At 38.8% G+C, this 102,877-nt stretch overlaps 1 protein-coding gene across 2 annotated transcripts; it reads right to left on the reverse strand.

Moving 5' to 3' along the window:
* Window positions 1-29,248: 29,248 nt before the first annotated feature.
* On the reverse strand, window positions 29,249-65,548 carry LOC140530240 (cytochrome P450 2J2-like). Of its 2 annotated transcripts, none has more exons than XM_072649673.1 (9): window positions 65,244-65,548; window positions 62,209-62,371; window positions 58,250-58,399; window positions 56,106-56,266; window positions 44,555-44,731; window positions 40,858-40,993; window positions 35,842-36,029; window positions 32,912-33,050; window positions 29,249-30,180 (listed from the first exon to the last, which is right to left on the reverse strand). In XM_072649673.1, exons 1-9 carry the CDS (start codon window positions 65,454-65,456, stop codon window positions 29,999-30,001), a joined length of 1,509 nt encoding a protein of 502 aa, XP_072505774.1. In that variant the 5' UTR covers window positions 65,457-65,548; the 3' UTR covers window positions 29,249-29,998. The 2 variants fall into 2 exon arrangements, with proteins under 2 accessions (XP_072505774.1, XP_072505773.1); XM_072649672.1 differs by having other exon boundaries at window positions 56,106-56,293.
* Between the last annotated feature and the right edge of the window lie 37,329 nt (window positions 65,549-102,877).

A 102,877-nucleotide genomic window follows, 5' to 3' on the forward strand; every position in this document is an offset into this window, starting at 1 on the left:
ACCTTCAAAAAAGTAAACAGGGAAAAAACTTGTTATTCAATATGGGCAAACTGTTTACATCCGTATAAGGGCAGATGATACTTGTTAATCTCAAGAATTGTATATTTATTATGATATATAAAAGGAATATACATAGATAGAGGGAGTGGGTATAAATTAAATGATGTGATGAAAAAAATGTGATCTAAGGGTCAGAAGGGATTTAAATGGGAGATGCAAAAAGGAGGAGGCAGTAAAAGGTACATTAGAAGACACATTAGAACATATTACAGCAGAGGGAAAGATGGGAGGGAGATGAGCATTGTTTGAGATTTACTCTCATCTGATTTGGGTCAAAGAGGGAACAAAAAACTCAGTTAATTGAAACATCAAATCCAAAGGAGTCCACTGAATTCAGTCTGATCCAACTCCACTCAATTCAGTTCTGTTCACCCCAATAAAAATTGAATTATGCAACTATATCCTAATCTCTGCCCTGGGAAATGAGCAGAGAGTAATAAACACCAAACAGATCCTTCTCTTGAGGAGTTGACATTGGAAGAAAATGACCTTTGCATATATATATATGTATGTATGTATGTATGTATGTATGTATGTATATGTATGTATATACAGAATGCATACAAAGGAAATTTGAAGTGATTTGAGGGGAGACCACCCCCTGGGAGGAATCTGGAAGGCTTCCTACAAGAGATGGCCCCCTGAAGCTAAGCTTGGATGGAAACTGGGAATTCCAGAAACTTTAGAGGAAGAAACAGTATATTTCAGGCTCTGAAGTGGCTATTTCAAAATATTACACCCATTCCTATTGGAAACACTGGAGAGCACAGGAATAAATTGAACTTTCCATAAAATAATCAGCAGTATCTACCTAAAACCGTCAGCAAGCATAATATGCAGTGGGGATAAGCTAGATGCATTTCCAATAAGATTAGGAGTGAAACAAGGATGTCCATTATCACCACTGTTATTCAATATGGTGCTAGAAATGTTACCTTTAGAAGTGAAAATAAAAAAAAAAATTGGAGGACTTAGTATAGCAAAGAAGAAACTAAATTATCACTCTTTGCAGATGATATGATGATACAGTTAGAGAATACCAGAGAATCGAGTGAAAAAATAATTGAAATAATAAACAATTTTGTCAAAGTTCCAAGTTACAAAATAAATCCAGGTAAATAATTTGTATGTCTATATATTACTAACAAAGCCCAACAGCAAGAGATAGAAAGACAAGTCCCACTTAAAACCACAGTAGACACTATAAAATATCTGGGAGTCTACCTGATGAAACAAACACAGGGCTATATGAACACAATTGCAAAATACTTTTTGCACAAATAAAAACACATTTAAGTAAGTGGAAAAACATCACTTGTTTGGGGGTAGTTCAAGCTAATATAATAAAAATGCCAATTCTACCTAAATTAATTTACTTGTTCAATGCCATACTAATCAAACTATCAGATAATTATTATCTAGAGATAGAAAAAATAATATCAAAATTCATCTGGGGAAACAAAAGGTCCAGAATATCAAAGGAACTAATGAAAAGAAATGCTAAGAAAGGTGGCCTAGCCCTACCAGTTCTTAAATAAAGCAGCAGTCATCAAAATCACTTGGTACTGGCTAAGAAACACAGGGGTAGACCAATGAAATAGGTTAGGTACTTAACACACAGTAGCCAATGAATATAGAAATCTACTGTTTGCTAGATCCAAGGACCCCAGGTTCTGGGATAAGACTCACTGTTTGAGAAAAATTGCTGGGCAAACTGGGTAAGTGTGGTAGAAAGTGGACCTGGACCAATGCCTGACACCGTACAACAAGAACAAAATCCAAATGCATACATGATCTAGGTATAAAGACTGATACCATAAACAAATTATGGAAGCAAGGAATAGTATATTTTTCAAATTAATGAAGAATGGAGAAGTTTTTGACGAAATAAGAGATAGAGAACATTGTGAAGTGTAAAGTGGATAAGTTTGGTTACACCATATTGAAAAAATTATTTTTTTTACAAATAAACTCAATGCAACCAAGACTAGGAGGGAAGCAAAAAGCTAGGAAAGAATTTTTGTAACTAGTGTCTGTGATTAAGGCCTCATTTCTAAAATACATAGAGAACTGAGCCACATGTCCAAGAATACAAGTCATTCACCCTTTGACAAATGGTCAAAGGAAATGAACAGGCAGTTTTCAGAGGAAGTAATTAAAACTATCTATAGTCATATGAAAATATGCTCCAAATCACTATTGATTTGAGAGATGCAAATCAAAACAACTCTGAGATACCACATTATACTTGTCAGATTGGGTAACATGACCAAACAGGAAGATATTAAATGTTGAACAAGATGTGGGAGAGTTGAAACACTAATTCATTGTTGGTAGAGCTGTGAGGTGATCCAACCATTCTGAAGAGCAATTTGGAACTATGCCTAAACTACAGAAAATGTGCATACACTTTGAGCCAGCAATGTTGCTTCTAGGACTGTATCCCAAAGGATAATAGAAATGGGAAAGGGTCGCACATATAAAAAAAATATTTGTAGCAGCACTCTTTGTGATGGCCCCAAACTGGAAATCAAGGGGATGCCCATCAATTGGAGAATGACTGGACAAGCTGTGATATATGAATGTAATGAAATACTCTTGTACTATAAGAAACAATGAACAGGAAGACTTCAGAGAGGCCTGGAAGGACTTATATGAAGTGATGCTAAGTAATAGGAGCAGAACCAGAATAATTTTGTACACAGCAACAACCACGGAGGTGAGGAATTTTTGTGATAGACTTAGTGCTTCACAGTAATGCAAGGACCTAAAAAATTCCCAATGGACTTGTGAGGCAAAACGCCACCCACATCCAGAGAAAGAACTATGGAATTGGTTCCAGAATGAAGCAGAGCATTTTCTCTTGTATTATGTTTTGTTTTCTTTTGTTTTGTTTTATGGTTTCTCCCATCCATTTTAATTCTTCTTTGCAACATGACTAAGGTGAAAATGTCTTTAATAAGAACGTATGTGTTGAACCTATATAAGACTGCATGCTATCTTGGGGAGGGAGTGGGGAGGGAGGTGAGGGTAAGGGGGAAGAAGGAAGAAGGAAGGGAAAAATCTAAGGTATATGGAAGTGATTGTAGAAAACTGAAAACAAATGAAAGAATTTTTTTTAAAAAAGTGCTTTCTAATGGTCTTGGTAGCTAATACAGAAAGGTGCTAAACCTAAGGATCCAGGGATCCCTGAGTGGTATGTGGATAGATTTCAGTGGGTCTGTGAACTTAAATGGAGAAAATAATTTCAATTGTATTCAAATAATTAGAATAAAATTTCCAACAGAATCAAAATAAAATTTCCATATAATTGAAATAAATTGAATAAAATGTCATTGCAATTGGAATAAATTGGAAAAAATTCTAATATTATTGGTATAAATTGAAACAATTTACATAAAATTCCAATATAACTGGAATAAGTGAAATGAAATTTCAATAAATATTTGGAATAAATTGAAATGTAATTCATGTGTATTTGGAAAAATTGGGATAACTGGAATAATATTCCAATTACTCTGATATGATTCGAATGAATGACAATTATTGGAGTAAACTGGAATAAAATTCAATATAATTGCATTTCCTTCATAATTCTATGTGTTATTTTTTTGCATTTAAAATGTCATTCTGAAAAAGGATCCACAGGTTTCAAAATGACCAAAGGTTCCAAGACACACCTTCTCTGGTAGGTACTTCTAAATCCTTGGAATCTTTTTTTCAAACTTTCCTCAGTCTCTGAGATTGGACCAGGAATCTTGGGTGAATGGATATTGTTGTGTTTTCCCTTTCAATGGCCTTCATGGAGCCGTGAAAATAAGCCTGAATCTGAATAATAGGGCCTAGGCCTGAATCTTAGCTCTTCCAGTTTTGTTTCCCTGGGCTTCTATTTACTTATCTGTAAAAAGGAGGTTGGACCATCACATCAAACACAAGACCCCAGCCTTAAGCATCATAGCTCATCACTCCTGAGTATGAACAGGGCCAGATTAAAATATTATTTAGAAATGTTGAGCAAACTGAAGATACCATCCAACACAGATAATTCCAGTATGTGACTTTCTAAGCCTGTAGGTTGACATGACTGCACTAGATCACCTCTGAGTGCCCCTTCCACTCAAATGCTAAGCTCTCTCATATCTAATGAAAGGTTGTGTCACCTGTACTCAGGATTCACGTAAACAAATGGTGAAGAGTATGGAGATAGTCTTTTGGACAAGAGGCCAATCAACGATTCACAGTTGATTTATGGAATCATAGAATGTTTTAATTGGAAGAAATCTTAGAGATGATAGGGTCACAGTTCTGGAGCTGGGGGGATCTCAAAGGCTATCTAGGATAATGCTCTCATTTTAGAGATGAGCAAACTGGTGGAGACCATCATCAGTCACCACTATCCTAATATTCTACGAGGATTTATGTTTTAGAAATAACTTTGTGTGTGTTTTCTCATGTACTCTTTACAGCAACCATGCAAAATAAAGCTAATTAATATTCCCCCTTTGCAGGTGGAGAAACTGAGGCTGGGAAAGGTACAAAGATTTGTTGATGGTCATATAGATAATAACATCTGAGGCAAAGATCGAATTTGTGTTTTCAGAGAGAAACGATTATTAGTAATCAATGATTTGGGGAGATCCAGGGTTGCCTCTTTCCCATAAAGTCCAGATTTTTAAAACTGCAGTCTCTTGCTGATAGTGAGGTTGGACTAACTTTCTTGTTCTGACCCCACCCAAGGAAGGTAGTCACTATGTCCTGGTCAGGCTTAGGAGCATAAATTCTTTGAATAGTTGACCCAAGACTGGGTATGGTCAAGGTATTGGGATAGTCCCTTTGTCCAGTAGTGACAGGAGGTCACTCTCAGCCCCTCATTGAATACCTGCCTTGCCTTTGGTCTAAGACAGATGGTCAAATGATCATCCTTTTATTTAAGAATTGTGCTGGCCATATTAATAAAATAACAAAACGACCCAGAAACTATGTTTCTCAAACTTTTTAATCACCCCGGACCCTCAAGCCCTGGCTCAAAACCACCAATGTTGCATAGATAGTTATTTCCATGACTGGGATTCAAGGCTACCTTCTCTGACTGAACATTTTATCAGTACATCACACTGCCTCACTGTAAGTGAAAAATATATTAGAAATATTGAATAGGATCATAAAGTCTCTAAATAGTTCTCAGCCCAGCTCCATTTCTGCCAATTCCATCATACAACTCAAAAGGCTCTATCTGCAGATAAACACACAAACGCACACACATATACACATATATGTTATATATATATGTACTCATATACATGTATGTGTGTGATGGTCAAATATACTTGATGAATTTAATTTAAAATTAAATGTAGTTCAAGCAAATGTAAAATTTTCATTTGGGTCCAAAAACTCAATTTCACAAACACAATGTAGATAAGGTATGATTAGAGAGATTATTTTTAGAAAAAAGAACTGGAGGTGGAGCCAAGATGGTGGAGTAGGAAGACACACATCGTCTAGCTCTCCCTTACAGTTCATAAAATACCTGTAAAGAAAGACTCTCAACAAATTCTAGAGCAGCAGAAGCCACAGAGCGATGGAGTGGAGGAAATTTCCAGCCCAGGGTGACCACAGCAGCACCAGGAGGAGCAGGGCCAGAGTAGGCCTTGGGGGAAGAATCCACGGAAGTGGGGAGGTTCCCAGACTCCTCAACCCTCAAGCACCAAATAAAGATTCAAAGGTCAGTGAGAGAGTTTTTCACCTCAGTGACAAGGGAGAAGGGTCCTTCCCTAGGTCAGGTCACAGGTTGTGGCAGCAGCAGCTGCAGCAGGCAGCAGCTCTGCATGTCAGTGGCTGCCCAGCTTCTATTGTTGGAGCAGTGAAAAGAAAAAACATTGTGGGGGTATGGTGCTTTAGCATCCTCCGTTGCTGAAGAAGACCATGCTATCAGAGAAATAATGACATGACTTGCATTTAACTTTGTTTTTTGAGTGAGACAGGTCTATGCAAGTCACCAGCCTCACTTCTCCTCTAGAGCTTTTTGAATACAGTGACCAGATATTCATCAGGATGACTGGAGATGACCCAGGATGAGGCAATTGGGGTTGTTATTTGCCCAAGGTCACACAGCTAGCGAGTGTTGAGTGTCTGAGATTTGAACTCAGGTCCTCCTGACTCTTGCACTGGTGTTCTATCCACTGCACCACCTAGCTGCTCCTAGGTGCCCTAGCTGCTGGGGCAACAAGGTGGTGTAGTGGATAGAGCACTAGTGAAGGAGTGTTGGAGCACACCTCTCAGCTTAAAGCCTCTGGGGGAAGTGAGCAGCTGATCTGATTCTCAGCCCTGAGCACAGTCCTGGGGTGAGGCAGAGCTGGAAGCTCCTGAGGACTAAACACCTCTCCCTTGATTATGCCACTTTAGAGGAACTGAGAATTTACAGGTCCCCAGAGAATACCCTAGTCTTGACAAAGGACCCAAAATTCAAGTAACTGGCTGGAAAAATGCCCAAAAATAGGGGAAAAATAAGACTATAGAAGGTTACTTTCTTGGTGAATAGGTATTTTCTCCCATCATTTCGGATGAGAAAGAACAATGCTTACCATCAGGGGAAGACATAAAAGTCAAGGCTTCTGCTTCCCAAACATCCAAAATAAATACGCAGTGGGCTCAGGTCATGGAAGAGCTCAAAAAGGATTTGGAAAATGAAGTAAGACAGATGGAGGAAAAATTAGAGAGAGAAATGAGAGCAATGCAAGAAAATCATGAAAAGTGAGTCAACAGCTTGCTAAAGGAGACCCCCCCCCAAAAAATGCCAAAGAAAATAACACTTTTAAAAATAGGCTAACAACTGGAAAAAGAGGTCCAAAAAGTCAATGAGGAGAAGAATGCTTTAAAAAGCAGAATCAGCCAAATGGAAAAGGAGATTCAAAAACTCACTGAAAAAATAGTTTGTTTTTTTTTTTAATTAGAATGGAACAGTTTGAAGCTAATGACTTAAGGAGAAACTAAGAAATTGCAAAACAAAACCAAAAGAATGGAAAAATAGAAGGTAATGTGTAATATGTCATTGGAAAAACAACTGACCTGCAAAATAGATTCAGGAGAGACAATTTAAAAATTATTGGATGATCTGAAAGTTATTACCAGAAAAAAGAGCCAAGACATCATCTTTCATGAAATTATCAAGAAAAACTGCCCTGATATTCTAGAACCAGAGAGCAAAATAAAAATTGAAAGAGTCCACTGATCACCTCCTGAAAGAGATTTGAAAAGAGAAACTCCTAGGAATATTGTAGTCAAATTCCAGAGTTCCTAGGTCAAGGAGAAAATATTGCAAGCCACCAGTGTGAGTATTGTGGAAATACAATCAGGATAACACAGGATCTGGCAGCTTCTACATTAAGGGATTGAAGGACTTGGAATATGATATTCCAGAAGTCAAAGAAACTGGGATTAAAGCCAAAAATCACCTACCCAAAAAAGGTGAATATAATACTTCAGAGGGAAATGGTCATTCAGTGAAACAGAGGACTTTCAAGCATTCTTGATGGAAAGATCAGACCTGAAAAGAAAATTTGACTTTCAAACACGAGAAGCATGAAAAAATAAACAGGAAAGAGAAATCATAAAGGACTTTCTAAAGTTGAACTATTTACGTTCTTACATGGAAAAATAATATTTGTAACTCTTGCAAATTTTCTTAGTATCTGGGTAGTTGGAGGGATTATACACACACACACCCACACACACAAAGGGAGAGAGAGAGACAGACAGAGAGACAGAGAGCACAAGGTGAGTTGAATAGGAAGGGATCATATCTAAAAAATAAAATTAAGGGGTGAGAGAAGAATATATTGGGACAAGAAAGGGAGAAATGGAATGGGACAAATTATCTCTCATAAAAGAGGCATGAGAAAGCTTTTTCAATGAAGAGGAAAAGGAGGGAAGTAAGAGAGGGAAAAGTGAAGCTTACTTTCATCGCCTTTGGCTCAAGGAAGGAATAACATGCACACTCAATTTGGTATGAAAACCTATCATACACTACAGGAAAGTAGGGGAGAAGGGGATAAGCAGGGTGAGGGGATGATGGAAGGGAGGCCAAAGGAGAGAAGGCAGCAATTAGAAGTATACAACTGGGAACTAAGATATACAGGTAATGGGGTATAGATATCTATCTTACTCTACAAGAAAAAAGAGAAGATGGGGATAATGGAAGGGAGTGATAGAAGGGAGGGCATATGGAGGGAAAGAGGTAATCATAATGCAAGATGTTATGAGGTGGGGAAGGGGAGGGATGGGGAGAAAATTTGTAACTCAAAATTTTGTGGAAGTGAATGTTGAAAATTAAAAATTAATAAATAAACATTTAAATTTTTTTTAAAAAAAGACCTGAGGAGTAAGTCGACAACAAGGTCAATATTAGCCTTTTTCTAAAGCAATCAAGAAGGCTGTGGCACCCTTAGGATTTTTAATAAAGTCCAGGACCATCCTGCTCTGACCTCCTCTGGTACATTGTCTTCAGTTCTAGGCACAGCAGTTTTAGAAAAGACACTGGTTAATCTACAGAGGAGTTAAGGAAAATTCATACATAAATAGTTTTAGAACTAGAAGGAATGTTAGTGATTATCCAACCCAAATTCCTTATTTTACAGAAGAAGAACTGAGGTCCAGAGAGGGGAATTACTGGCTCAGGTTCACATAGGTAGTGTCAGAGCAGAAATTTTAATCCAGAGACTCTTATTCCAAACCCAATGATCTTTTCTACACTATCTCACCTCCAGAAAAAAATAACTCTTGAATTCATGACATAGGAGAAACAGTTGCAGAACTTGGGAATGCTTACCCTATAGGAGAGTGTGGATAATGTGTCCTTTTCTGCCTCCTCTTTTCCTCTTCTCCTATTACAATCCATTGACACTTCTTAATCAGTTTTTTATCATTATATTAGTTAATTTATACCTACACCCTCTATGCATATCCCTTTCAAAAGTCATAATAGATGTATAGTTCTCAAGAGTAACAAGTATTTTCCTCTCATATAGGGATATAAATAGTTTGCCCTTATTAAATAACAGTTTTTGTTCTTTTATTTCTGTTTACTTTTCTATGCCTTTCTTCAGTCTAGTATTTGAAGATAACATTTTTCATTGATTTCTGGCTTTTTCATTAGGAAGTTTTAGAACCCCCGTATTTCATTGAATGCTCATCTCTTTGCCTGAAAAATTATGATCAGTTTTTCTGGATAGTTAATCCTTAGTTGTAGTACAAACTCTCTTACCTTATGGAGTGTCATATTCCAATCCCTCCAATCATTTGATGGAAAAGCTACAAGGTCCTATGTGATCCTGACTGTAGTTCCTCAATATTTGAATTTTTCTTTGTGGCTGTTTGCAATATTTTCTCCTTGACCTGATAATTCTCAAATTTGGCTACAGTCTTCCTTGGTGTTTGCAACTTGAGATCTCTTTCAGGAAGTGATTGATGGATTCTTTCAATGACTATTTGTTCTTTGATTTAAGGACCTCAGGGATTTTCCTTGAGAATTTCTTGAAAGATAACCTCCAAGTTCTTTTTTTCATCATGTATTTTTAGTTAGAACAATAATTCTTAGATTTTCTCTCTTGGATATATTTTCCAGGTCAGTTGTTTTCCCAATGAGATATTCTACATTTTCTTCTGTGTTTTCATTATATAAATTTTGTGTGACTTACTCTTGGTGCCTCATCCATTGGCTTCTACTTGCCCAATTCTAATTTTTAACAAGTGTTTTCTTCATTTAGCTTTTATACCTCCTTTTTTCTATTTATCCAATTTTTATTTTTAAGGAGTTCTTTTCTCCAGTTAGGTTTTGTACCTCCTTATCAATTTGGCCAATTTTACTTTTTATGGAGCTGCTCTCTTCAGTGTTTTTTTTTTTCATTATGTCAATTGTATTTTTAAAATCATTAGTTAATTTTTCTTCTACCACTCTAATTTCACTTTTAATTTCCTTCTTGTACTCTTCCAAGAATGAACTTTGGGCTTGAGACCAGTCCATATTCCCTTTAGAAGTTTTAGATGTGGGCATAGTGTCAATGCAGGCCTGTTCTGAATTTGTATTTTGATCTTCCCTGCCCTATAATAAGATTCTATGGTCTTTGTTTTTCTAATTTTCTTCGTGCTCATGGTGATTGCGTTTTTCTTGTTTTTAAAGTGTATTTCTGCTTCTGGGTCATAGGGAGCTCTGCCCCATTTTTCTTGTGCTGGGATCTAGGGGTCTGGTTATTGGCTTTGGGTGCTGTGGCCTCTGGCTCATTCAGCTATAAGTTATATAATGCAGCTTGTCTGGTGTTGAGCTGGCTGGTGTGTGCCAAGGTCGAGGTCAGGTGAAGTCTTTCTGAGTTTCTCTGGGGTAACATTGAGATGTTCTGCATGAGATGTGGGGGAGGGGTGGTCTGGCCACTGGAGGTCTTCTTCTCCCCTAGGACTGCACTAGAGAATGGGCAGGCTTAGTGACTGGCAGATCCCCATCTGTGTTGGAGTCTGCCCAATTCTCCTGGCTATGCTAAGGCCCTCCTGGGGTCCTAATGTTGGTGCTTACCAGCTCCACACCACTGGGGCTTAGGATCTCCTGCTGGTCTGTTGAGGTGGAACTTGCTGGGATGCCTCCTGTCCTGCACTGGTCCCCTTCAGCCATAGCAACAGGGACCCTTCCCAATGATCTTCTTCACCTCCCAAGCTAAGAGTCTGTTGTACTCCTTCTGCTGGTTCCACTAGTCTGGAATTTTTACTAGGGCAATAGTCTCTGGTTTTATCATAGTCAGGGTATTTGTGTGAGAGAGCACTTACACTTTACTCCACCCTCTTGGCTCCCAGAAGTTTAAGTAGGTGACTTTCAAACATTTAGTCTTTAGGTTGATAGCCCCAGGAGTAGCTGCTGGTGCTGTTGCAGGCCCTGTACGTCTCTCTCACCCTGCTCCACTAGACTCCTATCATGTGCTGAGAAATTTGGGAATGAGAACTACTGCTGGTGATTCAATGTGCCTGGACCACTCCTGCTCCACTGTGGCCAAGTCTGTGACTGGTGTAGGTCATGTACTTTGCATTCCCCCAGACCAGTGTAACAGTTCCTTCCTGTCCACCTTCCAGGATGTCCTGGGATAGAAATATGCCACACTGCCTCCTAGTGCACTCTGCCACTCTAAAATTTGTTCAGATTCACTTTTTAGAGATATGTAAAGGAATTGAAGAGCTCAGATGAGTTCCTGCTTTCACTCTGCCATCTTGGCTCCACCCCCTAATGGACTTTTCTTAATCCTCATTCTCATTGACCTCTCTGATCACTCTCTCGTCTTTGATACTTTCTCTTCTCCAGGTTTTCAGAACATTGCCCTCTCCTGTATTTCCTCCAACATCTTTGACCACTCTTCTATCACTTTTCTTGTATTTTCCTCCATCTAACCATTTGTGTCCCTCAGGGTTCTGTCCTGAGCCTTCTTCTCTTTTCCCTCTATACTACTTCACTTGATCTCATCTGATACCATAGATTTAATGACCATCCCTCAGGTGACAATTCTCAAATCTGCCTACCCTGCCATAATCTTTCTGCTCACCTCCCACAGTGTGTGAGGATTTTTTCCATTAGACTTGGACCTTCATTGAAATGCAAGGACTTAAAAAATTCCCAGTGGTGTCTTAAGGTGAAATGCCTTCCACATCCAGAGAAAGAACTATGGAATTTGATCATAGGATGCAACAGAGCATTTTCTTTTGTATTACATGTTGGTTTCTTCTATGATTTTTCCCATTCATTTTAATTCTTCTATGAAACATGACTAAGGTGAAAATGTATTTAATAGGAACATATACGTAGAACATATATAAAATTGTAAGCTGTCTCAGGGAGGGATGGAGAAGAGAAAAATAAAAGTTATATGGAAGTGATTGTAGAACATTGAAAACAAATCAAAGATTTTAGCAAAAGGAATACAGCAACTTATTGTAAGAATAATACATTATGATAAGGTAGGATTTATACTAAGAATTCGGGGCTGGTTCAATATTAGGAAAACTATTAGCATTATTGATCATATCAACAACAAAACTAACAGAAACCAAATGATTATGTCAACAGATGCAGAAAGAAAAATCTTTTTACAAAGTACAATATGCGTTCCTATTGAAAACACTGGAGAGAATAGAAAAAAACGGAACTTTCCATAAAATAATAAGCAGTATCTACCTACAACCTTCCGGAAACATTATATGCAATGGAGATAAGCTAGATGCATTTCCAATAAGATCAGGGATGAAACAAGGTTGTCTATTATCACCACTATTATTCAATATGGTACTAGAAATGTTAGCTGAAGTAATAAGAGAAGAAAAAGAAATTGAAGCAATTAGAATACTCAAAGAAGAAACTAAATTATCACTCTTTGCAGATGATATGATGATATAGTTAGAGAATACCAGAGAATCAAGTAGAAAGCTATTTGAAATAATAAACAACTTTGGCAAAGTTGCAGGTTACAAAATAAACCCACACAAATCTTCTCCATTTCTACATATTACTAACAAAGCCCAACAGCAAGAGATAAAAGGAGAAATCCCATTTAAAGCTAGGGTAAACACTATAATATATTTGGGAGCCTACCTGCCAAAACAAACCCAGGGACTATATGAACACAATTACAAAACACAATTACAAAAGCTTTTCCCACAAATAAAGTCAGATCTAAGTAAATGGAAAAACATCAGTTGCTCGTGGGTTGGCCAAAGCAATATAGAAAAATGACAATTCTACCTAAATTAATTTACTTATTCAGTGCCATACCAATAAAACTATCAGATAATTATTTTCTAGAGCTGAAAGAAAAAAAAGTAGAAAAGGTCCACAATTTAAAAGGGAACTAATGAAAAGAAATGCTAGGGAAGGTGATCTAGCTCTACCGGATTTCAAATTGTATTACAAAGCAGTAATTATCAAAACCACCTGATACTGGGCAAGAAACAAAAGGGTAGACCAATGGAATAGGGTAAGTACTCAAGACATGATAGTCAATGAATATAACATTCTCCTTCTGATAAACCCAAGGACCCCAGCTTCTGGGACGAAAACTCACTGTTTGACTAAAATTGCTGGAAAAACTGGATAACAGTGTGGCAGAAACTAGGCATAGACCAATGCCTGCCACTGTACACAAGAATAAAGTCTCAGTCAACTCCTGAACAATTGATATTTCTTCCATTGTTTAGACCTGATATTATTTGTGTAAAAATGTTTTGTATTTATGCTCATATAAGTCCTGGATTTTTCTTGGGAGGTAGACTCCCAAATATTTTGTAATGTGTGCAATTATTTTAGAAAGAATTTCTCTTTCTGTGTCTTCCTGCTGAGCTTTGTTGCTAATATGTAAAAATGCTGATGATTTATGTGGGTTCATTTTATATCCTGTAACTTTGCTAAAGTTGTTAATTACTTGAAGTTTTTTCTTTTTTTAATTGATTCTCTAGAACACTCTAAGTATATCATCATATCATTTCCAAAGAGAGATAGTTTTGTTTCCTTGTTGTGCTAGGGTTGGAAGCTCAATTCCATGTGGACAGTCTTGGGCGGGTAAAGGTGGGAACTTCTAAATCTTAGAGTTCTCACGAGGCCCCCCAGGAAACGACTGGGAATCGAGGTGAACCGAGCTATCTCATGTACTTCCTCCTCTTCCCGTGAGAAACGTGATGGGAGAGACCTCTCCCCGCCCTCGAGATTGTCCCGGATTGGAGCACACCTAGTTACCTAACAGGCACGGTATTCAGATGCAAACTATGCTGCTGGAGAGTCTAAGTAGGATCAGGAAAGCCTGAAAGCTCTCTTGGGCGGAGGGGCGCGGAGTGGACAGGACAACAAGGCTCTGCTTTTCCTCTCTCCTCTCTCACCTCCCCCTCTCTCCCCGCTTATACTTCTACTTCCAATCTCTTATTGTAAGATCTTTGCCTCCTTGGGAGATCTTTCTCTTTCCCTCCTAAGGAAGAATTCCCCTGCACTTGTAACTAGACCCTGAAATAAAGCTCAACCCTTGTTCGACTCTGGAACGTCCTTTCTCTCATACGAGCATCCGGTTTGGCCAACCGAAGACCTCGGGAGGTGAGGTAAGAAGACTCGGGTAGCCCACAGGCCTCTAGGCCTGGCACTTGTTGTCTATTCTAACTTTTTTTCCCCTCAATGTTAAAACTAACTTTTCTAGTGCAATATCGAATAATAATGGTGATAATGGGCATCCTTCTTTCACCTCTGATCTTGTTAGGGAAACTTCCAGCTTATCCAATTTACATATATTGTTTGGTGATGGTTTTAGATAGATAATACCATTTTAGGGAAATATCCATTTATTCTTACACTCTCTAGAGGTTTTACTAAGCATGGGTGCTGTACATTTTCAAGTTTGTTTTTTTTTTTTTTTTGCATCTATGGATATCATCATACGATTTCTGTTAATTTTGTTATTGATGTGGTCAATTATGCTGAAGGTTTTCATGATATTAAACCAGCCATGCATTACTCGTATAAATCCCTCCCAGTCATAATGCATTATCCTGGTGATAAATGGCTATAATCTTTTCTCTAATGTTTTCCTTAATTTTTGCTTTAATATTCATTAAGGAAATTGATCTATAATCATCTTTCTCTGTTTTGACTTCTCCTGGCTTAGGTATCTGCACCATATTTGTGTCATAAAAAGCATTTGGTAGGACTCTTTCTTTGCCAGTTTTCCTAAATAGTATATATAGTTTCGAATTAATTATTCTTTAAATTTTTGCTGAATTGATTTGTAAATCCATATGGCCCTGGAGAACTTTTCTTAGGGAGTTCATTGATCAATTCTTTGCTTTTTTTTTCTAAAATGGGTTTTTCCCTTCTTCTGTTAATCTGGAATAATTTTTTAAAGAAAAGATCCATTCATTTAAATTAGATTGTCAGATGTGGTGGCATAGAGTTGAATAAAATATCTCCAAATTAAATTTCCTCTTCACTGGTGGTGACTTCACCCTTCTCGTTCTTTATACTGGTAATTTGATTTTCTTCTTTCTTTAAATCAAATTAACCAAGGGTTTATGTACATTACTGTTTTTTTAAACCACCTCTTATTTATAAGTTCAATAATTTTCCTACTTCAATTTTATTAATATATGCTTCAATTTTCAGAATTTCTAATTTGGTATTTGAATGGGGATTGTAATTTGTTCTTTTTCTAGCTTTTTTAGTTGCATGTCCAATTCATGGATCTTCTCTTTCTCTATTTCATGAATGTAAGCATTTAGAGATGTAACATTTTCCTGAAGAACTGTTTTGGCTTCATCCCAAAAGTTTTGGTATATCATCTCATTATTATCATTCTCTTTGATGAAATTAATGTTTCTATGATTGGTTGGTTGGTTGACATACTCATTCTTTAGGATTAGATTATTTAGTTTCCAATTATATTTAGTCTATCTTTGGGCCTGTATTTTATCTAGTTTTTATTGCATCAAAATCTGAAAAAGGATGCATTCAAGCTTTCTGCCTTTCAACACTGGATTGTGAGGTTATTTTTTATGTCTTAATACATGGACAATTTTAGTGAAGATGAGAAAAATTTGGGTTTTTTCCCTTTCTATTCCCATTCGGTTTTCCCCAGAGGTCTGTCATATCTAACCTTTCTAAAATTCCGTTCACCTCCTGAACTTTTTTCTTTATTTTGTGGTTAGATATATCTACTTCTGAAAGGAGGAACTTGAGGTCCCTCACTAGAATAGTTTTGTGATTTATTTCTTCCTGTAACTCACTTAACTTCACCTCTAAGAATCTGGATGCTCTACTAGTTGGTGCATTTATGTTTAGTGTTGACATTACTTCTTTGTCTATGGTACCTTTTAGCGAGATGTATTTTCCTTCTTTATCTCTTTTAATTAGATCTATTTTTGCTTTTGCTTTGTCTGAGATCAAGGTTGTTACCCTTGCTTTTTCACTTGGACTGAAGTCTAATATATTCTTATCTAGACTTTTACCGTTACTCTGTGTGTCTCTCTGCTTCAAATATGCTTCTTTTAAGTAATATATGATTCTGGTTTTTTAATCCACCATGCTATCTGCTTCCATTTTATTGTAGAGTTCATCCCATTCACATTGACAGTTATGATTGCTAACTGTGTATTTCCCTCTATTCTATTTCTCTCCCCCCCACACACACACATTTATACTTTTCTCTCTCCTTTCACCCTGTCCCTTCTCACTAGGGTTTTTCTTATGATCACCACCTCCTTCAATCTGCCCTCCCTTCTATCAGTCCCTCTTTCTTTTCTTTCCCCTCTCCCTTCCTAGTTCCCTATATGGTAAGAAAACTTTAAAAATGAACTTAGTGTGCATGTTATTCCTCCTTTGAGCTGAATCTTATGTGAACAAGGTTCAAACAATGTTCACCCTGTCCCTTATTTCCCTGTACTTTAATATCTTTTCTGCTTTTTCGTGAGATATAATTTACCCTATTCTGCCTCTCTCTTTCATTTTTTTCCAGTACTTTCATTTTTTATCTCTTCATTTTTTGTCATCACATCAAAGTCAACTTATACTCACATCATCTATGTGTGCCCCTTCTAATTGCCCATCTTTCCATGTAGAAATGTAAACAGTTTAAACTTATTAAATCATACATTTTTCTTTTCTTTCCTGTTTCCCTTTTTGTGTTTCTCTTGAGTGTTATATTTGAATATGGGATTTTCTTTTCATCTCTGGTCTTTTCATCAGGAAAGTTTGAAAGTATCCTACTTCATTAAATTTCCATCATTTCCCCTGAAAGATTATTCTCAATTTTGCTGGGTGTTTTATTCTTTTTTACAATACAAGCTTCTTTGTCTTCCAGAATATCTTTTTCCAAGCCCTCTTATGCTTTAATGTAGAAGCTGCTAATCAGGATTGGGGAACCTGCAGCCTTGAGTCCACATGTGGCCCACTAGATCCTCAAGTGTCACCCTTTAACTGAATCCAAACTTTATAGAAGTAATCCCCTTATTCAAAGTCCAACAATTCTTAAATTCTCCTGGACCTATTTTCCAGGTCAGTTGTTTTTCCAATGAGGTATTTTACATTTTCTTCCATTTTTTTCTTTCTTTTTATTTTGTTGGACTGATTCTTGATGTTTCATCAAGTCATTAGCTTCCACTTGCCCAGTTGCAGTTTTTAAGGAATTGTTTTCTTCAATGACCTTCTGTCATGATTTTCTTTTCCTTTTCCTTTTGAAAAATTCTATTTTTAGAGAGCTGTTTTCTTCAGTGGATTTTTTTCTATATTTGGCCAATTTCATTTTTTAAGAAATTGTTTATTCAGTCAATTTTTGTCCTTCATTTTCCCAGCTTTTGACTCTCCTTGCACACCTCTTATTTCTTTTCCTATTTTTTTCTACCTCTGTTATTTGATGTGAAAATTATTTTTGAGCTCTTCCAAGAAGGGTTTTTGGGCTTGAGAACAATTCATATTCCCCATTCACATTTTTCGTGCTGGTATTTTGACATTGTTGTCCTCTTCTGAGTTTATGTTTTGATCTTCCCTGTTGTCATAGCTACCATCAAGACTGTTTTCTGTTTCTTGTTCACTTTTTAGACTATTTCATGGCTTTTAAAGTTAAGTTCTGCTCCTGGGACAAAGGGGGCACTGTCTTGAACTTCTTGTGCTGTGGGTCAGGATCACTGACTTTCTGTTCCAGGGCCTCAGTGCACTAGCCTGATTGTGCCTGTTGTGTCCTGAATTCTTGGGGGGCTTGCAGTTTGTCTTCTGCATTAATCCTGGGGACCTCACACCTGGCCTGCTGTGCCATTGGCCTGCTGAGTTAAAAATGGGGGTTCTCAATTGCTGATTTGTTCTGTGGTTAAGAGCCTCTGCTTGACTTGCCTGGACACCCACTGCACTGGACAGTACTCCCCTTCTACCCAAGTGAGATAGACCTTCCATGAAATCCCTCCAAGTTATCTTAAGCTGGAAAATTGTTTCACTCTATCTTTTTGTAGATTCTGTTGCTCAAGAATCTGTTTAGTGACTTAATTTACGATTGTTTCTGAGAGGAACAAGGGACAGCTCGGGCAACTTTCTGGCTTTTCTCTACTATCTTTGCTTCTCCTCCTCCACATTTTGGATTTTCTGGGCAGAGTTACTGAATTGGTTTGCCATTTAATCCTCCAGCTCATTTTGCAGATGAAAAAACTCAGGCAAACGTGTTGAAATGACTTATCTGCTGTTAAACATCTAGTAATTATCTGAGGCCTGAATCAATCAGGTTCAGCACTCTCCCCTATGCCACCTAGTTACCCAAAATGTAGGTCAATGTTTCTTAATAGAAATAGTGGATGATGATCTTTATTTCTAATAATCTTAATAATTTTGAACAATTTGATGTCTCATTGGATTAGATAGGCTGATGAAAAGTTTCTACAAGAATAATAAATTTGACTGTTTTCAGGTGGTTAACTGGTGAATCAGCATAAGTATGATATTAAATCTGTGGCTCCTTGGCAGAAAAGTTTTTGAGTGAGGATCAATAAAGTGAAGAGGAGATAAGGTTATCCATAAATTCACTTAACCAAGTACATCACACACAAGCTCCCAGTTCCTCATCTTTGTCTTTTCTGATTCTCCCTTCAGAAATGCATTATCTTTACATTTCAGTTTCTTTGGCTTCTTTCAGAACTCAGTTCCAAACATACCTTTTGTACAGGGACCCTTCCTTGCTTCTGTAGCCCATAACTTCAGTTGTCAGTGCTTTTTCTCTGTGATTATCACTCATTTACCTTGCACATATCTTGTGAATGATAACTTTGGATTTGACTATGCAATATGAGAGACACTGGCACAGGACCACTCAGCATGGTATGCCCACATAAGAAAAAGTGCTGTGGGGGGAGCAGAGCAAAGATGGTAGAGTAAGAGCAGCTACTCAATCAAGCTCTTAGACATACTCCTTCAGATACCCCTAAAAAGAGAACCTGACAAAAATTTGGAGGTATAGAATCTAATAGGAGACAAACTGTAGCAGATTCATAGACCAGGACAGACTGAAGGTTACTGGAAAGAATCAGTTCCAGGAGGGTGGAGGAGGATACATCATACCGCACAGGGCATCCTGCTGCAACACAGCCCACCAGGAAATGGAGTGGCCTGAAGCAATTTTATTTTAAAAAAGGAAGAAAGAAACCAAATTGCCAATATCAAAAAAGAAAGGGGTGAACTCACCTCCAATGAGAAAGAAATTAAAACAATAATTAGAAATTACTTTGCCCACCATTATGCTCATAAATTCTACAATCTAAATGAGGTGGATGAGTGTTTTAAAAAATATAAATTGCCCAGATTAACAGAAGAAGAAGTGGAAGAGTTAAACAACCTCATCTCAGAAAAAGAAATTGAACAAGGCATCAATGAACTTCCTAGGAAAAAATCTCTAGGGCTGGATGAATTTACAAGTTAATTCTATCAAACATTTATAGAACAGTTAATTCCAATACTATATAGACTATTTGGGAAAATTGGAGAAGAAGGAGTCCTCCCACATTTGTTTTATGATGCAAATATGTTTTAGATACCTAAATCAGGGAGAGACAAAACAGAGAAAGAAAATTGTAGACCAATATGTCTAATGAATATACATGCAAATTTTTTTCATTTTGTATATTTTTAATGCTCTATAATCACTACCATAAAACTTAGATTTTCTTTCCCTCCTAACCCCTACCACACCCTTCCCTCCCCAAGACGGCATACAATTCTATATAAGATATATATATACATTCCTATTGAATACATTTTCATTATAGTCATGCTGTGTAGAAGAACTAAAATAAATGGGAGAAATCATATAACAAACCAAAACATAATACACATACACACACACACACACACACACACACACACACACACACACACACACACAATGATCTGCTACATTCTGCGATTGAATTCCATAGTTCTTTCTCTGAATGTGGAAGGCATTTTGCCTTAGAAGAACATTGGGAAATTTTTTTAATGTCCTTGCATTGCTATGAAGATCCAAGTCTACCAGAAAAAACTCTTGTACACTGTAGTCACTGCGGTTCACAAAGTTCTCCTGGTTATGCTCCTTTTGCTCAGCATCACATTATATAAATTTTTCCAGGTCTCTCAAAGGTCTTCTTGATCATCATTTCTTATGGTGGCAATAGTATTCCATTGCATTCATATACCATAATTTATTCAGCCATTCCTCAATTGAGGAGGATTCCCTTCATTTCCAGTTTTTGGCCACTACAAAGAGTGCTGCTATAAATATTTTTGTACATATGGGACCCTTTCCCATTTTTATGATCTCTTGGGTATACAGTCGTAGAAGAAATATTGCTGGGTCGAAGGGTATGCACATTTTTGTAGCCCTTTGGGCTTAGTTCCAAACTGCTCCCTAGAATGGCTGGATGAGCTCACAGCTCCACCAACAATGAATTAGTGTTCCAACTCTCCCACATCCTCTCCAACATTTGTCATTTTCTTATTCTGTCATGTTTGCCAATCTGATAGGTGTGATGTGGTAACTCAGAGTTGTTTTAATTTGTATCTCTCTAATCAAAAGTGATTTAGAGCATTTTTTCATATGATTATGGATATCTTTAATTTCTTCCTTTGAAAACTGCCTGTTCATATCCTTTGACCATTTATCAATTGGGGAATGACTTGTATTGTTGTACATTTGACTTAGGTCTCTATATATTCTAGAAATGAGGCCTTTATCCCTGAAATTAGCTACAAATGTTTTTCCCAATATACTACATCCCTCTGAGTTTTGGTTGCATTTGGTTTGGTTGTGTAAAAACTTTTCAGTTTAATGTAATCAAAATTATTCATCTTCTACTTCATAATGCTTTCTATCTCTTTAGTCAAAATTCTTCCCTTCTCCATAAATCTGATAAATTCACTCTCCCTTGCTCCTCCAGTTTGTCCATGACATCAATCTTTATACATAGATAGTGTACCCATTTGGACTTTATTCTTGTGTAGGGTGTCAGGCATGGGTCTATGCCTAGTTTTCACCACACTGTTATCCAATTTTCTCTGCAATTTTTGTCAGACAATAAGTTCTTATCCCAGAAGCTTTTTGGTTTATCTTTCCATAGCCTTTTATTACATATAATTTTTATTGCATTGTGATCTGAGAAGGATACATTGATTATCTCTGCTTTTCTGCATTGGATTGTGAGGTCTTTATGTCCTAGTACATGGTCAATTTTTGTATATGTGTCATATACTGCTGAGAAAAAGGTATGTTCCTTTCTATTCTCATTCAATTTTCTCCAGAGATCTGTCATATCTACCTTATCCAGAGTTTTATTTATCTCCTTAACCTCTTTATTGTTTATTTTGAGGTTAGATTTATCAAGTTCAGGGACGGGGAGTTTGAGGTACTCCACTAGTATAGTTTTGCTGTTAATTTCTTCCTTCAACTCCCTCAATCTCTCCTCTAAGAATCTGGATGCTATACCACTTAGAGCATACATGTTTAGTAGTGATATTGCTTCATTGTCTGTGGTACCTTTTAGCAGGATATAGTTTCCTTCCATATCTCTTTTGATTAGATCTATTTCTGCTTTTGCTTTGTCTAAGATTGGGATTGCTACTCCTGAAGCATAATATATCACCTGAAGCACAATATATTCTACTCCAACCTTTGACCTTCACCCTGTATGCATCCCCCCATTTCAAATGTGTTTCTTCTAAACAACATATTGTTGGATTATTGCTTTTAATCCATTTCGCTATCCGTCTCCGTTTTATGGGAGAGTTCATTCAATTCACATTCACAGCTATGATTACAATCTGTGTATTTCTCTCCATCCTCTTTCCCACCATTTGTGCATATAGCTCTCCAGTCTCCCTTCCCCTCCTCAATAGTTTTCACTTTTCACCACCACCTCCTGCAGCCTTCCCTTCCTTCTTTCATCCCCTCTCCATTTTACTCCACTTTACCCTTACTACTTCTTCCCTCTCTTTTAGCTTCTCCTCCTCTTTCTCCCCCTTCCCTTTCTACTGCCTATAGAGCTAGTTAGAATTATATACTTAAGTTTATTGTTCCCTTCTTGAACCAAATCAGATGAGAGTATCTCTCAAATAATGCTCGTCTCCCTCCCCTCTTTCTCTCTACTATAATTTTGTACTCTTCCTTTGATGCAATTTACCATCTTCTGCTTCCTCCTTTTCACACCTCCTGTGACAATCCCTTCATATGTTTAAATCGTATTTTTAACATGACACCATTTACTTTATACCCATTCCCTCTATGTATATCCCTTTTATATTTCATAATAGATGTACAATTCTCAAGATTAACAGGTATCATTTTACCTTATAGGGAGATAAATAGTTTGCCCAAATTGAGTAACAAGTTTTGTTTCTCCCCCTCTCTCCCATTTACCATTTTATGCCTCTCTTGAGACCTGCATTAGAAGATGGAATTTTCTATCAAGTTCTGGCATTTTTGTCAGGAAGGTATGGAAATCCCTTACTTTGTTGAATGACCCTCTCCTTGCCTGAAATGTTATGCTGAACTTTGCTGGTTAGTTGATCCTTGGTTGTAGGCCCATCTCCTTTGCCGTACAGAATATTGGATTCCAATTCCTTCGATCTTTTAATGTAGAAGCTGCAAGGTCCTGTGTGATCCTGACTGGAGCTCCTTGATATTTGAATGGTTTCTTTCTGGCTGCTTATAGTATTTTCTCCTTCACTTGATAGTTCTGGAATTTGTCAACAATATTTTTGGGGGTTTTGTGTTTGGGATCCCTTTCAGGAGGTGAATGGTGAATTCTTTTGATGACTATTTTGCCTTCTGGATGTAGCACTTCCAGGCAGTTTTCCTTGATGATTTCCTGGAAGATATTATCCAGACTCTTTTTTCATCATGGCTTTCTGGCAGGCCAATGATTCTTAAATTTTCTCTCCTGGATCTATTTTCCAGGTCAGTTGTTTTTCCAATTAGATATTTTGCATTTTCTTCTATCTTTTCATTCTTTAGATTTTGTTTGACTGATTCTTGCTGTCTCACAGAGTCATTAGTTTCTACTTGCCCAATTCTAATTTTTATTAAATTGTTTTCTTCAGTTAACTTTTGTATCTCCTTTTCCATATGTCCAATTTTTCCTTTCAAGGAGTTATTTTCTGCAGTTAATTTTTGTACTTCCTTTTCTATTTTTTCAATTTTTCTTTTTAAAGAGATATTCTCATCAGTGAATTCTTTTTTTATACTTTTAAAATCATTGGCCAGTTTTTCTTCTATTTCCTTTTTCAGCTGTTCCAGGAGAGCTGTTTGTGCATGCGACCAGGTCATAGTCCCTTCTAAAGTTTCAGATGGAAGTACAGTCTCACTACTGACCTCTTTGGTATTTGTGTTTTGGTCACTGTCCCCATACAAATATTCTATGGTTTTGTTGCTCTTGTTTTGCTTTTTCTTGTTCATGATGGTAATTGTTTGTTGTGGCTTCTGGTTCTTTCAGTCAGAAGCTGTAGAACTTGGTGTTGATCTGACTTGCATGACAAAAGCTAAGAGCAAGTTTTTTTTTCATCTTTTTGCTTTGTGTTTCCCTGATGTGCCCCAGGGTTAGCTTGTTAAGTGTTGGGAAGGGGTGGTCTGGTCATGGAAGATCTCCTCAGCTGAACTGAGGCAAAGGCAAGCTCAGGGGATGGTGATTCCAGCTGCCCTATTGTCTTCCCATTTCTTTTGGAGTGCTGAGGCTTGCCTGGGTACTAGTGCTAGTTTCCACCACCCTGGGGCCCCTCTCCTTCCAGTTCTCCTCTGCCACAGTGGGAGGAATCCCCCTTAGCTATTTTCCTAGCCTCAGGTATTACGAGACTATTTGCTCCCTCTACTGTTCCTGCTGATCCAGGAGTTTTCTGAGGAAATATTTTATGGTTCTTTCAATGTCATCAAGGGGGGAAGAGAGAGCATTTACTGATCACTCTGCCATCCTGGCCCCCGGAAGTTCAAGTAGGTGACTTACAGACATTTAATTTGGGGGTTGAAAGTCTCAGGGGCTGCTGTGGCTGATATCTGGTGCTCAGTGGCTGTCACTCGCTCAGCTCTGCTGGTCTCTCACCCTTAGCTGCCACTCTACCAGTGCCACCTGCTGCTGTCTCAGGTTTCCCCAGGGCACTCCCACTCCTCTGCACCGGATGCTCTGTGCTATGTGGTGTGGGCTCACCCCCACGAAACAGATACTTCCCGTGGACCTTCCAGTCTGTCCTGGGCTTTGAATCTGCCACAGTCTGTCTCCTATTGGATTCTGCACCTCCAAAATTTGGTCAGATTCTCTTTTTAGAGGTATCTGAAGGAGTTCATCCAAAAGCTTAGGTGAGTCATTGCTGTCTCTCTGCCATCTTGGGTCCAAAAATTTTAAATAAGATTTTAGCGAAAAGAATACAGCAGCTTATCGTGAGAATAATACATTATGATCAGGTAGGATTCATATTAGGAATGCAGCACTAGTTCAATATTAGGAAAACTACTAGCATTATTGATCATATCAGCATCAAAACTAACAGAAATCACATGATTATCTCAATAGATGCAGAAAAAGCTTTTGACAAAATACAACATCCATTCCTATTACAAACACTGGAAAGCACAGGAATAAAGGGAACTTTTCATAATAGAATAAGCAGTGTCTATCTAAATGCTTCAGCAAGCATTTTATGCAATGGAGATAAGCTAGATGCATTTCCAATAAGATCAGGGGTGAAACAGTGATGTCCATTATCACTACTTTTATTCAATATGGTACAAGAAATGTTAGATGTAGCAATTAGAGAAGAAAAAGAAACTGAAAGCATTAGAATAGGCAAAGAAGAAACTAAGTTATCATTCTTTGCAGATGATATGATGATGTACTTAGAGAATCCCAGAGATTCAAGTAAAAACTAGTTGAAATAATACACAACTTTGGCAAAGTTGCACTTTACAAAATAAACCCACATAAATCTTCTGTATTTTCATATATTACTAACAAAGCCCAACTGCAAGAGACAGAAAGACAAATCTCATTTAAAGCTACAGTAGACATTATAAAATATTTGGGAGTTTAGCTGCCAAAACAAACTCAAGATCTATATGAACACAACTACAAGACACTTTTCACACAAATAAAGTCAAATCTAAGTGATTGGAAAAACATCAGCTACTCATTGGGTAGGCTGAGTCAATATAATAAAAATGGCAATTCTACCTAAATTAATTTACTTATTTAGTGCCATACCAATCAAACTATAAGATAATTATTTTCTAGAGCTGGAAAAAATTATATCAAAATGCACCTGAAAGAAAAAAAGGTCCAGAATATCAAGGGGACTAATGAAAAGAAATGCTAGGGGAGGTGGCCTAGCTCTACCAGATCTCAAATTGTATTATAAAGCAGCAATTATCAAAACCACTTGGTACTGGCTAAGAAACATAAGGGTAGATAAATGGAATATCCTAGATACTCAAGACACAATAGGCAATGCATGCAGCAATCCACTGTTTGACAAACCCAAAGACCCCAGCTTCTGGGATAAGAACTCACTGTTTGACAACAATTCCTGGGAAAACTGGATAACAGTGTGGTAGAAACTAGGCACAAACCAATGCCAGATTCCATATAGAAGAGTAAAGTCCAAATAGGTACACAATCTAGGTACAAAGATTGATACTATGGACAAATTAGTGGAGTAAGGAATAGTGTATTTTTCAGATTTATGGAGAAGGGAAGAATTTTTGACTAAAGAAGAGATAGAAGGCATTATGAAGGGCAAGATGGATAATTTTGATTACATTGAACTGAAAAGTTTTTGCACAACCAAACCCAATTCAAGCAAGATTCAGAGGGATGCAGAAAACTGGGGAAAAATTTTTTTTCAGCTACTGTCTGTGATAAGGCCTCATTTCTAAAATATATAGAGAACTGAGTCAAATGTACAAAAATACAAACCATTCCCCAATTGATAAATGGTCAAAGGATATGAATAGGCTGTTTTCAGAAGAAGAAATTAAAGATATCTATAGTTATATGAAAAAAATTCTCTAAATCACTATTCATTAGAGAGATGCAAATCAAAACAGCTCTGAGGTATCACATTGCACCTATCAGATTGGCAAACATGACAGAACAAGAAAATGACAAATGTTGGAGAGGATGTGGGAGAGTTGGAACACTAATTCATTGTTGGTGGAGCTGTGAGCTCATCCAGCCATTCTAGGGAGCAGTTTGGAACTAAGCCCAAAGGGCTACAAAAATGTACATAACCTTTGACCCAGCAATATCACTTCTAGGTCTCAATAATGATCATTCCGCAGGTTCATCTACAGAAACCTTATTACGACTTTTACTTCCTCTAGATAGTCAAGTTCTACAGTCTTCTCAACCTTCCGCAGGGCTACGGGCTGACCCTGGTGGGTGGATCTGAGGACCTCACTAAACCATCCAATTGGTAGTAGTGATGGAAGGTGTGTGCAAAGGGCAGCAGTGGATAGAGCACCAGTGCAGGAATCGGGAGGACCTGAGTTCAAATGTCACCTCAGACACTTGACACTAACTGTACAACCTTAGACAAGTCACTTAACCCCAATTGCCTCATCCTTGGTCATCTCCAGTCATTCTGAAGAATATCTGGTCACTGGATTCAGATGGCTCTGAAGGAGAAGTGAGGTTGGTGACCTGCACAGCCCTTCGTCACTCAAAACAAAGTCAAGTGCAAGTCACGTCATTATATCTCTGATGGCATGGTCTTCTTTGGCAACGAAGGACAAACACACTACTTCCAGGACTGTATCCCCAAGAGAACATAAAAATGGGAAAAGGCCCCACATGTAGAAATATATTTATAGCAGTACTCTTTGTGGTGGCCAAAAACTGGAAATCAAGGGGATGCCCATCAATTGGAGGATGGCTGAATAAATTCTGGTATATGAATGTAATGGAATACTATTGTGCTATAAGAAATGATGAACAGAAAGACTTCAGAGAGGCCTGGAAAGACTTATATGATCCCATGCTTAGTGAAATGAACAGAACCAGAACTTTGTGCACAGCAACGACCACAGTGTGTGAGAGTTTTTTCTCGTAGACTTAGAACTTCATTGCAATGCAAGGACTTAAGAAAATTCCCAATGGTTTTTTAAGGCAAAATGCCTTCCACATCCAGAGAAAGAACTATGGAATGCAATCACAGAATGTAGCAGATCATTTCCTTTTGTATTAATTTTTGATTTGTTATATGATTTCTCCCATTCATTTTAATTCTTCTACATAGCATGACTATAGTGAAAATGTGTTTGGTAGGAATGTATGTGTAGAACCTATATGGAATTTTATGCCATTTCAGGGAGGGAGGGGGGAAGAAATTTAAATTATATGGTAGTGATTGTAAAACACTGAAAATAAATAAAATTTTTAAAAAAATAACAAAAAAGAAATATACCAGGCTAATCTCCAGTAGTAAAAATCAAAACAAAATAAAACAAAAACAGGAAAGGTACTGTGCTCTTTGAGCAAAGCAGAATTGAGACAGCGCAATGTAAACACAGGATATGTAAATTTGAGATATCTACCCCAAATATTCATATGGACTATCTGTGCCCAATCTGTGGTAGAGCATTCTGAGCTCATACTGGTCTGATTAGCCACAATTGGATACACTGAAATTTCACTTTACAATGGTGATGTCATTTTGGTGCTCCTTGAAGATGAAGGACAAGTACCAACCAACCAACCAACCATATACACACACACATATAGAGATAGATAGATAGATAGATAGATAGATAGATAGATAGATAGATAGATAGATAGATAGGTAGATAGACAGATAGATAGATAGTTGCTAACATATTGCTTCTGCTTTTAGAATATAAGCTCCTTTTGAAAGGAACCATATTTTCAAGTGCATAACATAGTACCTGGCACATAGTACGTGTTCAATAAATGCTTGCTGATTCGACTTTTATACCCAGGGCTTAGCACATTACTAGGTGATGGTACACATAGTAGGTGTTTAACAAATACTTGACTTGTTGAGGAAATGAATACTGAATGTAAATGAACCTATGATAGCTTGACCATCAACTACTAAATCTTCCTTAGGTATAGCTTGTGTACCAAGGGAGAAGGTTACCACTCAGTATAAACTCATATATTAAATAATAGTAAAACTTAATTTCTTTTTTAAATTTAAGTAAAAGTAGAGATAAATGGAAGTTCCAATATCTTCTTTTCATGTCCCAAAAGATCATCTAGGGAAGCCTTTGGGAGACATGGACTTCACTTTTAGACTATTGTCTAGGGATTGATACAGACAATCAATATCATGGACTATTATCCGTTCTGATTTTGAAGATCTATCACCAGCAGCTTTCACAATGGTTGGCATATAGTAGGTGCTTAATCAATGCTTACAGAATTGAACTCATTTCACTGAACTGAATTGAAAAGGTATTCAGAGAAATGTGAAGTCACTTTGGACTTGGATTGTTGGTTCTGCTTCAAAAGAATGACAGATTGTTATCACCATCAGATTTCCCAGGAAATGTTATGTTGTTTTATTTTAATTTCAGCCTTTGATTTAGTAAACTCCTTTTCATTTCCCCATCTGTAAACTAGGCCTATCCCTACTCATTTTAGAGGGTTTCTACAGTCATGATTAAAATATGCACATAAGAGAAATTGAAGCAAAAGTGTCCCAAGCATGATTGGTTTATTAGCAATGGCTAGCAGTTTCCAAATAAAATGGATCAACTGTGACCTCCTTTGGTATAAGGACCCTACTGTTAACTCATAGAATATTCTTATAAGAATAATGGATGAATATTAGGAAGAAGAACATAAACAATAAATAAGGTACATTAATCACATTGATTCACACGGGCATTTACAGTTTTCTGATTGGCTGGGGTATTCCAAGGATTTCCATTATCAGAATGGAAATCTACCTCATGTAAATATCTCTGAAAGAACAGGGAAACTTTAGAAGAATAGAGACCATTAACAGATTAGCGTGGCTCAAGCTGTGGACATTCCTACCCCCACAAAACTATACTTCATAGTAGAATGATTATGATTTATCATCTGTAGCATGGTTTTAAATATGAATGAAGAACACAGCTCATCAACTAATGGATTAATATCTCACACTGTGAAAGTCAAGGAAAATAACGAAAGTGACTTAGAGATGAAACAAACAGAAATATTTATTGTGCTACTTCTCCATGTTCGGCACTTTGCTGGATGTTGTATGTCCAAAGACATAAAGAAAAAGTCCCTACCCACAAGGAGTTTAAAATCTATAAGGATCATCCTCATAAAGTTGTGGAAATTTTCCATAACTCATTTAAACTCTCTGAAACCTCCCCAACTGCTTGAGGTAGAGAAGGAAAAACATTGTCTCTCTGTTTAGAACATCACAACATTTTAGACTTAGAGCTGGCAAGGACCTTAGAGATCTTCCTCCTCTCATTTGAGATTGAAAACTGAGGCTGAGGTGACTTACGCAAGGTCACTCAGCTAGTAGGTGGTAGGGCTGGAATTTGAACCCAGATCCTAATACTACAAATCCAGCAATAATATTTTGTGCTTTCCTTTGGATGACATTAATGCCTCTTCTTTTATTCTGAGCAGGAAGATTCAGATTGGACTACGAGTTATCCCCCATGCTTTTGTCTTTCTATCCTCTTCTCCCTTCCTTGACTCCTCCCTTTCCTCATCCAAGCTTCAAAGTGCAAGGTGGGGAAATCTTGGAAGATGACTATAATTCTAAGTCCTTCCTTGTGTATACTAATACTACTGCTAATTTTACTACTATTACTACTAGTACTTCTACTACTACTACTACTACTACTACTACTACTACTATTACTACTACTACTACTACTACTATTACTACTACTGGAAGACCACCCTACAGGCCTAGCTTGGCCTACATCACTCGAGGAAGGGCACAGATTTTGTAGGAGACAGGAGAGACAGTTAAGCCAACTCGGAAGTCTGGGCTCAGTTGTGTGTTTGGGGGAGCCTGGAACGTGAATGTCTGGAGCAGACTGGTGAAGAAAAGGAAGAGCTCAGTCCGAGCCAGCTGTTCTCCCAGGCAGACCCTCTTTCCTGAAAGGCAAGGAGATGAGAAAGGAGTAAATCCATTAATTCTCAGCACAGGCAGTAAGTCAGGATCCAGCACTGGAATGGACCCTAAGGCCATTCAGTGACTTGTCCACTGCCACCATGATAAGAAAGTCAGCAATGGACTTTGAATCCAAGATTTCCTAGCTCCATGTCAGGCACTATTTCTACCACGCCATCCTGCTGCCAACCTCAAAAACTTTGTACAGTTGAAATACTGCATCTGTGAACAGAGGAACTGGGTTCAGATCCTACCTTGGATGCTTTTCACCCAGATGGCATTGGAAAAGTCTCTTAACCTGAGTGGGCTCAAGTTTCCTCATCTATGAAAGGATGGAGTTGGATGACGGAGCCTCCAAGGACCCTCCTAGGTCTGCATCTAAGAGCCTGCTTGTATTGTAGACTTAGCAAAATCAGGTTCCTTCTCTGAATTTAAGCCAGGTGAGTTCAGTGGAGAAAGTGGACTTGGAGTCAGGAAGCTCTGAGTTCAAGTCCTGCCCCTGATACTTAGAAACTGAGTGACCCTGGGCAAGTCACCTAACTGCTCTCAGCCTCAGTTTCCTCAAGTGTAAAATGGGGATGATGATAGCACCTCACAGGCTAAAGATGTAAAGGTATTTGCCAAACTTAAAGAATTATATAAATTCTAGGTATTATTATTACTACCACTCCTACCACTACTCTAATTAATATTCTTATCTGTCAAATGCAGACAAATTTGGTATGTACCTCACTGGAGCATTGTGAAGGCTGAATGGAATAATGCATGTTAAGCCTTTGTTAGCTTTATAGTATTGATCTGCTCTCATTAGCATCATGGAAGAAACCTCTGACCTGGATTCAAAAACCCAGCATGGGTCCTTCCTCTGGCACTTACCAGCTGTGTGATATTGGGTAAGCCATAGGCTCTCAGGGCTCAAGCAGCTCGGTAAGAGTTGAGCAAATAGAGAAAGTGCTCACCTGACTCTGGGAGATCCTACCAAGGAGGACAGACTATGATGAGCAGTGGGTCTGTTATCTCAGAACCAACTTGACTTGAAGCTATAGACTCTCCTGAAGGAGGAGGCTTAGGAAGGAGACAGAATTGAACAGATCCCACTGGCTATGTAACCAGCCTTGAGCACCTGGTCACCTTTTCCAAAGGCATGAACTTGCTTTTCTCACTCTTTTATCCACAGATCTGGTCTCAGGAAGCTCATATAATTTCTGATGGGAGAAGGGGTCAGTCCAAGTGTCATGAGAATGGGGCTATGGGCCAACTCCCTCAGTTCCATGCCAAGAGCTGGCCAAATCAGTTGTTTGGTATCACAGATAAAAGTGATGAGTTAATTGAACGATTATATTTGATCCTAGAGGCAATAGGGAGCCCCTGGAGCTCACTGAACAGGAGTGAGGGCAGGGTCAAACATACACTATTTAGAAAAATCATTGTAGCAGTTGGGTGCAGGATGGAATGGTTTGGGAAGTGACTTGAAGCAAAGATAGGAGCCTATTGCAATGGTCCATGTGAGGGATGATAACAAGGAGGCCCCACAGAGATGATAACACTTTGGAAACTGTACAGCACCACATATATATGTGTCTGTGGCTGTGTGTGTGTATAGATAGATATAGATAGATATATATACACACACACATACATATATATAATTTTAAATAAAATTGAGACATTTTAGTAATTTTAGAGAATTTAAATCTAGTAAGCTTTAAAATATTATTTATTAATAAGTTAAATTTATGATATTCATTAATTTTAAAATAATGTTAATATTTTAAAGGAATTTTAATATATATTTTTATAAATATAAGTTCATAAGTGAAGGGAATAGACAGGATTTGATACCTCAGGAGTCATCTACAACCCCTGAAGGAAGGACTCCTCCAAAAGATGTTTCACAAGTGCTCATGTTACCTCCAAGAAGGATGAATAAACTCTCCCACCTTGTTAGGACAGTATTGCTCCCATCTGCATCCCTTTCCAAAGGTGTTTCCCCAGACCAGTCTGCACCTTCTGCTCCCTCATGCCCATCTGAACTCCCATTTTCCTTCTAGGTTCAGTTCAGAGCCTGTCTCAGTTGCATGGGCTTTCTCCCTACTGAAATCCCTTTGTATTTACTTAGGATCAGAACATTGAGAACTGGAGGGTGTAGTGGACCTTACAGGACACCTACTCCAATCCTCTCACTTATTAGAGATGAAAAAAACAGGCCCAGAGAGGGTCTGAGTCCCTGCAAGTCACACAACTAAGAAGATGCACAATTAAATGGTTGCCCGTGCTCTTGTGGTGAATAAAATACAAATCCATTTTAGAGATTCTCTGAGTCTGTTGCACCATTGCATCCAGGAGTCATAGTGGATGGAGTGTAGGGACCTGGGGATGAGTTCATCTCAGATATTTCAAACTGTGACTGTGGGCAGATCACTTAACCCACCTGAGGTTTAGTTTCCTCATCTGTGAAATGGGCACCTGTAATACCTACTTCATGGGATGACTGTGAAACTCCAAAGGGAATTTATCTATCTTGTAGGCTTTAAAAAGCTATCTAGAAGTTATTTTAACTTTGTTGTGATGTATTTTCCCAATCAATGAGTGTTGCTATTATATGTGCCATCACAGGATTGTGGGCTTCAGGAAGCAGAACCTTCAAAGCTTCTTAATGTTAAATAAGTTGGTGCCTCATGGCCCAGAGCCCTCTTTCTATTGAGTGTGGCTTACCTATTGAGAAAGGCAGAAAGGCCTCCCTCTTCTTAAATTGTCCATTCTCCAGAAAATGTTCTGGGTTGAAGGTTTCTGGGGTGGCCCACTCCTTGGGGTCCCTGTGCAAGGCAGTCAAGTTGGTCATCAGTATGGTCCCCTGAAAATGAGGAAAGAACTAAGCTCAGGTACCTGTGAGGTGGAAGGGATCTGGCAGAATCTCTCATTGGGCAGAAGTGGGAATTGAAGGCAGAGGGCAAAGAACAAGCCAAGGACACACAGACATCAGTAGCCAAGCCTGTTGTAGAACTCAAGACATCTCAGCTCAAGGGCTCCCAACATGTCTGGGGTCACAGACTCCTTTGGAGGGTTGGCAGAGTCTTTGGACTCAGTCATCTTTTAAAATGATTTTAAGAAAAAACTAGGATTAAAAAGGAAAGTGATTATATGGAAATAAAACCATCATTATCTAATCACAACAAAATAAAAAATTAAGTTCATGGACCTCACATTAAGAAACTTGGTCTTATAGAGTCAGAACTGAAAGGCATTGTAGAGGTCATCTGGTCCATCCTTCTCATTTTATAGGTCTAAAATGAGACCTGGAGAGGTAGATTCACTCAAGTTAACCCATGTAGTATCAGAAGAGTCAGATGAACCCAAACTGCCTCATCCCAAACTGCCACTTTGGGGCAAAGTTGATACCCAACAGAACTGGGTGATTTTTCTTTCAGTTGGTGTCTGCCCTATCTGAGATCACATCCTATCTAATACTTACTTACGAGTTAAGTTGTAAATGAATGAGATTCCCAGAGTGCAATGTACCTAAAATTAGTAAATTCCTTCAGAAATCCTGTAAATAATGATGGTTAGAAATGCCAGATACTGTGAAAAACCAATGGGACTGGAGATAAGGGAGCCCATTCAAAATCTTTGATGAAGTTTGGTTAAAATATAGGAGTATACATTTAAGGCTAGAAGCCTTCTCATTTCTACAGATGAGGAAACTGAGGCTGACAAGTGAAGTGACTTGTCCGGTTACATAGCAAGCATCTGAGGGTGGATTTGTCTCCAGCTCCAGGTCAGCATCTACTGGGCTTTGTTGGGTGGGAACCTCCAGTTTCTCTGTGTCTCTCTATACAGACACACCTAGGTACCTTAAGACAATCTGATTTAGAAGGAGTTGTTCTCATGGGAGGAGCTCAGAGGGTAGGCAAAATTGGAGCAGAGCAGAGGTCAGTAAAGTAGGTGTGCCCAGACCTTCTTGTATCCTGCTTGTATGAGTGAGCAGGTGTGGCCTGGTCTCTATGCCTGGAGATCCTAGAACAAACATGCCCTTTAAACTACTTCTTGGGAGTAATCTCTTCTTCCCAGGATGTATGAAATCATGGTATACCTGGGAGGGACCTAGAGACCACCCCCATCATTTTACACCACAAAAGGGTTAAGTGACTTGCCCAGGGTCACACAGCTCAGCATTTGAAACTTGGTCTTCCAGACTCCAAGTTCAACACACTCCCCACTATTCCAATTTATCCCTCTGCCTCCATACTTAAACAAAGTTTTCTATAACCCTTAAGCCCAACTCACTCCACTTCCCTAAAATGTTCCTTTCCTTTGTATCTCTTAGGACTCTCTAAATCCCATCCATCCTTCACAACTCATCTTGCTCACCTCCTCTTGGGTGATCATGTCATCCTATCGTGAGCTTTCCCTCTTCCTGACTCATCCATCACCTATACTTGACAATCACTAACTAGCTGTGTGACCCTGGGCAAGTCACTTTCCCTCTGTCTGCCTAGGTTTTCTTCTATGTAAAATCAGAGTGATAACAGCCCCTCCTTCCCAGGGTTGTTGTGAGTTGCCTAAAGTGTTTTACAAATCTTAAAAGGCAACATAAATGGCAGCTATTTCTTGGCTCATTATTATGCTCAATATTCCTCACAGGGTCTTACAGATAGTAATAGATTCAATAGATGAAAAAGAAATGAAATTAAGTCCAGAATTCTAAGTCTAAAGCTCAACAGCACCTAACACAGTGCCTGGTACATAGTATATGCTTAAGAAATGTTTATTGATATGAGGTAATGGAGCTTTATGAAACTGAGAGTTGTTAAAAATGATTTGTTGATCGTGATTTCCAGTTAGTCTTCAGGCCCAAAGTGACTTCTTTGAAAGGTGCACACTGGATTAGAGTCTGGGCCCCAGGAAAATGTGTTGGTTGAGCTGGACTGCCTGGGTCCCAGGAGTGCAATCCAGGAGATGGCAGATGGAAATAACTCCAGAGTATTGTGCTCAGCTTCTGCTTGACTTCATTTACTCACTGTGATTGGGAAGTCATTGCTGTGTGGATAAATATGATTTGCTTTGGCCACAAGAGGTTGGGAGAGGTCCATACTAGAGTCATTATGTTCATATGACTACTAAATGATCATCTAGTAAAATCCTTTCTTTTTCAGATAAGGATACTGAGTTCCAGGGAGGTGTTATTCATATGAATGTTACACATATGGACCCTAAGTGGGCATAAGCAATTTAAACAAAGGATTAAAACTAGGCTTTAAACCCAGTCCCTCTGCCTCCAAGTCTGGTATGTTTTTTTTTCCTCATTCAATTGTGAGAATCAATGATTTTAAGATTCCAGTACAAAGTTTCTTCGTCTTTATTTATCATGGTGCCTTTTGGCACTCAGTATTGGTGAAGCTGATGCTTCCCTTCTCAGAATATTGCTTTTTAAAGTATGAAATAACATACATAGGCTTACAAAAATTCCAATTATGTGAAAATAAATCATCAAAATATATTTTAAAAACCAAATTCATGAATATTAGACCAAAAACTTCTGATCTACAATATATGTCTTTGCTTCACCTTCTTCTACCCCTCCCTACAGAATTAAGCTGGGTAAGCTATGGAGGGCCCTTGGGTTCATGGGAGAGAAAGCAGTTTACCTTTGGTATGTGGTATCCAGCCACTGTAGCATCAACTGTGGCCACTCTGGGCACGTTGAAAGGAAGAATATCACCCATTCTGTGAATTTCATGAATGGCTGCATTAGTATAGGGCATATTCTCCTTATCAGCCATGGTGGGCTGTCTTGATTGGCCAATCACCCTGTCAATCTCAGCTTGTATTTTTCCTGGAAAGAAGAAGGTTTTAGGGGAACACAAATAGTAGCTCACATATAAAGAGTTTTTCAAAGTTTGCACAACATTTTACAAGCCCTATCTCATTTGATCCTCATGAAAATGTCAGGTGGTCAGTATTATCATTATCCACATTTTATAGATAAAACTGAGGCAGACAGAAGTTATGTGACTTGCACAGAGTCACCATCTAGAGAGGTTTGAACTCCAGGCATTCTTTCCCTTCCAATCAAATTTTCTCCAGTCATGTGGGAGAACAACAGTCACACCTCCAGTTAAAGTTTGACATGGCACTTTACTAAAGGTTCCAATTCCTATAACCTAGAATAATGAAAACTTGACTGACTAATGTCAAATAAAGATGTTTGTGTTGTTGGGAAGACATCTGGGAATGTGGTGCCATGGAAAGCATGTTGGAGTTAGAGACAGAAGGCCTGGATTCAAATTTCAGCTTTACCGCTCACTATTTGAGTGTCCTTGGGCAAGTCATTGAACCCCTTAGGTCTCATTTCCCTATCTCTAAAATGATTAGGTAAGGCTAAATCAGGGGTGGAGAATCTGCAACCTTGAGGCCACATGTGGCCCTCTTGATCCTCAAGTGAGGCCCTTTGACTGAACCCAAACTTCACAGAACAAATACCCATAACAAAAGAGTTGTTCAGTAAAATTTGGACTCAATCAAAAGACTGCATTCAAGGAGCTAGAACGTAGATGAGGGCTCAAGGCCACAGGTACCCCACCCCTAGACTAGACTGCCTCTAATATTCTTAAATTTATTTATTCACTATATTTCTTTACATAGATTTGTATTTAGTGTCCAATGATTCTTGACTTCAATTAAACTAGATATAGAAAGCAGTTGGGAAAAAAAAAAGGGCTGGTAATGTTAGAAGAATAAGAATTTGGCTCCATATGTCAGCTTATTCCTGACGAAGCATTTGAGATGAATCATGTTGACAGAAACAAAGTATTTCAAGTCAAGTCAACAAGTATTTATGAAGCACCTACTGTGTGTCAGGAACTATACTAAAGACTGGGAAGAAGGAGAAAAAGAAAAGACAGTCCCTGCCTTCAAGGTGGTTACAGTGGTACAGATGCGGACAACATGCATAGGATAAATTGGGAATGATCACAGAGGGAAGGCACTAAGATTAACGGGGATTGGGAAAGTCTTTTCACAGAAGGTGGACTGTCATCTAGGAATCGAAGGATTCCAGAGAATCCAGGAGGCAAAGATAAGGAGGGAAAGCATTCTAGGAGTAATGGGACAGCCAGAGAAAATGTCCAAAGCATGGAGGGTCATGGGAAAGCCAAGAGCCCAGTGATACTGAATTAAAGAATAGGTTTCAGGGAGTAAGGTATAATGAGACTGGAAATATAGGAGGGGGCAGCTTATAAAGTTCTTTGAATGCCAAAATGGAGCATTTTGTATTTGATAGTGGAGGTAAAAGTATGACATTAGCGTTCATTGAGTGGGGAAATAACTAAATGCTGATTGAATGAGGATGGATTGGAATAAGAAGAGAATTGAGACAGAGAGATCCACCACAGGCTATTGCAATAATCCAGGTGTGAGGCAATGGAGGACTGGACAAAGGTGGGAATAGTGTCAGAGGAGAGGAAAGATTCAAAAGATGTTTCAAAGGGGAAAGAAGCAGGCCTTGACAACAGATTAAATGAGGGTGGGAGTGAGATAATGGGGAGTTGAGGAGTGCTCCTAGGTTTTCAAACTGAGGGACCAGGAAGATGGTGCTGCCCTCTATAGTCATAGTAAAGGTAGGAGAGGAGCAGGGTTTAGGGGAAAGGGAATGAGTTCTGCTTTGTACATATCATATTTAATATATATCTAGGACATACATTTTGAGATGTCCAAACGGTAGTTGGAGATGAGAGACTGGAGGTCAGGGGAGCTTATGGATGGATAATTATATAAGAATTATTAGCATAGAGGTGACAATGAATCCATAGGAATAGATTAAAACACCAAGTGAAATAGTATAGAACAAGGATGGGGAAACTGTGGACTTCTAGGTCCCTGGGTGCAGTTTTTTGACTGAGTTCATGTTTTGCAGACTCCCTTTTAATAAAGGGATTTATTCTGTGAAGTTTGCATTCAGTCACAGTGCCATGCATTAAGAACTGTTGGACCATATGAGGTGCAGATTCCTCAGGTTTCCTCTGGTATAAAGGGAGGAGACAAGAAGGCCCAGGGCAGAGTCCTTTGGAATAACTACATGTGACCTGGATGCAGGTGTGACCTGGACTCAGATCTAGCAAAGGAGCTTGAGGGATGGTCAGATAGATAGGAGGAAGACTCAGAAAGAGTGCCATGAAAATCTAGAGAGAAGAGTATCAAAGAGAAAAGGGTGATTGACGATGTTAAAGAGAGGTCAAAGGGGATGAAAACAGAGAAAATACCATTCTCTCTGGCAATGATAAGAGATCATTAGTTATTTTGAAAAGAGTGGTTTTGTTTGAATAATAAAACTTTAAGTCAGACTTGAGAATTAAGAAGAGTAAGATGAAAAGAAGTCAACACTCCTTTGTAGAAGGCCTTCTCAAGTCTAACCACAAAAGAGAGAACCAATGTGGGACAATAGTTAGTGGGGATGGATGAAAGTATTCTTTTCAAGATAGGGGAGACATGGGTACACTTGTAGTCAGTAAGGAAGCTACCAGTTGACAGGGGTTGATTGGACATAAAGGAGAGAGTGGGGAAGATAGAGATAACCTGCTAAAGAAAATGGGATGGAATGGGATCATTCGTACATCTGGCAGGCCTGGCCTTGGCAAGGGTATGAGTCATCTCTTCATGCGAGATAGGGGTGAAGGAGAGAATAGTGGCAGAAGACATCTGGGTGATGTGTGATGAGAAGGAGGGGATAACAGGAAGGTCAAGATGCTAGCTCTCAAAATAATGCAATATGAAGTGAACAGGACCAGGAGAATGTTGTAGACAGTAACAACAATATTGTGTGATGAAGAATTGTGAATGACTTAGCTCTTCTCAGCGATACAATAATCCAAGACAATCCCACAGGACTCTTGATGAAGCATAGTATCTACCTCCAGAGAAATAACTGATATTGGCTGAATACAGAATGAAGCATGATGTTTTTTTTTTTTACTTTATTTCTTTCATTTTATTCAAGTCTTCCTGTATAAAATGACTAATATGGAAATGTTTTACATGATTCCACATGTATAACCTATATCTAATTGTTAGGCATTTCAGGAAGGAAAAGAGGAGGGAGGGAGGAATAAAACTTTAAACTCAAACTTTTAAAAATGTTAAAAATACTTTCAACATGTACTTGGGAAAAAAGATGAAATAAAATATCATGCATATGTATATAATGATTTGCAGTAAAATATGAGGTCAGTTTCTCAGCTGAAAGGGTTGGGGGAGAGGAAGTCATGTTCCTATGGGAAGAGATGAGAAGATATGGAACATCTACTACAGTGAATAGGAAAACTAATTAATTAGGGAAACGCCTTGCAGAAATAATAATGAGATCTTGTAAGATAAATTTGTAGTGGATACACTCAGTATGGTTTTGTGATTTTCCTTACTTTTGTTAACAGCACATGAGTGAGAGTGACGGCCAGTGATGGTGAAAGCAACCCAAACCTAAAGCTTGACAGGGTAAGACAGATGATACGTTAATGGGATATGGATAGATTGAACTCATTCACCAAGGGGTCAAGATGGAAAAAAGGAGGACAATATGACTAGTGCAAGGGTGATGGCCTGGGAGGGAACTGAGGAGTCTTGAGATTGGCAGTCAAGGAAGGCATACGGAAAGGTGGAATGTAAATAGATTGAGATCAGATAAGACAATTTTGAAATTTGTGAATTCATGGAAAAGTATATTTGTGGACAAAGGCTAGACCACTCATTTAGAGTAGCTTATAACTATAAAATATGTTAATGTAATACATAAATATAATACATAATACATAGTAATAATGTGTAAGATAAATATATATTAGCGTAGCCTATTCCTAAGCTAATATTTATTGGCAACATCATTCTTATTCCATTTCCCATCATTCTGCCAGGATCATTGTAAAAGCAGGAACTGATTGTAGAGGGCTGAAGGTCATTTTGAATCATTCTTTTTGTCAAGGGATGGGTTGGACTTTATGACCTCTAAGACACCTTCCACCTCTAATCCCAAAACGTTATGACCTTCTATAGATTGAATTTTTAATATAATCCCTCATTTAAGCGTTTCTATTTTGAAATCTATAGAGACTTATCAAATTTAAGAAAATACACATACATTTTAAAATGTTACTTGTTATTACATAATTTTAATCAAAAATAGTTATAGTTAACTGAAATAATAATTAATAATACTAAAATAATATCTGGCAATTATGTAACACTTTAAGGCTTACAAAACACTTTATGTCTGTCAATTTTTTTGATTCTCAGAACATCCTATGAGGCAAGGGTTATTATTATGCCCATTTTACCAAAAAGGACACAGAGGATGAGAGAAGTTTTGTGATATACTCAGGGTCACCTGTTTACTGAATACCTGGGGCAGGATTTGAACTCATATCTTACTGTCTCCAAATTCTGTACTCCATCTACTGCCCTAGCCACTAAATATCATCATATGGGAAAGTGAAAGAAATTTTGATGTTAAAAATGAGTCTGCATGATTGTGAAAAATTGTAATCATTATTCTTTTCCAATGAGAACTGAAAGATCATGTATGTAAAGTTCTTGGCAAACATTCAAGTTTTCTAAATAGGACCTTATCTGAGCAGAATTCTACAGGAGTGTATCACCTGGGGTCATTACTGTACCTTGGATCTCTGGATGAAGGGCCATATACAGCAGTGCCCACCTCAGAGTGGTTGAAGTTGTCTCTGTTCCAGCAAAGAAGAGGTCCAGGGTGCAGAAGACTAAATTTTTTTCATTAAAACTAGAATGGATATTATCCTTAAATGAAAAAGGCAAGGATCAGTTGGTTAATCCAGAATAATATTTATGATTTTCTGCAAACATGAGGAGCGACACCCTCAACAGGACCTTGGAAAGGTCAAGGTGTCAGATCCTGGGACCCCTTTAATTCCCAAGAATGCAGTAGCTGTTCATAAGAGTGGAAGCTCCTATTTTATTTTCTTTGAAATGCTATTTTTCCAATTACATGTAAAGACATTTTTAATACTCTTTTTTTTTTACATAAGATTTTGAATTCCAAATTTTTCTCTCCCTCCTACTCTTCCACCCTCACTAAAATGGTAAGCAATTTGATATAGGTTGCATATGTGCATCCATGTAAAAATATTTTCATAGTAGTCATATTGTGAAGGAAGCAGAACAAAAAGTAGAAAACCATGAAGTAAAAAAATAAAGAAATTGAAAACAGTATGCTTCAATCTGCGTTTTGATTTCATAAGTTCTTTCTCTGAATGTGAATAGTATTTTCCATCATGAGTCTTTTGGGCTTACATTACTGAGAAGAGTGAAGTCAATCATAGTTGATCATCTTACAGCATTGCTGATACTGTGTACAACATCATGATTCTGCTCATTTCACTTTGCATCAGTTCATGTAAGTCTTTCCAGGTCTTTCTGGGATTCACCTGTTCATTATTTCTTATAGTGTAATAGTATTCTATTACATTCGTATAACACAACTTATTTAGCCATTTTCCAACTGATGGGCATCCTTTCAATTTCCAGTGTTTGATACCACAAAAAAAGCTATCTATCTCTCGTTGGGTCATAAATTTTTCCCTCCTCTATAAATCTTATAGATAAATTATTATTTTTTCTCTTAATTTGCTTATAATGCCACTCTTTTATGAAAACCATGCAATCTTTTTGATCATTTCTTTGTATACAGTGTAAGATGTTTCAGGGATGGGAAATCTGAGACCCTGAGGCCACATTTTGCCCTCTAGGTCCTCAAGTGCAGAGCTTTGACTGAAACTAAACTTCATAGAACAAATTACTTTAATAAAAGGATTTGTTCTGTAAAAAATGAACTCAGTTAAAAGGCTGCACCCAAGGATTTGGAAACCCCTATGTGGCTTCAAGGCCACAGATTCCCCACCCCTTCCTTATACCTACTTTCTGTCAAACTATTTTCCAGTTTCCCAGGAATTTTTTGTCAAAGATTGAGTTCTTATCCTAGAAGTTGATATCTTTGGATTGATCAAACATTATGTTACTCTGGTCATTTACTACTGTGCCTTGTTTACCTAATAAATCCCACTGGTCCACCTCTCTATTTCTTAGCCGTTACCGATAGTTTTGATGATTGATGCTTTGTAGTATATTTTGAGATCGGGTACTGTTAAATGTCCTTTCTGTGTACTTCTTTTATTATTTCCTTTGATATCTATGAACTTATTTCTTTGTTTTCCAAATTAGTATTGCCATTATTTTTTTCTATTTCACATTCAAATTCATAATTACTATTTGTGAATTTCTCTCCATCTTATTTTTACTATTTTCCTACTCAGTCTCTCTTTTCATCCCATCCTTGTTACCTTATCTTCTCCACTTATTCTCTGATTTATTATTTTAGCCACACCTCAAAGTCTCTCCTTAATCTATTCACCTGACCCTCCTAATTTTAATCTATACACCATTCTACAAATCTCTCCCTCACCCTAATTCCCAGTTTTCTCACCTCTCTAGAAGTTCACAGGACTTCTAAACCCATTCAGATGTATATGCTGTTTCCTTTTCAACCCAGATGGAAGCAAATTTCCAATATTACCAGCCCTCCACTCCCACCTACTTCCTCTGTGTTAATTTTTCCTTTCGTGTTCCATTTTTATGAGATACTTTCTCCTTTTACCCCTTTCCTGTGCAATTTTATTTTTAGAATATCTTCATCATACACAATTCAACCCCACCTTTTCTTTCAAATTATCTCAGTAATGGTAAGAATTTTAAGAACACTGTTACTGATAATAAGAACAAAAAGAAACTAATAGAAATAATATTTTCATGTGTCATAAGTAGACATTTTGACCTTAGTCAGAACTAATCTTTTAGTAATTTACTTATGTTTCTTTTGGATCTTTTATATCAAAATTTCCATTGTAAAATGATCTTTTGTTACAAATATATGAAAATCTTTCAGTTCATCAAATGTTTATTTTTTCATTCAGGATTATATTCACCTTTGCTGGATAAGTTTTTCTTGGATGCACCCACAACTCCTTTGCTCTTTGAAACATAATGTTCCAAGACCTATGGTCTTTTTAGTGTAGAAGCTGCTAGGTCTTGTGAAATCCTCATTAATTTTTCTGGAGTACTTAAACTGCTTTTTTCTTCTCATTTGCAATATATTCTCTTTACTGGGGAAATTTTGAAACTCAGTTATAACATTCTTGTAAGTTTTCTTCTTGGGATCTCTTTCAGATGGTAATCAGTGGATTCTTTCTATTTCTACTTTACTTTCTTATTCTAGAACTTCAGGGTAGTTTTTGCTAATAATTCTTAGTTATACTGTGGCCAGATTTTTTTTTTCTAATCATAATATTCAGGTAGACTGACATTTCTTATAGTCTTACCTTGATCTGTTCTCCAGATCAGTTGATTTTCAAATGAGATGTTTCAGATTCTCTTTTGTTTTTTTCTAGTTTATTACATCTTGGTGTCTTATATTATCATTCAATTCTACTTGTCCAATTCTAGTTTTTAAGAAGTTATTTTCTTTCTTAAGTTTTGTGTCTCCTTTTCCAGCAGATTAACTTCCTTTTCATAAATTTTTTGTGGAATGATTTAATTTTTCCTTATTTTTCCCTTGTTCTCTCTTATTAGATGTTTGAATTTCTCTTAATTGTCTTCCAACATTTCTTTTTGGGCTTGTGACCATTTGACATTACTCAGGAATGACATGGGCTGCAATATTGCTCGTATGTTTGAGTGTTGCACAAATTGCCAAAAAGTGATTTTATTTTGATTGAATATGTAAGATTGAAAATTTAACTTAATTATATAGTATTTTGAAGTTTACAAAAGAATATGCATGCAATAATTCTGGACATATTCAAAGGTACGCAGAATATCTTAATGTTACAGATGAGAAAAGTGAGGCACAAAGGGATGAATTCATAGGGATGAAATATCATCCCTATGAAATATCTCAATCAGAGGAGGTTTTAATGAAAATGACATTGGATTTAGAGACACAAAGAGTTGGGTTTAAATCCAGCCTCATATTCCTAATAGCTGTGTGAATGCAGCAAATCAACTAACCTCTCTGTACCTCAGTTTTCCCCAGTATAAAATCAAGGTGTTGAACTCAATGACTTTTACGTTCCCTTCCAGTTCTAAGTAAAAATTGTGAACTCTCCACTAGCAAACTCCATTACTTATACTCTTCACCTTCCTGGATTGTCATTGAAGAAAGATATTCACATTATGAGAGAGATGTAAAGTGTGGACTATTTTAACACACTTATCACCACAACTCTGCACTTTTTTTTTTTGTTTTAAACACAATACAATGCTCATTTTCTGTGCTGTCTATATTACCTTGGACAGCTCCTTCAGGTAAGCATCAATGAAGTCCTGGGTCTCATCTGGGTTCAAGTCTTCCTTGTGTTGTTTGATGACACATTCTACAAAAGACTCTAGCTTTTTCCACTGTTTAAAGAACTTCTGGTGATTTCCTGGCAGGAATTTCATTATCGAAGGAAACATATTGTAGAGCTAAATAATATAGAAGGGGTAGAGGGATAAATATCATTTCCTGTTTGGGTGGACAATCTCTTCATCTTCCTCATTCTAAGTCAGGTCAGGGTTCTTGACTTTTTTTTGTTTGTGTTATGGAATTTACCCTAATTCCATGTCAGATCACTCCTGAAATTCACCCTCCCTATAATCATTGCTCATTTTGCCCCCCACCCCCTTATGGTTGCTCTCCTAACACTCGGATTGACATCCAGCCATCTCTGGTCTCATGTATCAGCTCCTTGGCCACATCCTGATACATCTAAATAACTCTTCCAAGATGTCACCAATATAGGTAGTTTCACAACCTACAAAGAAAGAGGGGAAATATTTTAGGGAAGTTGCTAGCATTTGGGCCCATATTCCCCTGCTAGTCCCATATCTTTCCATTCTCCTGGATTTCTATTTTGTCCCTCTTAAGGAAACAAGGACTAAAATTATTCACCCCTTTCCCTCAATTGATTCCATAGTGAGACTCATGTGGAGTTAAATGAAATTCTGAGCTAGTGACTTCTTTGGTGGGACTCTCTTACTGACCAACTAAGAAGCACAGTGGATGGCATGATGAAGTAAGACTCAGGAAGATCTGAGATTGAATTTTGCTTGACACTTATTAACTATAGGACAAGTAATTGACATCTTTCAGCCTTGGTTTCCTTATCTGTATAATGGGGATGATAATAATAGCAACTACCTCAAAGAGTCATTGTGAAGATCTAAATAAATCAGCTGATCAACAAGCATTTCTTAATGACTTACTATTTGCAGGCCCTGTGCTAAGTGCACAAAGGAAGGGGAGAAAATGCCAGTCCCTGTCCTCAAGTAGCACACTTTTAATGGGAGACACACCATGTAAATAATTAGATATGTGTAGTGGTTGAAGTGGTTGAAGTAGTTGTAGTGGTTGAAAATTTGTTGGTTGCTGCCCTTTGCTGTCCAAGAGGACCAAAATGACATCACTATGTGAGAGTTAAGTTATGGGGTGCCTGCTTGTGGCTTATCAGATCAATAGAAACTCAGAAGGCTCTATCACAGGTCATGGACAAATAGGCCATGTGAACACCCGGGGTGCAATCTCTAAATTTGCATATCTCATATGTCTTTCGAGATACTTCAATTCTGCTTTGTTCATACTACACATCACCTTCTCTAATGAGAGCACACCATGCTGAGTAGTGTCTCCCATGTCACATAATCAATTCCAAAGTTCTTAAGAGAGATCTGGAGAGGGCTCTTGTATCAATTTTTCTGACCACCACGTGAATGTTGCACAGCTGGGATTTCTCCACAAAATAGTCTTTTGATATGTTTGCCATTTGAACAACATGGTTAGTCCATCAGAGTTGTATTTTGCTGCAGTAGAGTTTGAATGCTAGGCAGTTTAGTTCAAGAAAAAATCTCAGTGTCTGGTATTTTATCCAGCCAGGTGATCTTCAGAATCTTCCTAGACAGTTCAAATGGAAATTTGAATTCGATTTCCTGGCATGGTGCTGGTATACTGTCCAGGTTTCATAGGCATACAACAATGATGCCAGAATAGCAGCTCTATAGACTTTTAGTTTGGAAGTCATTATAATACCTCTTATCTACAACGCTTTCCTCTGGAGCTTCTTAAACACAGAGCAAACTCTGGCAAAGCTGTGTCACCCTAATTATCAATGTGTGCATCTTTGGAAAGTATACTGCCAAGGTAAGTGAATTTAGTCACAGTATTCAAATCTTCTCCTTTTGTTGTGACCAGTGGTTTCACATATGGATGGTGTGCTGCTAGCTGATTGAGTACCTCTGCTTTCTTGGTATTAATTGGTAGGCCAACATTAACACAAGCAGCAGAGACTCAATCCATACTTTGATGCCTCTCAGTTTCAGAAGTTGCATTGAGTGCACAATCATCTGCAAACAAAAAATCATGCACCAATATTCTCTCCACTTTAGTCTTGGTTTTTAACCTTTCTAAATTGAATAATTTACCACGACTATGGTAGCTGATCTTGGTGCTGTGTTTGTCCTCACTGAAGGCATTTGACAACATGACTGAAAATATCATGCTAAAAGCATGGGAGCAAGCACACAGCCTTGTTTCACTCCACTGGTGACTGGGAAAGCACAAGAGCATCATTAGCTATCTAGAACCTGGGCAAGGATGTCACTGTGAAATTGAGGTGCACTACAGAAAAACTCCAGGCAACAAATTTTTCACATAATTTTCTTTTTTTTCTCCAAATTTATTTATTGATATGTTTGCAATTTTCAACAATCAATTCCATAAGTTTAAAATTTTCTCCTCCTTCCTCCCTAAGATAGTATACAATCTTATATGGGCTCTACATATACATTCTTATTAAACACATTTCCACATTAGTCATGTTGCATAGAAGAATTAAAATCAATGACAGAAAGGATGAGAAAGCATAAATAAAAGCGAACATAACAAAATAGAGAATAGTCTGCTTCATTCTGCATCAACATTCCATAGTTCTTTCTCTGGGTGTGGATGGCAATTCACATCCTGAGTTCTTTGGAAATACTTTAGTTCCTTGCATTACTGTGAAGGATTAAGTCTATCAAAAACAATCCTCACATACTGTGGCTGTTATTGTATAATGTTCTCCTAGTTCTGTTCACTTCACTCAGCATCAGTTCATATATGTCTATCCAGGTATTTCTAAAGTTCGTTTGTTCATCATTTCTTATAGCACAATAGTATTCCACTACATTCATGTGCCACAGCTTGGTCAGCCATTTCCCAATTGATGGATATTCTCTAAGTTTCCAGTTATTAGTAATCACAAAAAGACCTGCTATAAACATTTTTGTACATGTGGGCCTTTTTCCCCTTTTTTTATGATCTCTTTGGGATACAGCCCTAGAAGTGGTATTGCTAGGTGAAAGGGTAGGCACATTAATATAACCTTTTGGGCATAGTTCCAAGTTGTTCTCCAGAATGGTTGAATTAGCTCACAGCTCCTTCAACAATGAATTAGTATTCCAGCTCTCCTATATCTTCTCCAACATTTATCATTTTCCTGTTTTGTCATGTTAGCCAATTTGATAAGTGTGACATCGTACCACAGAATTGTTTTGATTTGCATCTCTCTAATCAATAGCAGTTTATAGCATTTTTTCATAAGATTGTAGATACCTTTAATTTCTTCCTCTGCAAACTACCTGTTCATATCCTTTGACCATTTATCAACTGGGGAATGACTTACATTCTTGTAAATTCGATAGTTCTCCATTTATTTTAGAAATTAGGCCTTTATCACAGATACTAGTTGTAAAAATTCTTTCCCAGTTTTCTGTTGCCCTCCTAATCTTGGTTACATTGGCTTTGCTTGTGCAAAAACTTTTCAATTTAATATAATCCAAATTATTCATTTTGCATTTCATAATGTTCTCTATCTCTTGTTTGGTCACAAATTCCTCCATTCTCCATAACTCCAGCAGATAAACTATTATTGCCTCCCTTAATTTGTTTATAATATCAACTTTTATACCTAAATCCTGTACTCATTTGGACTTTATTCTGGTATACAGTGTCAGGCATTAGGCTATGCCCAATTTCTGCCATGCTATTTTCCAGTTTTCCCAGCAGTCTTTGTCAAACAATGAATTCTTATCACAGAAGCTTGGGTCACTGAATTTATCAAATAGCAGACTGCTTTGGTCATTGACTACTATGTAATGTCTACCCAACATATTCCACTGATCTACCCCTCTATGCATTAGCCAGTACCAAGTGGTTTTGAGGATTGCTACTTTATAATACAATTTAAGATCTGGTATATCTAGACTACCTTCCTTAGCATTTCTTTTCATCGATTCCCTTGATATTCTGGACCTTTTGTTCTTTCAGATGAATTTTGATAATATTTTTTTCTAGCTCTATAAAATAGTTTTTTGGTAGTTTGATTGGTATGGCACTTAATAAGTAAATTAATTTAATTAGAATTGTCATTTTATTGCATTAGTTTGGCCTACACAGGAACAACTGATGTGTTTCCAGTTATTTAGATCTGATTTTATATTTATGAAAAGTGTTTTCTAATTTCTGCTCACATAGTCCTTTGTTTTGACAAGGAGACTCCCCAAAATTTTATAGTGTCTACAATAACTTTAACTATAGTAAATCTTTCTATCTCTTGCTTTGGGGCTTTGTTAGTAATACATAGAAATGGAGATGATTTATGTGGGTTTATTTTGTATCCCACAACTTTGCTAAAGTTGTTTATTATTGCGAGTAGTGGTTTACTTGATTCGCTAGAATTCTCTAAGTATGTCATCACATCATCTGCAAAGAGTGATAACTTAGTTTTTTCTTTGTCTATTATAATTTCTTCTATTTATTTTTCTTCTCCTATTGCTAAAGCTAACATTTGCAGTACCATGTTGAATAACAGTGGTGATAATGAACATCCTTGTTTCACCCCTGATCTTACTGGAAATGTATCTAGCTTATCCCCATTACATATAATGCTTGCAGATGGTTTTAGGGATATACTACATATTATTTTAAGGAAGGCTCCATTCATTCCTAATCTCTCCAGTATTTTCAATAGGAATGGGTATTGTATTTTTTCAAAAACTTTTTCTGCATCTATTGAGATAATCACAGAGTTTGTTAGTTTTATTGTTGAAATAATCAATTATGCTGATATTTTTCCTAATATTGAACTAGCCCTGCATTCCTGGTATAAATTCTACCTGATCTAATAATTTTATTCTCTTGATAAGTTGCTGTATTCTGTTAACATTTTATTTAAAATTTTTACATCAATATTCATTATGGAAATTGGGCTATAATTTTCTTTCTCTGTTTGGCTCTTCCTAGTTTAGGTATCAGCACTATATTTTTGTCATAATATTTGGTAGGAATTTGGTAGGACTCTTTCTTTGCCAATTTTCCTAAATAATCTTCATAGTATTGGAATTTGAATGTTTGATAGAATTCACTTGTAAATCCGTCTGGCCATGGAGATTATTTTTTTCCCTAGGAAGTTCATTGTTCAATTTCTTTTTTTCTGAGATGAGGTTATTTAAGTATCTTACTAACTCTTCTGTTAATCTGGGCAATTTATATTTTTGTAAATACTCATCAATTTCACTAAGATGGTCAAATTTGAGGCATATGGTTGAGTAAAATTATTTCTAATTATTGTTTTAATTTTCTCTTCTTTTGAAGTAAATTCATTCTTTTCATTTTTGATACTGGTAATTTGGTTTTCTTCTTCCTTTTTTTTTAAAAAATCAGATTGACCAAAGGTTTATCAGTTTATTGATTTATTTCCCATAAAAATCAGTTCTTAATTTTATTTATTAGTTCAATAGTTTTCTCAATTTCAATCTTATTACTCTCTCCTTTGGTTTTCACTATTTCTAATTTGATATTTACTTGGGGATTTTCAATTTGTTTTTTTTCTAGCTTTTTCAGTTGCATGCCCAATTCATTGCTTTCCTCTTTCTCTATTTTATTCATATAAGCATTCAGAGATATAAACCTCCCCGTAAGAACTACTTTTACTGCATCCCATATATCTTGGCAAGTTGTCTCATTATTGTCATTCTTTTGAATGAAGTTATTGATTATTTTTGTGATTTTTTTTTGTTTGACCGACTCTTTCTTTAGTATTAGATTATTTAATTTCCAATTAATTTTTGGTCTATCTTTCCATGGCCCTTTATTACAAATAATTTTAATTTTGTCATGATCTGAAAAGGATGCATTGACTATGGCTGCCTTTCTACACTGGATTTTAAGGTTTTTATACCCCAGTACATAGTCTTTTGTTGTGTATGTGCCATGTGCCATTGAGAAAAAGGTATATTCCTTTCTATCACCATTTCATTTTTTCCAGATGTCTATTATATCTATCTTTTTCAAAAATCTATTTACCTCTTTAATTTCTTTCTTGTTTATTTTGAGCTTACATTTATCAAGTTCAGACTGGGGAGGTTGAGGTCCCTCACTAGTATAGTTTTGCTGTCTAATTCATTCCTGTAATTCCCTTAATTTCTCCTGTAAGAATCTGTATGTTATGACACTTGGTGCATACATGTTTGGTAATGATATTACTTCATTGAGTCTGGTGCCTTTTAGCAGATTGTAGTTTCCTTCTTTATCTCTTTTGATTAGATCTACTTCTGCTTTTGCTTTGTCTGAAATGAGGATTGTTAGCCTTGGTTTTTTTTTAACTTTAGCTAAAGTATAATATATTTTGCTACAATCTTTTACCTTAATGTGTGTATCCCCTTATTTCAATTGTGTTTTCTGTAAACAATATATTGTAGGATTATAGTTTTTAATCCATTCTGCTACCCACCTCTGTTTTCTGGGAGATTTCATTCCATTAACGTTCACAGTTATAATTACTGTGTCTTTCTCTCCATCCTATTCTCCCCATTTATGCTTTTATTTCTCCCTTCTCCCTTCCCTTATGCAAAAGAGTTTTACTTTTCACTCCTCTGTCTTTCCTCCCTTCTACCATCCCCACCCTTTTCTTTCCCTTTTCCTTTATTACTTCTTCCCTACCTTCTAACCAACCCCTTCCTTTTCTTTCCCCTTTCCCCTCCTACTGCCTGTTGTGCAAGTTAGTTCTACATTTAACTAAGAATGTTATTCCTTCCTTGAATCAAATCTGAAAAGAGCAAAACTCAAACAATACTCATCTTCCTCCTTTTTTTCCCTCTACTATAAAATGCTTTTGTGCCTCTTCATGTGATATAATTTACCCTTTTCTGTGTCTTCATTTCCTCTTTTCCTTTTGTACCCCTTAATTAGGTTTTTTATTATCGCATCAGTTAATTTATATCCACACCATACACACACACACAGACACACACGCACACGCACATACACACATATGTGTATGTGTATATATGGGTATATGTGTGTATGCATATATATGCATATATGTATATGTGTGTATATATATCCATTTTGAATATTGTAATAAATATATAGCTCTCAAGATTAACAAGTATCATCCTCCCATATAAGGATGTAAACAGTTTACCCATATTGAATAAAATTTTTTTCTATTTTTCTCCTGTTTACCTTTTTATGCCTCTCTTGTGTCCTTGTTTAAAGATCAAATTTTCTATTGAGCTCTGGTATTTTCATCAAGAAAGTCTGGAAATTCTTTATTTTATTGAATGTTCACCTCCTAGCTGAAAAATTATGCTCAGGTTTGCTGGGTAGTTAATCCTTGGTTGTAGTTTAAGCTCCTTTGCCTTATGGTATATTACATTCCCAACCCTCCAATCTGTTAATGTTAGAAGCTACAAGGTCCTGTGTGATCTTGATTGTAGTTCCTCAATATTTGAATTGTTTCTTTCTGGATGCTTACAGTATTTTCTCCATGATCTGATAATTCTGGAATTTGACAACAATATTCCTTGGTGTTTTCATTTTGGGATCTTTTTTCAGGAGGTGATCAGTGGATTCTTTTGATGACTATTATCCCTTCTGAATCTAGGACCTTAGGGCTGTTTTCCTGGATGAGTTCTTGGAAGATTGTGTCTAGGCTCTTTTGTTCATCATGTCTTTCCAGCAAGTCAATAATTCTTAGATTTTCTCTCCTGGATCTATTTTCCAGGTGAGTTGTTTTTCCAATGAGATATTTTAAATTTTCATCTATTTTTTTCATTCTTTACATTTTGTTTGACTGATTCTTGATGCCTCACAGAGTCACTAGTTTCTACGTGCTCAATTCTAATTTTTGATCGTTTTCTTCAGTTAGTTTTTGTACCTGCTTTTTAAACGAGTTTTTTTCTCCAGTTAGGTTTTGTATCTCCTTATCCATTTGGCCAATTTTCCTTTTTAAGAATTTGATTGTATTTTTAAAATCATTGATCAACTTTTCTTCTACCTCTCTGACTTTTAAAATCATTCTTGAGCTCTTCCAAGAATATTCTTTGGACTTAAAACCAGTCCATACTCCCTTTTGAAGTTTCAGATGTGGATTACAATGTTAATGCTGTCCTCTTTTGAATTCATATTTTGTTCTTCTCTGTCCACATAATAAGATTCCATGGTCTCTACTTTCCTAATTTGCTTCTTGGTCATGGTTATTTCCTTTTTCATGACTTTTAAAATAGATCTCTGCTTTTGAGGCACAGGGGACTCTGTCCCACATTTCTTGTGCTGGGATTTAGGGTCCTTGTTGCTGGCTTTGTGTTCTGTGGCCTCCGATTCTTTCAACTAAAAGCTATATAATGCTGCAGTTTGTCTGGTGCTGAACTGGCTGGTGTGTGCCAAGGTCAAGGCCAGGTGATGTCTGAGTTTCCCTGGGGTTGCACTTAAGCATACAGTGTAAAGTATGGGGGAAGGATAGTCTGGGCACTGGAAATCTTCTCCTCCTGTAGGGCTGCACCAGCCCAGTCTGCACTTGTATCTGCCAAATTCCACTGGCTGTGCTAAAGAATGACTGGGGTCCTGGTGTTGGCACTTACCAACTCCACTCCTCTTGAACTCAAGATTCCCTGAAGGTTGGGTCAGGTAGGGCTTGCTGGGATGCTTCCATTCGTGCATTGGTCCCCTTCAGCCACAATGGCCTCCTGAGCTAAAAGATTGTTTACCCTTTCTGCTGGTTCCATTATTCCAGGATTTTTTCCTGGGCCAATATTCTCTGGATTTTTCAAGGTTAACCAGGGAGGGTGAGAGCACTAACAGTTTACTCAGCCATCTTGGCTCCTGAAAGTTCAAGTAGGTGACTTTCAAACAATTAGTCTGTGGGATGATAGCCCCAAGGAGTAGTTGCTGTGGACCCTGCACTTCTTTCACCCAGTTCTATTGAACACCCATCCTGTGTTGAGCAGTTTGGGAATCAGAACTGCTGCTTGTGATTCAGTCAGCGTGGGCCCATTCATGCTCCACTATGGCCAATTCTGTGCTGATGCTTCCCCATGTGCTCTGTGCTACCCGAGTCCAGTGTAACAGATCCTTCCTATCAATCTTTTGGGCTTTCCTGGGCTAGATATCTGCCATACTCTATCTCCAAGTGGATTTTGCCACTCTAAAATTCATTCATATTCACTTCTTAGAAGTATCTGAAGGAATTTGTGGAAGAGTACAGCAGGTGAGTCCCTGCTTTCACTGTGCTTTCTTGGCTCTGCCCCTCCAATAATTTTCAATAAGCCAAGATGACTGACAGTATCAAAGGGCAACTTGGTCATACCTACAAATTCTGTGTACAGACCTCTGTTATGTTCCTGGAATTTCTCTTGGAATTGTTGTACAACAAATACCATATAGACTCTTCCTTGGCCCTTTCTGAAACCATAAAGGTTCCCAAATAGATGACCATCTTCCAGGTGAAGGGTTAGCCTATTGAAGACTTTGGCAAGATTATTGCTAGCAATGACTAAGCGAGAGAAGCCCCTATTATCATAGGACAATCTATTACCTTTACTTTTATAGAGAGGTATAAAATGGAAGTATCCTTGAACTATTGGAGGATAACCTCCTCTTGCCATATAACCCAGAACATTTCATAAAGCTTTTCTTTGAACAATGTAACCCCACCCTTTGTAAATCTCAGCTGGAATAAAATCAACACCAGTCTCTTTGCCACATGAAAAATGTCTAATGGCCATCAAAACCTCTTCTTCAGGTGGAATTTCAGCTAGGGCGGAATTGACTTCAACCTGAGGTAAATAGTTAGTGATTTCAGCATTGTTTGATGATGGTCTGTTGAGAACACTATGGAAGTGTTCTGTCCATCACTCTAGGACCATGTCCTTATCACTAATCAATGTGGCTCCATCAGTCATCCCTAACAATCCATGTCCTGAAGGCTATTTTTGGTCCAAAGACCTGTCATGCATCTCAATTACCACAGGACTTTGAGATAAGTAAATATGGTAAAATGGTATGGGTGATGTCTTTTGATACATGCATAAATTGGATTTAAGTGAAGCACAAAGACATTGATTGGCCTTGTTCTCTCTTCCAGAGTCATCACAGTTCAGTGGCAGGACAGAATCAAGATGACTGGTGACAGCTCTAGATGCAATGGATGGCCTTGGCATCTTCAATGTTTGATCAAGCTCTCAGAATCCACATAACCTATTTCAGCTGCCTTCATGGGCACTGGAAAACATTGTTCTCATCCACCCATTCCACCAGGGAAAGTCTTCACATGCTTGAGGTAGACACCCTCTAATTTATCAACAGATTTGAAACTCCTAGGTAACCCTCAACCTGGTTTAGCCCGTATCCTGAAATGTTTTTCTGGAATGTGGCCACTGTGCATGCTACAGCTTCTTGGAGCCTCAGGTGAGAGTTAGGTGGATCTGGTGGCCACCAAAGGCAAAAAGAAGACCTGAAAAGGATTCTGGAGCACTCACAGCAAAGATACTAGTCTTCATTAACACACTCTAATACCTGGTTAAAAGTCAATCTCAGACAAGAGATGTTAGCAGCTGGAGGGTCAGGAAAGACCTTGTATAGTAGAAGGTGGAATTTGAGCTGATTCTTAAAGAAGCCAAGAGGTGTAAGTGGAAAGGGAGAGTATTCCAGGTATGAGGGACAAAAGCACTGAGGTGGAGCTAATAAATGTAAAGCTGTTCACAAACCTTAAATGTACACACTTAAATCATTAGCTTTTTATTTTTCTCTTATCTATCTGTCTCTCTCATTCTGTTTCTCTGTCTTTCAATGTCTCTTTTCTCTGTCTCTGAACCTTCCTCCTTCCCTACCTTCCCACCCTCTTCCCCCTCCCCTGTCTATCTCTGTCTCTCTCTGTCTTCCTCCCCTGCAGTGGTGAAGATAAAATTTCTGGTTTCTCTCAAACTCTTCATAAGAGGCAGCTTCTCCATAAAGCCTTGACTACTCCTCCTAGCTTCCAATGAAGCCAATACCAAAACTTTTCTCATTGTTACAAATTTATTCACATATAGACTCACTGGAGGGCATGTTGTTTCCTCCAACAGTACATAAACCACCCAAGGTCAGGGGCTGTCATTTTTGTCATTGCATTCCCATCTCCCAGCATAGTGCTTGGTAGTAGGTGCTTAATATAGGTGCTTGTAACTTAGGTGCTTGTAAATCAATAATCTTGGTAAAGATCTCAGAAAAATTGAAAACTGTACAGAAAAGTGTTTCCATTATTCAGAGATCACAGAGTTCTGGAATACATTGGGTCCCCCAGGCAGGTTCTTTCATATTATTGTTTATAAAAATCTTGTTTTCTCTCCTCTTTTGAATACCTTTTACTACAAAGAGAAACTCATTCACAAGCTGACTCAGTTCCTGCCCTCATCTCATAGACATGTTTGTTTCTTTTCCCATGAAGGAAATACATGATGCAGTTGAGGCTGAGTCAGCCCTGTCTAGAAAAGGTTGGTCTATTACCTCACACTCCCACCCTGCTTCAAGCACCGTGACATCATCCAGACTCGTCAACAGCTCCCGAAATTGAGAATCATGATATTCAAAGCGATGCCCAAAAGTTATGGAGCAGATGATATTGGAAACAGCATTGTTGATCTGAAAGTGAGGGTCAAAGGGCTCTCCTGTTGACCAGAAGGGAAAGGGGACAGCTACTTTTCATTTAACTCATATAAAGCAGAGCTTTCTACCTTTTTCTCTTAAACAATTTTTTTCCACTTCCTCCCCCTTCCCACCCACAAGCACACACCTGCTTCATTACTATCCATAAGCAGCTACTGCTTAAATAGATGTGAGAAAAAAACAAAAGAACATATCCAATTTTTAATGTTTCAGTCAAGACTTGAAATTTAGTTGGCATATTTTGTTTCAATATAGCTTACTTCTGTGGCTTTGGGCAAGTTATTTCTCTCTTTGCCTCCATTTGTTCATCAGGAAAATGAGGGGGTTGGGCTAGATGACCCTTGAGGGTCCTTCTAGTCCCTATCTATGATTCTATATCTGATAAATCATACGCATAGGTTCATAAAGCTGTGCCCATGTGTGTAATGGGCATATGTATTCACAGACATATGTGTGCATATACCAATATCCATGACTACATACACCAGTGGGCTATTTGCATGCATGTGAGCAGTAGAGCTGGAATGATGACTGGAGATACTGGAATGAAAAGGAAAGATATGAGAAGGTGAATAAGACAGGGAGCCAGTAAAAGGTTGTGCAGAAGGTACTGGACGTGGAGCAGGAAGACCCGGACTACTTCAGACATTTACTAGCTGTGTGATCTTATTCCTGGTGCCTTCCCACTGTTATTTCCAGTTTCTCCTGTTTATATTGAGTTAGTACATAGTTGTTTGCATGTTGTCTCCCTCCCTTAGACCAGGAGTTGCTTGAGGATGAGAACTTTCTTATTCCTTTCTTTATATCTCCAGAATTTAGCACAGTTCCTGGAACAGAGTTGGCACTTAATATGTCTTTATTGACTGATCTTGGACAAGTCACTTAACTGCTCCATTCCTCAGGTTGCTAATCAGAAGAATGGGAGGGAGAAGAATTGGTGGGCTCCCAGGTTCATTCTTACCCTGTCTATGATAAGAAGAGGAAGCAGCAGAAGAGAAGGAGAAAGGGGAGTGGAGGAGGATGGAAGGAGGAAGAGAAGGAAAAAAAGAAACATAGAAAGAGGAGGAGGAGTAGAAGAAGAAATATCTAAAATAACAACACTGGGAAAAGAAAGATCACTTGAATAGATTTAGGAACTTGGACTGATACAACACCAAGCCCAGTTTCAGAGGACCAACAATAATATCTGTTCCCCACATCCTGAAAGACACGTGATGGACTTAGGTTACTCAATGAGATATATGTTTCTGGGCATGGCCAATGAAAGAATTTCTTTTGCTTGATTATGCATATTTGTTACTAGAGTTTTGGCTTTTCCAGTGAGAGGATAAGAAAAGAAGAAAATGATTACTTGAAAAAATAATCAAAATATTTTTAAATGAAGAGGGCAATGTGTACACATATATGTATATATACGTGTACATATATGTGTGTGTATATACACACACTAAGGAGTAGAAAAAAAGATGAACAAGACAGAAGAGAAAAATAGTGAGAGAAGAATGAGAGGGAAGATACTGGGAAAAGATAGTAGATAATTCAGTAAGTAGAAAAGCATGAGGATGAATAGAAAGAAAAGATAGTAAGAGAAAAGCATCAGGAGAGAATAGAGGTAGATTTGTGTGTGTGAATAGGGAACTCCTAGAGTGACCAGCCAAGGCAGAACTCTATGTGTGGCATTTGAATCCTTGAAGCACGTAGGGTCTATGTATTGACAGCAAAAATGAATCATAATAACATTCAAAAGAATGAACCATCATGGGTTCCTTTCTTTGCTCACTGCCTTATTTCTTCTTTGGGAACAATGTTAGGTATTTGAAAACATTCCCTGGGGATTGAGGAGGACATTTTGCCTGTCTCCAGTAGAGGGATAACCTCTCTTCCCCTGCTCCTCCTATCCGTATTTACAGATTCTCTTTAATGATAATTTGACCAAAAGGACAATGAGAAACAATTGAAAATATCTCTGTCTGCCCAGTGCTTACCTTTTTCTTCCCTAATAGCCTCAATGAGGTACCTGGCCTCCTCCCGGATCCGATCCTCCAGGGTCTTCTTTCCCAAACCAAAGTTCTTTAGGGTCATTAAGGCAAATCTTCTTTGCTGTCTCCACTCTTGGCCATTAGAAGCAATTAAACCTAAATAATAATAAAATAATTTATATCAGTATTTTAAAGGATCTGTAATTTTAATTTTGTGTTTACTCGTTCTACCAGCAATGGGATTCAATTGAACAAGCAATTTTAAAAAATCTTACTGTGTGCCAAACATTGTGCTTGGCATACCACTAGTAAGGCTAAACAATTCCTCTGTCCAAGGAACTTACACACTGATTGGGGAAATACCACTTAAAATTCATCTATAGGACACATGGAAAGACCCAGAAGTCCTAAAGACAAAGCAGAGGGAGAAGCCAAAGCTCAGAGGTCTACAGAGCCATGTGTCTTAGGGTTCATAAGTATGAGTTTCTGATTTTCTCAGTCAGAGATGACTGCCTACTGAATGAGTTTCTGCTTTGAGATGTCAGCTATGGACAGGGGGAGGAGCCCAAGTGTTGATTTGGATGGCCAGATTGTCTATGAACAGCCTAAGCCATATCGTATGGCCCTTGTTGATTTCATGAATGTCATGGTCCAGGCAGGGCAGTGATGCCTTGGCCTATGGGTGCTGAATGTGCCACAAGCAGGCTGATTATCCTCCCTTTGCTCAGTGTCACACCCCCACATAAGGTCACACCCCCTTGCTGATAGTACAGCATTAAAGAGTCAACTCCATTTCTCTCTACCCAAGAAGAGAGAAGATAGAAAAGGGTACTTGTAATACTCCTTTCCCAGGAAGAATCTTTGCTATGAAGAACTTGGGGACCAAGGGACAGAGCTTTTGGAAGGTGTTAAAGAATGTAATCGTATAAAGATCTGTTGTTTATGACAGGGGTGAGGTCAAAGTGTTTCTAGATTCAACAGGAAAAAAAAAGAGGGAGGTCCTTCCACAGTCTTCTACCTAAAGAAAAGGGGAGGAAAGGAAATAAGCACCTACTATGTGCTAGGCATGATGTCAAGTATTTGGTAAATATTATCTCATTTGCACCTCACAATAGGCCTAGCAGGTGGGTGCTCTTCTTATCTCCATTATCTCTCACTGTGGACTGTTTCTGACATTACCACTGCCCATGGACTACACATGTTCAGGTGACTGGTATACTGTGAGCTGTGTGTATGTATGCATGTGTATGTGCATGTGTCCAGTTTTTGTCCTCTTCTATTTCAGTTCATTCCAGATTCCTCTTATCCTTGTGGTCATAGATGTCCAGTAATTAGAAAAGTAGAATTAGAAAATTATAGATTTAGATATCAAACAATGTTATCAGACAAAGGTATCATATATTCTGAATACATAGAATCAGAAAACTATTAAAATTAGAAAAATAAAATTCACTTGGAAAAGCAAAAACTCAAGGCTATCTAAGGAATTATGAAAAAACCATAAAGCAAAGAGATTTTGCAGTAAAATATCTTAAACTGCATTGTAAGATATTAATTATAAAAACTACCTTGTACTGGCTAAACAATAGAAAGGCAGGTCAATGGAAGAGAGTAGACCTACAATTTATAGTATCACAAAAACATAATTTTATATTTAAAAATATAAAGACAAGATTTTGGCATATATATACATACATACATACATACATATATATACATGCATACATACATATATATATATATACACTTTATTTGGTAAAAAAATAATTGGCAGGGAAACTGCGGAGTATGGCAGAAAGTGAGCATAGACCAATATCTTACAACATTTACCAAGATAAGGTCAAAATGGATACAAGATCTACATATTAACAGGGATTTTAGAAGAAACTTAGAAGAACCTGAAAGCTATAACTTATCACCCTTATGGATAGGTGAAGAATTTACAAATAAAGAAAAGAGAGAACAAAGTTAGGTGAAAATGGAAAATTTTGATTACATTAAGTTAAAACTTTTAATACAAGTGAAACAAATGCGGCCAAAATCAGAAGGCAAGCAGAAAATTGCACGGGGGAGGGCAGGGGAATTTTATAGACAGTTTATCAGATAAAGGTATCATATCTACAATTTCAAAAGAACTTTGTCAAATATAAAAGAACATGAGTAATCCCCCAATTGACAAATGGTCAAAGTATGTGAACAGGCAGCTTTCTAATAAAGACATTAAAACAATTATAGTCATATAAAAATGCTCTACATCATTATTTATTAGAGAAATTCAGATTGAAACAACCTTGAGATGTCATTTTACACCTATCAGATTGACTAAAATGATTAAAGGTGAGGGTGACAGGTGTTGGAGGGTATGTGGAAAAATTTAGACACATATCTTGCTGGTGGAGATGTAAATTGATCCAATCGTTCTGGAGAACAATCTGGAATTGCTCTCCAGAGTTACCAAAGAGTTACCATACTACCTATACTCTTTGACCCACAGCAATACTAGGCATATTTACAAAGGTGATTAGGGAAAAGGTGAAAGGAACTTGCACATGATAAAATGTTTATAGCAGCTCTCTTTGAGGTAGCAATGAACTGGAAATTGCAGGGAAAGCCATGAAGTGACTGAACAAATTGTGGTATATGATTGTGATGGAATGCTACAGTGCTATAAGAAAGAATGAGCTCAATGACCTTAGAAAAACATGGAAAGACTTACATGAAATAAAAAGTGATATAAACAGGACCAAGAGAACATTGTATACTCTAACAGCAATACTGTTTTAAGAACGATTTTGAGTGAATATTATTTAGTCTCCTATAAATATCCAAATTAATTATAAAGGTCATAGGAAGAAAGATTCTATCTGCACCCAGAGAACAAAATGATAAATAAAAGTATCTATAATATAATTTTACATTAATACAATAATATACATTTATATTATTTGCATATAAATGTATATACACTTATATGCATGTGTTTACACAACACACACCTATTTGTGTCTAATACTAGTCGTATGTAGGGAGAGCAAAGAAAAAAAAAGAAAAATATGTAATAATTTGCTTGTATATTTGAAAGGAATATTAGGCTGTTTATAGTAGATTTACAATTACATGTGCAATCACTTTTTTTATTATACTGCAGTACAGTAATGTTTACTTTATTCCAAAAACTAAAAATAAAGTAAATTTTTAAAATCTAAAACAAATCAAAATAAAAACAAAAGACTTTGACCTGGGACTTTGGTTTGATTGAATTCCTCCAGATGCACGTGGCTGTGCTGGCACCTGCACCATCATGTGGGTCAAAGGGCCAAAAGGCAGAACCATAAATCCATAGAGTTTCAGAGTTGGAAGGGATGTCAGAGGCAATCCGGTCTAACTTGAACCCAGCAAATAACACAAACAAAACACACTGAACAGCTTGTGCTTGAAGACCTCCAACAAAGGGGAATCTACCACCTCTGTAGGAAAACCATTTCATTTTTGGACAGCTCTGATAGTTAGGAAGTCTTTCCTAGCATCAAGCCAAATTGTCCCACTCTACTACTCTTACCTTTTGCTGTTGGTTCTGGTGCCAAAGAAAACAAGTGAATGTTTTTTCTATTAACAGGTCTTCAAACACTTGAAGACAGTCATCACGCCTCTCTTTGACCCCCAAGTGAGTCTTCTTGTCCTTAACTTAAATACTCTAAGTTCCTTCAACTGATACTTCTTTGGGTTGAATTTGAACCCCTTTATCATCCTCATTGTCCTCCCCCCTCTATCCTATTCCTCTCCTCCCACTCTCAGACAAGAAAGAAGGAAACTTCAAAGGCATATTTTTTTCATCATATTTCTTCTAGTCACAAGACCTCTATAATGGGTTGGAATCCTTCAGGGATGATTAAGGACAGGAGTCAAAGATATCTTTGAAAGAATCCTGGAGATAAAAAATATTTAGCATAATTCAAAGAACTCACCAAGTGTTTTAAAGACACGGAAGTGGACAGGAACTTGGGGACGATCAATAAACACCTGGTCTTGATTGACCAGGACCTCTTTGATCAGTGGCAATCCAGTTACTGTCAAATAAGTTAAACTTCCCACATGCATGCAGAAAACATTTCCATATTTCTTGGCAAACTGTAAAAGAATTAGTTTGAGTTGCAAATTTCCATTGCCTTTCAGGCAATTTTTGTTGGTACTGTTATCAGATAACATTCTATCAATGTGAAACATCACTTCCAATGGAGCCCACTTAATTCAATCTCATCCAATTCCACTGAATTTAGTTCATCTCACCCCAGCAAACACTGAATCATCCAACTATATCCCAAGCCCTGTGCTAGGAGCTGAGTAGACAGTCATAAACACCAAAGAGTCCCTTCCTTTGATGAATTGACATTAGAGGGAAATGATCAGTACATATGTAAGCAAATACAGAATACATATAAAGGAAATTCTAAGTAATTTGAGGGAAGACCAGCACCTGGAAGGGGTCAGGAAGGTTTCCAATAAGAGATGGTCCCCTGAAGCTGAGCTTTGATGGAAACGGTATTCCAAAAGCTTAGGGGAAGAGGCAGTGTATTCCAGGCTCTGAAGTGGCTGCTACATTCAAGGCAGCATGCTGGGCTAGGAATATATGACTAAGAACAACTGAGAGTTTAATATGGGGGAAAGACCTAGAGGTCAACACTTGAACCATTAGTAAATTCACTGGAGTGGCTAGAAGGTAAGCTCCCAGAGGGCAGGGCCAGTTTTATTTTTGCTTTCTTAAACTCCAGCCCTAACATAGTACCTGACTCCTAGCAGGTGCTTATGAAATGATTGTTAATTGATTGATTGATTGGTTGGGTCTTTCCCCCACTGACACTCATCAAAGCCCTTTCAAAACTCAGCAGATGGTCTTAGAGAGAGACGAGAAGAAAAATCAATCAATGCTGCTGCCAACATGGCCTGAGTTTCTCTGAACTTAGTAAGACTTGTCCCTAGGTCACAGACACCCTTAAAGGCTGCCACCACACTCTTGTCTGAAGCTATTAGAGTGTGGTAGGGACTGAGAATGCAGTCTTCTGCTTCAAGGACCTCAGAAAGTTAAGGACCTCAAGTTGATAGCTTATGGTGACTATTTTCAGGAGCCAGGGATATTTAGACTTCAGTAAGAAAAAAAGTGACGTGTGGGGTGAGATGTGATAAGGGCTTATAAATTGAAATCAAGATTTAACGTATGCATATGTAGTAGCTATATCAAAGAAGTGTATTGAGGATCCATTGGGTTAATGCATGCAAAGTTCTCTGCAGATGTGCAAGGGCTATATCAATCTCACCTTGGGAGGTAGCATGGGGATAGTACATATAGACCCAGCATCAGCATCATAAAGACGGGTTCATGTCCCACTGCTGACCCATGGCAGCCGTATTACTCTTCTTGAGGCACTTAATCTTTAAATGCCCCAGGTAGGAGGTCTCCCCTGGGTTGCTCCTGGATCTGTGCTTGGCCCTGGGCTCTCTAGAATTTTATCAATGCCTTAAAGAAAGGCACATATCTGATTTACTATCTGATTTGCTATCTGATTTGCAGTCAACACTAAGTTGGGAAGGGTACCTGGATGATGGAGTCAACCAAAGAGAAATGTCAATGGGCAGTGGTTGCACTAAATGAAATAAGGTGAAATTCAAAATGGATAAATGTCTCACACTAAGAGAAAACAACCAACCTCACATATATACTTGCTTTGAAAAAGATCTGGGTCTTGACAAGTTGGTTTTCTTTTGTTTAAATTTTGATAAGTACATTTTGTTATAATCAGTGTCCTTTAAAATCCATTTTTAAGCATTTAAAACAAGGATTTTGAGAGAATGTCCATTGGTTTCACCACTTTGACTGTCAGAGGGAACCAGGACACACACACAAACACACACACACACACACACACACACACACACACACACACACACACACACACACACACACAAAGGAGAAAGTCCTTGCAGAGGAGTTGAGTAGACTTCAACAAATATGAGTCAATAGTGTGACATGTCAGGTTAAAAGAAATGATCGTTAGAGTTTGGCAAGCAATTGAAAAGAACACTTTTAGGATGCTGGCAGCATAATATTAATGCCACAAATTGATCAATAATGCAAGCGGACGACAGAGACCTGATATGGCTTGTCCAAAGTCTCAAGAGTCATGGACCATGGGTAATTAACCTTTCCTTTGTGTATGTGTGTACGTGTGTGTGTATGTGTGTGTATTTATGTGTGTGGTGGTGGTGGTGTCCCTTTGTTAGTCTGGTGAATCCTATGGCTTCCTTCTCAGAAGAAAGTATTAAAATTCATAAAACAAAATATATAGGATTATAAGGGAAACCAAGTATATTAAATGCAGAGGTCAGAAATAAAACATTTTTAACTAAAATTCCATGGTCCTAGTTGAGCACCTGTGATTCTAGAGTTTGAAGGGACCTTAGAGGCTGCCTATACAATTTCTGCCAGTCAGTCTATGAATGAACATTTGTTAAGTGCTCACCATGTGCCAGGTACTGTGCTGAGCTCAGGGAATACAAAAAAGCTAAAGACAGTCTCTCAAGTAACTCACCTATCACTTCATAGGTAATAATAATGACAGCAATGACAGCTGACATTTATGAAGGCATAATGTGTGCCAGTCACTGTGGGAAACACTTCACAATTATTGTCTCATTGGATCAGAATCACAGAAATGGAATCAGAAGGCCTTGGTGGCCATGTAATCCTGACCATGGACAATGTCACCAATGACACACCCCAGAAGCGATGAGCATATGACTTTCTCAGTCCCACAGGTCAGAAGGGGATGTGAACCTGGGCCCTCTAAGCTCCAAACCATACGTTGAAAGCTGCTTCCCAGGTAGGGCCAGAGCAGGGATGGACACCCAGGCCTGTGGCTGCCCAATCCAGCACATTCCCCAGGGTCCCAGTTCCCATTTTCTCCTTACAGCCAGTGGATTCTCACCCTCCCATCTCACTCCTTACCTTTTGGATGGTGATTTGGGGATTTTTAAAGTTCATCTGGAAGAAATTGCCCAGTATGGGCAGCCCAGGAGGGCTAGGAGGGTAGTTGGGATGCCGCTTCCTCCTCTGCAGATACTGTGCCAGGATCAGGAGGATGGCAGAGAGGAGAAGGAGGGTTTGCAGGGGGGCTCTTTCCCAAAGAGGAGAGAGCATGGTTCCCAGAGGGAGCTGCATCTTTCCCCAACTCAGGCACTAAGACCAGACAAGAAAAGCTCCTCCTCCCTCTTCCTCTTCCTACAGCTACAGCAGCAATTTGGGGGCCCACCAGGAGGAGTGTTCACGTGAGAGACAAAGCTCAAGTTGTTTTTGTCCCCTTGGAGCTACTGCCTGGGCAGGTATATAGGTCAAACAGCGAGAACTCCAGGGAGTGCCAGATTCTCCTCTGTTCTCTAACCCTCTGCCAGGGCCTGCCTCTTGGGGGTAAACAAACCCCCCACACGATCCCTCCCACCTCCTTAGAGAAAAGTGAGCTTGTCTGCTGGGAACCAGAGAGACAACTTGGCCAGAGCAGCCTGGGAAGGCGCCACACACAGGCAGACCCACTCGAGGGGCCCAAATCACAGGGCCAGATCTGTGGAGTAGAAAGTGACCCAGAACCTCAACCCCTTGTTTAGGACAGCAGCAAGCTGAGGTCCAGGGAGGCCAGGAAACTGACAAGGTCTCACAGCTCTTTACAAGTTCCAGAGGCTTCACTGGAAACTGACTCAACTGGCTTCAATTCAGTACACTTCTACCTATTAAAAACTTCCTCCCAATGGACTTGAGAACTAACAAATGAAGGGTTCTAAACCTGGGGTCCAAGGACCCCCAAGGGGTATGTGAATAGATTTCAATGAGTCTGTGAACTTGAATGGGAGAAAATAATTTCAGCCTTATTGGAATAATTAAAATTAAATTCTAGTAGATTTGGAATAAATTGGGATAACTAGAATAAAATTCTGATAAATTAGGATAAACTACAATAAAATTACTATTGAATTGGAATAAATTAGAATAAAATTCCAATATTATTGGAATATATGGAATAAAATGCCAAAATAATTGAAATAAATTGGAATAAAATTCTAAGTTAAATAAATTGGAATAATTTAAATAAAATCTCAGTATATTTGGAACAATTGAAAAGAAGTCCAATAAAATTGGAATAAAGTAGAAAAAAATTCCAATATAATTGGAATAAAATTCCCATTTAATTGGAATTAATTAGACTGAAATGCCAATATAATTGAAAGAAAATTCCACTGTAACTAGAGATTAAAATTGGGATACCTGGAATAAAATTCCAATGTAATTGGAATAAATAGGAATAATTAGAATGAATGGAATAAAATTTCAATCTATTTCAATATAATTAGGATTTCATTTGCTATCCCATGTATGTTATTTTATGCATTTACTATTCTGAGGAAGGATCCATAGACTTCAGCAGACTATCCAATGTGTTCAGGGTCCAAAGAAGATGAAAAGGACCTTCTCAGATAAGTAGGCACTTGTGAGTGCTTGTAGCTACTTTTCAAACCTTCCTCAATCTGTGATATTGGGACCAGGAGCCAGGAGTGAATGGAAATCCTTTGATTTCACCTCCAAAGGTTTTCATGGAGCAGTGGGTAGAAAGCTGATTTGGAGTCAGAGGCTCTGGACTTGAATTTTAGCTCTTTCAAGTTTGCTTCCCCGTGACTCTGTTTTCTCACAAGTAAAAAAGTAGGTTGGCCTCTCAAAAGTGTCAAACACAAGACCTCTGTCTGAGGCATCATAACTCTTCACTCTAGAGGAAGGCCAGGGGCAAACTAAAATGTAGCTGAGAAATGTTTAACAAAATAAAGATACCATACAACATAGAGAATAATGCCAGTATGTGGCTTTCTAAGCCTACAGATTGACATGCCTGCGCTAGGTGACCTCTAAGGTCCCTTTCCATTCCAAAGCTCGGTTGTCTTACTATGGAATGAAAGGCTGTGTGACCCTTGTCCTCAGGCATCATGTAAACAAGAAGTAAAGGGTAGGGAGACAGCCTTTTGGACAAAAGGTCAATTAATGAACCACAGTTTATTTATGAGTCCTAGAATATTTTATCTGGAGGAAGTCTTAGAGATAATAGGATGAAGGTCACAGATCTAGAGCTGGGGGAATCTGTAGGGTCTTCTAGGCCAATGCTTTCATTTTACAGAGGAGGAAACTGAGGCCCCGATGAGATGGGATTTGACATTGGAGACCATTATCAATCACCATTATCTTAATATCCTATAGGTATTTAAGGTTTACAAGGAACTTTGTGTGTGAAATCTCATTTGTTATTTACAACCCTTTAAAATAAATGTGAGAGAAATTATATATACATGATGTTCATTAGGTTGGATGTATTTGATTTAAAATTAAATGTAATTTAAAATTAAATGTAATTTAAATGTATGTCAGGTCCTACATTTGATTCCAAAAACTCAATTTCCCAAACACAAGAGACATGACTAGTGAGAATTGACCTTTTTTTTGGTGATTAAGACTACAGCAAGGTCAAGATCAGTCACTGGTTTGCTAAAGCGGCCAAGAAAGTTGCAGTTCCCCTAGGGTATATTAAGAGATGTGCAGGGTCCGGTGTTGAGGGCCAGGGTGGAGTGCGGTTGACAAGATCAGGATAGACCTTCGGGGAAACTGTTCTTTGAGACTGTGCTCATTATCATCCGGAATGGCTCTCCATGCCCCCCAGACGTTGCAGTCTCAGAGAGACAAACAAGAGAATTACAGAAAACAAGGGATATGTAAAATAGATGCCCTCTAGACTAACAGTCTTTAAAGACAATAAGACTGGCCAAATCACTGAGACAGGAGATGAGCAGAATGTCACGTAGACTTGCAGTTTCTGTCCATATATACCCTAACCCTCGGATCAATAAATGGAATTGGTCTATCTTTTCCTGCCTCCTGTATCTTTCTTCTTCACCACATCACCGAGCAGTGTGGGGACGCAAGCCGTCTGCTACAGTCCAGGACCAGGGAGGTGATGCTGTGCCATCCCCTATCCTGCGGAGACCTCCTCTGAATCATTGTCTCCATTTCTGGAAGACACTGATAATCAATAGAGGAAGTAAAGAAGACCCATATAGTTATAGCTTTGGAACTGGAAAGTGTGTTAGTGATTATCCAAGCCAAACCACTTATTTTTACAGATGAAAAATTGAGGTCCAGAGAGGAAAGTGACTGGTCCAGGAACACATAGGTAGTATCTGACTTCAAACCCAGTGATGTTTCCACTGCACCATCCTACCTCCAGATAATAACAACTCTGAAATTCATGCTATCGGAGAAATAGTTGCTGGATTTCTGAATGCTTAGCCTGTAGGAAAGTGCAGGTACTTAGGGGGAGAGGGTTGGGCATGGAGCTGTCTTCAGTCCTTTGAATGGTTGCCAAGTGAAAGAAGGATTGGCTTTGTCCTCATTGATGCTAAAAGCATTATTGGGGGCAGTGGAGGTATTTCAACTTGATACAATGGGCTGGGGAGGGGGGTGGAACAGGGAGAGAAGCAAATTGACACCTAGAGCTGTCCAAAAGTGAAAGGGACTGCTTCTCTGAAACTCACACCTGCTCAGTAACCCTGCCCTGGGGAACCTTCCTTCTGATTGGAGAAGGTGGAAGGAGAACATCAAGGAGCTCCTCCTAGATCTTCCATTTAAAAAGGGAGCCCAGGACAACCACCTCATCATTTCACACCTGACTGCAGAACTTCACTTCCCCTGCCCCATCCCTCTTACTCCACCCCATCTTTCAATTCTTTTTAATAGATTTTCTTCCTCCATTAGATTATGTCTTTTTTTTTTTGTATCTGTATTTGTGGTACCTGGCACACAGTAGGCACTTAATAAATGTTTATTGACTACATGCTTCTAAGAGTGATGGATTCCTTCTCATTTGAGCTCTTCAAGTAGAGCGATCTGCATTCCACAGGAGTGTTCTAGTGGGGATTCTTCAGTCAATGAATAAACATTCATCATGTTCCTACTACATGCTGGACTAAGTGCTGGGGATACAGAGAGAGGCAACAGGCAGTCTCTGCCCTCAAAGAGCTTACAATCGAACAGGGCAGAAAACATACAAACAAATATAAAGCAAGCTATGGATAGGATAAAGAGGACATCAATAGAGGAAAGGCACCAGAATTAAGAAGGGCTGGGATTAAGACAGATTTGGCCAGCTAGATGCCCCTGAGATCCCTTCCAACTTAGAGATTTTCTTATTCTGTGACTCCTTTGACTTCATCAGTCCATCTGTCAATTAATCCACAAGCATTTATAAACTGTTAACATTATAAGGTGTCATAAGTCTGACAAAGTGCTTGATGTATATCATCTCATTTTATCCTCCTAATAATCTATGAGGTAGAGGTTGTGAGGATTCCCATGTTCCAGATGATGAAACTGTGTTTCCCCCCATCTCACATGATGGCTTGGCCTTACTCCTTACCAAGGCTGACCCTTCTACTTGCTTCATTCCATCACATCTCCTCCAGAGGATTGTCCCCACTCTCACTGATTTTCAGTTTTTATTTCTTTCCTTACTCTTTCTTACTGCCCACAAGCATGCCATATATCCTCCATCCTCAAACAACTCCCATACTCAAACAGCTCTCAGGATCCTTCTACCCCACTATCATCCCATATCTCTTCTGCCCTTTGTAACTAAACCCTCAAAAAGACTTTCTATAATAGGGGATTCCACTTTGACTACTCCCAATTTCTACGTAATCTTTTACAATCCAGTTTCCAATCTTGTCTTTCCACAAAAACTGCTCTCTCCAAATTACTTATGATCTCCTAGTTGCCAAATCAAGGGCCTTTTCTTATTCCTCATTCTACTTGACCTGTGGATCTCTCTTCTCCTTGATACTCTCCTCTCTCCAGATTTTCAGGACGCCCCTCTCTCCTGGATCTCCTCTATCTTCTCTGACCACTCTCTTGTCTCTTTTGCTGGATCTTCCTCCAAATCATGCCCTCTAACCATAGGTGTCCCTCAGGGTTCTGTCTTGGGCCCTCTTCTCCATTTATACTTCATTTGGTGATCTCATCTGCTTCCATGGATTTAATGACCATCCCTCAGCTGGGAATTCTTAAATCTGCCTATCCTGCCCCAATATGTCTGCTGAGCTCCCACCTTACATCTCCACTCACCTTTTTGATATCTCATACTGGGTGTCCAACAGCCACCTTAAACTGAACTCATTATCTTTCTCCTTAAAACCTGCCCCACCTCCTAATTTCTCTATTACTGTCAAAGTTCATGCACTAGCAGCCATCCTGGTTCTGCTCATTTCACTCAGTATCAGCTCATATAAGTCCCTCCAGGCCTCTCTGAAGGTTTCCTGTTCATCCTTTCTTATAGTACAATAGTATTCCATTACATTCATATACCACAACTTGTTCAGCCATTTCCCAATTGATGGATATCCCTTCAATTTCCAGTTCTTATCCACCACAAAGAGAGATGCTATAAATATTTTTGTACATGTGGGATACTTTTCCATTGTTATGATCTCTTTGGGATACAGCCCTGGAAGCAATATTATTGGGTCAAAGGGTATGCACGTTTTTGTAACCCTTAGGGCATAGTTCCAAATTGCTTTTCATAATGGTTGGATCAGCTCACAGCTCCACCAACAATGAATTAGTATTCCAACTTCCCCATATCTTCTCCAACATTTATCATCTTCCTGTTTTGTCATATTGGCCCATCTGATAGGTGTGATGTGGTACTTCAGAGTTGTTTTGATTTTCATCTCTCTAATCAATAGTGATTTAGAATATTTTTTCATATGACTATAGATAGCTTTAAATTCTTCCTCTGAAAACTGCCTGTTCATATCCTTTGACCATTTATCAATTGGGGAATGACTTGTATTCTTGTAAATTTGAAGCAATATTTGAACCCAAATTTTCTTTCACGTTTTGCCTCTAACATTTAATACCTGTGTAACCTATGAGGTACAGTGAATTGAGCACTGGGCATGGAGTCTGGAAGACTCCCTTGTGAATTCAGTCAGGCCTGAGACACTTACTATCCATGTGATCCTGGGCAAGTCACTTAAAGCTGTTTGCCTCAGTTTCCTCACCTATAAAATGATGAAATCTGAGTAAATGGTCCCTGAGTTTCCTTTACCCTTAAATGTCTATTTCTACAACTTGTTATTATTGTCAAAGATGCCTCGTCACATACGCCAAGGTAAGTTAACCTTTTTTTGCCTCCATTTTTTCATTATAAAGTTAAGGAGTTGTAGAAATAGCTCCAAGGTATCTTTCAGCTCAATAATCAATGATTCTAAAAATCTAGTACTTGTGATCAATAGGAATAGAATGTTAACATGCAAAATACATAAAGCAATACATAGTGTACAACAAAAGTTTGACTACCTTTTAGAATCTGGCTTTTTAGAATCCTCTAGCTTCCAGAATCTGAAGGTAACTCCCCCAATGCCTTTCTCAGCGAAATAGCCCAAGAACCCAGGAAGAGTGAACATAGTTGGGAATGTACCAACCAAAGCTTCTACCCAGGAAGCTGCAGTTGGTAACAGTATGTATATGGTGTTACAGGGCCATGCTCACTCATTCTGCTTTCCATCTTTTCAGGTTCTTTTGAGTCCCCCACCAATTTTTCCAATTTAAATGCAGACTCAGAATGGTACCATTCATATAGGCCACAGTAGAGGGCACTAAGACCCAGTACGGAAACAATCAATCTTACTCGGAATTCCATGTTTGCCCCAACCTAATTCCCCACCCTGTCCATATAACTTAAATCAAAGTTCACTCTAGGGGTAAACAAGCCAGTCCTCCAGGGATCAAGGTGCAGACTCACCCGTCCTCTGCCCACACATATCTTCCAACCACTCCTACTCAACATCTACCCAATCACATTCAATATTATTCTCTTCTTCTCATGCCAATATTCAATTGAGTTTTTTCCACAGCCACTCAGTAATATATGCATGCAAGGCCAGGGAATGTGCTGACTGCTTCTTAATGGGTTTGGGAGTGGAGTGGGGTGGGGATACAGAATTAACGGCTCCATTTTTAAACATAAGGCCCCTAGAGAACCTGTTACCTGGTTGTACATCTTTTGGGCTCTATCTCTGATTTCATTGCTATAGGAAACTCTCTGTGTGTAAAAGCCAATTTGAATCCGTAGACTCAGGGGTAAAATGAGTCAGGGATAACCAAAGAGAGCCAACAGAGACATTGAATCTTTAAGTGACTGGCCACTCCTGTCCTGGGTTGTCTTCTCTTTTCTCCCTAGACTACTTCACTTGTTGATCTCCTCAGCTCCCATAGAGTCAAGATGACCTGGATTTAAGTCCTGCCTTAGATAATGAGTCCATGGAAAAATCATTCAGTGTCTGTCTGCCTCATCTGTAACATGGGGATATTAATAACACCTATTTCCCAAGATTGTTGTGAAGATCATATGGGATCATTTGTAAAGTACTTTGCAAGTCTTAGAGTACTACATAAAGGTTAGCCGTGAGTCTTTCCTCCCTCCAGTCCATTCTCTACTAAGTCGTCAGGTTGGGGGATGGAGAGAGTTGGCACAGCTAGGTGATACAGTTGCTAGAGCTCCAGGTTTGAGGTCAGGAGGACTCAAGTTCAAATCTGGCTCAGACACTAGCTGTGTGATCCCTGAGCAAGTGACTTAATCTCTATTTCCCTCATGTGCAAGATGGGGATAATAGCACCTACCTCTCAGGATTATTGTGAGGATCAAATGAGATAACAGTAAAGTGCTCAGTGCATTACCTGGCATGTAATAACCACTATAAAAGTGTTAGCTATTATTGTCTTCTTAATGTACAAATCTGACCATTTTACCCCCTACTCAATAAACTCCCTTCTGCCTCCAGGATCAAATACAAAAATCTCCTCTTTGACATTCCAGCTCCTTCACAACCTTAGCCCCTCCCACCTTCCCAGTGTTCTTGCAAGTTATTCCTCATCCATGTGCTCTTTGATCCAGTGACCCTGGTTCCATGAACAAGACAATCCATTGACAGACTCCAGGCATTTTCTCAGGGCTAGACTCTATGCCTGAAACACTCTCCCATCTCTACTCTAATAACTGACCTCCCTGGTTTCTTTTCATTCCCAACTAACAACCTACGTTCTGCAGGAAGTCTTATCCAACCCTTATTTCCAATGCTCTCCTTTTGTTAATTATTCAGCATTTTATACATATTATTTCACTTGATCCTCATGATAACCTCATGAGATAGGTATCATTATTAGAAGCTGAAGCAGGCAGTAGTTAAGTGACTTTCCCACAGTCACACATCTAGAAGGTATTTGAGGCCAGATTTGCACTCAATCAGGTCTTCCTGACTTCTGTGCACTCTTGTGCCACCTAGTGGAAGAGGAGTGATGTGTAATAAGCTACCATCTTCATACTCCTTGATCATGAGTATTACACAAGGCTCTGTCCTGATCCCACTAACCTTCTCTCTCCATGCTCTCTCTAGACAAGTTCATCAGTTTCCATGGGCTTAGTTATACTGTCTGTACATATGATTCACATATGTATCTATGGGGCACCAGTGTCTCCCATGAACTTTAGTCTATTAGATATCTCAAACTAGATGTTTTGCATGCAAATCAAACTCCATATTTCAGAAATAAAATTCATCATCTTTCACTCCTCCCAACCATGGCCCTTTCCCAAATTTTCTCTTATGACCAAAGGTGTCACCATCCTCCCAGTCACTGGTCACCTGGGCTCACAATTTCATTATCAGTCTCAACTCCTTGTTCACACTTGCCTCACACATGTAATCCAAGTCAGGCATCTAAGGGACACAGTGTCGAGAGAGTGCTGGGGTTGGGGTCAGCCCTGTCTCAGGTTTCCTTAGCTTTAAAAATAGGGATGATTGTGTGTGGATTTGGCCAAGTCACTTAACTATTTTTGCCTCAGTTTTCTAAATTGTAAAATTAGGATAATGATTGCAGCTACCTCGCAGAGTTGCTTGAGAATCAAAAGAGATGATGTCTGTAAAGTGTTTAGCACAGTGCATGGGACTTTTTCAATATCATATTGGATTATTGTGATGGTCAAAGAAGATAACATTTATGAAACATTTTGCTGACCTTAAGCAGTCATGTAAATGCTAATTATTATTAATGACAAATCTTGCCTTCACCTCATCTTTTGTATATGTTCCCTTCTCTGTACTCACATGGTTACCACCTAATTCAGCTCCTTATCCACTCTTACCCGGGCTACTGCAATAGGCTTCTTCTTGGTCTCCCTGGCTCCCACTCCAATCTTTCTCTGCTCAGCTGCCAAACTGGTTATCCTAAAGTTCAGTTCTCCACAAATTCTCTCCCCTACTTAATAAAATTCAGTGGTTCCCTATTATCTCTAGAAGCAAACGAGCTCCTGTGTGATGCTGAAGTCTCATCATAACCTTGTCTTTTTCTGTCTTCCTTTACATTTGTCCTCTTCACCCACTTGACCATTCAGTCATATTTGGCTGGCTCTTGGCTTTTCCATACACAATGCATTGTCTCCATGTCTTTGGACTGCTTTTCTTCCATGAATGGAGTGCTTTTTCTCCTCACCTCTACATCTTAGACAATTCAAGTTAACAAGCATTTATCAAATGCTTGTTATAAGCAAAATATTGTGCTAAATGCTGGACATACAGAGAAAGGCAAAAGAAACCAGAAAGCTCAGCTCCAGCCTCTGGAAGCTCCCAGTCTAAAGAGGGAGAAAACACGCAAACAACTACGTATAAACAAGACTATTGTTGGTAAGTCTTGTTCGATTCTCTGTGACCCCATTTGGGGCTTTCTTGGCAAATGCTGGAATGGTTTGCCATTCCCTTCTCCAGCTGATTTTATAAATGAGGAAACTGAGGCAAACTTGACAGGGACACACAGCTAGTAAGAGTCTGAAGGCAGATTCAAACTCAGGAAGAGGAGTGTTTCTGACTTCAGGAGAGGAGTTGTATCCACTAAGCTTTATAGCTGCCCTAACAAATAAGATACATACAGGCTAAATTGGAGGTATCAAGGGAGGGATGGCTTATTTCAGAAGGTAGGGTTGTAGATGAGACCTGAAGGAATCCAGAAAAAGGAAGAGAAAGAGACAGAGACAGAGACAGAGAGACAGAGACAGACAGAGAGAGACAGAGAGAGAAAGAGAGAGAGTGACAGTGAGAGACAGAGAAAAACTGAAACAGAGACGGACAGAGAGAGACAGAGATAGAGAGAGGCAGAGACAGAGAGACAGAAAGACAGAGAAAAACAAAGAGAGACAGAGAGAGTCAGACAGACAGAGAGAGAGAGAGAGAGAGAAAGAAAGAAAAGTGACCAGACCTACACTTAAATCATCTCCTGCATCCTTCCTGAGATCAGCTTGTTCCCTCTGATGGATGTGGAAAGGCCTCCCCCGTGTGGTACTGATGTACCATTACAGGCACTGGTCCACTCCTGGGTGAGAGGTTCCATCTACAATCATCTCAGTTCAACGACCACCTTTCTTCAAGCACCTTCCATGTGTCAGACATCACTGGAGCTGAGCAAACAAAGAAAAGCATGAGATTGCCCCAGCCCTCGAGAGGTTTAGGTACTCGTGATGTTTTCTTTCAGCAAAGCAGCTCTCCATATTTCCACTGTCTGGTTGACTTCATGAATGAGACAAAGATCAGAATGAGAATTCTGATTCTAGATTCCTGGAAGTTTAGATCTGAAAGGGACCTTAGATTCCACTCTCCCTAATTCATTCCCAAATTCTCACTCTACCGTCTAGTGCCTGGTGTTGTGTTCTGCCCATAATAGATAATCAGTGAGTGTCAAAAGGCAAAAGAATGTTAAAATGCTCTCAACTAGGAATCACCTAATTTTCACTATGAATGGGAAAATTGAGGCCCAAAGTGGGAAAGTGACTTACTGAAATTCATAAAGCTAATGCCAGAATCAGGACTACAGTCCAGTTCTGATTCTCAAGAACAAGGCATGATCATGAAGTATATATATATATGCACATATATGCACGGGTATGCCGGAGTCACTTCAAATGGATTTTCAGAGCCAATTGTTAAATTTTCAGTGTGAGCACTTACACCTCAGAAATTACCAAATGTTCCAAATTGAGGCTTGATGTTAATGCGAACAATGCAGAATAAACGTCTTCTGCATGTATTTTCTCCTGGAGAGATGATTGTTAAATATTCACCACACACACACACACACACACACACACACACACACACACACACACACACACACACACACCTCTCCCCAGTTCCCAAATAGCCTTATACATATTGTAGGTGCCATATTAGCTGAGCAGCTGAGTCTTTACTACTTGTTCTTGAGTCTGTAAGAGATTTTAATGATTTTAATTAGAAAATTGTCAGAAATCAAATACAAGAGAATCAGAGACTCAAACAGATGGAAGAGACCTCAGGGACCATTTAGTCGGAGTTGTACTTGAATGGGATTTCCTCCAAGATGACAGGGATTCATCTAGTTTTGGTTTTAAGAGCTAACACATAGGAAGTGCTTTGCAAACCTTAAAGTGCTATAGAAATCCTAGGTATTCTTATTTTCATTATCATTATTATTCAATATTATTAGCCTCAAGTGAAGGGAATCCCCCAGTACCTTTCAGGACAGTCTATTATAGCTTTAGACATCCAGAATCAATCATTAGGAAGGTTTTCCTTTATTGCTGTTCAGTCATATCCAACTCTTCATGACCCACCCCCTGTCCCTTTTTCTGCCACTCTGTCCTGTTTCATGGTGAAATTATATGGGGAACTGCACAGGTCAGGAAAAAGTGGTACAATGGATTGGTTATCACACTTGGGTCAGGAAGGTTCTAGGTTCAAATTCTTTCTTGGACTCTTACTAGCTGTATGACCTTTGAAAAGTTCTTAACTTCCTTGTCCCTCAGTTTCCTTTTCTGTAAGAAGAGGGAGCTGGCCTCTACGATCTGTCTCAGCTCCCAATCTATGATTGTATAACTGTGGGACATTTAATTTTTTTGTTTCATGGGCTGCCAGGGTCAAAGAATTCACCACCTGGTGGCCAGTCTACCAGCGATAGGCATTTCTGTTGTGAACTGCATTACTCCTCCGGCCACAGACTCAGTCTGCCACTTGGATCTCACTGGAAACATTTTCAACAAGGTAGAACTTCTCAGAGTTTAGAGTAGAACCTTGTAGAACTCCGGGTCCCTATACAAAGCATGGGAGCAGGAATGCATGGAGGCAAGGAGAAAAGCAGTGAGATGATTCACATTTCTATAATCATTTCAGATTTAGGGAATACTTGGCTGGCCTCCAACTCCAAATATTGCACTTCCAGTATAGTTCAGCCATCCCAGGATGCCAACATATGTAAGCTCAGTAAGGTACCTGATGAAGACACACATAAAGGATTTAAGCTGGATGGAGTTTTGGGCACCATCTAACCCACCCTCTTCATTTTCATAGATGATGAAGCTAAGTTCCAGAGAAGTGGAGTGACTTGCTAAAGTCAGTAAGTATTTAACTTAGCTCTTTGGATTTCAAAGCTTGGGTCCTGTCTATTGTACCACCTAGATGCTGCCTCTGTTCTTTTCTTATTTTTAGTTTAGTTCTGTGTGTGTGTGTGTGTGTGTGTGTGTTCTTTTCATCAGGTGGGTTGTTTGGAAGTTTGGTGGGATTTTTTAAATTTTTTGTGGGAGAGTTAGAATGGATGGAATCTGCAGAGAGAGATGCCTCCTGACTATTATCACGGTCCAACAATGCAATTAGTCACCCTAGGATACTGAAGATTCTCTCTCAATGGAAGCCTTCAAGATGAGGCAGGATGACTACTTCCCAATGGGTTATAGTAGATTCTTTATGCAAGGGCAGGTTAAACTTGATGGCCTTGAAGGTCTTTTCCAATTGTAAGAGTCTGTGACTGTATTCTAAAAAACTCACTGAATCACTGCTACAACATTCCCAATAAGAGTGTTTATCCAGCCTCCCCTTGAAGACCTCTGATGACGGTGAACTCACTACCTCTTGAGGCATCCCATTCCACTACTGGCATCTCTCATTGTTAAGACTACTTTATTTAAGACTGAGTTAAAATCTACCTTCTGTAGATTCCGACCACTGATCCTAGTTCTGCCTTCTAAGACCAGGAAGAGTTGGTCTAATGCCTCTTCCACTTGAGGACACAATTATAAGCCCCACTATGACCACTTGTTACTTATGTGACTTTGGACAAATCATGTATCTCTCTGGGTCTGAGCTTCAGTTTCTGTATAATGAAGGCATCAGCTTATTCAAGCTCTAAATCTATGAACCTCTGACTGGCACGGTCCCACCTACTTAACCAAACTGTCTCTCTCATTCCCCAATATTTTACCAAGCCCCTCTTTAAAGCCAAGTAGTCTCTGGCCTATATTCTTCATCAAAAATCTAAGCATACATTCATTACATAGGCCCTTGCTCCACTTCCTCCCTCTCAAAATAGTCATAAATCACACTTTGAGAGTGCATTCTTTCTTTGCATCTTTTTCTAATCAGAGGCTAATGGCCATATATCCACACCCCAGGAGTCTGGGGTTCTTTGTCGACTGGTGCCTGGAAAAAATGCTTAGGAACAGATGTCCACGTAGCCTAAGGAACTCTGTCAGCTGGGATCGGTTCCAGGATTTTCATATCTCTCTATATAACTTGGTCCTGGCCAGTGGTGCTAATGAAACCCAGGTTAAGGGTTTGATCTGTAGAGAAAGATGCTGTTCCATGGCCTTAGGCTGTGCCCTTCACATTGGCTAATCCACAAGCATACCACCATCTTGGGAATGGATGTCATTAGTCCTGGGGAACAGGGAGTGTGAAGAGGGAGTAGTAGAGGAAATACAGATTTCCTAAGAAGGACTCAGAGCTTTTCTAACTGAGGGTAGAGTAGTAGAATGATTTGTTTTCACAATATGTCACATTTTTTTCTTCTCTTATTTGCCAATAACTTACCCATTCTTGGAAGCCCAAAGAATGATCTAGGTTCTCCTACCCCATATATTCCTTCCTGCAGGAATCTCTCCTTTTTGTACAGAACAGTAGGAACACGTGAAACATACACAGGGGCGTGCCAACTTTGATGTAATGTATGGGTGACCTTGAGTGTTTCCCGGTCAAATGACCTCTAGATTTTTCATTTCTGTAATAAGGATAATAGCAGTAGTCCTGCATCTTCCCTTCCCAAGCATATATGAGAATCAGAGCAAGCAATTGGTATTATAGGGTTCATAAAAAATATCTTAACTCAGAAAAACTCAATTTGAATTCCATTTTTCACCAACCTACTTGACTTTATCTTTTTTCCTCAAACTAATTTTTATTCTAAACTTGATAAGCACCAAATGAAGTGGACATCTCCATGGACATCGTAGGAATAAACGACATAAAACTGTAGGTTTTCATTTATTAGAGGCAAGATTTGAACTCAGGTTCTCTGACTCCAGAGCATCATGCCATACTTCCTCCAAAAAGGAGGATATCCACTAAGATTAAGAGGATAAGGAATAGAAAAAGTATTTTTCTACTATTAAGACTGATAGATCTTAAGCTCAAGACCTATGTGAGTTAGTAGAAGGAATTGGGAAGAAGGGAAGGCAACTTCATTTTGGTCTTCATATTCCCAGCTCCCCTCATAGTGCCTGCTACATACTGTACATATGATAAATACTTGTTAATTAATCTATTAATTAGGACACAATAGTTGTCATCAAGTATTTTTTTAATATATAATTAATTTATTTTTCAGTTCTCAACATTCACTTCCACAAGAATTTGAAATCAAAGTTTTCTCCCCATCTCTCTCCACCCCCCACCTGAGGACAGCATGCACCCCATCCACTCCTTCCTCTAGTCTGTCATCCCTTCTGTTACCTACACTTCTTCCATTCCCTTTACCTTTATTTTTCTGTAGGCAAAATAGATTTCTATACTCCATTGCCTGTTTAGCTTAATTTCCTGTTGTATGCTAAAACAATTTTTATTATTCATTCTTAAAGCTTTGAGTTCCATATTCTCTCCCTCCCTTTTCATCCACCCTCATTCAGAAAACAAGCAATTCCATACAGGTCGTATATGTGTAACAATGCAAAGCACTTCCATGATAGTTATGTTGAAAAAGACTAACCACATTTCCCTCTGTCCCATCCTGCCCTGCATTTATTCCATTTTCTCCTTTGACCTGTCCTCCCACAATAGTGTTAGCTTCTGATTATCCCTTTCCCCAATTTGCTGTCACTTCTATTATCTTCCATCTCCTATCCCCTTGCCTTCCTGCAGAGTGAAACAGATTTCCCTACGCAATGGAATGTGTGTTATTCCCTCCTTAAGTAAAATCCCATGAGAGCAAGGCTCAATTATTTCCTTTCATCTCCCCCCTCTTCCCCCCCATTGTAAAAGCTCTTTCTTCCCTCTTTTATGTGAGATGATTTGCTACATTCTACCTCTCCCTTTCTCATACTTCTAGTACATTCCATTGAACAGGAAATTTTTTTTTAATTTTTTTAAAATTTTTTATTTTGTAGGTATTATTCCTTCATATTCAACTCACCCTGTGCCCTCTGTCTATGTATGTGTGTGTATATACACATACACACATACATATACATATATATACACATATACATATATATGCATACATACACATATGCATATATATACACTCACATACACCCATGAACATATACATATATACACACCCGTACACACACACACACACACACACACATATATATATATATATATATGTATGTATTCCCTCTAACTATCCTAATACTGAAAAACAGGTCTCATGAGTTAGAAATAATATCTTTTCATGTAGGAATGTAAACAGTTCAAATTTAATGTGTTCCTTAAACCTTCTCTTTCTCATTTACCTTTTCATGTGTCTCTTGATTCTTGTATATGAAAGTCAAATTTTCTATTCAGTTCTGTTCTTTTCAACAAGAATGCTTGAAAGTCCTGTATTTCATTGAAATTCCATTCCCCTGAAGTATTATACTCAGTTTTGCTGGGTAGGTGATTCTTGGTTTTAATCCTATCTCCAAGTCTTTTGATCCTTTAGTGTAGAAGCTGCTAAATCCTGTGTTATCCTGATTGCATTTCCACAATACTTGAATTGTATCTTTCTGGCTGCTTGTAATATTTTCTCCTTAACCTGGGAACTCTGGAATTTGACTACAATATTTCTAAGAGTTTTCCTTTTGGAATCTCTTTCAGGAGGTTTGTGGTGAATTATTTGCATTTCTATTTTACTTTCTGGGTCTAGAATATCAGAGCAGTTTTCCTTAACAATTCCTTGAAAGACGATGTCTAGTCTCTGTGTTTTTTATCGCGGTTTTCAGGTAGACCAATAATTTTTAAAGTATCTCTCCCAGATCTACTTTCCAAGTCAGTTATGTTTTCAATAAGATATTTCACGTTATATTCTATTTTTTTCATTCTTTTGGTTTTGTTTTTAATTCCTTGGTTTCTTATAAAGCCATTTGCTTCCATCTGCTCCATTCCAATTTTTAAAAAATTATTTTCTTCAGTGAGATTTTGAACCTTCTTTTCCATTTGAGAAATTCTGGTTTTTAAGGCATTCTTCCCCTCATTGGTTTTTTTGACCTCTTTTGCCATTTGGGTTAGTCTATTTTAAAAGGTGTTATTTTCTTCAGCATATTTTTGGATCTCCTTTACTAAGCTGTTGACTTGTTTTTCAAGGTTTTCTTCCATTGTTCTCATTTTTCTTCCCAGTTTTTCCTCCACCTCTCTTACTTGATTTTCAAAATTCTTTTTGAGCTTTTCTATGACCTGAGACAACTGCATATTTTTTTTGATATTTTGGATGTAGAAGCATTGACTTTCAAGTCTTCCTCTGATTGTATGATTTGTTCTTCATCTGAAAAGATGGAAGAAAATATCTTTCCACCAAGAAAGTTACCTTCTATAGTCTTATTTTTTTCTCTTTTTTGGACATTTTCCTAGCCAGTTACATGACTTTTGAATCTTTTGTCAAGTGGAGGTTATATGCTAGGGACCTGTAAGTTCTCAGGTCCTCCAAGGTGACGCAATCAAAGGAGAGAAGTTTACTCCTCTCCTGGCCTGCCCTCTGGTCTGTGACCTATCACAAGCACTCTTTTCTGCCCTGGAACTGAGAATAGGATTCCCTCTTCACAGCCACCACTAGCTTCACCACACCAACTCCTCCTCACCCCAGACTACAACTCTTTACCCAGGTAAAGACCCAGGTCTGCTGCTAGATTCCCCCAGGGTTTTTAGGCTGAAGGTTCCAAAAGAGGATGCTGCTGCCATCCTGGAACTGGGGCTAGGGCCAGACCACACACCCCTCTCACCTAGGTGAAAGAGTTTTCTTACTGATCTTTGAAGCTGCCTTTGGCATTTGTGGATTGAGAAATCTGGGAACCACATCTGTTACCTGTAATACTGTGCCATAGGCCTGCTCTGGTCCTATCCATACTGTGCTGTTCTATGTGGCCCAGGCTGGGCTGTGCTCAGCTCTGAGCCCAGTGTGATAGACCTTTCCTGTTGGCCTTACCAGCTGTCTTGGACTGGAAGTCTGTTTGACTCTGTCAATTTGTGCCTTCTGCTGCTCTAGAATTTGTTTAGAGTCATTTTTACAGATATTTTATGGGCTATAGGGGGAGAGTTACAGCAGGACCATGCTACTCCATCATCTTGGCTCTGCCTCCTGTCACCAAGTATTCTGAAGAGCTGATAGATTGGGAAGGATTAGCTTTGTTCTGCTTGGCCCCAGAGAGTAGAACCTGGAGCACTGGGTGGAAGATGTAGAGAGGCAGATTTAGATTTGATGTTTGGGAAAACAATGGTGGCTTTCCAAAAGTCAAATGGGAGAGTAGAGAATAAGAGAATAGGAGGAAGTGAAATTCCCCTAGCAAAGACTAGTTGACCACTTATTGCATATAGTCAGACTTTGTGTGTGTATGTTTTTGTGTGAGCATCTGTGCAGGTGTGCATGTGCATGTGTGTGTGTGTGGGCGGGGGGATATATTTAGCTCTCATTCAGGTAAGGACAGGGCAAAACCAGGGAATTCTTAATCTTGTGTGTGTGTGTGTGTGTGTGTGTGTGTGTGTGTGTGTGTGTGTATTTCATGGACCCTTTTGGCAATGCAGACACCTTTCAGAATAACAGTTGTTGCCTGCATTCCTAATTGAAGGGAATTCTAAATTTCAGTCAGAAGGCAGTGAAAATAAGAATAGATGGAATCCCTCCCCCATCCAAGTTCGTGGACCTGCTGAAATCTCATCTATTGAACCTTTCAGGGTCTTTGGATGGTAGTCTAAGAGCCCCTGATTTCCCTTCCAGCTCTAAGATTTGAAAACTCTATGAAAGAAAGAACCTTAATATCCCAGCTGGTAGCACATTTGTTAAGGGATTTGAGAGCTTTTCAGCCTTGGATACCAAATGTTTACTAGCTCTTAGGGCTTCTGGCTCCAAGTTACTCAACTACTCAGTGGTTCCTATATTTCTTTCATTTTTCTTAATCACCTGCAGATGACTTTAAGTACCAGGCACTGGGCTCTCAGCTCCCCCAGGTTCAAAGAAGGGGTGGAACTTGTCTAGGACATGGAGTCCAGATGCCAACATCCAAAGGGCCAGGTGGAGCCTTGATGTAGAAATTAATTAACATGCTCTGTACTCAAGGACTCTGACAGAGGTCATAAATAGTAGTTTTCCTGCTAAGACCAATTCTTAAGGACACACAAGGTCTAGGAGGAGAAACAGAGACAGCAAGTTGACTCCACCCTACTGGGGAAGGAGCCATGAAAGTGCAAGTTAGTTTGTGGGAGTCAGAGGCTATGGAGGAGTAAATTGTATAAAAAGCTTTGGGAAGGGATCTTAACAAAAAACAAATAAACAGCAAAAAACCCCTTTTCTTTTGTAAAAATGTAAATGAGAGCTCCAGATAGAAACCACTAGGAAGGAGATCAGTTTTAAATAAAGAATTCTTGAATTCTTTTATGATGTGGTGGCTTCCAATTACTCTGATTATTGCCATCGTTCCTTAATTCTTTGTCTCACTAATATTTTGTAATACCTTAAACCCTCTATTCTTTGCCTTAGCTCACTCTCTTCCTTATGCCAGGTCTTATTTACATTATCTGTCTTGATCTATATCTATTTCTATTATCTATCTATAAATCTGTTATTTATGCCATCTACCTACCTTCCTATATCTCCCTATCAATCTCTCTCTATCCTTCTATATTTCTATTTAGAGCTGTATCCAGAAAGATTTTTACATCCTTTGCTTTTATATCCTCTTTCTTTTCTAAAAATTTCTCCTTATTCCCTTACCTAAACAACCATTACTTGTAAAAAAAAAAAGTGGGGAGGGAGGAAATATGCATTTATTAAGCACTTACCACATGCTATGAATTGTCCATAGCATAAGGGATACAAATGGAAGCAATTCCCCAATTGATAAATGGTCAAAGGATATGAGCAGACAGCTTTCCAATTAATAAATCAAAAGAATTCATACTCATATGAAAAAATGCTGTAAATCATTATTGATTAGAGAAATGCAAATTAAAAAACTTGAGATAACATTTTACACCTACCAGATAGGCTAAAACGATTGAAAGAGAAAGTAAAAAAATGTTAGAGGGGATGTGGAAAAAATTGGGACACTATTTCATTGTTGGTGGAATTGTAAAATGATCCAGCCATTTTGGAGAGTAATTTGGAATTATGCCTAAAAGTTATTAAACTTCCCATACTCTTGACCCAGCAATAATACCACTATTAGGTCTATTTTTAAGAGATAATGAGGAAAAAAAGAAAAGAAGCTGCATGTTCTAAAATGTTTATAGAACCTCTGTGGTGGCAAAGAGCTGAAAATTGCAAGGATGCCCATCAGCTGGGGAATGGCTGAACAAGTTGTGGTATATGATTGGGATGAAATAGTACTGTATAAGAAAGGATGAGCTCTATGGTCTTAAAAAAGCACGTAAAGACTTGCAGGAAATAATGAAGAGGGCAATGAGCAGAACCAAGAGATTATTGTATAAAGTAATAGCATACAGACACACACATACATGTTTGTGGATATATGTATGTATATATGTGTATATTTGTATGTACGTATTCAATAAGCATGTATAAAAACAATTTTATATGTATACACGTATATTTATATACATCTATATCTATCTATCTATCTATCTATCTATCTATCTATCTATCTATCTATCTATCTATCTATCTATCTATCTATCTATGCTTGTGTCTAATGGTGGCCATTGGGGGGTAAGGAGAGAAGGAAAAAAGAAAGAAGAAATTTACATGATAATTGTGTTGTATATTTCAAATGAATAGCTAGTTACGCATAGTAGATTTGCCATTTCATGTGCAACCATCTCTTTTATTACACTATGCTATGGAAATTCTTGTTTTATTTCATAAATTAAAAATAAATTTAAAAAATAGAAATAAAAAGAAAAATTCTGGTTGCTCTTGAAGAACTGACATTTTATAGTAAATGCTTTGCTCAAATTGTGCTTTATTAGTTCACACATTTATGGAGGAAGATAGCACACAAAAGAAAACTGAAAGGGTGGGGTGGAGACTGGTTTTGAACTTTGTAAGTTAAAAACCAGAGCTGGGAGGAGAATGAAGATTGACTTTGGCCTCTCCCTAAAATGGTGGGCCCAGGAGGAACTCACCAGTGGGAAAAGGGGGTGGCTATCATGATATTTCAGGTTGAAAAGGCTGTGAGGGTGACTGGATGTCCCAGGGCCAGAAGGTTGCAGGCATTGAGGGAAGTTCCAGATTGTGACAGCACCAAAAGCTTTGAAAGAATACAAAGGAAAAGAAAAAGTGGTTCTGCAAACCTAATCAGAGGATCAGCTGCTCCCTTGGTACTTGAAATATTTCAGAGCTCCAATCCTCAGCCCTGCAAAAAAGAGAAGATAAATTTTCTCATTCTTGGTCATTTTAGTCACAGAAGTTTCAGTTCGGAGCATTTTGTTCTTTCTTAGCAATATCTTTTTACATATTTGTAGTCATGATATATATATATATATGTATATGTGTATATACATATATATATATAATTTTTCTGATTCTCCTTATTTTTCTGTCTATTCATATGTTCCCCCAATTCTTATCTAAATGCTTCATAGTTATTTTTCTTATGGAGCAGTAATGTTCCATTACATATACGCACCAAATTATTTAACCTTTCCTCAATTAATGCTTAGCTATTTTCTTTCCACTTCTTTGCTTCCATAATAAAATACTTAAGTGAATATTTTGTTGCATATGAGACTTTTTAATTCTTTTTTTGATTTCCTAGGATATATGCAGAACAATCAGATCTCAGAATCAAAGAGTATAGAAATTTTAGTCACATTTTTTAACATAATGCCAAATTGCTTTCCAGAGTGGTTTGACCACTTCACAACTCAACCAACAATGTATTAGTCCTGCCATATTTTCATAAGTCTGCCAACATGGACAATTTCTATCTTCTGTCATCCTAATTTGTAAGGTAAGATGAAAACTCAGAACTGTTTGAGTTTTCTTTCTTTTCTATTAATGATTTCTATCCTAGAGATAATCTCTATCATAATATTAGTGATTGAAATCAACCTCTCATAGAGTTGATAAAAGTTTGGGAGTTTTCCTTTGAGAAAAATCTGTTTATATATTTTGACCACCTGTAACATCCTCTTTCCCATTCTTTGGCTACAGAATTTCTATCTAATCTTTAAAAGAAGCTAGCTGGTATAGTGAATAGTCTATTGGACTGGGAGTTGGGAAGATCTGAGTTCAAATCCTACCTGAGATACTTCCTAGTTCGGTGATCTTGGGCTAGTCATTTAACTTCTTGATGCCTTAGTTTTCTCAAATGGGAATAATAAACAAACTTATCACAGTGTTGTTGTGAGAATCAAGTAACTTAACAAGTAAAGCACTTGTGTAAACCTTGAAGCACCACATAAATGATGATGAGGAGGCTGCCAATGAAGATGATGATGATGACGATGATGATTACCAAACTTAATTGTCCCTTCCTTCAGGAAGTTTTACTGAATTTGTTTCACATTCCTCTCCTGTGCTTTCATTTAGCTCATTGCATTACAATTATCTGAATATGTGTCATAACCTCCTACTGAGCAGTAACACCTATCAAGTTTAGAGTCTAAGCTGTTTTTTTTTTGCCTTCCTGAACAAGTACCACAGTGTCCAGATAAGGCACATATATAAGAAGTGTCTGTTTAAGCATGCAACAACTATTTTTGTGTGTGAGGTTCTGTAAGGGATCCAAAGATTAAATTCTGCTTAGGAGAGAAGGATCAGGGAAGGCTTTATGAAGGACGTAGCAGTTTAACATTTGAAGGCGAGGTTGGAGTTTAACAGGTGGAGATGGGAGAAAAGCATCAGGGGTATATCCTGTGCCTACCACACAACCTACCTTTCCTATTACTCTCATTTAAAGAATCAGTTGACATTTACTATGTGCTCAGTACTTTTTTCATTGTTCAAAGTAGGAGTCATGGTCCTCTGGAAGATGCACCCCCAAGGGGTGTGTGTATGATAAACCAATCAGAGGGATGGAAGATGAGTCACTTCTCAATGTCCCTGCAATAGTCAGTCATGGAGACTGTCCCTGGCACAGTCACCCAGATGGGATCTCAAAGCCTAAAATACAGCTGAAAGGACCTAACAATAATATAATACCTATATAGAGAGAGTGACCAAATAGGGATATTACTCTTGTTGTTTTAAGATAAAATCTCTTAAAGAAAACACAAGCCTCCAGCTCTCCACACACAACCTTAGCTTTTAGAAGACCAAAGCTCCACTCTTCATCTTAACTCAGCAGCTGAATTTGACACCATTGTCTTTTTCTGCCATTTTCCTCTTTGTGATCCCCCAACTCTCACCCCCAGTTCCCAGCACTTGTTGCTGTTATCACGTTTTCACCAAGACAAAGAGACAGCAAATATATTTGGCAACATCCCATGAATAGCAACTTGCAACAGGAGGGATTTATAGCAGAACAGAGGAAACAGCTTGGTTCATGTGGCTGGGAAATTGTCTGATTATTAAGAGGCTGAGCCCATAGCATCCTAATATTCTCTTTTCATTGATTTCTCTTCTCTCTCCCTTGAGCAACATCAGATGGACCCACACTCTCAGCTTCTGGATGTGCACCCATCTATCCATTCATTCACTTAGAACACACTCAGTATCTTATATGCACATATTTCTTCGAATATAGTCTCCTCCATTAAAATGTGAGTTCCTTGAGGGCAAAGACTGTGTTTGTTACTTTTTTCTATTTTTAGCACTTTCTACAATGCCTAGCACACAATAGAAGGTTAATAAATTCATTGATTGTTGATTCAACACTAAAGTATTTTCAAAATATATCTGTAATCCCATTGAATTGCTACTCTATGCAGGGATGAGGTTTATGGATGATCTATTCATGCCTATTCTGTACAGGTCTTGTCTGTGGTATCCCCTAAATTCACTAATGGGAGGTCACCCAATGTGTTGAGGTCTTCCTCACTTTCTCTTGACATTACAAGCATTCCATTGGGCTTGTGGGCTGCTTGTGGATGCCGCATGTTGAACTTTGTACGTCAACAATTCTCTAATAACCTCCTTTATTCAGCATGTCTATCATGATTCCTTCATGACAATATGTGACAACCTGTTCATACTCATGATTTGTCTCTCAACTGCATAAAATTCAAATTCTTTTTCCTGGTTTTCAAAGCTCTATATAACCTTTCTGGCTTTATCTCACATGACTCCTCTGTACTTATCTTTTGCTCCAGACAAAATGGCATCATTTTTCATCCTCCACATTCATCTTGTGCTTTCGCAACTCTGTCTTTAGAAAAGGAAGCTAGGTGGTGATGATATAGTGGATAGAGCCTTGGACATGGAGTCAGGAAGACTCAAATTTAACCCTGCCTCCTATGCTTACTAGAATTGCCATCTCAGGGACCTTACTTAATTCTCATAAACTTTAGTTTTTTCACCTGTAAAATGGGATAATAACAGCATAGGAGGATCAAATGAGATAAAATATGCCTGGAATTTTTCAAAACCTGGAGGGTTAAATACGTGTTAACTATTTATTCAAGATATTAATAAAATGATTGAATGAAAAAAAATATTCGGCTCCAGGGATACAAAAAATAAAACCAAAACTGTCCCTGCCACAAAAGGACATGACTGAATTTGTTCTCTCCTCCATCCCTCCCCCATGTCCAATCAATGCTGTTACCTTGTTCTGATTATGATGATTAAAATGGATACAATGTTTTAAGGTTTATAAAAGACTTCACATGTGTTATATTATTTGATCCTCACAACAGCCCTGTGAGGTAGATGCTAGCTTTATCTTTCCCACCTTCAATGCCTCGTTCAGCTTCCATGCCTTCGAAAACGATGTTCATTATCCTTGATACTCATCAATTGCCGGTCTTCTCCCCCTCCAGAAATGACCTAGCACTTACATATATGTTTGATCTTAAGATATCTTCTCCAGGCTCTTCAGACAGCATCTGAGGTATTGGATTGTATGGAGTGTTACACTTTAGGAGGGACAGCGAGGAGCTTCAGAGTGTCCTGAGCATCATGGCTTGGATGGTGAAGGATCTAGAGCCCAAGCCAGATGAATAGTGTTTGAAAGATGTACAGAAAAGACTACCTAATAGTTAGGAATATCTAATACTATCCTAAGGAGACTCCTCTTTTTTTCCACTGGAAAATCTATCAATATCATAGATCATAAGTTTAGAGCTAGAAGAGGTATAAGAGTTCACTGAGTCCAGTTCTACTGATTTTACTCCCATTTTCTTATTTGTTCCTCATAACAAGCCTAGGAGGCAGGGGTCGTTATTGTTCTCATTTTACAGATGAAAAAACCTAAGGTTGAGGGAAGTTAAGTGATTTGTTCAGGGTCACACAGCTGGTAATATCTGAGGCAGGATTTGAACACTGGTCCTTAGGCTCTTAGGCCAGCACTCTCTCTACTTCTCTACACTGTCTCTCTCTCAAGAATTCTGCCTTCTGACAGTTGAACACACAGAAGACTAGAACAGCAGGTCCCTGTTAGGACTCAACTCAAGGAGGTTAACTTGTTCCTCTAAAGAACAGAAATTTATCCCTAAAGTCATTAAAGGTCACTAGACTTGTAGTTTCTTCTAGGATGTCACAATGGGCCATGTCGGCCCCCTTTCTCTCTGCCCCAACTACCACCAATATGGGAGCAATAACTTGTCTGTTACCTGCCTTTAAAAGAAACTAACAACAGAAAAGCCTGATGTGTGATTCTCTTATTTTTTATGTCCAGTTGATTTCCTTTGTCTTAAGTAGGGACCATACTCACCCTCAGTTTGGACAGGTATCAGATATAGACTTTACGGCTTATTGGAGGTACAAATGGAGAAAAATGAAGCAGAAGATGTAGCTCACTGGTGCATGTCCAAGTTGGGTATTCTCTAGGTTTCCAAATATCATTGTCCCTGCCCTATGGAATAAAGACACAGTGGCAATAAGGGGGTGGAAGGTCAACGGGTGGAGCCCAAATCATCAGGTCTTAGTCTGTGTGGCATAGGAGAGAGAAGAGAATTGCTTCATAGGTAACTGATTGTTTCATAGGTAAAGTCTCACATGAACAAGACAAGTGACTATTGAATCGCAGGATTTCTGAGATCAGAATGACTCTACCAGAAAGTATGAATTGGGTAAGAAGAAACCAAATCTATCAAGGGCTACTACTCTTGTCACATAGGAATCTTTGTCAGCCCTGTTCAATGTGGGACCAATCTTACTAAGTTCCAGTAAATAAATATGAGAGAGAGAGAGAGTGAGAGAGAGAGAGAGAGCGAGAGAAAGAGAGAGAGAGAGAGAGAGAGAGAGAGAGAGAGAAGAAGGGAGGGAGGGAGAGGGAGGGAGAGGGGAAAGGAGTGAGAGGAGGAGGGAGGGAGAGAGAAAGACAGTCTTGGGAAATTTGTATTTCAGAACAAACATAAAAATCCACCAGAAATGACTTCGGAGAATATTATCTTTAATGATTGCCATAAAAACGTTCAACAATTGTTTCTGAAAGGATCAAAGCTAGAAGAGTCCTTAGAGAACATTCACTCCCATCCCTTCATTTTTAAAGATAAGGAAACTGAGACCAAGAAAAGAAAGTGATTTGCTCATGGACTCAGTCATAACTGGCCAAGTGCAGACTCAAAATCTGTTCTTATCTCTGAAGTCAGAGCTCCCTCCCTCTATACTACTCTAAAATATGGCAATGGATGCCTTTCCTGGGCCTCAATGGTCCTAACTTGATACAAAATCCCTCTGAATTCCCATATTCTAGCAGAGAGAGGGATAAAGGAGATAATTAAACAGCTGGTCACTTCTCTTTCCTCCCCAAAAGTCACTGTTTTTTCAGAAAGGGTAAGGATCTACAGTGTTCCTTCCTGCCCCATCCTCCAGAAGAGAAGAAAATCATGTCAGAGAGTCAGATCTGACCATATGTCCCTCCAGAGGAGAAAAGAAACGACACATGAGTGGGGGCAAGCTTTTGCTGTAGTGATGACCCAGAAGGCAAGAGAGCAAGGCAATAGAAGACAGTAAAACCTGGGTCTGAAATCCACCTACTATTTCCTTTCTAGTCCAATATGTGCCTCTGGTCATATTCCTTCTTTCCAGGTTCCAGAGCTGCTTATGTCTGTCCTTTTGAGGATTAGGGACAACCTCACATATCTTCTACCTTTCAAGGTCTTCTGGATATGAAACTCAGAGAAGCTCCTTTATAAAGGAGCTAGTTTTGAACTAAAGTGTTCATCCACAAAGTCTCCTTCTCTAGGCAAGCATTGGAGCCTAGTTATTATTCTAGCCAGAGCCCAGGTGGGAAAGGATGGTATGCACATCATGCCAACCTATTTCAAGTGACCACACGGTACTGGGGATGGCAGGTGTACTCACTGTGTTGCCAGAGATGACTGACCAAGCAAGGGAACAAATCATCTACTCCCCTTGGCTGGTATCTTCATACAGAGGTCAGCTAACCACTTGTCAGACATGCTCTTGGATGAGGGGTAGGGGATTTCTTTATCCCACAGATATAGGTTGGTGTGGTTGACTTCGAAGGCCACTTCCAGATCTGAGATTTTGAGTCTAGAAAAGGGCACCTGTTGTCCTCATCCCCTGCTTTTGTCTTGCTTCATTCCTCCTCCCTTTCAGAGCCATAGGGAAGGAGCCTCTGATTCAAGTTCAATGTCACTTAGATCCTGATCAAAATAATTTCTCTTTCCCCAGCTGTCTGTCTAGTGCCAGGATGCTGTTCCGGAGTTAGCTGTCACAAGCCCATGCCGGGGCACATATGCCTTCCTGGCAAAGACATGACACATTCCCCTGCCATTATTAGACTACTAATGAATGATAGAGCAAGAGAGGGGAAGAAAACGGGGTCATCAAGTGGCAGAAGCATTTTTTAAAATCCCCTGTGACATGGACAGCAGAAGGAAAGACGTGGGGAGATGCAGCTGTGCTAGCCCCAAGGGGGGGGGCTAAAATGCAATCATTCTGCACAGATTTTCCTCCCTCCCCTTTTTCTTTCTCTCTCTCTCTGACACCATGATTATTACCAGTGCTGGTAGCGATGACGTCTGGGAGTGTGATGGTTACCATGACATGTTTAATAGTGAGAGCAGATGTTTGGCATATTAACACCATGAATTCTAAATATGCAAGATGCAAGTTGTTGGGGGACGTAATTGATTTGCACAATGTGATGGGAAGCTGTCCCACGCACACCCTGCAAGGGGACGCACAGAGATGATGAGGGAGTTTGCCAAAGCACCCTCAGATAGATTGTGAGGAGTTTTCCCATTTGTCTGTAGGGTCTGGGTGGTACCAGGAATGAATTGCAGACTTGGAGCTGAGGGAGATAGGCTTTTTAAGTCCTCTGTGTGTCACCAGGGGCCAGTCATTTAACTGAGCCTCAGCTTTGGCCCCAAACCCAAAGCCAGAAACGGAATGTGAAGCAGTGGAAATAATGTGCACCCAGAGGCAGGAACCTTACACTTGAGCTTCAGTTTCGCTATTTGTTAGCTGGGGGATGTTAGTCCTCACTTCCTCTCTCTGGGGCTTAGTGTCCTCATCTGTAAAATGAGAATGAAAGAGCCTACCTATATCAAGGGATGGATGCAAACCAGTATATAGATGTCAAGTTTTGGGTTTTTTTTCAGATTCTCACTAATAAATCAGAGGGAAAGAGGTGGGGGAGGAGACCATGATAGAGGAGGGGATGGAAAAGGAGGGGAGGATAAACAGATGGAGTGGGAAGGAAGGATGAGGAGAAAGAAGACGAGGAAAGAGAAGGACGAAGGAGGTGCCTGGATTCCAGCTCCAGCCTCATCCCATTCTATGGGGCTCTGTGACCAGGTAGATGACTTTCCTTTGGGGGAGGATAATCGTGCCAACAAAACTCACTTCACAGGCTTGTTTTATAAAGTCAGCTAACTGTGTCTCTTCCTTTCTACGCTGCCTGCCCCTCCCGTCTTGGGCCAGTTTACAATAATAACTTACAATTCTAGACCATTTAAAGGTTCAAAACATAAAGAAAATCAGGGGTGGGGGTAGGGAGGATAAAGGGAACAAGTACTTGTTGAGTACCTACTGTGTGCTAAGCACTTGCACAAATCCTTTTCCCAGGAAGGGAGTGTGACTAAGATTGTCTCCATTTTACAGATGAGATAATGAAGGCTCTAAGAGACTGAATGGAAAGTCTAGTGGCTAAATAGGCAGCAGGCAAGGCTCTAAAGCTGTGCCTCCTTTTCCTTCCTTCCTCAGAAAAAACTAGACTTTTTGGGAAGCCAGCCCAGGGAAGCACTGGAGGAGAGACACCCATCTTTACGCTTTCCAAAACCTGTCAGGGAATACCACACCAGCCCATAAGTTGCAGGAGGAGGTCCAATCCATCCCTACTTCTCTTCATCTTTTTATAGCCCCATCTGTCTGCAGTCTAGAACTTTCTGCCCTGGACATCAATATCTTTCCTCCAGAAGTAAGGGCCTGCCAACTGTGTCTCAGGACAAGGCTGGAGGGAGGGTTGGGCCCCCATCAGGGCCTCTGGCACCTGCACTGTACCTTTCTGGGAAGAATTACGCAAGGAAAGCAACAAATCTCTCTCTCTCTCTCTCTCTCTCTCTCTCTCTCTCTCTCTCTCTCTCTCTCTCTGTACAGGTATGTATACATATATATGTGTGTGTCTATATATACATACATGTATGTGCATATACATGTATATCTGTTTACACACACTTTTTGGCTTTTTGTTTTGTTTTCCACATCTGCTCTCCAAGACTAATGAGTTTACCTTGAGAAGAGACACATTACAAAGCGATCGGCTGATGGGGACAGTTTGTTATAACGTTACAACTTCGTTGCTCTGCTGGGGAAAGAAGCACACTCCTCAGTTCCTGTTGAGTGCTGCCGGCTGTTCCTAATGGGTCTTGCTGAAGATTTAGCCATTCAAATGCTAGCGATCTAGAAGGATGGTTCATTTTGGCAAAAATAAAATAAAAATCATGAGTCAGCCACAGAGGAAATGCATCACTGATGGTATGAGCACATCGCAGCAATTTCATCAGGCTGGAGAAGCTAAATTTTAAGGAGTGAAGGATGGTTTACAGAAAAGCATTATGCATGAAAGGAGCCTGCAGGACGGTAGGCTTGGTCTTGTTATTTTCAGCAGTGAGCAGCAGAGGGCACTGTTGCCCTATCATAAGCATGGCAACCCAAGGCTGGTAAGGAGAAACCATGGCTTGGAGAATGATGGTTTTATGGGTTACTGCTGCTATGGAAAGCCTCCTAGTGGAAAAAGGTCATGCCAAGTAGACCTCTTTTGGCCCTTGCTATATGCCAAGGGGGCAATGGAGAGTAAGTAATAAAATATTAGGGGGACAAAATGGAAGGAAACCAGAAAAGGAAGACTGGATTCTAAGCCAACTCAACCTCTCATGAGCTGTGTGACCACAGGAAATATTCTTAGCTCCTCTGAGCCTCCATTTCCTCACCTGTAAAATAGAACACCTTTATGTGGTATAATGCAAAAGAATGCTAGTTTCAGTCAGGGAGTTATTGTTGAGTCATTTAGTCATGTCCTACTCTCTGTGATGCCATTTGTTGTTTCCTTGGTAAAGATAATAGAATGGTTTGCCATTTCCTTCTCCATACCATTTTGTGATGCAGAAACTGAGGAAAACAGAACTAAGTGACTTGTCCAGGGTCCCTCAATTAGGAAGTATATGAAGCTGGATTTAAACTCAGATTCCCCTTAATCCAGGACCAGCCACCACAGCCAGAGAGACTTGAACTCAAGTTCTGGATCGTCTACCAAATGCTTGTGTGATCTTAAATAAGTCACATGGGGGTAGTGTAGTACACTGGGAAGAGCTCTATGGAACCAAAGGTCCTAGATTTAAATATTGCCTCTAATCTTTCTTACTTGAATGTCTAAATCTCCCCATACCTCTGTTTCCTTCCTGGTAAAATAAGAGCCATGAGGTCCACTGAAGTGTCTTCCAACATCAGATCTGGACAGCTAAGAAAACCTATATTCTGCAGCCCCTCCCAGCTCTGATATTCTGTGTGTTAATAGTCCTTCCTGTTCTGGAGTTAGAGGCCCTGGGTTCTTAACTCACCTACCACACTTACTAGCTGAATGACCTTGAGGAGGTCGACCATTTAAATTCATCTGGGGTCCATTCCAGGTCTATATGAACTATGATCCTAGGAACTTTCCTGGATTCTTTTCTTATCTATAAAAGAGAGGGGGGCATTGAACTAGGTTTCCTTTGAGGTCTCTTCTAGCACTAAAATGAGAAATAATAAAAACTTGCAACAACACTGATTTATTGGTTCAGATTGATAATTTCAGTTCAGCATGCCCACTGTAGACTTGGTCTCCACCAACTGACTGGTCCTTTGCCACTCAGGCCCCAGTATGGTGTTTACTGGTAAATGAATTGATTAGCTGAACTCAGGGCCACAGGACTCCAGGACCAGCCCTCTCTGAACCTCTATGCCAAGCTCTCTGTGATTCATTCCAGTTTTCATTATGACTGCTCTGTTCTCACTAAAGATATTTCTTGCATTCTGACTACCTCCAAGATGCTAGAGGGATGCTGTGGGTGGTATCAAGATGTTTGAGATCTGGTCCTTGCCCTTTGGAAATTAAGCAAGAATTCCCCAATTGGGTATTTCTGGATTTCAAAATCATGCTTCTATTACTGTCTCATCCTGGAACTTCCCTCAGGGCCTAGGCACTCCTCCTACCCCTGCAAACTGCTCACCAAGGAATTTCGCTCTGCAAGGTCCCTCCCCTTTCCCATCAATGAGTTCTTCTTGGAGTTGCCATTTTGCGAAGGCCAGACCAATCTGCCACCATTCTCTTCCCAGCCATCACCCTTACTCTATAGACCATGAAATCATGCCCAGGTTTCTCCCCTTCTGGCTCTCTTGTTGTACCCCCTTTAGGCCCTTCCTCCACTAGAATGTCAGTTTCTTGAAGATGGGGATTGCCCTTTTTTGCTTATATTTGTATCCTCACAGTGCCTGGCACATAGTAGGTGCTTAATACATGCTTGTTCCCTTTCTTGGCTCTCTTCCTAGTGGAGAGATCACTGGGCTTAGAGTCATAAGGCTAACTCTCCACTTTCCATCTGGAACTCTGTTTGGTTTGAACCCTATGGAACATGTTGCTCCAGTCAGAATAAATTCATCATCCAAAATCTCATCATAGATAAAGCACTGGGTCTGGAACTAGGAAGGCCTGAGTTCAAATTTGGGCTCAGACACTAACTGTATAACTTTGGGAAAGTCAACTAATCTGTCTGTCTCAGTTTACTCAACTGCAAAGTGGGGATAATAAGAGAATCTACCTCACAGGGGTTTTTGTAAGAAATGAATATTTGTCAAGATCTGAGCACAGCACCTAGCACATAGTAGGTACTACATAAATGTTCATTCTCTTCGTCTTCTCTCTTCCCTTTTCCCTTCTAAACTGAAGGCTTCCTTGGTGCTATAAGTTACCGTCTAAGCCTGTGATTCCCAGTTGAAAGAGAAATGTCACAAACCATTCTGAGCCTTGTACAATAGATTTAATGATACCATTCCCTACCTTAGGGGTGTTTAAGGAAGATGAGCAGCTCTGGTGTGAGGGCATGCTAAGTCATTTCCAAGGCTGCTTGTCCACATTTAGTATCCCCCTGTTACCCAGCTCTCAGCTGTGGCTCCAAGAAGCTGTTTCCTGTGCAGTAGCCACACCCTGGTAAATCATCTCAGTAGAACAGGTTAAATCAAGCTGAGGGTAACTGACAGGTCTCAGTCCCATCAATGAGTATGTGTGTATGGGGGGGGGGTCCTACCCCAAGTATGGGAAGACAAGAATTATGGAGGACTTCGAGCTTAGGCAGACATTGAAGGTGCCATGGTCATTTACTGCATCGTGGGCCATTGTCAGGGGTCTTGACTTTAGTCTCAGCACTGAACTTCAGTGTCTCTGAAAGGAAGAGTAAGACTATGACTTTGTGACACTCTGCTGCACTTAAATCCAATTCATGCATGAGTCAAGATGTCATCAAGGAGGTCATTGGTCCTTTTGGAAAACAAAAGACACAACTGAATGACTGTGAGCTAAGAAGATGACAATGATGATCTATGGAATCTCATGTCCAACCTCACTCACTTTTCCTCAACTGAAAGTTTTTTCATTAAGTTGATGTAGGACCTTTGTGAAAGCAGGGGGAAGGAAGATGGTTTCCAGGGCAGGTTTTTCACTATATTCTAACCATATTACAGATGGAGACTGGAGTGATTTTCTGACAAATCATTCATTCAGTCAGTAAGTATTTGGTGACTATTTACTATATTCCAGGCACTGTGATGATGATGATGATGATGGTAATGAGCACTTATATACATCATTAAAGTTTGTAAAACACTTTACAATTATTATCCCATATGATCTTCACAACCCTGAAAGGTAGGTGCTGCTATTTTCCTCATTTTACAGATGAGGAAACTGAGGCAAACAGAGGGTAATGTGACTCATCTGAGAATGAATTTGAATTCAGTACTTTCTGACTCCAAGTCCTAAGCTCTATTCATTATGATACCTAGATTCTGGGAATATAAAGAAAGGCAAAAACAAAGGTTCCTGATCTCAAGGAACTTACAGTCTAATGAGAGAAGATACCATGCAAATAACTATTTACATAGAAGATCTATACTGCATAAATGGAAAGTAATCTCAGAGGGAAAGAGCTAGGGAGGTCCCTTGGGGGAACCAAGATCAACTTCTTCTAGAAGACAGAAACTTTTCTTTCTTTTCCTCTTTCTGGAGGAAGGGAGGAGATGAATTTGGGGGTCAGGAGAGAGGCTTGCTGCATGACTTGGAGAGGAGAAGCAAAGTATGACCGGAAAAAGAATTCTGCCATGTGAACAGCTGCTGTGGTGGGGATGGGCGCGGGATGATGCCATGGACCAGAACAGCTGTAGGGGAGCTGGGCTGTTGAAGGAACATGTAAATAATTTATATATTTGAGCCATTTGCAAAAGCCCCCTTCTTTTCCTCCTGACTCCCTGGGTCCCAGTGACGTGGATATTTGCAGTGCATTAGTTAATTTTATGGCCTTGTTGTGAATATTGCAATATTTCATCTTCCTAATTCAAAATATTCACTCTGACTGGTTCCAACTTTACAAATAATTTCTGTTGGAAGACGGAATTTTTCCATCTGCTTGGCCCATTCTCCATCTGTTCCCCAGAGCTCAGGGCGGGGCTGGAGCTACATCACCAGCCTCCATTGATTAGGTCTGATTTAATGAAAAAGTTCTCTTTCTCCCTGTTGCATTATACAGAGTTTACTTAATCATTCATTCAACAAACACTTACTCAGGGCTTCCTGTGAGGAGGGCACTATGTGAGGTTCTGGGGAATATACAAAGTGTGTATAAGAAACGCAAGGATAGTTGCTACCTTCAACCACCTTACAAATCAGGAAGAGGATAAGATGTAATTACAGAAAAGTGTAGTATATCCTATTACAGCTTGAATGAATTAAAAGAAGGGAAGACCAATAACAAAAATCCAGGTGTGTTCTGACCAGGGTGAAGCACAGAGGCATTACCAGTCAAGCAAGGAACTCTCCCTAGACATTGGTTAAGCTCTGTGCCATGCACTATGCTAAAGATGGAACATACAAAGAATGAACAAAAAACAAGACCCAACAAAGCAGGTGCTGCCCTCCAGGAGCTTACCTTCTAGAAGGGGAGGGGGCTGCAGAGTAGGTGGCAGGAGCACCATGTAAATAATTAAGTATATGCAAGATTTCGACAAAGTAGATGGGAAAAGGACCATGAATAGATTTCAGAGAGAATTTGGACGGGAAAATGGTTCATCTTACTTGTCATTAATCTTTGGTTTCCTTTGCAATCCTGTGTTTTATTTCATGTTTTGAAAACAGTATTCTGACAGGGGAGGGTCTATGGTTTCATCAGATTGCCAAAGTATTCCATAAAAAAAAAAATAGGTTAAGATCTTCCACCCCACTTCTAAAGCCCCAGTCCATAGAATCTAGGGGGAGGGAGGACCCTGAAAGGACTCCTTGGAAAATTGTATTTAAAGGAAGTCTTGAAGCCAGGGAATCTAGGAAGTAGAGGTGAGGGGTCAAAATATTCCAGACATGGGTGGGGCAGCAAATACAAAAACAGAGAATGAGATGGACCTTTCTTTTGAGCATCAATGAGTAGGTCCGTGTAGCTAGATTTTACAGTCTGAGAAAAGGAATAAAATTCAAGAATATTGGAAGGATAGGAAGGAGAGAAGTTGTGGATGCCAAAGAGAGATTTTTATGTTTGATATCAGAGATAATAGGGAGCCACTATAAATTATTGAATGACTGTCAGACCTGAGCTTTAGCGAGATCACTTCGGTAGTTGAGTGCAAGATAAATTGCAGTTGTAAGCGAGGCAAGGGGATCAACCAGAGGCTACTGCAATTGCCCAGGTCAGAGGTGATGAACAAAGACAAAGTCAATACTTTCTTTGTATTCCAGAAACTATCCTTCTTTTTTAAAACAAAAATGGAGGCTAACCTTGCATTTATTTTCTTAGTCATATCTCATCATTGACTCAAATTGAGCTTGTCGTACAGGTTTCCTGTCTTAGATAATTCTTAAATGTGACTGAGGGCAAGTTACTCTCTCAGCCTCAGTTTTCTCTTTTATAAAATGGGAACAATAATGTTTGCACTTCCTACCTTAGCCCATGGGATCAAAATAATAGAAGAGACCTAGAGATCATCAGGCTAATTCCGTCATTTTACAGATGACCAAATCAAGGCCTTGAGAACAGAAGCTACTTTCTTGAGGTCACATAGGGAAGAAAACAAACAGAACTGAGATTTGAACCCAGTTTTGTTCCTGTAGGCAGCTAGGTGGTGTAGTGGATAGGATAGCTGTGTCTGGTGTCATGAAGACCTGAGTTCAAATCTAGCCTCAGAGAGTCACTAGCTGTGTGACCCTGGGCAAGTCATCTAACATCCTGAAGCCTCAGTTTCCTCATCTATATAATAGGGATGATAATAATGTTTAACACATAGGATTGTTACAAGAATCAATTGAAGTAACACAAGTACAACTCTACACAAACTTTAAAGTGATCCATTTTCAGTCATCGTTGGGTTGCTTATAAGTAGTGTTCAACTATTCCTAACTCTGTTTGGGGTTTTCTTTACAAAGCTACTGGGGTAGTTTGCCATTTCCTTCTCTATTTCATTTTACAGATGAGGAAACTGAGGCAAACAAGGTGATGTTACCTGCCCGGGGTCACACAGCTAGGGTCTCAGGCCACATTTGAACTCAGGTCTTCCTGACTCCAGGCTCAGTACTCAATCCACTGTACCACCGAGCCGCCCTGTAAGTGACACATAAATGCCAGTTATCCTCATCATTATTTTTAATTCAATATTCTTTCTCTTACTTCAAGCAACTTTGATTAGAATATAGCTTTGAACACTACAAAGCAGGACACACTTATATTACTGTTATCATAAGTGAGCATGGGATTTCTTGGGCTTTGAACAAATGGGTTTGAAAGAAAAAGAGGAAGACCTAAGTCTAGAGGAAAACTGTGTTGTTCCTCTCACACATGGAAGGGGCAGTTGCTTTACCTTTCATTCCAAAATCTCCAGAATCCCTATACCCAAAACTATGTTTGGCCAACCTCTCATATTCCCAATGGTTGGTTCTTGAGGCTATCATTATCGTACTCATCACACTATGTCATTTATTGCCATTAAAATATAATTATATATTTACAGTTGGAAAAGACCTTAGATGTAATTGAGTCTACCACTTCATTTTCTGACAGGAAACTAGAAATAGGATGTGTTCTGTTTGACCCTGGAGGGTAGAACCAGTGGATTCCAAGAGACTGATTTAGGCTTGATATTGGGAAAACTCTTCCTCATAGTGAGGACTGTCCAAGGTAGAACCCGCTGCCTTAGCAGGAAGTGGGTTCCTTCCCCCTGGTTGGAAGTTTTCAGATGGAGGCTGGAGAAGCCTCACTGGCTATGTTCCAGAGGTGATCCCTTTGTGTACAAGATGGATTATATGGCTACTAGGGTCTCTTCAAGCCCACAGATTCAAGGATTCTATGAACTGAAGCCCAGAGAGGTTGTCATTTGCCCAAGGTCACCTAGGTTGTAAGCAACAGATATGGAATTTGAACCCAGGACTTTTGACTCTAAACCAAAACTCCTTCTAGTAGACTTAATGTGACTTAATGATAAAATGTTATCATTAACAATGAAAATAAAAAGCCTCTTTCTCATAAGACTATTGTGAGATTAAGAACATAAATATTAATTGTATGAACTACTATTTTCTCCATTTTCTACTTAAGGGAACTTAGTTTATCAAGATTCACTTGCCCAAGATTCCTGGAAATGGGACTGGGAACCTAATAAGTCAATAAGAATTTATTGAGAGGAAGGGGAAGTGAGGAAGGAGAGGGAATGAGCATTTATATGCATTAATGCCTATTATGAGCTGGAAAAGGAAATGGCCAGCTACTCCAGCATCTTGCCCAGGAAAATCCCAATGGGGTCATGAAGAGTCAGACATGACTGAAACAACTAAACAGCAACAGTTCCTACTATGTGTTAGGTACTGAGGTAAACCCTTTAGAAATATTATCTCATTTGGTTATTAAGTACTTATTAGGTGCCAGGCACTATGCTAAATGCTGGAGATACAAGTCCAAAGAATTCAACTATCTTGTTCTCCAGGACCTTCCATTCTAAGTACAACAAACACACAGTGCCTACAGCATTAATGTAAAATTAATAAATACCAGTCTGGGTACCAAGCAGTGAAGGGAGTTTGAGAGGGAGGCCACCAGAAATGTGGGGGATCAAAGAGGGTTGTATGTCAAAGATGCTTCAAAAGCAACAGAGGGAGTCTAGTAGGCAAAGGAGAGTGGGAGGGCATTTTAGCAGGCATGGGA

The sequence above is a fragment of the Notamacropus eugenii genome, chromosome 2 (assembly GCF_028372415.1).
Source record: "Notamacropus eugenii isolate mMacEug1 chromosome 2, mMacEug1.pri_v2, whole genome shotgun sequence".
In the NCBI taxonomy this organism is placed as follows: Eukaryota; Metazoa; Chordata; class Mammalia; order Diprotodontia; family Macropodidae; genus Notamacropus; species Notamacropus eugenii.

Bases quoted from the DNA above. Each gene is read 5' to 3' on its own strand.
- LOC140530240 (XM_072649672.1), bottom strand. From the start codon at position 65,456: ATGCAGCTCCCTCTGGGAACCATGCTCTCTCCTCTTTGGGAAAGAGCC. The intron at 58,400-62,208 runs GTGAGTTCTTTG...ATTATTATTTAG, and splicing joins CCGTGTCTTTAAAACACTTG to GTTTAATTGCTTCTAATGGC. The intron at 36,030-40,857 runs GTACAGTAATGA...TCTTCTTTCCAG, and splicing joins CCTTCATCCAGAGATCCAAG to GAAAAATACAAGCTGAGATT.